Source organism: Gorilla gorilla, chromosome 15, assembly GCF_029281585.2.
Source record: "Gorilla gorilla gorilla isolate KB3781 chromosome 15, NHGRI_mGorGor1-v2.1_pri, whole genome shotgun sequence".
NCBI lineage: Eukaryota > Metazoa > Chordata > Mammalia > Primates > Hominidae > Gorilla > Gorilla gorilla.
In genome coordinates, this window is record NC_073239.2 from 17460017 (window position 1) to 17604195 (window position 144179).

Genomic DNA, 144179 nt, shown 5'->3' on the forward strand with positions numbered 1-144179 from the left:
CAGAAATTTGGCTTAGGGCCAGATTTCATGTTTTTTAACCACAATAACAAAATGACATAACAAAAAGTTTGCATTGCAGAAAGCACAATTTTAAAAAGTAAGGAAAATTATTTACAGTGCATACCACATAAGCGAATATTTGCAATTTTTTTTTGTAATAATAGAGATGGGTCTCCCTATGTTGCCCAGGTCAGTCTCGAACTCCTGGGCTCAAGTGATCCACCTGCCTCAGCCTCCCAAAGAGCTGGGATACAGGCGGGAGCCACAGCTCCCAGCCAAATATTTGCATTTTAAAAATGCACGTATAACTTTAAAACATATAATTTAACTCAGCAATTCCACTTCTACAAAGTTAACCTAATTAAGTAAATGAGTATGAGAACTTGTATGTATAAGGATTTTCACTATTTGGTTAAGTGTCCATTGATGGTACTTTATTAAATTATGATGCTAACAGCCAGGCGCAGTGGCTCACACCTGTAATCCTAGAACTTTGGGAGGCCAAGGCGGGTGGATCATGAGGTCAGGAGTTCGAGACCAGCCTGACCAATATGGTGAAACCCCGTCTCTACTAAAAATAAAAAAATTAGCCGGGCGTGGTGGCACACACCTGTAGTCCCAGCTACTCGGGAGGCCGAGGCAGGAGAGTTGCTTGAACCTGGGAGGTGGAGGTTGCAGTGAGCCGAGATCATGCCACTGCACTCCAGCCTGGGTGACAGTGATACTCATCTCAAAAAAAAAAAAAAAAAAATTATGGTGCTAACGGCCAGGCACGGTGGTTCATACCTGTAATCTCAGCACTTTGGGAGGCCGAGGCGGGTGGATCACCTGAGGTCAGGAGTTCGAGACCAGCCTGACTAACATGGAGAAACCCTGTCTCTACTAGAAATACAAAATTAGCCAGGCGTGGTGGCGCATGCCTGTAATCCCAGCTACTCGGGAGGCTGAAGCAGGAGAATCGCTTGAACCTGGGAGGGGGAGGTTGCGATGAGACAAGATTGCGCCATCGCACTCCAGCCTGGGCAACAAGAGCGAAACGCTGTCCCAAAAAAAAAAAAAAAATTATGATGCTAACGTTCAAGGAAATTCTGGGCAGCTGTTAAAAAGGATGAAATAGATTTACATGAATTTACATGGAAAGATGTTAACTGGTATATTAAGAGAAAAAGTTTTGCTACAGGATACTGCACATGTAATATTTAAGTATATATAATGAATATATACATGGTGTCAAAAAGACTGAAAGTTAAAAGTAAATTATACAGTAGTTCTCTTGAAACTTTTTTTTTCTTTTTGAGACGGAGTTTTGCTCTTGTTGCCCAGGCTGGAGTGCAATGGCACGATCTTGGCTCACCACAAACTCCGCCTCCTGGGTTCAAGCAATTCTCCTGTCTCAGTCTCCTGAGTAGCTGGGATTACAGGCATGCGCCATCACGCCCTGCTAATTTTGTATTTTTAGTAGAGACGGGGTTTCTTCATGTTGGTCAGGCTGGTCTCAAACTCCCAACCTCAGGTGATCTGTCCGCCTCGGCCTCCCAAAGTGCAGGGATTACAGGCGTGAACTACCATGCCTGGCCAATTCTCTGGAATTTTTGACATTAAGTTTCTATATTATTTGGGATTTTTATTTTATTTTTATTTTTTTGAGAGGGAGTTTCGCTCTTATTGCCCAGGCTGGAGTGCAATAGCACGACCTTGGCTCACTGCAACCTCTGCCTCCCGGGTTCAAGCAATTCTCCGGCCTCAGCCTTCTGAGTAGCTGGGATTACAGGTGCCTACCACCACACCTGGCTAATTTTTTGTACTTTTAGTAGAGATGTGGTTTCACCATGTTGGCCAGGCTGGTCTTGAACTCCTGACTTCAGGTGATCCACCCACCTCGCCCTCCAAAGTGCTGGGATTACAGGCGTGAGCCACTGTGCCTGGCCTATTTGGGATTTTAAAATAATCATTCCCCCAATACAGATTTTTTTATCTGGAGTGGGAAAACATGATAAAACAACCAGTGATTTTTAGACTTTTTTGGAGTCCTGGGATTCCACAGGGTGCCTGATATGGTTTGGCTGTGTCCCCACCCAAATCTCAACTTGAATTATATCTCCCAGAATTCCCACATGTTGTGGGAGGGACCAAGGGGGAGGTAATTGAATCATGGAGGCCAGCCTATCCCATGCTATTCTTGTGATAGTGAATAAGTCTCACGAGATCTGATGGGTTTATGAGGGGTTTCCACTTTTGCTTCTTCCTCATTCTCTCTTCCTGCTGCCATGTGAGAAGTGCCTTTTGCCCTCTGCCATGATTGTGAGACATTCCCCAGCCACGTGGAACTGTAAGTCAAATTAAACCTCTTTCTTTTGTAAATTGCCCAGTCTTGGGTTTGTCTTTACTAGCAGCGTGAAAACGGACTAATGCAGTAAATTGGTACCAGTAGAGTGGGGTGTTGCTGAAAAGATACCCGAAAATGTGGAAGCGACTTTGGAACTGGGTAACAAGCAGAGATTGGAACAGTTTGAAGGGCTCAGAAGAAGACAGGAAAATGTGGGAAAGTTTGGAACTTCCTAGACTTGTTGAATGGCTTTGCCCAAAATGCTGATAGCGATATGGACAATAAAATCCAGGCCGAGGTGGTTCAGATGGAGATGAGGAACTCCTTGGGAACTGGAGCAAAGGTGACTTTTGTGTTTTAGCAAAGAAACTGGTGGCATTTTGCCCCTGCGTTAGAGATTTGTGGAACTTTGAACTTGTGAGAGAGGATTTAGGGTATCTGGCTGAAGAAACTTCTTTTTTTCGACAGAGTCTTGCTCTGTCGCCCAGGCTGGAGTGCAGTGGCACGATCTTGGCTCACTGCAGCCTCCGCCTCCCAGGTTCAAGCAATTCTCCTGACTCAGCCTCCTGAGTAGCTGGGATTACAGGCACACGCCACCATGCCAAGTTAATTTTTGTATTTTTTTTAGTAGAGACAGGGGTTTCACCATGTGAGCTAGGCTGGTCTTGAACTCCTGACCTCAAGTGATCCACTCGCCTTGGCCTCCCAAAGTGCTGGGATTACAGGCGTGAGCCACTGCACCTGGCCTGGCTGAAGAAATTTCTTTTTTCCTTTTTCTTTTTTTTTTTGTGAGACGGAGTCTCAGTCTATTGCCCAGGCTGGAGTGCAGTGGCGCGATCTCGGCTCACTGCAAGCTCTGCCTCCTGGGTTCATGCCATTCTCCTGCCTCAGCCTCCCGAGTAGCTGGGACTACAGGCACCCACCACCATGTCCAGCTAATTTTTTTGTTTTTTTTTAGTAGAGACGGGGTTTCACTGTGTTTGCCAGGAAGGTCTCAATCTCCTGACCTCATGATCTGCCTGCCTCAGCCTCCCAAAATGCTGGGATTACAGGTGTGAGCCACCACGCCCAGCCAGCTGAAGAAATTTCTAAGCAGCAAAGCATTCAAGAGGTGACTTGGGTACTGCTAAAGTAATTCAGTTTTAAAAGGGGAACAGAGCATTAAACTTCAGAAAATTTGCAGCCTGACTATGATAGAAAAGAAAAACCCGTTTTCTGGGGAGAAGTTAAAGCCAGCTGCAGAAATTTGCATAAGTAGCAAGGAGCCTGATGATAATCCTCAAGACTATAGGGAAAATGTCACCAGGCCATGTCTGAGACCTTTATAGCAGCCCCTCCCATCACAGGCCCGGAGGCCCAGGGGGAAAAGGTGGTTTTGTGGGCGAGGCCCAGGGTCCCCATGCTATGTGCAGCCTAGGGGCTTGGTCCTTTTGTGCAAGCTGCTCCAGCCATGGCTGAAAGGGGCCAATGTACAGGTCAGGCTGTGGCTTTAGAGGTGGAAGCCCCAAGCCTTGGCACCTTCCATGTGGTGTTGAGCCTGTGGGTGCACAGAAGTCAAGAATTGAGGTTTGGGAACCTCCACCTAGATTTCAGAAGATGTATGGAAACATCTAGATACCCAGGCAAGTTTGCTGCAGGTGTGGGGCCCTCAGGGAGAACCTCTGGTAGGGTAGTATGGAAGGGAAATGTGGGGTTGGAGCCCCACGGAGTCCCTACTGGGGTATCATCTAGTGGAGCTGTGAGAAGAGGGTGACCATCCTCCAGACCCCAGAATGGTAGATTCACCTACCATTGCACCATGCACCTGGAAAAGCCACAGACACTCAACACCAGCCTGTGAAAGCAGCCAGGAGGGAGGCTGTACTGAACCCTGCAAAGCCACAGGGGTGGAGCTGTCCAAGACCATGGGAACCCACCTCTTGCATCAGCATGACCTGGATGCAAGACATGGAGTGAAAGGGGATCATTTTAAGATTTGACTGCCCCACTGGATTTTGGACTTGCATGGGGCCCACAGCCCCTTTGTTTTGGACAATTTCTCCCATTTGGAATGGCTGTATTTACCCAATGCCTGTACCCCATTGTATCTAAGAAGTAACTAATTTGCTTTTGATTTTACAGGCTCATGGGGGAAGGGACTTGCCTTGTCTCAGATGGGACTTTGGAGTGTGGACTTTTGGGTTAAGGCTGAAATGAGTTGAGACTTTGGGGGACTGTTGGGAAGGCATGACTGGTTTGAAATGTGATGACATGAGATTTAGAGGGGCCAGGGGAATGGAATGATATGGTTTGGCTGTGTCCTCACCCAAGTCTCACCCTGAACTGTATTTCCCATTATTACCACGTGTTGTGGGAGGGACCCAGGGGGAGGTAATTGAACCATGGAGGCTGGTCTTTCCTGTGCTGTTCGCATGACAGTGAGTAAGTCTCATGAGATCTGATGGGTTTATCAGGGGTTTCTGCTTTTGCTTCTTCCTCATTTTTTTTTTGAGACAGATTTTTGCTCGTCACCCAGGCTGGAGTATAATGGCCTGATCTTGGCTCACCGCAACCTCCGCCTCCCAGGTTCAAGCAATCCTCCTGCCTCAGCTTCCCGAGTAGATGGGATTACAGGCATGCATCACTATGCCTGGATAATTTTTTTGTACTTTTTGTAGAGGCTTCACTATGTTGGTCAGGCTGGTCTTGAACTCCTGACCTCAGGTGATCCACCGGCCTTGGCCTCCCAAATCCCAGGCTCACACCTGGGATTACGGGCATGAGCTACGGTGCCCAGCCCTTCCTCATTCGCTCTTGCTGCTGCCATATAGGAAGTGCCTTTTGCCCTCCATCATGATTATAAGACCTTCCCCAGTCACGTGGAACTGTAAGTCCAATTAAACCTCTTTCTTTTGTAAATTGCCCAGTGTCAGGTATTTCTTTGTCAGCAGTGTGAAAACGGACTAATACAGTGCCCTAGGCTGGGAGCTGGGTAGGGGTAGGGGGATAGCCCTGAAGTTACAGGAAGTCAACAGATGCAGCTGGTAAAGACCTTTTGGTTTAAAATATCTGCTTCTCTGGTTTAAAATGTTTATTTCTGGCCAGGCACAGTGGCTCACACTTATAATACCAGCACTGTAGGAGGCTGAGGTGGGCGGATCACCCAAGGTCAGGAGTTCAAGACCAGACTGAACAACATGGCGAAAGCTTCTCTCTACTAAAAATACAAAACTTAGCCCGGCATGGTGATGGGCACCTGTAATCCCAGCTACTCGGGAGGCAGAGGTTGCAGTGAGCTGAAATCACACCATTGCACTCCAGCCTGGATAACAGAGCAAGACTCTATATGAAAAATAAATAAATACAATGAAATGTTTATTTCTATTTGTCTCTACCCTCCTGAAAAATGGCTTTATGCCAAGGTAAGTCATTATAAAAATGGTTTCTTGGTTAACTATTAGAGATCCTCCAGCTTGCTAGTAGAGGTGTAACTGCATTAATTTTTTTTTTTTTTTTTTTTGGGAGATGGGAGTCTTGCTCTGTTGCCCAGGCTAGAGTGCAGTGGCGTGATCTTGCCTCACCGCCACCTCTGCCTCCCGGGTTCAAGCGATTCTGCCTCAGTCTTCCGAGTAGCTGGGATTACAGGCGTCTGCCACCATGCCTGGCTAATTTTTTTGTATTTTTAGTAGAGATGGGGTTTCACCATGTTGTGAAATGTCCAAGCTAGTCTCGAACTCATGACCTCAGGTGATCCATCTGCCCCGGCCTCCCAAAGCACTGGGATTACAGGCATGAGCCACCATCCTTGGCCAAAATTTTTTACACCTCTTGTCTATTGCACATGCAAAATTGCCTTTTTTTTGTTTTGTTTTCTGAGATGGAGTCTTGCTCTGTCACCCAGGCTGGAGTGCAGCAGCGCAATCTCGGCTCACTGCAACCTCTACCTCCCAGGTTCAAGCAATTCTCCTGCCTCAGCCTCTTTAATAGCTGGGATTACAGGCACGCACCACCACGCCCAGCTAATTTTTGTATTTTTTGTAGAGACAGGGTTTCACCATGTTGGCCAGGCTGGTCTTGAACTCTTGACCTCGTGATCCACCCGCCTCAGCCTCCCAAAGTGCTGGGATTACAGGTGTGAGTCACTGCACCCAGCCACCTTCTTCTTAATGTTATCTAGTTCTCAGTAATTTTATTCTCTATGAGTAGAATGCCTAAGTGTATGCCCAGCCACGTTATGAGAGAAATATGGAACAATTGACACTTTACTTCTATTAAAGCAATCCCCAACCCACTCCCCAAACCCCCACCCCAAGCATCATATCAGCAAAAAATGTGAGGCTGTAACACAGCTAGCTGTGGTACAGGTTGGTAATCTAAACCCTTTATAGTAGACTGCTGGCTGCCTACCCAATATCCACTCTCCCCTTTCAAAATAGAACTCTACTTTTGTTAGGAGTAGCAATGTGTCCAGGTACATCTTCCAGCATTCTTTACAATTAGGGCTGGTCATATGTCATAATTCTGGCCAATGAGATATCAAGTTGAAGGTTTCTTAAAATGCTCTGCTCCCAGATATAAACGACAAGAAGGGGTGGTGCCATTTCTCTCCCTGGAGTGTAGATGTGAGGCAAGAGATAAAGAAACCATACTTCATAAACAAAAAGATGAAAACTGCATACTCAAATGATGAAAGAGAAATCTGGATGGAGCCCAGAATATTTAAGACATTGTAAAGCTGCTGCACCATCCTGAACTTCTCACACCAGAATTATATGAGAAACAAAAACAATTTTAGAAACCTCAGTTTAGCCAAGTTTTCAAATGCAGTATTAAATGATAGACTCTTATGGCTTGCCTACTTTTGGGAAAAGGAAACTTTTGATCAAAGGAAAAAAGTTTGAAAAGAAACGTTGCATACATGAAGATATCTGTGTAGTATTTTTTTATATTAGGTTAGCACTGAAAACAAAACTAGATATCCAACAATGAGGAAATTTTTAAGTACTTAGGACTGCAGTTTTATAGTGAGCTTTATGTGCCAGGCACAGTAGCTCATGCTTGTAATCCCAACACTTTGGGAGGCAAAGGTGGGCGGATCATTTGAGGTCAGGAGTTTGAAACCAGCCTGACCAACATGGTGAAACCCGGTCTCTACTAAAAACAAAAAAATTAGGTGGGTGCGGTGGTGCATGTCTGTAGTCCCAGCTACTCAGGAGGCTGAGGTGGGAGAATCACTTGAACCCGGGAGGTGGAGGTTGCGTGAGCCGAGATTGCATCACTGCACTCCAGCCTGGGCAACCAAGCGAGACTTGTCTCAAAAACAAACAAAAATAATAATAAAGTGAGCTTTATGAAGACATTACAGAAAAGATTCAAATATAAAATGACCTCTGCTCTAATTATAACTACTGGCAAAACTGTTGGTTGTCTGATCCATGGTAATTCCCAATCCCCATTTTCCTTTCCCACCTTCCATTAGTGAGACTGGAAAGGCTTACAACTTCATTTTCCCACTTTCCTGGGAACGAGGGGTGATCATGTTGTACATTTATGGCTAGCAGATGAACACAAGTCTGATCTAAATTTCTAGAAAAGATTTTACATTTATGAGAAAAGGATCAGATGTGGAAGGCCCTGCTTCCCCTTCTTTTTGTCTTGAATACAGACACATTGGCTTGAACTGCAATGGCCATCTTGTTTCCATGACGGAAAGGCTAAAGGAATCTGAGCCCCTGATATCACTGAGTCGCTAAACCAATGCCAGTGGCCAGCTCCTTTAGACTTCTTGTTATCTGAGAAAAACCCCTATTTGAAGAACCATTGCCACTTGGATCTTTTGTGTTACTTAAAGCAGAAAACATTCCTACCTGATACAGAAATAGGTAAGTTATAAGTGACATAAACAAATTAAAACAGTTGACCTGTTATTTTTGAAAGTGATTTGTTAGATAAAGTTCTATTTGTGCAATAAAGCATTTAAAAATAAAAGTACTGAGGCCAGGCACGGTGGCTCATGCCTGTAATCCCAGCACTCTGGGAGGCTGAGGCGGGCGGATCACCTGAGGTCAGGAGTTCGAGAGCAGCCTGGCCAGCATAGTGAAACCCTGTTTCTACTAAAAATACAAAAATTAGCCAGGCTTGGTGGCGGACACCTGTAGATCCAGCTACTTGGGAGCCTGGGGCAGGAGAATCACTTCAACCTGGGAGGCAGAGGTTGCAGTGAGCTGAGATCCTGCCACTGCACTCCAGCCTGGATGACAGAGCGAGACTCCGTCTCAAAGAAAAAAAAAAAAAAAAAAGTGCTGAGCTTAAAGGGAAAAATGTTTAATTTTATTGCTGACTATGAACACATTTGCCATTTAATCCAGATTATTTTAATTCTGATGCTAAGGCCATCCATTGTCTTTTGTTAGGAGTCAAACAAAATTTTAGTAACCAAAACATATTTTCAATAAAATTTTATATGTATATAAGTAAATAACAAAACAACAAAAAACAAAGAAAAAGCACCAAGAACCTATGTAAAATTTCATCATACAATTTCTATGCAAGCTGCTTGATTACAGAAAACTGTTCAAACTGTTCATCAAAAACGGAGTGGGATTTTCCATTGATATTTCAGATATTCAAATCAACCCATATTCTGAGTATCAATCTGAATTGCACAGGTTAAGATGTGAACCCTTCACATAGTGTTGAAGATGTGTTGAAATCTGTACTTGAATTGGCATTGCTTTCCTCAGAGTTAGGCTGCCTTCATGAGAAATATCTTCTATCCCTGAGAGATCAGCTACATCAAGATGGCTCATCAGCTAAATCACGTTGGTCAAAATACCTAGTAAAAAAAAAACAAAAACAATTTATGTATAAAGATATTAACTGTAGCACTATTTTTAATAGCCAAAGACCATAAGCAACCCAAATGTCCATCAATAAGAGACTGGTTAAATAAGCTATAGTATGTCTATATAGTGGAAAATTACGAAGCCATAAAAAGAGAAATGAGGGAAATATTTATACTGCTAAAGTATGAGGAACGTATTTATACTGCTAAAGTATGATTTCCAGGATTTATTAAGTGAAAAAAAACGAAGTACAGAACAGATTGTTCTGTATGCTACCTTATGTGAGAGTATGTGTAGGACTGCCAATATACGTGTTTGTTTATATTTTTCTTTTCCTTTTTGAGACAAGGTCTCACTCTGTCACCCAGGCTGGAGTGCAGTGGCATGATCATGGCTCATTGCCCAGACTGGTCTTGAACTCCTGGGCTCAAACAATTCTCCAGCCTCAGTCTCTCAAAGTGCTGGGATTACAGGCATGAGCCACCACATGTGGCCTACTTATACTTTTAAAAAGAAACAATGAATGAAAAGATAAAACAAAAATTAGTAATACAATGGTTAACTAGAGGAGAAAGGAAAACAGAGGATAATGAGGATAAAGATGGATGCTAAAATACTCCAAATGTACCTTGAATTATAATTTTAACTTTGGCAAGGTAACTATTTTATGTAATTATAAGATTAAATAAAAAGGAAAATCACGAATCAAATTTTGTCATGGCTCACTGCATTCTTGAACCCCTGGACTCAAGCAATCCTCCCACCTTGACCTCCCAAAGCACTGGGCTTACAGGTGTGAGTCACTGTGCCCAGCTTTCCTTTTTTTTTTTTTTCTTTTTTTTTGAGATGGAGTTTCGTTCTTGTTGCCCAGGCTGGAGTGCAATGGCACGATCTCAGCTCACTGCAACCTCCACCTCCCAGGTTCAAGCGATTCTCCTGCCTCACCATCCCGAGTAGCTGGGATTACAGGCATGCACCACCGTGCCCGGCTAATTTTCGTATTTTTAGTAGAGGCGAGGTTTCACCATGTTGGCCAGGCTAGTCTCGGACTCCTGACTTCAGGTGATCCACCCCGCCTTGGCCTCCCAAAGTGGTGGGATTACAGGTATGAGCCATCATGCCCGGTCCTTTTTTTCCTAAACTTTCAAATCTTTATGTCTTCTATTGTAAAGCTGTTAGCTTCAGAACCTTTTGTAGTCTAGAACTTTTTCCATTTTTATCTAACTTTTTGAGGGCAAAAAATACACTTGAATGTTTTTGCTTTCATAATTGCATAATACTGTAAAATCTCAACTGAGGCAGTCAGAAACTATACTTGTCTGAGGTTTCATTAATTACTGGTTTGCTGAGCCACTAATTACTTAACCTTTCTGAATCTGTGTCATTATCTGTAAAAGGAAAAAAATCAAGTCCAACAGAGCTGAAAGGAAAAAATTTATTAAAACAAAAACAAAAACACAACTCTGATCTATTGTAAAGAGTAGAGATACTATACATTAAGTAGGGTAATGCTATATCATCTCATTTAACTGCTACTACCAACAGATGAGGTAGGTATTAGCTTAATTTGTGATCAGCATAGTTAAAAGCTTAGCTCCGGAGTCAAAGTTGCCTGGGTTTGGATCATTACTCTAACACTTACTAGCTTTGTGATGGTAGTAATATTATTTAACCTCTCTCTGCCATGGTTTCCTCATCTGTAAACTGTTAACAGTACCCACCTTAGAAGGATTAAATGGGTTCCTCACTAAGAAAAATGCTTGGCACAAATTGCCCAGTAAATGTTAATTATCATCAGCAGCATAATTATTGTAGATCAAGAAACTAGATACTGAATATGTGAAAATATGGAAACAAGATTACTTGCCTTCCCAATATTTAAGTATATTATAAAGCTTTAAAAAGGTACTGGCATTGAAATAAAAACACTGATCTATGGAACAAAAATATGTCCAGGAGGAGACCTAAAATAAATATGTGTGTTTTACTGCCTGGCCAATAATGGTGAAACTCCATCTCCACAAAAATACAAAAATTAGCCGGGCATGATGGCAGATGCCTGTAATCCCAGCTACTTGGGAGGCTGAGGGGGGAGAATTGCTTGAACCCAGGAGGTGAAGGTTGTAGTGAGCCGAGATGGTGCCATTGCACTCCAGCCTGGGCAACAGAGCGAGACTCTGTCTCAGAACAAAACAACAAAAAAGTTTTCAAATAAATTCCAAGAATTTCTATGTAAGAAATGAAATATAACAGATACTAAATAAAAATATGCCACAACTGAAAATGAACGCAGGACACAGGCAATTAAACAAAAATGCAGGCTGAATGCAGTGGCTTTACACCTGTAATCCCTGCACTTTGGGAGGCTTAGGTGGGAGGATCGCTTGAACCCAGGAGTTTTGAGACCAGCCTGGGCAACATAGTGAGACCCTGTCTCTACGAACAATTTTTTTTAATTAGCCAGGTGTGGTGGTGCTTGGTTGTGGTCCTAGCTACTCAGGAGGCTGAGGTGGGAGGATTGCTGGAGCCCAGGAAGTTAAAGCTCTAGTGAGCTGTGATTGCGCCACTGCACCCTAACTATAGCAACAGAGTGAGACTCAAAAAAAAACCAACCAAACAAAAACCAAATGTAATAAATACAATCTAACCTCACTGACCTCACTGATAAACAAATAATAAAGAAGCCAAGGATTAACTATACCTGCTAACCAAGCAGATTAATAAATTCAAAGCAGGAACCCTCTCATCATCTTTGCTATCCTAAAAAAGAAAAAAGAAAAATTTAAATATTGTCTGTTCCTATTACTTTTGAAATAAATTTCCTATTAAGATGTAAAACATGAAACATGAAAACTTTATTATATGACAGTAATCATCATGTGGAAATAGGAGCCCTCAAAGAAAAAGCAGAAAACTGTAGAATTAATGATTCCTTGAGAAACATCTAAGACTATCTTTTAAATAAAGATTCTGAATAGGGAAAAAAAAATAAAGAGGGATCTAAGGGGGATAACTTGGGGGAAATTTTTCCCTGGTTCCTACTAAAGGAACAATAAGAATCCTGTGTCTTAACTGTACAGTGATGAATATATATATATATATTCATATATGGATTATATATGTGTCTTAACTGTAGTGAATATGTATTCATATATAATATATATTAATATAATACATATATGAATAAATATATCACTGTAGTCAAGACACAGGATTCTTATTGTTCCTCTCTATATAATGCATACAATATATGTGAGGATATATATAGAATATATATGAATATATATATATTCATCACTGTACAGTCAAGACACAGGATTCTTATTGTTCTTATATATATATTCATTACTGAATATATATATATTAAGATATATATAAAGATATATATACATATATATATACACACACACACACCAGGCGCAGTAGCTCATGCCTGTAATCCCAGCACTTTGGGAGGCTGAGGCAGGTGGATCACCTGAAGTCAGCAGTTCGAGACCAGTCTGGCCAACATGGTGAAACCCTGTCTCTACTAAAAATACAAAAATTAGCCAGGCATGGTGGCGGGCGCCTGTAATCTCAGCTACTCTGGAGGCTGAGACAGGAGAATTGCTTGAACCTGGGAAGCGGCGGTTGCAGTGAGCCGAGACCGCACCATTGCACTCCAGCCTGGGTGACAGAGCGAGACTCCATCTCACAAAAAAAAAAAAAAAAAAAAAAAAAGGCTGAAGCTACAGCAGCCATCTTGGATCATAAGATGAGCATGAGGATGAAAGCCGCATATGACAAAACTCAAAGGTCTGGGTGGGTTACTGCCATCTTAGTAAAAATCTAATTTTTTTACCTACTTCTTTTTTGAGACAGAGTCTCACTCTGTTGCCCAGGCAAGAGTGCAGTGGTGCAATCTCAGCTCACTGCAACCTCTGCCTCCTAGGTTCAAACGATTCTCCTGCCTCAGCCTCCTGAGTAGCTGGGATGACAAGCACCCACCACCACACCCAGCTAAATTTTGTATTTTTAGTAGAGATGGGGTTTCACCATGTTGGCCAGGTTGGTCTCAAACTCCTGACCTCAGGTGAGCCACCCGCCTCAGCCTCCCAAAGTGCTGGGATTATAGGTGTGAGCCACCACGACCAGCCCAGACTTCTTTATCTCAGAAAACATTTCCATATTATTTAAGCTACTATTATTTTGGGCTTTACAAATCTAATTGCCACCAATAAAATATTCCATGTGTTTTCCTATTTCACTGAACTCCTTCTTTACCACCATATAAATTGGTGGGTGCTTTTAATTTTAAACAGTAAGTTGCAACTTACCACTAAGAGCCTCACTTCAGAGCACCTTCTTGCAAGCTGCCGAATCAGTGAATGAGCCTCAGGTAACAAAGGCTTTTCAAGACAAGCCAATAAAGCATAAAGCCATCTTCCCTAAAAAAAAATTCAAAAAAGTAATATTTAGACAAATACTGAACCAGAAGTTTATTTTTTAAATGTCCAATGTTATGCCTGATTATCTGCTATGAATAAATTCATAGAACATTTAACTATATTATGTTTGGGTATAGACAAGAAAGCCTCATTTGGAGAGCCAGGTGTTATCTCTTGTGTCCTATAATTACAGACACAGGACATTGGATACCTCAAAATATTCCCTGATCTCCAAAGAGTTTGTTTCAGATATTCTTATGATAGGAAGTTCTCATTTGTAAGCAGAACACTACATTAAGATGAATATAAATACTGGAAAAAATTAAGATACATTTTTTTCTTTGTTCTGTATGGACAGATATAGAAGTCATTTTATAATTGTATAATTTTGTCCTCTGGGGACATACAAAGAAACTATACTACAGATGAAATAATCTTTTGACACTTCTATAAATACTATGACAGGCTCAATGTATCCCCACTCCCTTTTAAAATGGGGTTTTCAGCTACAAAATGAATACATATTTGATGCAGTAAAACTGTGAAGAATACCACAAGCACAAGAAAAAACAAACCTGTAGTCCCAACATTCCAGATCAAACTTTGATTCACTTTAAAAATGTTCTTCTTTTTCCTATTCGTATGTACAACTTTCTTTTTTTTGAGACAGAGCTTCACTCTTGTTGCCCAGGCTGGAGTGCAATGGCGCGATCTGGGCTCACTGCAACCTCCGCCTCCCGGGTTCAAGCAATTCTCTTGTCTCAGCATCCTGAGTACCTGGAATTACAGGCATGTACCACCCCACCCGGCTAATTTTGTATTTTTAATAGAGACCGGGTTTCACCGTGTTGTTCAGGCTGGTCTCGAACTCCTGACCTCAAGTGATCTGCCTGCCTTAGCCTCCCAAAGTGGTGAGATTACAGGCGTGAGCCACCATGCCCGGGTGTACAACTTTTTTTCAATACAATTTCATCAGTTGTAATATCATCTTGTAGCCATATTTTTTATTTATAATACATAATAAAATGTTTACCATGTTGTTTTTGTCCTTTTTCTTTTTTTTTTTTTTGAGATGGAGTCTCGTTCTGTCATCCAGGCTGGAGTGCAGTGGTGCCATCTTGGCTCACTGCAACCTCTGCCTCCCAGGTTCAAGCAATCCTCCTGCCTCAGCCTCCTGAGTAGCTGGGACAACAGGCGCCCGCCACCATGCTCAGCTAATTTTTGTATTTTTAGTAGAGATGGGGGTTTCACCATGTTGGCCAGGCTGGTGTCGAACTCCTGACCTCAAGTGATCCGCCCACCTCGGCCTCCCTGAGTGCTGGGATTACAGGAGTGAGCCACCCCACTCAGCCATCCCTTGTAGTTAAATGGGATTAACAAGGGAATGTTAAGTGTCTTGTTGAGAGTATTTAATAACATTCCCTTGTTTAATCTCATTTAACAACATGGGGAAAGTTTATTAAGTATTGCAAGTAAAATGGTGACAAAGGGTATGTATATTCATTAAGGTTTTTCAGATATGATCACCAGATTGTATCCTGGAAAGGTTATACCAAATTTGTATTTCCACCAGTAGTATATACAACTTTGTTTATTCTGAGCAACATATCACTTCGGGGAAACCTAAAAAATATTAGGACAAAATTTAAATAGCAATTTATACAACACACTAAATGGGTTCCTCAGGCAAACTCAAATCAATAGTTAAGACTTTTTCTTACAGAAAAAGATTCAAATCCAGGTTTCTTTTACAAATTGTGGAATTCTTTTTCTATAAAAAAAAATTATATGTTTCAACTTGACTCAAATTTTAAGGGATACATTTACTATGTAAAGCTAGCATTTAAATTAAATATTCTCCACACTTGTCCCAGCTACGCAGGAGGCTGAGGCAGGAGGATTGCGTGAACTTGGGAGGCAGAGGTTGCAGTGAGCCAAGATGGCACCACTGCACTGCAGCCTGGGTGACAGAGTGAGACTCCATCTCAAAAAAAAAAAAAAAAAAAAAACTTGTCTGCAGCGAGATAAGGAGTTTGTACCTTGCACCAGGATATACATCAACTTTCATTGACTTTTTTTCTCCAAGACTTTCTCAATGAAGGAAGTAGTATGTTGATTTACATTCTAGTGTTTCTATTTGACTACAAACAAGTATAGTTCAGATTATACATATATATACACATCCACACACACACACACACATATATAAATATAAATATAAATACTGGCTGGGTGCAGTGGCTCACGCCTGTAATTCCAACACTTTGAGAGGTGGAGGTGGGCAGATCACCTGAGGTCATGAGTTCAAGACCAGTCTGGCCAACATGGAGAAAGCCTGTCTCTACAAAAATACAAAAATTAGCTGGGTGTGGTGGCAGGCGCCTGTAATCCCAGCTACTTGGGAGGCTGAGGCAGGAGAATCACTTGAAACCAGGAGGTGGAGGCTGCAGTGAGCCAAGATCGCGCTACTGCACTCCAGCCTGGGCAACAGAGGGAGATTCCATCTCAAAACAAACAAATAAATAAAAAATAAATAAATACTGTAGCATCACATCAAGTACAGTCATGCGTCACTTAATGAAGGGAGGTATATTCTGAGAAATGCATTGTTAGGTGATTTTTGTCCCTGGATGAACATCATAGAGTATACTTACACAAACCTAGGTGGTATAGTCTACTATACACCTAGACTATATTGCATAGCCAATTGCTCCTTGGCTACAAACCTATATAGCACATTACTATACTGAATACTGTAGGCAACTGTAACATAATGGTAAACATCTATGCATTCAAAAAAACCATATATTTATTTTTTAAGATAGGGTCTCACTCTGTCACTCAGGCTAGAGTGCAGTGGCACAATCATGGCTCACTGCAGCCTCAACCTCCCCAGCCTTAGGTGATCCTCCTGCCTCAGCCCTCCCTAGTAGTTGGGATTACAGGCATGAGCCACTGTGCCTGGCCACATCTAAACATATTTAAATACTGGAAAGGAGCTGGGCTCAGTGGCTCATGCTTGTAATCCAAACAGTTTGGGAGGCCAAGGTGGGAGGAACACTTGAGCCTAGGAGTCTGAGATCAGCCTGGGGAACATAGTGAGACCTTGTCTCTATTTAAAAAACACAAAAGGCCGCACACATGGCGGCTCATGCCTGTAATTCCCAGCATTTTGGGAGGGTGAGGAGGCAGGATCATTTGGACTCAGTTCAAGACCAGCCTGGACAACACAGTGAGACCTTGTCTCTAATAAAAAAAACAAAAAACAAAAAACAAAAAAAACTGGGCGTGGCTGCATGCGCCTGTAGTCCCAGCTACTCAGGAGATTGAGGCAGGAGGACTGCTTGAGCTGGGGAGATCAAGGTTGCAGTGAGCTATGATTGTAATACTGCACTCCAGCCTGGGTAACAGAGCGAGACCTTGTCTCAAAAAAAAAAAAAAAAAAGAAAAGAAAAAAAGAAAATGTGCAGTAAAAATACAGTATTATAATCCTATAGGAGCACCATTGTATATGTGGCCCACAGTTGACCCAAAACGTCTAATTTTTGCCTACATTATGAAAAGAAAAACATGCAATACTACCAATTCCGGAGTAAAGTCTCTTTCTCCAAACCAATTACTCAGATATTCCAAGACACTAGTTACTGTTGCCTAAAAAAAAAAAGAGGGGGTGGAGAAGAGTTGTATTAATAATAAAACATGAATTCAACATGAGTTTCATTAAGTTTATTTAGAAAGCAACTCTGATGTTAAAAATGGCCTCATTCTTTAAACTTTCAAAGAAAGCTAATTTGTTTGACTCTAATTAGTTTGATTAGGCGGCTTATCCAATTAGGCTTTTTTTTTTTTTTTTTTTGAGATGGAGTCTCGCTCTGTTGCCCAGGCTGGAGTGCACTGGTGCGATCTTGGCTCACTGCAACCTCCGCCTCCCGGGTTCAAGCAATTCTCCTGCCTCAGCCCCCTGAGTAGCTGGGATTACATGCATGCACCACCACATCCGGCTAATTTTTGTATTTTTAGTAGAGGCAGGGTTTCTGCATGTTGGTCAGGCTGGTCGAACTCTCGACCTCAGGTGATCTGCCCTCCTCGGCCTCCCAAAGTGCTGCGATCACAGGTGTGAGCCACTGCGCCTAGCCCCAGTGAGGCTTTCAAAACAAATATTTTCACACTTTCAAATATCAACTAACACCTTGGTTTAAATCCTAGGATTTAGTTTGCAACTATTAATAATTTAGTTTGTAACTACTTGAAAGACTTCACAAGGTTAAAAAAAAATGTATTTGTGGCCAGGCTCAGTGGCTCTTGCCAGTAATCTCAGCACTTTGGGAGGCCGAGGCAGGTGGATCACTTGAGGGCAGTTTGAGACCAGCCAGGCCAACATGGTGAAACCCCATCTCTACTAAAAATACAAAAATTAGCCGGGCATGGTGGTGAGTGAATGTAGTCCCAGCTATTTGGGAGGCTGAGGCTGGGGAATCCCTTGAACCTGGGAGGCAGAGGTTGCAGTGAGCCAAGATTTTGCCACTGCACTCCAGCCTGGGCAACAGAGTGAGACCCTGTCTCAAAAAAAAAAAAAAAAAAAAAAAAACAATGGCACACCTGAGGTCAGGAGTTTGAGACCAGTCTGGCCAACATAGCAAAACCCCGTCTCTACTAAAAATACGAAAATTAGCCAGGCATGGTGGCGAGGTCTGTAATCCTAGCTACTCGGGAGGCTGAGACAGGAGAGCTGCTTGAACCCAGGAGGCAGAGGTTGCAGTGAGCTGAGATCCTGCCACTTCACTACAGCCTGGGCAAAAGAGCGAAACTCTGTCTCAAAAAAAAAAAAAAAGATGTATTTGTAAAAATAACATCAGTTGGCCAGGCGCGGTGGGCTCATGCCTATAATCCCAGCACTTTGGGAGGCCGAGGCGGGTGGATCACAAGGTCGGGAGACCAAGACCATCCTGGCCAACATGGTAAACCCCATCCCTGCTAAAATACAAAAAATTAGCTGGGTGTGATGGTGTGCGCCTGTAGTCCTAGCTACTAGGGAGGCTGAGGCAGGGGAATTGCTTGAACCTGGGAGGTGGAGGTTGCAGTGAGCCAAGATTGTGCCACTGCACTCCAGCCTGGCGACAGAGCGAGACTCCCTCTCAAAAAACAAAACAAAACAAAAAACCATCAGTTTATTTCCAAATTCAAATTAAATCAAAGTACAAATCTGAATAAAAATTTAGGTGGAGAAAAATCTGTTTTTAAACTATACAGATGGATTTATCAAACTCTTGAAAATATTCTCTGGTTTATTCAAATACAGTTGATGGTTACAACAAAAATGACACTGATGGAATTTAGTATGACTGCTACAATATCTTAATGCAAATGATTAAGTAACACTGTCAGCTTGTGTATTATTTCCAATAGAATATCACCCACAAAAAAAATTGTTGGCTGGGCCCAGTGGTTCACACCTGTATTCCCAGCATTTTGGGAGGCTGAGGTGGGAGGATCGCTTGAGCTCAGGAGTTCCAGACCAGCCTGGACAACACAGTGAGACCTTGTCTCTACCAAAAATAAACAAACAAAATTAGCCAGGCATGGTAGCACATGCCTGTGGTCCCAGCTACCAGGAGGCTGAGGTGGGAGGATTGCCTGAGCCCCAAAGTACAAGACTGCAGTGAGCCAAGATCACATCACTGTACTCCAGCATGGGCAACAGAATGAGACCCTGCCAAAAAAAAAAAAAAAAAAGGCTTCCAAAGGTACCCAACGCTATGTGAAGATAAAATTAAATTTTTATTTGCTTTTTAAATGAATAAGAGTCCTTACTCCTAAAAAAACCGAAGAACCAAACTCCATAATTCTTCCCTTCTGATCCAAGAAATCATATATTTCAATCTTTCTTTTTTTTTTTTTTGAGACAGAGTCTCGCCCTGTCGCCCAGGCTGGAGTGCAATGGCACGATCTCGGCTCACTGCAACCTCTGCCTCCCAGGTTCAAGCGATTCTCCTGCCTCAGCCTCCCAAGTAGCTGGGATTACAAGTGCACGCCTCCACATCCAGCTAATTTTTGTATTTTTAGTAGAGATGGGGTTTTACCATGTTGGCCAGGCTGGTCTCGAACTCCTGACCTTGTGATCCACCTGCCTTGGCCTCCCAAAGTGCTGGGATTACAGGCATAAGCCCCCGCGCCCGGCCCATATTTCAATCTTAATAGAATGTATAGGACATCTAGAACTAGAAATAGCAATCTAACCTTAGTACAGATTACATAACCCCTTAGTACATAACCCCTGAACTTGCAATGGGGTTATGTGCTGATAAACACATTGTAAAGTTGAAAATTCCTAAAATGGCTGGGCATGGTGGCTCATGCCTGCAATTCCAGCACTTTGGGAGGCCAAGGTGGGTGGATCACTTGAGGCCAGGAGTTCGAGACCAACGTGGCCAACATGACAAAATCCTCTCTCTACTGAAAATACAAAAATTAGCCAGGCATGGTGGGAAAAAAGAAATCCTAAACTGAACCATTGTAAGTCAGGGACCTTGTATTTAATTCAAACCCCAGAATCTAAGACTTATAACTGAAAGCTACAGAAATGAATACTCTAGCACCATGATTAAGACAGAGCATGAGCTCTGGAGTTAGATCTACCTGGCACTGAATCTCAGTACTGCCATTTACTTGCTGAAAAACCACCTGCAAGTTACTTAACCTCAAATGCTGTTTCCTCATCTATAAAAAGTAGTTATCAATAATAACTCTCCATAGAGGGTTGTAGTAAGGATTAAATAAGAACCATTAAAGAGCTTAGGACAAAGTCTTGCATACTGTAAGAATTCAGTATATGTATTAACAATTCAAATACTTTCACACACAATGCTAACAAAAAAATGCATATATCTCTATTATTAATTTTACCTGATTCATTCTGCTAACAATACTAAGCAAGGGAGGAAAACCAATCTGAAAGAAAAAATGAGACTGAATTTTACTAAATGGTATTATAAGGAAAAGCTTCATTTTTTTTTTTTTTTTCAAACTGGTGAATTTCTTGCCACACTGTTGTTTAGAAACAAAGAACAAATAAAAGAAAATTCTTTCATTGTCCATAACAACGAGACATTCCGGAAACTACTATGTTTGTAATGCGGAAAGAAATAATGCCTTAAATTTTGAATATGTAATTTTTTTTTTAGATGGGGTCTCACTCTGTCACCCAGGCTGGAGTGTAGTGGCGCGATCTTGGCTCACTGCAACCTCTGCTTCCTGGGCTCAGGTGATGCTCCCACCTGAGCCTCACGAGTAGCTAGGACCACAGGTGCATGTCAACACGCCCAGCTAATTTTTTTGTATTTTTGGTAGAGATGAGGTTTTGCCATGTTGCCCAGGTTGGTCTGGAACTCCTGAGCTCAAGTGATCTACCTGCCAGAGCCTCCCAAAGTGCTGTGATTACAGGCATGAGCCACCTCACCTGGTCTGAATTTGTAAATTTTTAAATAAAGTATGATTTTAGTAAGTAAAATGTTAAAGACTAAAAATGTTTTAAATGATAGTACTTGAAAAAACTAACTTATTAAGTATATCCAATAAAACTGTAACATTGATAAGATGACATTAATATGTTGTATACACCATTTCAAAATCTTCAGCTAAAGCTAATATTTTCAAGAATTAAGGACACTTGAATTAGAATGACATTTTTCAAACCTAATTTGATTCAATTTTTAAAAGTCTACTTTGGAGTCTGAGGCTGTGATTCCTAATTATGAAAATACCACTGATTTGTGAGAAACTTAAGAGGATATACATTAAATGCTTACTTCCTTAAGGGTTTTTTTTAACATGGTGTATTTTACTTGTATGTATTATCTGAAAATAAGCTAAATAAGTAAGTTTTAATTCTTTATAAATTAAAAACCATTTTTGGCCAGCCATGATGGCTCATGCCTATAATCCCAGCAGGAGGATTGCCTGAGCCCAGGAGCAACATGGTGAAAACTTCTCTCTACAAAAAAATTTTTTTTAAAAATTAAAAAACTTATCGCTACAAAAAATTTAAAAATTAGCTGGGTGTGGTGGTGGGTGCCTGCTGCCCCTGGTATGTTGAAGGCTGACGTGGGAGGAGTGCTTGAGCCCAGGAGGTTGAAGCTGTAATGAGCTATGAGTGCACTACTGCACTCCAGCCTGGATGACAGAAGAAGACCCTGTCTCAAAAAAAAAAAAAAAAAAAAAAAAAAAATATATATATATATATATATAACTATTTTTGAAATGTAGCATATATTAAGGATATCATCCAAAAGATCAATTGGTTATATAGAAAGAGTACCAAATTAACTTCCCTAAGATTTGAGTCTATTTATACTCCTGCACCACGTCTAAGAGTACTTGTTTCCCCAGCTCTTGTCAATATGGTGTATCAAACTTTCTTGGCCAATATGTTACCTGAAAAATAGCACCTTGGCATAGTTATGTTATACTTCTATTACAAGTGATTTTTGGCATCTTGTCATATAAGAATAATTTCATTTCCTTTCTGTGAGGTATCTATATCCTTTGGCTATTTTTTATTGGGCAGGGGAGGGGTGATTCTTGGTCTTTTTATTGATTCTTGGGGCTCTTTACATTTTTAGGAAAAATTAGTTTTAAATGTGAAAAACACAATGTGGCACCATATAGCAAATAATAAATACCTGTTGAACTGAAAAGAACTACATGCTATAGGGAGTAAGCGCTAATGCAGAGGCATGCACTGGATTCTCAAGGAACACCTGCAAACTTGGGGGCAGGTAAATTCTGAAGGACAAGGAGTTGGCTACATAACTTATGATTACAGCCACATGAATTTTAAAGATATCCTCAACATTTCATCTTTAGAATATGTGATTTACTTTATTTTTTACAGGCCCATGAAGTGATAGATGTGATTATGCATTTTAAAGCACCTAATTGTGTCGATTTCCATTTTTTCCCTGGCTACTCATAACACTGTTTGCCTGCTGCCTCATCATTTAAAGAAACTATGAATCTTATCCAACTCATAAAATGATTACCAAGCCAAACATAAGGGATATGAAGCCAAACTAAAAAAAGTCACAGTAAATTGTTTCAGAAACTAAGCTGTTTTGTTAGGTTGAAGAGCTAACAAACTCAGTCTGGGTTGGCAAACATTTTCTATCAAGAGTCAGACAGCAAATATTTTAGGCTTTGCAGGCCACATAAAGTCTCAGCCACATATTATTTGTTTCTTTTTTACTCTTTCAAACCCTAAAAACAATCCTTAGCTCATGGATATAAAAAAGGCCATGAACTGGACTTGGCCCAGGGTAGAGTTTGCTGACCCCTTATATTAAGTGGTGCACCAAAATTAAGATGCTTTTTGTTCTGTTTATCCACACAGCCCTTACTTGTACATAATCTATTCCAGGACTTTCATTTGTGGCTGGTCCAACAGCCCCGTCAGCACATAACTTTTCACCCAGACAAAATTTCTTCCAGCCTTCTTCATCTTCAGATTTTGGCTAAAAGAAAAAAAAAAAAAACTGATTTATTCCTGTGTATTAATTTTTACACTGAACAGTAAAAAAAAAGAAGTTAAGGCCTTCCATATTCCCATTACCTCAACCCAAAGATACGGTGCCAGTTATGGGGAGAATCTCTGTCCCCAAATTTGTATGTTAAAACCTTAAACTCCAGTACCTCAGAATGTGACTGTATTTGGAGACAGGGCCTTTAAAGAAGTGATTAATTTAAATTGAGGCCATTAGGGTGAGCCGTAATCCAATCTTACTAGTGTCCTTATAAGAGGAAATTTGGATTCACAAAGAGACACCAGGGACTCCCACACACAGAGGAAAGACCACGTGAGAAAACAGGGAGAAGGTGGCCCTATGCAAGCCAAGGAGAAAAGCCTCAGAAAAGACCAACCTTAGGCCGGGTGCAGTGGTTCACGCCTGTAATCCCAGCACTCTGGGAGGCCGAGGCAGGCGATCACATGAAGTCAGGAGTTCAAGACCAGCCTGGCCAACATGGCAAAACCCCGCCTCCATATACAAAAAAAAAAAAAATTAGCCGGATGTGGTGGTGCACACCTGTAATCCCAGCTACCCAGAGGCTGAGGCAGGAGAATCGCTCGAGCCTGGGAGGCAGAGGCTGCAGTGAGCAGAGATCGCGTCATTGCACTCTAGCCTGGGCAACAAGAGCGAAACTCTGCCTCAAAAAACAAACAAACAAACAAACAAAAAAAAGAGACCAACCTTGCTGCCACCTTGTTCTTTGACTTTCAGCCTTCAAGACTGTGAGAAAATAAATACATTTCTGTTGTTTAATCCACCTAGTCTGTTATGGCAGCCCTGACAAACATAGTGCGTAAGTGGCTACACAATATGTGGGACATGTTGTTTTTCCTTATTATTACATTTTTTGAGACAGGGTCTTGCTCTGTCGCCCAAGTTGGAGTGCAGAGGTGTGATTACAGTTCATTGCAGCCTGAATCTCCTGGGCTCAAATAATTCTGCCACCTCAGCCTCTTGAGTAGCTGGGACTACAGGCACATGCCACCATGCCTGATAATTTTTAAATTTTTTTTTTAGAGATAGTTGTCTCACTATGTTGCCCAGGCTGGTCTCAGACTCCTGGCCTCAAGCAATTCTTCTGCTTTGGCTTCCCAAAGTGCTGGGATTACAAGTGTGAGCCGCTGTGCCCAGCCAAGATGTGTTTAGTTTGGACAAGACTTTAGTGGACACTGACAGACAATGGTGTGTCCAAAAGAAGATGTTAAAGACAGAAATAAGTATGGGGGAAAAAATGCACCAAGAACACTTAATAGAATGAAGGATATTTATCCCATGTAAAGAGACGTGATTACATATTTCACATATTTGAAGGATTGTCCAATCAAAGAAGAAACAGATCTACTCATGCTGCCAGACAGAAAAAGCAGGACTATTTGGGAGAAGCATTCAGCTCAATATAACCTCCTTAACAAAATAACCTTTGTTTGTACATATCACCTTGTATATTACTTTGTATAGGTGCATTTTCCCCCTAGGGATAAGTAGCTTTCATTAAATCCTTAGGATGAATCACCTGAGGTCAGGAGTTCTAGACTAGCCTGGCAATATGGTGAAACCCTGTCTCTACTAAAAATACAAAAATTAGCTGGGTGTGGTGGCAGGCACCTGTAATCCCAGCTACTTGGGAGGCTGAGGCAGGAGAATTGCTTGAATCCGAGAGACAGAGGTTGCAGTGAGCCAAGATTGTGCCACTGCACTCCAGACTGGGCAACAAGAGCAAAACTCCATCTCAAAAAAATAAATAAAATAAAATAAAATAAAACCTCAAGATGAACATGAGACCACTACAAAGTTAAACCCTATTGTCTTGGAATAAGGTTATCTACCTTTTCCTAACACTCTATTAGGTCAGAAGCTGTTTCTGTTTCAGTTAGTACTGAATATCCTGATTATTAAATATAGCACATGCTTAAATTATTTGATCAATTAATAAACAAATGTTTATGTTTTCACACAGTTGCCATCACAGTGTACTTTATTTTTTAAATAATTTAAATAGAGACAGGGTTTTGCCATGTTGCCCAGGCTGGTCTTGAACTCCTGAGCTCAGGTGATCTGCCCACCTCAGCCTCCCAAAGTGCTGGGATTATAGGCATGAGCCACTGTGCCTGGCTCAGAGTGTACTTTAAAATATTTTCATTTTATTACTTATATGATGTTTGCATTTGCCACGACAAACACTTAAAATTGCTACATAATATTCCACTGTTCTGACGGACCATAGTTTATTGAATCAATTATGTTAGGTCATTTCCATTTTTGACAAAATTTTATCAAGTCATAATGTTACTGATGTGGCTTCTTTTTTAGTTAGTGGGCATGCACCCAAAAGGCCTTCCACTAAGTAAGAAAAAAATATATTTACCTACCTAGCCCTGTCCCTCCTACATACATACATCCTTGGTACTAGGAAGGCACCATTGCATAGTCAAAGGCACACAGGCTTTAGAGACAGACCAACTTGGGTTTGAACCCTAAGCATACCTTTTGTGTGTTTATATGCGCATGCTTCTTTGATAGAAGGACTAGCTATACCTTTTACAAGTTAAATGACCATTGGCAAGTGATAAGTTACTTCCCTTCACGCTTTTCCTGGAGCAGAGCTTCCAAATGGTATGCAGAAGCATACAGAGATGCCATATACTGAATCTCTCAGCTTTCGGCTGGTTTCAGGAAGAATATGCAAGCAGTCATTTATTCTAATGTGTCACCACGTAAAAGATATCAGGAAGCACTGCCTAAAGGAAGCTTCTAAAATCTAAAATCTATGAACTACCTGAAACTAAAATGTTGTGCATAGGTGCATTTTTTTTCCCTCTGAAGATAAATAGCTTTCATTAGATTCTACGAAAGAATATGAAGTCCCCTAAAAGGTTAAAAACTACTGTCCTGAGACAATGTATCATCTTTCCAACTCCTTTTTTCATTTGGTAGTCCTGATATATCTACTAAAGGGCTTAAAATTATATCTAAACTGATAAAATATAGGACATATGCATGACAATATACATGACAGGTTTCACTTATATGTCACTGGAATTGTGACACAGACTCATCACATTAAGCAGAAGCAGAATCCATTCACAAGTTCTGTAAACATGTGAGTTTACTGCATTGCACCATCACCTCATCAGGAAAATCCATTAAGCCTTTATTCAATTTTTTTTGTAAATATTGAAAATGTATTTATTTCCTAGAAAGTAAATGTCTAGAAGAATCCTTAAAAACTTGTGGAAGTTTCACAGTCACCTATCCAAAGTCCCCCAAGATATTGTGAATTAAAATTGACATGAAAGGCTGGGTACAGTAGCTCATGCCTGTAATCCAGCACTCGGGGAGGCTAGGGCAGGAGGATCACTTGAGCCCAGGAGTAAGAGACCAGCCTGGGTAACACAGGGAGACCTTGTCTCTACAAAAAATTTTAACAATTAGCTGGGCATGGTGGTATATGCCTTAAGTTCGAGCTACTTGGAAGGCGGTGGTGGGAGGATCACTTGAGCCCAGGAGGTCAAGGCTGCAGTGAGCCATGACTGCACTCTAGCCTGGGAGACAGAGCAAGACCCTGTCTCAAAAAAAAAAAAAAAAAAAAAAAAAAATTTGTCATGAAAATCTATACTTTCCAGGCTACTAATGTAATGAATTTTTACTATTAATGGTATATTGAAGAGAATGAAAGTAACACTGACTAGGCCAGTGAATCTTTAACGACTGGAAGTAAATATAGACTCTTTCAATCAGGTATACATTGTACATCTTAAAACTGAGAAACTTACATACCATTGTCACATTACTATCCAACTGTTGTGATTTCCAGTGACTTCTATGTTTGTTCACATTCTAAAGGAAGAAAACTTAGACATTAGACGGTACTCTTCAAAAAATGGATAACTGAAATCAGTTTCTGCACAAAATTGTAACCATCTAAAACTTGAAAAATGGGAAAGGTGGGAGGGGGTGAGATGTAAAAGACCATGTATTGGGTACAGAGTACACTGCTTGGGTGACAAGTGCACCAAAATCTCAGAAATCACCACTAAAGAACTTATCCATGTAACCAAAAACCACCTGTTCCCCAAAACTATTAAAATAAATAAATAAATAAAAATAAACAAAACTTAGAAAATATTTCAAACTGTATTATGTCTAATGATTATAAAAATAATTTGGTAATTAATTCATGAATATTCTGTATACTTTAGGATCATAAATTTTATTTTTCCAGCTACAGTCTAAGAGCAGAAATAAATCCAACAGGGGCTTAATTAGATTAAATATGACACTTACCTGTCGAACAGTTGAAAACTGTGCCACTTGTTGCTGTTGCCATTGAAGTGTTGGGGAATAACCTTCAGGGGCGGGTTGGCATCCTGAAAGCTAGAGATCAAGTTCACAAATATTAGGATCAACATTAGTGTCAAAACTAGAATCTCATGCCTCTGCAAAGCAAAAGTAAAACCAAGATAAAGTGTAAAATAAAATAAAGATTATACAAGAAAATAAAATATTTTTGCAGATGTAAAAAAGTAGGCATTTCACTTTATTATTTATATCTCAGTTAAAAATATTAGGGAAAGAGCCTTAGTCACCTTAATCAGAGAAATCTGGAAAGGTTTATAGTTGGAGTTTCTATGAAATCTAAATGACATGAGCCTGGAGAATATGATCTAGCCCTACCTGCCTTTCTAGAATAGCAAAACAGAAACAAAAAGAGAGCTATACCACAAATAAAGAATTCTGGTATGAAATACAGTTAGATAGAAGGAATGAGTTCTAGCGTTCAATAGCACAGTAGAGTGACTACAGTTAACAATAATTTATTGTATATTTCAAAACAGCTAGAAGATTTGAATGTTCCCAAAAGAAAGAAATGATAAATGAGGTGATGGCTATCCTAATTACTGATTATTATACATTGTATGCATGTATCAAAATATCACATATACTCCATAAATATGTACAATTATTATTGTGCCTGCGTGATAAAGCATGAAATTATGATTATTATGTATCAATAAAATTAAAAATAAGAACTTTGGTATGGGCAAAATGTACTTAAAGACGCTTAACTTTAAATTGTCTACTTCTGTTTTCTTTTTTCTTTTTTTTTTTTTGAGACGGAGTTTCGCTCCTGTTGCTCAGGCTGGAGTGCAATGGCCATCTCAGCTCACCGCAATCTCCGTCTCCCGGGTTCAAGCAATTCTCCTGCCTCAGCCTCCCGAGTAGCTGGGATTACAGGCATGTGCCACCACACCCGGCTAATTTTGTATTTTTAGTAGAGATGGGGTTTCTCCATGTTGGTCGGGCTGGTCTTGAACTCCCCACCTCAGGTGATCCGCCTGACTTGGCCTCCCAAAGTGCTGGGATTACAGGCGTGAGCCACTGAGCCCAGCCATACTTCTGTTTTCCAAAAGAGCACATACAGCCTGAGCAACATATCAAGACCCCGTCGCTACAAAAAATACAATTAGCTGGGCACGGTGGCACATGCTTGTCGTCTCAGCTACTGGGGAGACTGAGGTGGGAGGATGGCTTGAGCCCAAGAACTCGAGGCTGCAGTGAGCTATGATCGTGGCACTGTACTCTGGCCTGTGCAACAAAGCGAGACCCTGTCTCAATCAATCAATCAATCCCTCAAATTAGGTATATTAAGACATTCTGTTCCATTAAATGTCCATCAACTAAAAAACCCTGAAGAGGAATTATAGGAAAAATTACAGTGTCTGAATTAAAATTTCCTGATTACAAGTATCAGTTAGAGAAACTACTCTGAGCATGAAAAGGAAATTACTATCAACTATTTAAAATGCCACTCTCCCAGGCGCCTGTAGTCCCAGCTACTCGGGAGGCTGAGGCAGGAGAATGGTGTGAACTCGGGAGGCGGAGGTTGCGGTGAGCCGAGATCGCGCCACTGCACTCCAGCCTGGGCGACAGAGCGAGACTCTGAGACTCCATCTCAAAAAAAAAAAAAAGAAAGAAAAATAAATAAAATAAAATGCCGCCCTCCTTTGAGCTTAGGTTAAATAGCACCTCCTTAGAGAGACCTTTGCTGGCCAGGTGTGGTGGCTCACACCTGTAATCCCAGCACTTTAGGAGGCAGAGGCAGGCAGATCACTTCAGGTCAGGAGTTTGAGACCAGCCTGGCCAACATGGTAAAACCACGTCTCTACTAAAAATACAAAAATTAGTCAGGTGTGGTGGCACACGCCTGTAATCCTAGCTACTCAGGGGGCTGAGGCAAGAGAAGCTCTTGAACCTGGGAGGCAGAGGTTGTGGTGAGCTGAGATTGTGCCACTGCACTCCAGCCTGGGCGAAAAATTGAGATGCAAAAAAAAAAAAGGGGGAAAAAGAGAGCCCTTCTATGATTCCTCTATCTACAGTAGTTCTGTCATTTATTGATTATTATACATGCTTATTTTCTTCATAGCAATAATCACAATATGTAATTATTTGTTTGCTTGTTTACTCTCTGTCTTCCTCAGGAGAGTATGTAAACTCTACAAGGGTAGGAACCTTTTTTGTCTTATCCTCTGTTGAATTCCCAATGCCCGGCACAACCTAGTTGCTTAATTAAAGATGTGCTGGATAAATAAATAAATGAAAATGTCCAGAGTGCGCAAGTAGCTATAAAAGTGTAAGGCCGGGTATGGTGGCTCACACCTGTAATCCCAGCAGTTTGGGAGGCAGAGGTGGGCGGATCACGAAGTCAGGAGTTCGAGACCAGACTGGACAACATGGTGAAACCCCGTCTCTACTAAAAATACAAAAATTAGCCGGGTGTGGTGGTGGGAGCCTGTAATCCCAGCTACTCGGGAGGCTGAGGCACGGTAATCGCTTGAAACCGGAAGGCAGAGGTTGCAGTGAGCTGAGATCGCACCACTGCACTGCAGCCTGGGCAACAAGAGTGAAACTGTCTCAAAAAAAAAAAAAAAAGTGTAAGACATCTGGGTTTCTATTCTTAAAAAAAGTGAAACTTGGTCAAATTCAGAACATGCAAAGCACACTAAGATTAAACACCAATCCAATAACTGGAAAAAGTTCCTTAAAAAATAAAGGGGCCAGGTGAGGTGGCTCACGCCTGTGATCCCAACGCTTTGGGTGGCAGAGGAGGGAAGATCACTTGAGGCCAGGAGTTCCAGACCAGCTGGCAACAGTGGTCTATATAAACCTCTCTATAAACAAACAAACAAGCAAAAAATAAAAGATAGCATAAGTAACCCATTTAAAGACTCCTTTGAAAGGACTGGATAATGTCCCTGAAGTAAGATGGGCAAGACTCCACAAAGGCTAGAGTTACAGAAAGCCTCTTTAGAGGCAGTAAATGCCAATTGTCTTTCTGAAGGAAAAAGTACAAGCGAATGTCTAACTTTGCACGGAGTAGTCAAATCTTACGTCATAATTGATGCTGTCAGATACTATACGAAGAGCGTTAGTCTTTTAATTGGGGGGTTGGGGGTAATCTCCAGACGGTTAATAAAACTCACAGAAATATTCACACTTTGCTTCCTTTTCAACTTCTTTGGGTCAATTTGAGCTACCACAACATCTGGACATTGAGCTGCTTCGATCCTACAAATAAGTAATAAACGCGATAAATTAAATTTCTATTGTGCTTTGCTCAGGTGTAGTAAAACGAGCGATCCACTTCCACAGTTCATTGTGAAATCAGAAAAAAAATTCAGACTTCCAATTGAGGTACTAAACAATATATTTCTGAAATTATCTGGATTGAAAACAAATCTAAGAGCACACATCTTGATACGTGCAATCACGTTCAACAGAAACTCGCCCACGTTAGGATGTAATCCAGAATCCTGAATAGACCCGAACTCGCAACAGACTGGAACGGGAATAGAGCACCGAGGGCTGTACCCAGGGGCAGGGCAGAAGACCAGCCCACCCGCCCAGGGCCGAATCACTCACTGGACCCGCCTCAGGTATTCCTGAGGCGTCCTCGGGGGTACCGAGGGATCGAAACCTTCCGTCAAGTCGCAAGGCTCTACCGGCAATAGCCGAGGCATCAACTCTTCCACCGCGGACTCCGCTGGTACCCACGCCATGGTTTTCAAACCAGCCAGTTCCGCTCGGCGCATGCGCCCATTCTAGGTCACAGCGCAGGCGCACTAATAGACACCTTAGGCGCGGAGCTGAGCAAGTGGCAGTTTAGGGAGCGTTAACTGCGCATGAACAAATTGCTGCTTGCCTCAAGGTTAAGGCTCCGGTGGTGTAATAAAGGATCTGAGAATTTAATTCCTAGCTGAATTGGTTCGAACGCGTTTCTGGGTCTTTTACCCTCTGTTTTGTCTTCCAACGCTGGGTAAAGGCCGAGGGTTAGCAACTTTTATGCATCTCTAGTAGTGAGGGATCCTTAAAAATGTTTTTTGAATTAATGAACAATATTACTGTAATTATCATTCATGGAGCTCTAAATTCTTAAACTCTTCATAAACACATTTTCTCATTTGATTCTTAGAACAGTCTTGTGAAGTGGGTGGTAATATACCGCTCTTTTAGGGCAGGGACTGACCTTCCAAAGAGGAAGAACCAATTCCAACCTAGATTTATGCGATGCCAAATGAATGAAAAATTAATTTTCTACAGAAATTTCTAGTGCTTGAACACTTCTAAGATCACTGTATGTTTATTTGGAATGAATATTACTCCTAGAATAGCCAGCACTTTTTAATTTTTGTTTTAAAGAAAAATCTCTTCGTTTAAATAAAAATAGTGAAAAAAATGAAACTAATGCTAACACCCAGAAATTAACAAAAATGTTAGGTCAATCTTGTTAGGTAGATAGTATTATTATCTCCATTTCATAGGGGAGGAAACAAGGCAAGAATGTGCAAGAAACAAGTATAATATCTGATTATTTCTAAACAAATACAATTGAGTGAATACAATTGACTTATTTTCTAACACTGATGTTTATTTTAGAAGGTTAAAAATTTTTTTTTATTTATGGCACTGCCTTCAGTTTGCAAGGAATTGATTTCAAACCAGGATGTAAGTCTAAATTGAAGATGAAGTGAGGATAGTCCTTAGCTTATTTAAGTACTTAATGCTTAGGAACTGTAACTAAACAACTGGGACACTTGGAAAGATATCGCCTGGCTGCAAACTACAGTTATTTGGTTAACAAATTTTCACTGGTTTTGGGAAAAACAGACTTAGAATAGGGAGAAATACTCCTGTCGTCCAACATTTTGGTGATAATCAAGGACAAATTTGAAAAAGTAAGTAGTGACGTGAGGACTAAACTGAATTTTTTTTTTTTTTTTTTTTTTTGAGACGGAGTCTCACTCTGTCGCCCAGGCTGGAGTGCAGTGGCGCAATCTCTGCTCACTGCAAGCTCCGCCTCCCGGGTTCACGCCATTCTCCTGCCTCAGGCTCCCGAGTAGCCGCCGGGACTACAGGCACTCGCCACCACGCCCGGCTAATTTATTGTATTTTTAGTAGAGACGGGGTTTCACCGTGTTAGCCAGGATGATGTCGATCTCCTGACCTCGTGATCCACCCGCCTCGGCCTCCCAAAGTGCTGGGAGTACAGGCATGAGCCACCGCGCCTGGCCTGATTTTTTTATTTTGCCCAAATTCCTATCTAAGGGGTCTGGGGAGTCATGCCCTACAAATCATAAATTCTCATCAGATGGGTTTTATTTAACCCTATATATCACGATTTACTTTTCAACCTCACTTCGGCATGACATTACGAGACAAAGAAGAAAATAAAAATATTTTACCCCAAAACATGTTTCTTTGCCGTATTTTGAAATGGCCCTGCAAAGCTGTTCTTTGTGGACGAAATTTTGCATCCGTAAAGAATCTTGGCCAGGCGCAGTGGCTCATGCCTGTAATCCCACCACTTTGGGAGGCCGAGCTGGGCACATCACCTGAGGTCAGGAGTTCGAGACCAGCCTGGCCAACATGGTGAAACCCCGTCTTTGGTAAAAATACAAAATTCTAGCTGGGCATGGTGGTGGGCGCCTGTAATCCCAGCTACTTGGGAGCCTGAGGCAGGAGAATCGCTTGAATCCAGGAGGCGGAGGTGGCAGGGAGCCCAGATTGTGCCATTGCACTCCAGCCTGGGCAACAAGAGCAAAACTCCATCTCAAAAAAATAAAAAAATAAAATAAAATAAAATAAAATAAAAATAAAAAAAATATTACCCAGTCTTGACCTCCCGGGCTCAAGTGATCCACTCACCTTGGCCTACCAAAGTGCTGGGATTACAGGTGTGAGCCACTGGGCCAGGCCACAAATACATTTTTTTAATTTTTATTTTTTACTGTAAATTATTAGCATTTTCTTTCAATTTTTTTCTGGAGAAAAGGTTACCTTGCCAATCAACTTCCAATGGAACAATGGCTAACATTGGAGTTTGTGCATAAGTATGTGTCAGAACTATGCATGGATTAAGGAAGAAAGGAGACAATAGGAGAATGGAACAAAGGTTGTCCTGGGAAATAATAATAAATTATTTTCCAAAAGAAGAGGTAATAATATAGCTTCGTGCTACTTCAAATCTAATTTTATTTAAAAGAATTAGTAATGATTTTTCGAGCAAAGTTTTCAGAAATTGCACTAAGTATTTTTTAATGCTTCAATGAAATATGGAACACATGAGATAAGTTATATTTGGTTGATGAAGTTATTCTGAAAAAACGCTTACTATTTGGAAAGGTGAACTTCTGAAACTACAATAACATTTCATCTATTCCCAGGAAGAAATATTCCTAAGGTACTGAACTACTTCTGGTGCCCTGTTTTTAGAGATTTATCGCCTGTTTTTAGTTCATGATGGAAAAATTCTTGTTTCAGTATTTCTCACACGATTGGTTAGCTGTAGGAGTTACATGACGATTGTGAGAACAGAACATTCTGTTGTGTGTTTATTGATGATGTGGCTGTTTATTGATGATGGAGGCATCTGTTAAGTCAACCTTACACAGCCAACTGCAGTTTATCTCTGTCTCTATGTTTTCTTTTCTTTTATTATTTTCCTTTTTTTTTTTTTGAGACGGAGTCTCGCTCTGTCACCCAGGCTGGAGTGCAGTGGTACTGCTCACTGCCACCTCTGCCTCCCGGGTGCAAGCGATTCTCCTGCCTCAGCCTCCTGAGGAGCTGGGATTATAGGCACCCACCACCACGCCCGGCTAATTTTTTTATTTTTAGTAGAGACGGGTTTTGCCATGTTGGCCAGGCCAGTCTTAAACTCCTGACCTCAGATGATCCAGCTGCTTCAGCCTCCCATGTCTCTGTGTTTTCTGTCCCTTTAAGTGGCTCAGTTATTCTCAAATGTTAGTGTGTATAAGAGTCATCCAGCTGGACGTGGTGGCTCACACCTGTAATCCCAGCACTTTGGGAGGCCAAGGCAGGCGGATCACTTGAAATCAGGAGTTTGAGATCAGCATGGCCATCATGGTGAGACCCCTGTCTCTACTAAAAATACAAAAAATTAGCTGGGCATGGTGGCGTGCACCTGTAATCCCAGCTACTTGGGAGGCTGAGGTGGGAGAATTGCTTGAACCCAGGAGGTAGAGGTTGCAGTGAGCCGAGATAGCGCCACTGTACTCCAGCCTGGGCGATGGAGCGAGACTCAGTCTCCAAAAAAACAAAAAACAAAAAAAACTGGAAGAAATTATTTAAAATATGGAATCCTGTATTTTACAGCTATTTCTTCCAGAGCTTCTGTTTCTGTTGATGGGGTGTGGGGCTAAGAAACTGACATTTTAGAAGGCATTCTAGGTGGGATTTTTTTTTTTTTTTTTGAGACAGAATCTTGCTCTGTCGCCCTGTTGCCCAGGCTGCAGTGCAGTTGCGATCGATCTTTGCTCACGGCAACCTCCGCCTCTCCTGTGTTTGAGCGAGTCTTGTGCCTCAGCCTTCTGAGGCCACCACACCCGGCTAATTTTTGTATTTTTAGGAGACACAGGGTTTCGCCACATTCCAGCCCTCTGGCGCTGTTTTTCTCTTTCTCAGGGCTAAATCTTTTACATGGATTATCTCGTCTAATCTTCACAATACATGGCCATTTAAGTGGTAGTTACTATTGTTATCTTCATTTGCAGGTGAAGAAACTGTGCAACATGCCCAGATCATACAACAAGGAAGTAATGGAATTGAGATTCTATCCTGGGCGCCAAGCCATTGCTCTAAATCTCTATGCTGCACAAGATACAGCTGAGTAAAGATTAGTAACAACAAAAAAAAAACAACAAAAAAAGACAAGTCCCAGGGAAGGTTCCTGTGAGTCTTTATGACCCACTGGCCATAAATTAGAGAGAGGCAATGAAGATTAAATGCGGAGAGATCCAGTTTGCTTCCTAGTCTTAGTACATTGCCATCTAGGCATGAGTAGTCTCCTTATCTCCGTTGTCTGAGAATGCTATCCTCTGGCTCTGAGGTCCAGAGCCACTAAGAGAGAATGCTGACTTGATGTCAGAAAATCAAGACAAGGTCTAGTTTAATTATGGAACATGAAACAAAAACTTTACTCCTCTTTTAAAGTAAAAATGCAAATCTGTTCCCTTTTAGAGTGGGATCTCCCTCCTTTGTTATATGGCTTTTAAATTACTCTTATGTTCTTTACAAATCAAATAAATAAAAGATAAAAAGAAAAATAAATCTGCCAGTAGATATTCATGTTTTCTTTGGGCCACTGTAAATGGTTTAAGGGCAAATCAACAAATTTCATTTGTTTAGTTTTTTTTTTTTTGAGACTCTCGCTCTGTTGCCGAGGCTGGAGTGCAGTGACGCGATCTCGGCTCACTGCAAGCTCCGCCTCCGGGGTCACGCCGTTCTCCTTCCTCAGCCTCCGGAGTAGCTGGGATTACAGGCGCATGTCACCATGCCCGGCTAATTTTTGTATTTTTAGTAGAGATGGGGTTTCACTGTGTTAGCCAGGATGGTCTCGATCTCCTGACCTCATGATCCGCCTGCCTCGGCCTCCCAAAGTGCTGGGATTACAGGTGTAAGCCACTGGGCGAGGCCCCTCATTTGTTTAGTTTTATAAAATTAACTCTTAAATTCTGGGATTGGTCAGAGTGACAGAATGAAGAGATATTGGAGTATATCACTGTTGGGGCACTCTGTGGAATAGAGAAGATTGCTATTTGGGCCGAGCGTGGTGGGTCATGGCTGTAATCCCAGCACTTTGGGAGATCGAGGTAGGAGGATCACTTGAGCCCAGGAATTTGAGACCAGCCTGGTTAAACCCCATCTATACAAAAAATACAAAAATTAGCTGGGCATCCTGGCACGCACCTGTAAGTGCCAGCTGCCCAGGAGGCTTAGGTGGAAAGATCACCTGAGCCCAGGAGGTCGAGGCTGCAATAAGCTGTGATCCTGCCACTGTACTCCAGGCTAGGTGACACAGTGAGACCCTGTCTCAAAAATATATATAAAATATAAAATAAACAATTGCTATTTGAACAAGAGTTAGAAAATCTAGTCTTGTCAGCATTTAAAGAGGAAAAGACAGGCATGAAATGAAAACTCAGTGTTGTAGGTTTTTTTTGTTATTTAGTTTTTATTTCATAATCATAAACTTAACTCTGCAATCCAGCTAGGCATGGACGGAAACAAGGAAAACATGGAACCCAAAGGAAACTGCAGTGAGAGCACAAAGATTATAGGATACTGCGAAAAAATGGGGTGAAGGGGTGCTCTATTGAGCTACAGACAGAATGGTCTGGTGGTTAAGATAAAAACACAAGTCAAACTTATTAGAGTTATCCACAGTCAACAATGGTGGTCTTGGTCTTGCCACTGGACCCAAAGCACTCCATGGCCTCCACAATATTCATGCCTTCTTTCACCTTGCCAAAGACCACATGCCTGCCATCCAACCACTCAGTCTTGGCAGTGCAGATGAAAAACTGGGAACTGTTTGTGATGGGTCCAGCATTTGCCATGGACAAGATGCCAGGACCTGTATGCTTTAGGATGAAGTTCTCATTATTAAATTTCTCCCTGTAGATGGACTTGCCACCAGTGCCATTATGGCGTGTGAAGTCACCACCCTGACACATAAACCCTGGAATAATTCTGTGAAAGAAGGGAACACTTATAATCCAATCCTTTCTCTCCAGTGGTCAGAGCATGAGTTTTCTGCTGTCTTTGGAAACTTTTCTGCAAACTGCTTGGAGACACGGTCCAAGGGCTTGCCGTCAACCACGATGTTGAAGAACACGGTGGGGTTCACCATGGTTGATAGTACAGGGCTCCCGGCAGTGGTGTCTGCAAAGCCAGTGTTGTAGGTTTTAAATGAGCATCAGCACCCTGGCCTAGGGTGTTGTTAAGTGTGCCACTTCTCTTGTCCTCACATTCATTTGTCATGTATGGGGATTAGACTAAATGATCACAAAGGCTTATTTGAGTTTACTATTCTGTAATTTCCATGTGACTTATTAATTAGCCTTATTATATTTAATACAATTGTAGTCATTATGAGTGCAGAATAGAGGATCAGACAGATGTTATTCCATGAATATAACTTTAACACACCATTGGTGCTGAAAATTAAAAATTATAAGAATCCGAATATTGCTTTTTCAAGTGACTACTCCAAAAATAGTTGGCCAGTGCCTTAACCTGTCACTATCTGAACAAATGGAAGAGAATCCATGTTAGAAAAAAACTACAAGTGCTTCATCAATACTAGAAAACAGAGTAAACCTAAAAAGGAAAAGTAGAGATGAAAGCTCCATCTGGTGGTTAACATCTACAATTCCAAGAAATTGACATTATACTCCACTGACTGTAGTACTGGAACCTCAGTTTAGAAATACCTGTGGGTTCTGAAGTAGGAAGATTACTGGCTGTTATGTATTAACTAATATTTAATGGTGGAAGGCAAAGTCTTTCATAGGGTGTTTAGAATACTTGACTCCAGATAATCCCTGGGAAAAAAGTTGCAAGGTCAAATATCTTTAAGAAATGTTCTTGGCTATACATGTCTTTATTCGACCACAGAATCTTTCCCTCTCTTTTTAGTCTCTGGCATTTTAAGAAATGCCAGTTTGAGGAAATAGTGAACTTAGGAGTATTTGCTTTTAAAAGACTTTCTTTTGAAGGGAGCTTATATGAGATTTTATATTTTTTACAGTCTCTTAGATGTTCTGACCTTCCTTTCACAGGAGTTAAAAAAAATTCCATTCCCTTTCTACTCTTCCTCAGGTTGAAACCTCGTAACCAGCATACTGGAAAAAATTATAGGTGTGGTAGTTCATACCTATAATCCCAACACTTTGAAAGGCCGAGGTGGGAGGATCCCTTGAGTCCAGGAGTTCAATTCCAACCTAGGCAGCATAGCAAGACCCCATCCCTATTTAAAAAAGCAAAAAAAGGCCACGCCTGCAATCCCAGCACTTTGGGAGGCCGAGGAGGGTGGATCACGAGGTCAGGAGATGGAGACCATCCTGGCTAACTCGGTGAAACCCCGCCTGTACTAAAAATACAAAAAAATTAGCCGGGCATGGTGGCGGGCGCCTGTAGTCCCAGCTACTCGGGAGGCTGAGGCAGGAGAATGGCGTGAACCCGGGAGGCGGAGCTTGCAGCGAGCCGAGATCGCGCCACTGCACTCCAGCCTGGGGGACAGAGCAAGACTCCGTCTAAAAAAAAAAAAAAGAAAAAAAGGGCCAGGTGCGGTGGCTCACGCTTGTAATCCCAGCACTTTGGGAGGCTGAGGTGGTCGGATCACTTGAGGCCAGGAATTCAAGACTAGCCTGGCCAACATGGTGACATCCCTGGAATTATAGGCGTGAGCCACTGCGCCAGCCTGACTTTCATATTTTTTAAAGCATAGCTTGGAATAATTCATCAGTAAGAATGAAATAATTCTATGGATGATGAAGTAGCAGAACGTTTCAACAAACAAACAAACAAAAATTAGTAAATCCCACTATGTGTCCTAGATGTATAAGAGTCCAATGGATCTATATGGGAATTGTAAATAGAATGAGTTTTATTCTATTTTTTAATTTTATGTATTTTATTTTTGAGACAGAATCTCACTCTATCGCCCAGGCAGTGGCACAGTCATGCAATGGCACCATCATGGCTCACTGCTGCCTTAACCTCCCTGGGTTGAGGTTACTCTCCCACCTCAGCCTCCTGAGTAGCTGGGATTAAAGGCACACAATACCACGCTCTGCTAATTTTTCTATTTTTTTTGGTAGAGATGGGGTTTCACCATATTTTCCAGGGTGGTCTTGAACTCCTGGGCTCAAGGGATCCTCCCCCTTCAGCTTCCCAAACTGCTAGGATTACAGGTGTGAGTCACCACATCTATTTTCTGAGAAAATAAATTTTCTCTTTGTTGTTTGGAAGACTTCTATGAAGGAATAAAAAATCATGAAATATCAATCCTTAAGAATAGAGCTCAAAAACAAAAAAACAACCCTGAAAGGCTAAAGTTGGGTCCAGTAGATCCTGATCCTGATAGTATATCCAAGCATTAAAGCCACTCATCATTTTTTTTTTTTTTTGAAACGGAGTCTCGCTCGGTTGCCCAGGCTGGAGTGCAGTGGCGTGATCTCGGCTCACTGCAACCTTTGCCTCCTGGATTCAAGTGATTCTCCTGCCTCAGCCTCCTGAGTAGCTGAGATTACAGGCGCCTGCCACTGTGCCTGGCTAATTTTTGTATTTTTAGTAGAAATGGGGTGTCACCATCTTGGCCAGGCTGGTCTTGAACTCCTAACCTTATGATCCACCTGCCTCAGCCTCCCAAAGTGCTGGGATTACAGGTGTGAACCACTGCGCCTGGACTTAAAGTCATTCATCTTAAAGCACATAAAGACAGATGCAACTGAGTTTGTTATGCATCCTAACATCTATTTCATTGTAATAGGAAATTAAAACCTTTGATCAACTGAAAACAAAGGAATGATGAATTTTTTTTTGTTTTTTTTGAGATGGAATCTCGGTCTGTCGCCCAGGCTGGAGTGCAGTGGGGCGATCTCTGCTCACTGCAAGCTCCACCTCCCGGGTTCACGCCATTCTCCTGCCTCAGCCTCACGAGTAGCTGGCTCTACAGGCGCCCGCAACTATGTCTGGCTAATTTTTTATATTTTTAGTAGAGACAGGGTTTCACCGTGTTACCCAGGATGGTCTTGATCTCCTGAGCTCGTGATCTGCCCACCTCGGCCTCCCAAAGTGCTGGGATTACCGGCGTGAGCCACTGTGCCTGGCCAGGAATGATGAGTTTTTGAAAAGACTTCATTGAGCTGGATGGTAAAGATGCCTTTCTGGGAACCACGAAATGAATGAATCTACCAAAGGTACTATACTTTGATTTATTCCTCGCTGAATTCCAGGATTTCTGTGGATCTTCTCATCAGTGTTGCTATGGTCTGAATATTTGTGTCCTCCCAAACTCATAGGTTGAAATCCTAACTGCTAAGGTGATGGTATAGGGAGGTAGGGCCTTTGGGAGGTGAATAGGTCATAAGGGCTGGCCTCTCATGAATGGGATTAGTACCCTTGTAAAAGAGACCCCAGAGAGCTAGCCAGCCCCTTCCGCCATGTGAGAACACAGTTAGAAGGCACCATCTATGAATCAGAAAGCAGGTCCTCACCGGACACCAAATCGGCTGGCATCTTGATCCTGGACTTCTCAGCCTCCAGGACAGTCAGAAATAAATTTCTGTTGTTTATGAGCTACCCAGTTGAGGGCATTTGTTTTAGCAGCCTAAATGGACTAAGATCCTTTTACCCTACTCATTCTTAGATCTTGTCGCTTTTGGTGGGTGTAGTTATTCCACCTTTATAACATCACCTCTGCTGTGTGCTGTCAAGAATCTTCATTAAGGTAGCACCTTCAACCTACTTTATTTGGAAGCCTACACTAATTTTTGGCTTTTGATTCCCATTGCCCTCTTCAGGATTGTATTACAATTTGACAAGCAAACATCCTCTTCCACCTTCCAAAACAACTTTAGTACGCACATTATAGAAAGGGAAATATGTTTGGTGCTGCTTTTTTTTTTTTTTTTTGAGACAGTCTCACTCTGTCTCCCAGGCTGGAGTGCAATGGCGTGGTCTCGGCTCACTGCAACCTCCGCCTCCCGGGTTCAAGCAATTCTTCTGCCTCATCCTCCCGAGTAGCTGGGACTACAGGAGCGTGCCACCACATCCAGCTAATTTTTGTATTTTTAGTAGAGACGGGGTTTCACTATGTTGGCCGGGCTGGTCTCGAACTCCTTACCTTGTGATCCGCCTGCCTCCGCCTCCCAAAGTGTTGGGATTACAGGCGTGAGCCACCGAGCCCAGCCTGGTGCTGCTGTCTTATTTCTCATGAATATGAGCTTTCAAGGACAGGGACTTGATCTTTTTTTCCATTCCATAAAATGCTGATATGGCTAAACTTTGCAGGCTTTTAGGCGTTGTCATATATGCAATTAATTACGTAGGCACTTAATTTCATTCCCCTCACTGAAGGAAGGGGTTGTCTGAGACCACCAAGCCCTAATGTCTTACCAATCTGTTGCTTTCTCATTTTGTTCAACTTTTTTCTTGGAAAGAAAAACATTGAACATATCAAGATGAATCAGCCAAATATTGTACTGTGTGTGTGTGTGTTTTGGGGGTGGGGGGAGACAGAGTTGAGGTGGCAGAGGCAATGTAGGAGGAAAAGACAGGCTGCCTAAAATACATAAATAGTACGTGAATTCTTTCGGGCCGGGGATCTGGGCCTACTTTGCCTGCATCATATTACCAGCATCTCAATTGTGTCTGGCACATAGTAAATTTCAGTAAACATTTGTTGCACCAAGTGAAAGAATGAACTTTTCGCTTTTTTCAGAGATGTGATTTGTGATTCTCGGAATCAGCCAGGGTCCTAAGATGTCCTGGAGGCCGTCTCCATTTCTCTCGGTGAGCTAAGGTGTCCGAGTGGCACCAGTTCTCCACTCTTTCTGCGACCTGCAGGGAGTGGGATACGCTGTGGCTTTAGGGAGCTGGGAAAGGCGCTCTCTCCCGGTCCCGCTCTGCCCGGTCCCACGCCCCTCGGCCGCCCGGCTGCCTGGGTCTTCCGGGTTCTTCCGCCCCTCTGGCTCGGTCCCCGCTACCTCTCCTCACTCCTCCCCTCTCGGTACCTTCGCCCGCCGCGCGCCTTCCTCAAATCCTCCGGTTATTAAGCAAGCTCAGGGGTCCGGTGGCCTGCCCTGGTAACTCTGCGCCCGCCGCTTCCTGCCCCCCTTCCTGCCCTCACGCCCCGTCCCCTCCTCTTGACGTGGCAGAGGCGGCGCCAGCCATGTTGGCCGCGCGGAGGTCTTCGCTGAGGCCCGGGGCGGGGTGGCGCCACCCCTGATTGCGGTGCCACGGACTGCTACTGCTGGGCGGAGAGGGCAGATTTTGCAAAGCGGAGGCTGCGACGGGTCCTGCAGGGGGACAGTGAGGTAAGGGCCGCCTCGTCTCCGCTCCTGGGGGACCGCAGGTGCGCAGCGGGGAGCGGGGGCGGGCTGGCGGCGGCGGGCTGGGGGCTGGGATCCTGGGGTGGTCCCGGCTCTGCCCTCTCGGTGCCCCGGGGCCAGCGAGGTGTGCTGGAGGCTGAGGCCCGGTCCGGCGCGGGGAGCGTTGAGTGCTGAGCTTGCCACCCTCTCACCCACTTCGCTCTGCCGGGGCCGGGGGGCCCGGCCTCCTCCAGCTCCCCTGGATTAGGTGGAAAGATGTGGAAAACGGTGGTTCGAGCATCTCGCCCAGCACCCACCCCCACCTCCTAGGCCACCCACCTCCACCCAAGTCCATCATCGCCTCTGGGCCCTTGGACTTACTGTTTCATTCCTTGCCAGATATGGTGTGTCCTAGACTTTGAACCCAATTGACTACGTCACCCGTAATTCAGCCTTGGAAGTTAAAGGGGTTAAAGGGGAAAAGAGCTTGGTAAAGATAATGCCTTGGGTTTTGATTACAAAGAGTTCAGTTTTCCAGCAGGACCAGCCCTATCTCACTGGGCTTTCTTTCTACGGTAGGTAGTGTTTCCCGATTTGGTGGTAAAGGTACTGCCTGAGGAAAGTCAATCACTGAAGTGGGGATGTGGAATTCTCGTTTTCACCTGAACTCCCTCAACCTCTACCGTCCAAAGCCATGGATAACCAGCCAAATTAACTTGGTTTAAAAAGGTTTTAGATTTAAATATAAATGCATGTTGAGTTTTCCTTCTCTTTCTCCTCTGGTAGTGAATGAACATCATTTCAGAAGTCCAGCTATTTTTTTTTTTCTGAGACGGAGTCTTGCTCTGTCGCCCAGGCTGGAGTGCAGTGGCGCGATCTCGGCTCACTGCAACCTCCGCCTCCCTGGTTCAAGCGATTCTCCTGCTTCAGCCTCCCGAGTAGCTGGGATTACAGGGGCGAGCTACTATGCCCGGCTAATTTTTGTATCTTTAGTAGAGACGGGGTTTCACCATGTTGGCCAGGCTGGTCTCGAACTCCTGACTTCAGGTGATCCGCCCGCCTCGGCCTCCCAAAGTGCTGGGATCACAGGCATGAGCCAATGCGCCCGGCCAGAGTCCAGCTATTTTTAATTAACTTACAGAATTTTAGAGTTAGATGGGACCTTGTGATTTTTCTAGTCCAAGTCTCTTATTTTGCTGATGAGAAAAACAGAGGATTCAGAGAGGTTAATTGTCCAAGATCATAAGAAGACAATTCATTGAGGATTTTGGAAGTGAAAAGTAGGAGACAAATTTAATTGGCAACTAACAAATACATCTAATTGGAAGGAACTCAAATTTACTTGGCAAGTACATTTTCAATTAGATATGAATAAAAGGGCTTAAATTAGAATATTGAAAAACTGTCATAGGGAAAGTCTTTTTTTTTTTTGAGACGGAGTCTCGCTCTGTCACCCAGGCTGGAGTGCAGTGGAACGATTTCGGCTCACTGCAACCTCCGCCTCCCAGGTACAAGCTAAGCTATTCTCCTGTCTCAGCCGCCTCAGTAGCTGGGACTACAGGCGACCGCCACCACGCCTGGCTAATTTTTGTATTTTCAGTAGAGACGGGGTTTAACCATATTGGCCAGGCTGGTCTCGATCTCCTGACCTCATGATCCACCCGCCTCGGCCTCCAAAAGTGCTGGGATTACAGGCGTGAGCCACCACGCCCGGCCAGGGAAGTCTTACTTTTAAAAGACTTGGGCACATTTGATGTACTAGGATAAAGTGACATAGTGGTTTGCTTCTTAGCTTTTAGCTCTATTATGATAAATTATTTAACCAAAGTATATTGCACTGAAATCGGACATTTCTTTGGAATAGTCTTTTGTGTTTTGTATCACTTTTTTAAAAAAATAAAGACTAGTGGCTGGGTGCGGCGGCTTATGCCTGTAATCCCAGCACTTTGGGAGGCCGAGGCAGGCCAATCACCTGAGGTCAGGAGTTCGAGACCAGCCTGGCCGACATGGTGAAACCCCATCTCTACTAAAAATACAAAAATTAGCTGGGTGTAGTAGCTCGCGCCTGTAATCCCAGCTACTGGGGAGGCTGAGGTGGGAGAATCGCCTGAACCCGGGAGGTGGAGGTTGCAGTGAGCCGAGATTGCACCACTGCACTCCAACCTGGGTGATAGAGTGAGACTCCATCTCAAAAAAAAAAAAAGAGACTAATATGCTAAGTCTGCATTCTAATATAGTGTGTGGAATAATATTTCTTTGGTTTAATACTTTTATGCAAACATGTTAGTATTAGGGGAGAGAGTGCTTATCAAATAATATCATTTTATGAAAAGCTAGCTTGTGGCTGGGCATGGTGGCTCACACCTGTAATCCCAGCGCTTTGGGAGGCTGAGGTAGGTGGATCACCTGAGGTTGGGAGTTCGAGACCAGCCTGACCAACATGGAGAAACCCCATCTCTACTCAAAATACAAAAATTAGCCAGGTGTGGTGGCTCATGCCTGTAATCCCAGCTACTCAGGAGGCTGAGGCGGGAGAATTGCTTGAATCCGGGAGGCAGAGTTTGCGGTGAGCCAAGATCACGCCATTGCACTCCAGCCTGGGCAACAAGAGCGAAACTCCGTCTCAGAAAAAAAAAAAAAAAAGTTAAGTTGGCTTGTAAAAGGACTTTATTTCAGATATGCCATTGTCGGACATGGGACTAAGCCTGGCAAATTTTGTAATTGAATTCGTGATTTTAAGATTGCATGACTCCTACTATGGAAAGGTGAGGGAAGTCAGGGAAGTGTTGTGCATAGCCATGTAATTGGACCAATTGAGAAACAGGTGGGATTTTCTTCAAACTACTGCTGGAATGTGGGAATGTAAGAAGTATAATAGATGTGATTTAGCAAGCAAATTGATCTTAGAGCAGGGAGATTGAGAGGAAAAAATGTGAAGATGAGAAGAGAGTTGTGCCCAGATATCACTCAGGTGATATTTAGTATGTCTTAATAAGAAGTAAGAATGTAGAGATACAATCCAGCCTTTTAACCAGTTGTAAAAAGTTAAACCTGGCTATTGTCTGTGTGTGAATGTCTTCCTGATAAGACTCCTGGAACCTTTCTTAGTGAGGTTTCCTAATGGTCCTAAGGCAGTGGTTTTCAGAACCCCTAACTTAAACATTATTGAGTATCCAAAGAGAAAAAAAAAAAAGGCTAAATAGAAGACAGGTGGGTTTTCATATCTGTTTCTGCAGTTTATTGTGATATATTGTTTTGGTTGAATTGTATGAAGGATTAATTAATAAATTAAAAGGTTAATTGCAGTGTGGAATCTGAAAGCTTAGGGGTGAACTTTTTGTACTTTGTTACCTTAAAACTCATTGGCCTATTCTACACTTTGAATGGATCATCTACCCATGTGTGATATTTTCATATCACAAATTGACCGTTTGGAAGATATTGCTTCACTGAGTAATGTATATCTTCTAAATGTTAATACATTTTGTTATATACTATCAAACAAATTACGTTAATACCAACACTGATCTCATCAGAAAAATCTTTACATATTAGGAACTTGTCAAGCTTATGGTAGCAGGCACAAGTTTTAAAACAATTTAATGGCGGGGAGCGGTGCCTCAAGCATGTAATCCCAGCACTTTGGGAGGCTGAGGCCGGCGGATCACGAGGTCAGACAATTGAGATCATCCTGGCCAACATGGTGAAACCCTGTCTCTACTAAAAATACAAAAAATTAGCTGGGTATGGTGGCACGCGCCTGTAGTCCCAGCTACTTGGGAGGCTGAGGCAGGGGAATCGCTTGAACCCGGGAGGCAGAGGTTGCAGTGAGCTGAGATTGCCCCACTGTACTCCAGCCTGGTGACAGAGTGAGACTCCGTGTCAAAAAAAAAAAACACACAAAAAAAACCCGAAAACAATTTAATGTTTGCTTGAAAGCTCAAATTTTTATCATTGGCAAAAAATACTATAAGTTGTTTTCTATGAAGTGATAGGTTTACTTCATACATTTTTGAGAAAATGTGTAATACCTAAGTACTAGTTATGTACTATCCTTGGGAGAATTGAGAAAACAGTCATTCAAAACATTTTTTGTTTTGTGTTTCAGCTATTTTAATGCCTTTTGCAGATGTGTTTTAGATGCATTTTATTTTTTTTTGTTATGGCACATTAGAATTTTTATTTTTTCTTAATAACACTGGATTTCTTATGACTTATTTTTTGTCAAATGTAGTCATCCCTGTTCTGATTTCATTTTATTTTATTAAAAATTGTTTTGTTTTGAGAAGGAGTCTCACTCTGTCGCCCAGGCTAGAGTGCAGTGGCATGATCTTGGCTCACTGCAACCTCCATCTCCCGGGTTCAAGTGATTCTCCTGCCTTAGCCTCCTGAGTAGCTGGGATTACAGGCACTCACCACCAGCTCAGCTAATTTTTGTATTTTTAGTAGAGATGGGGTTTCACCATGTTGGCCAGGCTGATCTTGAACTCCTACCTCAAGTGATCTGCTGGCCTCAGCCTCCCAAAGTGCTAGGATTACAGGCATGAGCCACTGTGCCTGGCCTTAAAATTTTTTTTTATTTTTAATTTTTGTGGGTACATGGTAGGTGTGTACATGCTTCTTAAATTATAGGAGCAATTAAGTAGTAAACACAATTTTATTTGCCTTATGTTCTGTATAATAAATGTGGAAGAGGTTTGCATAGTCTTAGAATTTATATTCACATCAGTAACATGGAAGCTGTTGCTAAAAACTGGATTTCTAATCCCCCCCTCACCCCCACGTCCTGGTTGTTTTTTCTTTATTGCCACCTATGTTACGGTGGAGTTTGACATCTTCTAGCTCTCCTCTGAATATCCCACACCTTTGTTTTATCGTTATCTTTCAACACTTTTCCTTGAAAGCTCATACCACCCTTCTCAAAGCTGCCTTCTATATTTACCTTCAAAATAGTTTTTTTTTTTTTTTTTGAGATGGAGTCTTGTTCTGTCACCCAGGCTGGAGTGCAGTGGTGCAATCTCAGCTCACCACAACCTCTGCCTCCCCAGTTCAAACGATTCTCCTGCCTCAGCCTCCTGAGTAGCTGGGATTACAGGTGCATGCCACCCTGCCCAGCTAATTTTTTTTTGTGTTTTTAGTAGAGACGGGGTTTTGCCATGTTGACCAGGCTGGTCTTGAACTCCTGATCTCAGGTGATCCACCTGCGTCAGCCTCCCAAAGTGCTGGGATTACAGGCTTGAGCCACCGCACCCGGCCCAAAATAGTCTTTTCTAAACAAGTTTAGTCTTGGGATTTCTCTTTACCCTTTATGCACCTTTGAAAAACCACAATCTTTTTTGATTAGCGTAAGATTTTCTAGCTGTCTCCAAGATTCTGGCACAATTGGAGGAAATACAGTGTTTTCTTAAATTTTTATTTTCTTATTTAAAGAAGAGAAAGTTCTTAACTGCTTGGAATGCTTAGATTTGTTAAGCTTCACTTTCTGCCATTTGTTTTATGAAAATTTATTTGAAAGATTTTCTAAAATTTAAATTGTTATATCTAACTTTTTCCCCCCAAATAATATCTCTTCTTTCTTCACTTAAATTTTAGAATCAGTTTCTTGTCCCACTATTGCTCTTAGCAACTTTAAACATCCATGTTGGGTTTTCCAGGCACTCTAGGTTCACAGTTCACTTCTTTCAACTTGATGTCCTTCCTGTCTGCTGCATAACACTTGATTGTCTTTGTCCTCCCACACCTTTAAATTCTTCAGCTTCCTTCCGTGACTAACTACTGTTGCAGTTTGAGAGCGTGAGATAGAGCTGTTGCCTACGTAGGAAAGCCGGCATCCTACCTAGGCATTTAGACAGTAAAAATGGAGCTGTCTTTTGATACTGGTCCCTCCCCAGAGTGCATCCTCTTCCCTTGGTTAGTAAACTTAAATTATTATACTGAAATTTTATATCTCAAATTGGAGTTTAAAATGCTCTCATAATTTGGAATGTTCAAAATATTCTGAAGTAAGTTTCTGCAAAAGAGTCTAAATGATATATAAATTGGGGGAACAGCACTTATCAAGCATTTTATTTATTGTGCCACAAATAGCCTGTACTTGCACAATAAGAAAATTACCTGTCCAAAGCAGAAGTGTCCAGTTTTAGGAAAATCTTTTTGTTACATACCATTAAACATTCTCTTCTATAAAGTTTAGTGGAAACTTGTTATTTTTCAGATAGAAACCATGTGAGTTTTAGAACTTTATAATTTTGAAATCTGTTTATATGAATTCTTATAACTTTCAAAACTGATATGGAAAACATAGGATCTAGGTTTCCCCCCTATTTTTGCATTTCTTTCCTATATATCCTTAAAGAAATAAGACACTATTTTTTGCCATAATCTTTTAGAGTGAATAAAAAAGTGATAAATACCTCTTATTGGGCCTTGTGAACATTGGGTAGAGCCATTAATTATTTTGTTATGAGTTGCTTGCTAATTTTTTTCTAAGATAAATATTTTCATTTGGTCCTGATTTTTTTTTTTTTTTGAGATGGAGTTTTGCTCTTGTTGCCCAGGCTGGAGTGCAATGGAATGATCTCGGCTCACCACAAACTTTGCCTCCAGGGTTCAAGAGATTCTCCTGCCTCAGCCTCCTGAGTAGCTGGGATTACAGGCATACGCCGCCATGCCTGGCTAATTTTGTATTTTTAGTAGAGACGGGGTTTCTTCGTGTTGGTCAGGCTGGTCTCGAACTCCCGACCTCAGGTGATCCGCCTGTCTTGGCCTCCCAAAGTGCTGGGATTACCGGCGTGAGCCACGGGGCCCAGCCGGTCCTGATTTCTAAGGTGTTAATATTGCTGAATGAGGGGAAAACATTCTTATTTTGAACGTTCTTAAGAGGATCCTGGATTTTAAAATATTTTTAAATTTTGATACAGAAATAAGAATCAAACTCCACAATGACAACCTATTTGGAATTCATTCAACAAAATGAAGAACGAGATGGAGTCCGATTTAGTTGGAATGTTTGGCCATCAAGTCGACTGGAAGCTACAAGAATGGTTGTTCCTGTGGCAGCCCTGTTTACACCACTGAAAGAGAGACCTGACTTACCACCTATTCAATATGAACCTGTTCTGTGTAGTAGGACCACTTGCCGTGCCGTTTTGAATCCTTTATGGTAAGTAAAATATATAGAAAAACTAATGTGGCAATGTGATTTTAAAATGTAGGGTTTTTTCTGCATATTTTTATAAAAATCCCTTTGTTTTTGTTCATACTAATTTTTTCAAATTAGGACAGTCAAAAAAATCCAGAGAGCTGTAAAATTTTAGGATCATTCTAGTTGTACTGAGTTGGTAATATAGAGAGACCAAATGTAAAAGTGGCACTATAAAAACTGTTAGATCCCATCAGTGTCTTCTGAATAGTGGTGCTGGATGTGTATCAACCCATCTTGCGTCATTAGATAAGTCATAATTGGCCGGGCGTGGTGGCTCATGCCTGTAATCCCAGCACTTTGGGAGGCCGAGGTGGTGGATCACCTGAAGTCAGGAGTTCGAGACCAGCCTGACGAACATGGTGGAACCCCGTCTCTACTAAAAATACAAAACTTAGCTGGGTGTGGTGGCATGTGCCTGTAGTCCCAGCTACTCGGGAGGCTGAGACAGGAGAATTGCTTGAACTTGAGATGTGGAGGTTGCAGTGAGCTGAGATCGGGCCTCTGTACTCCAACTCTGGGTGACAGAGCGAGACTCCGCCTCAAAAAAAAAAAAAAAAGTCGTGATTGAGTGACATGATGTTCCAAAAATGTTGTGATTTCTGTTGCTGAAGCCACAATCTCAGGAATCATCTCTTACTTCTCTTTCCATTCCCTCTCCCCCCAGCCAATCCACTAGCAAATCTGGGTGATCTACCTCTAGAACATTATAGATTCTGTCTCTTACAGCCTCTTATTCCATCTCTGGTAGTATACCCTGCTTCAAGATACCACCATCTTTTTCCTGGGCAATTTCAATATCCTCCTACCTGCTCTCCCTGTTTCTATTCTTGTCTTTCAGCAGTCTGTTCTCTACCCAGAAGCTGGAGTTTTATGAATGAAAATCAGATGATTAACATCTTCCAGTAGTAGCTTCTTATTCTTGGAATGAGAAATACAAACCCCTTATCAAGATCTATAAAGCCTTGTATGATCTAGCCTCTGTATATATTTCTGCCTTCATCTTGTGTTATCCATTTTCCTTATTCTCATCTACATAATACCTTAACCCTGTTACCCTCTTTCTGATTCTTGAACATACCAAACTTACTCCTACCTTGACAATGGTATAGTAGCTGTGCATTCTGCCCAGATTCTTCTGTCTCCAGATTTTCATATGATTGCTTCCTTTTCATTCTGATCATACTTTAGTTGTCTATTTAAGAAGGCTGTTTTTTAAAGCAGCCCTCTTAAACACATTCTCACATTCTGCTTTGTTTTCTTTAATCTCTGTTATTACAATGTAAAAGTATTTTTGGCTGGGTGCAGTAGCTCACGCCTGTAATCCCAGTGCTTTGGGAGACCAAGGTGGGAGGATTGCCTGGGCAGCAAAGCAAGACTCCCATTTCTACAGGAGGGGGAAAAAAAAAGTATATATATATATATGTGTATATATGCATATATATATGTATATGTATATGCTGGGTGTGGTGGTATGTGTCTGTAGTCCTAGCTACTTGGGAGGCTGAAGATGGGAGAAACACTTGAGCCAGGAGTTCAATGCTGCAGGGAGCTATGATTCTACCATTGTACTGCAGCCTGGGCAATAGAACGAGACCCTGTCTCAAAAAAAACACCAAAAGTATTTTCTTGTTTGTGCATCTGCTTGTCTTTTGTCTGTCTGTTTTTTTCTAGAATGTAAACTCCATGAGAGCAGTTCTCTTTTTCTTATATCACCAGCGCCTAAAATAGTGGTTGGTACTTCTTAGGCATTCAGTAAATATATTTTTGACCTGAATAAATGTTTTCTAGGTCTGAGTGTAGATGTTACTGAAGTCACTTGAAGAAAAAAATAGGATTATTTTAATTTTATTGATATTTGCTGTATATATGTGTGCATATATATATTTTTGAGATGGTTTCACTCTGTCACTTAGATTGGAGGACAGTGTTGTGATTCTGGCTCACTGTATCTTTGACCACCTGGGCTTAGATGATCCTCTCACCTAAGCCCCCTGAGTAACTGGGAGTGCAGACATGTGCCGCCACACCTGGATGATTGTTTGTATTTTTTGTAAAGACTAGGTTTCACCATATTGCCCAAGCTGGTCTTGAACTCCTGGACTCAAGCCATCTGCCGCCTCAAGCCTCCCAAAGTGCTGAGATTACAGGCGTGAGCTACTGCACCCAGCCAATATTTACTATATGTTAAAAGTTATATTCACCATTTAGGGAAACTTGTATATGTTAAAAGTATGAATTAGATATTGGCAGTATCTAAAACTACATGGCTTTTAAAAGTTACTTTGACTATCAATTTGAATATGTTCATGTTTTAGGAAGAAATTAATTTTATTGAAATTAGGATTTTTGTAAAATTGAACTGAAATATGAACTGATATGTCTTTTCTTTTTTTTTGAAACAGTCAAGTGGATTATCGAGCAAAACTTTGGGCTTGCAACTTTTGTTACCAAAGGAATCAGGTAAGAAAACATCCATTGCATGCCGGGCTCAGTGGCTCATGCCTGTAATCCCAGCACTTTGGGAGGCCAAGGCGGGCGGATCACGAGGTCAGGAGATTGAGACCATCCTGGCTAACACAGTGAAACCCCGTCTCTACTAAAAATACAAAAAAAAAAAATTAGCTGGGCATGGTGGCGGGCGCCTGTAGTCCCAGCTACTCGTGAGGCTGAGGCAGGAGAATGGCATGAACCCGGGAGATGGAGCTTGCAGTGAGCCGAGATTGCACCACTCTACTCCAGCCTGGGCAACAGAGCAAGACTCCGTCTCAAAAACAAACAAACAAACAGATAAACAAACGAACGAAAAAAAACCCATAAAACATCCATTGCAGATGTTAATGCCAAAATACTAGTCGTGTAGAAAAATGCATATTTAAAAAAAGATACAAATAATTATTTCTCATTTAATGAAAATGCCTTTTTAAAAATAATTAAATGATCCGGAAATACTTTGTTTAAAATTTTATTAATCTTTCTAGCCTATAATTTGTTAAAAATTTTTGTTTTTTTTCTATTTGTAGTTTCCACCTAGTTATGCTGGTATATCTGAACTGAATCAACCTGCTGAACTTTTACCTCAGTTTTCTAGCATTGAATATGTAGTTCTGGTAAGAACCTAAGGACAAATATTTAAGAAAGTTTTAAAATTTATACTGAAATAATTGTTAAATTGTGATGATTTAGAAGGAATCATGCTTAATTCTCACATTGATTTGATGGAACATTTCAAAGGTAAGAACTGTTGAGGTCAGTTTGAGCAGGGTAATTCCTATGTTGTACTTATTTGATGGGTGGCCAAGATACTGGGTAGGGTGGTGTGATTTGCTATACTGAGTAGATCAGTAAACAATAAAGTATAAATCTTGCTTTGTAGTTGGAAGGTCAGTTAACAAATATTTAGTCAATATGATGCTGGAGTTGGCTAATGTATCCTCCAGGTCTAATTAATGAAAATGATCTTGCATTGGTCTTTAGGAAAATCATTTTTATTCTCTTTCTGAATACTTAACATAGTTGTTTACATGTTTTAGTGTGGAAGTAATATCTTTTATGAATGTTTTAGAGAAAACAATTATGGTTCACTTGGACCATTCAGTAATTTGTCCAGCCTGGCTAGTTTCTAGTTATCTGAAAATCCAAGTCAGGTTTACTAATTATTTTAAAAGAGTCAAATGAAATCTTATGCATGTAGTTAAATAAAATGGAAAGTGAAAGTCCCCTCTGTGTAACTATACCTCGTGTTCTTAAACTTAATTTTTCACCTGATGATATGTCTTAGATCTCTCTCCATGACAGTAGAAATAACCTGTTTCATTTCTGAAATGGCTTTACTAGGATTCTTTTGTATCTGTTATTTAATTAGTTCCCTGTTGACTGTCTTGTATGCTGTGCTTTAAACTACATATTTTTTCTTTTCGGTGAATTTTTTAAAAGCGTGGTCCTCAGATGCCTTTGATATTCCTCTATGTGGTTGATACTTGCATGGAAGATGAAGATTTACAAGCCCTGAAAGAATCCATGCAGATGTCATTAAGTCTTTTACCACCTACAGCTTTGGTTGGACTTATTACTTTTGGGAGAATGGTTCAGGTTCATGAACTTGGATGTGAAGGCATTTCAAAAAGCTATGTCTTCAGAGGAACAAAAGATTTGTCTGCCAAACAACTGCAGGTAAACAACAAGAATGGTAGTTTTCACCTATCTGAAAGTTACTCTATATATGTTTATAAATGCCTTCTGTATGTTTCTAGGACAAATTTTTATTATGAATAACTAATATAATTGTATTATAACAAAGGCTTTAAATTCAGTGCTGGCTTCAGTTTTCTTTTCATGTGCCTTAAATTGTTATACAGATTAAACACCCTTCACTTTTAACTATATCTTTAAAATTTAAAGTCAAACCAACGGTATTTTACTAGAGATTTGAAGGGCTTATGAAGAGTCATGCTGAAGGCTAAGAGAGAGCAACTGCAGAATATTAGGTTGTTTCTTTTTTTTTTCTGAAGAGTTCAGCTTTTTTATTGAACATGTTATAAAAGAGGTTTAGTCATAAAGACCAAAGTCCATGTCATCATCATACTCCTCAGGTTCTTCTTTCTTTTTTTCCACTTTCTTTTCCTCAGCTGGGGCAGCAGTGGTGGTGGGGGCAGGACCTTCTGCAGGTGCAGCACCAACTGTGGGAGCGGGTCCACCAGCCACTACATTGCAGATGAAGCTCCTGATGTTGACATTGGCCAGTCCTTTGCAAACAAATCAGGCCAGAAAGGTTCAACATTTATATCAGCTGCTTTAACAAGGGCATTGATCTAATCCACTGTGATGGTCACCTCATTGTAGTGCAGAATGGGGTCCAAGTAGATGCAGAAGAACTTGAGATGGAGGCCATGATGTGGGCGAGTGCAGGGCTGGTGCTGCCTGACATGGTGCTAGTCACCTGATGAAGTGAGGGTCTCACCCCAGTGTGGTCTTGGCTTCCTCATAAGAACCGAGCACCTTGGTGGCAGCTGAGGAGAGAGCTTTTGTTTCTTAACATTTCACTTAAGAACTAAATACTTTTAGTATGTTTGGTGAGGGAAGTTATTTTGAGACTGGACAATTTTTAGTGTAGGAACTATGGTTACATATGTTTTTTAGTGGTTTTTATCACTGGGACAAATTGAAGCTTTCTCTTCCAAGGCAAAGGAGTTACGTGTAGCATACTAGGATCATCTGCTCAGATGAACATCTTTTTTTCTGCCCAGAGATTTTGATAGTCCATAAGAGAGTAAAAAGTGAATGTCTGTTTGTATTGGGAGATAGTTGGTACATATACCTTATATATATAATATAAGATTGTTCATGTAGGTACTTTGAAAAAACTTTCTAAGTAATTCTGGTGCAACTCCTAGTTGAGAACAGTTACCCTAGAATATGATAGATAAGCCTGGCATAAAGTTGACAGACGTAAAATCAGACTTTAGAGGCTTCCAGGTAGACCAAAATGAAGAAGAAAGGAAGAGATTTTTGAGGGTGAGTCTAATTTGAAACTTGGCAGACTGAGGTAGTGGTGCTGCAGTTAACTAAGAGAACATACTAGGGGAATTTGCAGGTTTAAATGGGGAGGATAATGAGTAATGAATGCGTTAGTCAATGAATAGTGAATAAGATTTGAGAAGGTAGAGAAAGTTGAAATTTGTTCTTTTTCTTCTGAGACAAGAGTCTCGCTCTGTCACCCAGGCTGGATTGCATTGGCACAATCTTGGCTCACTGCAACCTCCACCTCCCAGGTTCAAGCTATTCTCCTGCCTCAGCCTCTCGAGTAGCTGGGACTACTACCTGCCATCATGCCCAGCTAATTTTGGTATTTTTGTAGAGACGTGGTTTCACTATGTTGGCCAGGCTGGTCTTGAACTCCTGACCTCAGGATATCCGCCTTCCTCGGCCTCCCAGAGTGCTGGGACTACAGGAGTGAGCCACCGTGCTCGGCCTGAAGTTTGTTCTTTTAAGAGGTTTGTTGAAGGTAATGAAGGAGGAGATAGCATGGGAATTTGAGAGAGAACTGAGTTAAAGAGATGTACTTTAGGAGGAAGGAGAAAGGAAAGAGACTAAAGAGGGTGAGTTAAAGCAAGAGTGAGATGAGGAAGGTGAGGTTTAGGAAGACAGTAGGGATTCCTTCAGGAGCACAGGAAGTGGAGCACCTTAGAGAGGAGAATCATGTTTCCATGAGACAGGAGAGAAAGTGAACCAGTTGAAATCTCTGTGCTTTAGTTTTTTTCAATTGTAAAATAGAGATAGTAATAGTATATACCTTATAGTGTAATCATGAGAATTAAATGAATTGCACATTTAAGCATTTGCTACTATTAATGTTATTATTAAATTATGAATTTATTTAGAATAGTTTACTGTTCTGATTGTAGAGTACCTTTTACTTATATAATGCATATGAAGCACATAAAACATCTTCCTTTTTTTCTTTTTCTTTTTTTTTTTTTTTTTGACACGGAGTCTTGCTCTGTCACCCAGGCTGGAGTGCAGTGGCATGATCTTGCAATCTCTGCCTCCTTAGTTCAAGTGATTCTCCTGCCTCAGCCTCCCGAGTAGCTGGGACTACAGGCACATGCCACCACACCCGGCTAATTTTTTTTTTTCTGTATTTTTAGTAGAGACCGGGTTTCACAATGTTGGCCAGGATGGTCTTGATCTCCTGACCTCGTCATCTGCCTGCTTTGGCCTCCCAAAGTGCTGGGATTACAGGCGTGAGCCACCGCGCCTGGCCAATTTTTGTATTTTTTAGTAGAGACAAGGTTTCACCATGTTAGCCAGGCTGCTTGAATTCCTGAGCTCAGGTGATCCCCCTGCCTCAGCCTCCCGAAGTGCTGGGATTACAGGTGTAAGCCACTGAGGCCGGCCTAGTTTTTTTTTGTTTGTCTGAGACAGAGTCTTGCTCTGTCACCCGGGCTGGAGTGCAGTGGCACGATCTCAGCTCACTGCAACCTCTGCCTCTTGGGTTCAAGTGTTTCTCCTGCCTCAGCCTCCCAAGTAGCTGGGATTACAGGAGCACATCACCATGCCTTACTAATTTTTGTATTTTTAGTAGAGTTGGTGCTTCACCATGTTAGCCAAGGTTGGTCTTGAACTTCTGACCTCATGATTTGCCCACCTTGACCTCCCAAAGTGCTGGGATTACAGGCATGATCCACCGCACCTGGCCCTACTTTTTGTATTTTTAGTAGAGATGGGGTTTCACCATGTTGGCCAGGCTGGTCTTGAACTCCTGACCTCAGGTGATCCACCTGCCTCGGCCTCCCAAAATACTGGGATTACAGCTGTGATTCACTGTGCCTGGCCACATCTTCCTTTTTTCAATAGGCAAGTGAATGCCTGCAGACTGAATTTTTTTTCTCCATTGAAACATGTTTATTTTCTTTCCCTATTTAGATTAAATTTCCCTATTCTTTCCCTATTATTAGTTGAAAAGAGCCTGGCCTTTGCTCCCCAGATAGTCCTGGATTCAAATCTTAAACTCTTCTGGTTGTATGATCCTGGGTTTATGTCTTTGCTGATTATCTCATCCTTCATAGAAAGGAATAAACAGTACCTATTTTGCCAGGTTATTAGTACTAAATATGGAATTCTCAATATGGTATAAACCCTTATAGAGCTTTATAGAAAAACCTGGATTTAAAATCTTGCTTTGTTACTTACTGGTTGTGTAACCTCAGACAAATTACTTAGTCTTTCTGATTGTCAATTTTCATTTATAAAGTAGAATTTAAGAAGAAATCTATTTCATTATTGTTTTGTGAGGAAATAGTATATATAAAGGTTTTAGCATAGAATATGGAACATATTAAGTTCTTAGTAAAGAGTTGCTGTTTCTGCTAACAGTATAGGAAATATTGCAGGATTAGTTCACTAATTTTATCTTTGTACATCTTTAGACTTCAATTTTCTGTTACACAGTTTTATAACTCCAGTACTTCATGACTAAGCATTTCTAGATTCAAGAAAAATTTAGTATAACATTATTTTCATTTGTCTAGAGAGAAGTTGTGCACATATCTGAAATTCAAAACAAAGGTGGCAGTTGGTAGTTTGGTTATGAATTACATTAGAAAATCAAGATGTATATATGTACAAAGTATGTTGAGCCTTATAACTCCCCAAGTCCTAACACTTACTACTGTTGCAATTTTACATTTATTTATCTGTTGATTTGATTAATTTATGTTTCTGGATTTTAATTTCCATGAGGGAAGGGATTAGTTAGTTTTTACCATTGTATTCCTGCCACATAGCAGGTGCTTATGATATAGTTTGCTGAAATGGATGAATGAATATAAATTAAGAAGTATGGACATTTAAGTTACACAACAATTTATTTTGACTGTTAATTAGAAATAAAGTATTTTTGAGCTAATATGCCTCCTCTTTGGTTATATAACACCTTGTGCTTTGCTCTCTCATGATGATTATTTTGTGTTATTGTTTTCTTGATAATCTCTCCCACTGGATTCTTTGTTTTCTGTGGAAGGAGACCTTGTATTTTTTATTTTTGTGTTTCTAATGTCTAGCACAGCATTTTATACATGATAAATAGTTGATAAATCCTTGTAAAAGTAATTAAATGAATATTGCACAAGTAATCTCTTTACAGGAAATGCTGGGGCTCTCTAAAGTACCAGTTACTCAAGCAACACGTGGTCCTCAGGTACAGCAGCCACCTCCTTCCAACAGGTAATAATTAAATATGATGAAGAGAATTTGACCGTTTCTGTAGCTATTTTAAACATTCCATACCCTTGAACATAGGCATTCAGTGATACTATATTGTTAAATATTTTTAGCAATATAAGTAAATTGTATTAACATACTTTTTAAAGAATTGAGTCAAAATCATGTCATTAAAATGGTTTGTTTTTTGTCTTAACAATGTAAGGAGTTACTTTAGTTTTGTTATTTTCCTTATTTTTTATTTTGAACTTTGGAAAAAACTTGTTTTTGTGTGGCTTTAGGGTAGCCAAGGTTTTTATTTTTTCTTCTTAGCTTTAGAGGTAGCTTTTCCCGCTAAGGTTTCTGGAGTGCAGTGGCATGATCTTGGCTCACTACAACTTCCGCCTCCCAGGTTCAAGCAATTCTCCTGCCTCAGCCTCCCAAGTAGCTGGGATTACAGGCATGCACCACCATGCCTGGCTAACTTTTGTATTTTTTGTAGAGACGGGGTTTCACCATCTCAATCTCCTGACTTTATGATCCTCCCTCCTTGGCCTCCCAAAGTGCTGGGATTACAGGTGTGAGCCACCGCGCCCTGCTAGCTTTTTCCCCTAAACTTTCTAATCAGAGGTAGTATTACTAAAATTTAGTTGATGTATTTTCTCATAATTATTTCAGTAACCTAAAACTTACTAGACTAGTGAGAGATGAAATCCTGAAGTACTTGGTTTGAGTGTTTCGTTTATTGTAGTTGTATTCAAAATGTGGTTTCTGGGGCTGTTATCATCATCACGTGTCACCTAGGAATGCGTTGGAAATGCAAATTCTTTGGCTCCACTCCAGACCTACCGAAACAAACTCTAGAACTGGGACCTAGCAATATGTGTTAAAAAAAGCCCTCCAGCTGGTTCTCATATACACGAAAGTTTGAGAACCATTGGTCTGCTGTGTGTTCAGAGTATTGTTTTCTATTTTTAGGAAAGTGAAATTTGTTTCTCGAACTCTCACCCATAAACATTTACAAATGGCTTTTTATTTAATTCTGTTTCTTAGATTCTTACAACCAGTACAGAAAATAGACATGAATCTCACAGATCTTCTGGGAGAACTCCAGCGAGACCCTTGGCCTGTACCACAGGGAAAGAGACCTTTGCGTTCCTCTGGAGTGGCACTTTCCATAGCTGTAGGACTGCTGGAGGTAGGGAAGATGGTTTTGTTTTGGAATGTAAAGTGTGTGTGTGTGTGTGTGTGTGTAATTGTAAGGATAAGAAGAACCAAAGTGATTTTTTTCCTCCCTATTCTCTCACTCAGCATCAACAAAGACTACTTCTGTGGTTTTCCCCCACATACCAACCAAGCAGTTCTGCCTTCGATACCACCTGGGTGTCCTGTAATTCAGTTCAATTCTGATACTATCTAACTGGAGATAACATCACATCTCACAGATTGAGGGCTCAGTCCCACAAGACTGCCCCCCCCACTTAAGTGCCAGTCACGTAGTAGGTTGTCACCTATACTTCTCTGATAGACTGGCTGTAAATTGGAAACTCTTGGGTTTGATTAATTTGCTAGAATGGCTCACAGAACTCTAGGAAACACTTTGTTTCTCGGTTTATGATAAAGATATTACGAAGAATATAGATGAACAGTCAGATGGACTAGATGCATAGAGTGAGGTGTGGGAGAAGGGGTTCCAAATTTCTGTGGCTTCTCTGGGGCACCACCCTCCAGGAACCTCCACGTATTCATTTGTCTGGAAGCTCTCCAAACTGTTCTTTTGGCTTTTCATGAAGGCTCACTGCATAGGCATGATTGATTACATCACTGGCCATTATCCCCTCTCTCCTTCTGGAGGTTGGAGTGTGGAACTCAAAGTCTCAACCTTCTAATCAGGCTTTAGTCTTTTCAGTGACCAGCCCCCATCTTGAAGCTATCTAGGAGTCGTTTTATTAATATACAAAAGGCACTCTTGGCTGGGCGCCTCATGCCTGTAATCCCAGCACTTTGGGAGGCTGAGGTGGGCAGATCACCTGAGGTCTGGAGTTCGAGACTAGCATGGCCAATATGGCAAAACCCCATCTCTGCCAAAAATACAAAAATTAGCCAGGTGTGGTGGCGGGCGCCTGTAATCCCAGCTACTTGGGAGGCTGAAGCAGGGAGAATTGCTTGAACCCAAGAGGCGGAGGTTGCAGGGAGCTGAGATTGCATAGCTGCACTCCAGCCTGGGTGACAGAGTGAGACTCCGTCTCAAAAAACAAAAACAAAAAACAAAAGGTACTCTTATCATTCTACAGATTCCAAGGCTTTTAGGAGCTGTGTGTCAGGAAAGGAGAGGAAAAAAATATATTCACAGTATTATAGGAAATGGTATGTATAAGATAATATTGAGTGAAAAAAAATCAGGTTATAGGACAGTGGGTGTATGATTTTATCTACGTGAAGTGTTTTCCTCCAGCGTGTTGTCTTGCGTATTGTTTTGTATATATCCTGTACAGACACGATTCTGGAAAGAAGTTCACCCAGATGTTAACAGTGATACAATAAGTGGAGTTTTAGTAGAATTTGAAGATTTTATACTATACATATCTTAGCTTTAGAATTACAAAATAGTGGCTGGGTGCGGTGGTTCATGCCTGTAATCCCAGCACTTTGGGAGGCCGAGGTGGGTGGATCACGAGGTCAGGAGATCGAGACCATCCTAGCTAACATGGTGAAACCCCATCTCTACTAAAAATACAAAAAAAAAAAAAACTAGCCGGGTGTGGTGGCACATGCCTGTGATCCCAGCTACTCCGGAGGCTGAGGCAGGAGAATCGCTTGAACCCGGAAGGTGGAGGTTGCAGTGAGCCGAGATCATGCCACTGCACTCCAGCCTGGGCAACAGAGAGAGACTCCATCTCAAAAACAAAACAAAACAAAATAGTTTTTAAAAATGTTTTTAAAAAAATTTGAAATGCTATCAAATTTACAGAAAAGATGCAAGAAGTGTATAAATACTTTTTTTCTCCAAACTATTTGAGATTGTGAACCCCAAATATCTGAGATAGTCTCAATTAATTTAGAAAGTTAATTTTGGGCTTGGCGTGTTGGCTTACGCCTGTAATCCCAGCACCGTGGGAGGCCGAGGTGGGTGGATCTCTTGAGGTCAGGAGTTCGAGACCAGCCTGAGCAACATGGTGAAACCCTGTCTCTACTAAAAATACAAAAAAATTAGCCAGGTGTGGTGGCAGGCGCCTGTAGTCCCAGCTACTTGGGAGGCTGAAGCAGGAGAATCACCTGAACCTGGGAGGCAGAGGTTGCAGTGAGCCGGGATTGCACCACTGCACTCCAGTCTGGGTGACAGAGTGAGACTCCATCTCAAAAAAAAAAAAAAAAAAAAGAAAGTTTATTTTGCCAAGGCTGAGGACACGTGCCTCTGGAGGTCCTGATGACATGCGTCCAAGGTGGTCAGAGCACAGTTGGTTTTATAAATTTTCGGGAGACATGAGACATCAATGAACATATGTAAGATGTATATTGGTTCCATCCAGATAGGTGGGACAACTCAAGTAGGGAGGGGCTTCCAGGTCACAGGTAGGTGAGAAACACAGGTAGGTGCATTCTTTTGAGTTTCTGATTAGCCTTTCCGAAGGAGCAATCAAATATGCATTTATCTTACTGAGCAGAGGGATGACTTTGAATAGAATGGGAGGCAGGTTTGCCCGAAGCAGTTTCCAGCTTGACTTATCCCTTTAGTTTAATGATTTTGGGGTCCCAAGACTTACTTTCCTTTCACAAGATTAAGTTGCAGATATGATAGTCCCAACCCCTTGAAACTTTATATTTCCTATGAACCAGGATAATCTCCTATATAACCACAATATAAAACTATTATAATTAAAATGTTAACACTGATACATTACTACCAGCTAATTCTCAGACCCCATTCAAGTTTTACCAGTTGTCCCAGTAATTTCCTTTACTGAAAGGATTTAGTTCAGTCCTGCATTTATGGCTATATCTATTTACTCTCCTTCAGCCTGGAACAGTTCCTCAATCTTTCCTGATCTTTGGAAGTTTCAGACCAGTTATTTGGTAAAATGTTCTTCAATTTGAGTTTGTCTTGAAGTATTCTTATAATTTGATTCAGGTCTTGCATCTTTGGGAGGAATGTCACAGAAGTAATGCTGTGTTCTTATTGTTACATTTTACAGGTGGCACATGGTTTTCATTTGTTCTGTTACTGATGATATTCACTTTGGTCATTCATTAAGGTTGTATCTGCCAGGGCGCTCCACTTTAAAATTACTCTTTTTTTACCCCTTTGTAATTAATAAACATTGCAAAATGTTAGGAACCCCCATGTTGATTTGTTTCATTACTGCTGATGTTAACTTTCCTTACTTGGTTAATGTTGTTTTTGTCACTGTAAAGTTACAGGTTTTCCTATTGTAATTATAAATATCTTATTAGGAGATACCTTGAAAATATGTGAATAACCAGTGTACTCAGCAAACTTTTACCCAGTAGTTTAGCATCCATTGATGATTCTTTTCTGATCAATTATTATTATGATGCATGCCAAATAGTGGCTTTCTAATTCCATCATTTCTACATTTATTAATTGGCTTTCTACTTGAGGAAGAGCTTTCTCTCCTCTCCCATTTACGTATTTATATATATATAAATTTATATACACATATATATATATGTAAATACATACAGAATACACACTGGGTGGATTCTTACATTCTTATTTTATACAACGAGATACATTCCTTTACTATCATAATTTACTTTGATGCTTAAGTTTTCCCCAATTTGGCTAGTGGGAGCCTCTTCAAGCTGCTTCTGGGTCCTTATTAAATGCTGCATGTTTGCTTAAATACTTCCTTTCTGGTATAGTAAGTTGTTCAGGGCTCATCTTATCCTTTTCCTGCTCTGGACCTGAAATGAACCACTTAGGAGCTCTGTTTCCTTTTAGCCTTGGTTCTACCAAGAAGATAATGCTTCATGTGCACCCTTACCCTGTGTGTCATTAATTCTAGGTCCCAGTGGATGGAGCTAAGAAAAAGATGTATGTGCATATATATGTATCTATATATGTATATAAAATCATAAGTATATGTGTGTGCATATGTCTACATACTCTAATATGCATCTATATCTGTATTAAAATAAAAAAAATTATATTAAAAACCAGTGATTCTTTCAGGTATGTTCAATTCAGTACCACAGGGTTTATTCTATCCTTCCCACTTTTCCATATTTGTAACTCATTCTCTATGAGAAACCTGCTCCCGTTATCAAATATATTTACTTATTTGCTCAGTCCTAGAATATATAGAATAGTTTCAGAGTTTCTAGCTCATACCTCTGTTAGAAAGAAGCTTAGGAGTTAGAGCTCAATATTTGTTTAATGTTCGGAGAATATATAGTACAAAATATAATTTTCAAAAGTTAAGTGGGTTATTCCCCTCCACTGCCCTTAGTGTGATTATGTTATTCTTTGCTGTAAGTTTTATTTGTATCTTCTAGTAAATTTCTTAAGAAGACTTAAGAGTACAGAATTTCTTGGGCTGTTGAATGTTTAAACTTTTTTCCTATGGTTCTGATAGTTGAAGAATAGCTTGGTTGGATATAAAAAGCTTTGGTTCTAATTTTTTTTTCCTGGAGTTTTTGGAAAATGCTTTTTCATTATTTTCTTACCTTGATGTGTGTGTGTGTGTGTTTTTTTTTTTAAACAGAGCCTCTGTTGCTCAGGCTGGAGTGCAGTACGTGATCATAGCTTACTGCAGCACTGCAACCTCAAACTCCTGGTCTCAAGCAGTCCTCCAGCCTCAGACTCCTCCCAAGTAGCTGGGACTACAGGCCCATGCCACTATGCCCAGCTAATTTTTAAATTTGTAGAGACAGAGTCTTGCCATGTTGCCCAGACAGGTCTCAAACTCCTGGTCTCAAGTGATCCTACCACCTTGGCTGGTGTTTTTTGAGAAGGCTGATACCAGCCTTATTTTCTTGCCCTTGTAAATTATTTGATCATTTTGCTTGAAGGTCTTGAGGAATTTTTTTTTATCTTGTAGGGTTTTTGTTGCAGGTTAATTTTCTCTAGTATGTGGTAGGCCCTCTTTATATGTATTTTTTCCTATAAAGTTGTCTTATAGCTTTAAATAGTAGTTTTGTTCCATTGTTTTATTTTATTTAAGAACTCCCGGCCAGGCGCGGTGGCTCATGCCTGTAATCCCAGCACTTTGGGAGGCCGAGGCAGGCGGATTACCTGAAGTCAGGAGTTCGAGACCAGCCTGGCCAACATGGTGAAATCTCGTCTCTACTAAAAATACAAAAATTAGCCGGGGGCGGTGGCACACACCTGTAATCCCAGCTACTTGGGAGGCTGAGGCAGGAGAATTGCTTGAACCCATGGACAGAGGTTGCAGTGAGCCGAGATCATGTCACTGCACTCCAGCCTGGCTGACAGAGCAAGACTCTGTCTCAAAAGAAAAAAACAACTGCCATTATATATAAATTGACTCTTCTTTGCTTGCTTTTTATTTCAGCCATCTTTTTATTTCTTTATTTCATTTTCATTCTCTTGGTTTTTTTCTTTTCTTTAGTGCCTCTTACCAAGTTTTCATTTGAATCTGTAGTCGTTCTTCTAGGCCTGCTGTTTGTTTCCCTCTTCTCTCTTCTGTGTACTTCTTCCCAAACTGCCCTTGATCTTTTTGGAGAATTGCAGTGAGAGCATGAGAGATACAGTTCACGGGGATTTAGTGGGTTTTTTTCCCCTCCAGTTGTAGGAAATTTGAAGTTTGGATGTTCTTTGTGTCATAGTTTTATGAAAGTATCTGTATATAGTTTTATTTGCTCTTTTCTTTATTTTTTCAGCTTTACATGACTGCTATTATCTCAAATACCCAGAATGAAGAGAGTATTTTTGTTATTAGTTAAGAAAGTTATAGAAGTAATAATCATACCTTGTGAAAACATTCAAACAATATGCAATGGTATATACAAATAAGTAGAAGACAAATTTCCTTGTTCTCTAGATTTGTTAACCATATGATTTTATTTTATTTATTTATTTTTTAGATGGATTTTTGCTCTTGTTGCCCAGGCTGGAGTGCAGTGGTGCAATCTTAGCTCACTGCAACCTCCACCTCCTGGGTTTAAGCGATTCTCCTGCCTCAGCCTCCCAAGTAGCTGGGATTATAGGCACCCGCCACCCCGCCTGGCTAATTTTTTGTATTTTTAGTAGAGACAGGGCTTCACCATGCTTAGCCAGGCTGGTCTCGAACTCCTGACCTCAGGTGATCCGCCCACCTCAGCCTCCCAAAGTGCTGGGATTACAGGTGTGAGCCACTGTGCCAGGCTAATCATATGACTTTAAAAATTATCATGAGGTTTATATCGTTTACATTCTGTTCTGAAGCCGTAGTGTAGGTTGAAAAATGTACTCTATTTTGTCCAATAACCACTTATAGAAATTAGAGATAAAATAGCCTTTCTAATATGACAATACAAATATTAATTGTGGAATAAAGTAGAGCAATTTTACACAGAGAAGGATACTTTCATATATAAAAGTCATAGGATATCTTTTACATTTTTTTCTAGATCCTGTCACTTCCTTTGGATCATACCCAGTTGCTCTTTTGTTTCTTATAAGTATTCTGAGTTCTTCTGTATTCAAACATTAAAAAAAAATGGCCCTCTCATTTCATTGGTATTTTGGGTGGCTATAGAATTCTAGTTTCAAAATAGTCTTCACTTGGAAATTCAAGTCATTCCTCTCTAGTTTTCTGACATAGACATACAGTTTATTGATGATAATTGGATGCAGTCTCGTTCTTTTTTTAGGAAACTTATTTTTTCACTAGACATTTTTAGAATATTCTCTTTAATTTTGGAGTTCTGAAATTTTGTTAGGCTGTATTTAGGTTTGATTTTTTCTTTCTTTAATTATGTTTGGTTTTGGTAGACCCTTTAATTCTGAAAAATATTGTCATTCTTCAGCTTAATTTATTTCTCTTTCTATTCTATATTTGTTACATTGATGCTGGACCTCTATATCTCTTTATATATTAATTTTTTTCCTCATATCTTTCTTTGCTCCTATTTATATGAGATTTCCTCAGCTTTGTTTTCCATATTTCTAGCTCAGTCTTCAGACATGCTTTTTGGCCCATCCATTGAGGTTTTAAAAATTTTCTTAATGCTTTTATTTCCAGAAACTTTTGAGAGTTGTCATGTTTGTTGTGATATCCATTGTAACATGTGCTTGGTTCTGTATCTCTCAGCCTCTAATTTTCATGCAAAGACCCTTCTCCAGGCAGATGGCCTACTTTCTACAGAGAGCAGTTCTTAGGAATTGCTGATGGCAGAATCTGTCATCAGCTGCTGTATCTGGAGGTATAGATTCACACTGTTTCTTATTTGGTTCATTGCTGCTTTTTGTATTTTTTGACTCCAAATATGGAGCTTTTTGGGCATCCTCCTTTGGGAAGATCTGGGGCTTACTTTTGATATCTGTGATATGTTTCGTTGATTCTTTTGATAATCCAATACAATTTATTGTTTGAATTCCTCAAAATTTCTGATCTACTGCTTGCATTATTTCCTATCTTTAAATTTTATGTACTTTTTGTTTTTTTTTTGAGATAGGAGTCTAGTTCTGTTGCCTAGGCTGGAGTGCAGTGGCATGATCATGGTTGACTGCAGCATCGAACTCCTAGGCTCAACCAATCCTCCCACCTCAGCCTCCTGAGAAGCTGGGACTATAGCATGTCCCATCATGCCCAACTGATTTTGTTATTTGTTTATTTTTTTGAGACAAGGTCTCCCTTTGTTGCCCAGGCTGATCTTGAACTCCTGGGCTAAAGTGATTCTCCCCCCTTGGACCCCCAAAATGTTGAGATTAGAGGCGTGAGCCACAGTGTCTGGACTATTTATTTATTTTTAATTTTACTTTATTTTATTTTAGACAGTGTGTCACTCTGTCATCCTGGCTGGAGTACAGTGGTGTGATCTTGGCTCACTGCAACCTCCACCTCCTGGGTTCAAGCAATTCTCTTGCCTCAGCCTCCTAAGAAGCTGGGATTACAGGTGTGCGCTACCACACCTGGCTAATTTTTGTATTTTTTTAAGTAGAGACAGGGTTTTGCCATGTTGGCCAGGCTAGTCTCGAACTCCTGGCCTCAAGTGATCCACCTAAAACAACTTTTCTCTTATTTCATTGACATCTTGTGAGGAAGGGGAAGTAGATTGGGGTATTCAATCCATTAACTTGGACTAGAAGTGTAAGTCATGCATACTTTTTTTCTCTCTCTCTCTCTCTTTCTCTCTCTTTCTCTTTCTTTCTTTTTTTGACAGAATCTTACCGTGTTGCCCAGGCTGGAGTGCAGTGGCCCAATCTCGGCTCACTGCAACCTCCACCTCCCGGGTTCAAGCAGTTCTCTGCCTCTGCCTCCCAAGTAGCTGGAATTACAGGCGCCCGCCACCATGCCCGGCTAATTTTTTGTATTTTTAGTAGAGATGGGTTTTCACCATATTGGCCAGGCTGGTCTTGAACTCCTGACCTTGTGATCCACCCGCTTCGGCCTCTGAAAGTGCTGGGATTACAGGTGTGAGTCACCGTGCCGGGCCTCTTTCTTTCTTTTTTTTTTTTTTTTTGAGATGGAGTCTTGCTCCATTGCCCAGGCTAGAGTGCAGTGGTACAATCTTGGCTCACTGCAACTTCCACCTCCTGGGTCCAAGCAATTCTCCTGCCCCAGCTTCCTGAGTAGCTGGGACTACAAGCATGTGCCACCATGCCCAGCTAATTTTTATATTTTTAGTAGAGACAGGGTTTCAACCATGTTGGCCAGACTGGTTTCAAACTCTTGCCCTCAGGTGATCCACCCACCTCAGCCTCCCAAAGTGCTGGGATTACAGGCGTGAGCCACTGCGTCCAGCCTCTTTTTTTTTTTTTTTTTGAGACGGAGTCTCGCCTTGTTGCCCAGGCTGGAGTGCAATGGCGTGATCTTGGCTCACTGCGACCTCCACCTCCCGGGTTCAAGCCATTCTCCTGCCTCAGCCTCCCGAGTAGGTGGGACTATAGGCGTCTGCCACCATGCCTGGCTAATTTTTTGTATTTTTAGTAGAGATGGGATTTCACCATGTTGACGAGGCTGGTCTTGAACTCCTGACCTCAGGTGACCCACCCGCCTCAGCCTCCCAAAGTGCTGGGATTACAAGTGTGAGCCACCATGCCAGGCCTTTTTTTGTTGTTGTTCTATGATACTTGTGTTCTAAACATCAAAAACAAAAGTAAAACACCAACAAAAAAATAGAAGAGCCAGGTGCAGTGGCGTGTGCTTCTCATTCCAGCTACTTAGAAAGCTCAAGTGGGAGGATCACTTGAGCCCAGGAGTTAAAGTCCAGCGTTGGCAACATGGTGAGACCTTGTCTCTAAAAAAAAAAAAAAAATAGTAAAAAAAAAAAATTAAAAACCCAAAACAAAACAAAAGAAGATGTTCACTCTTCCACTTTTCTCTCCACTCTTCCTGGTCTAAGATGAGTTAAGCAGGAGAAATATCCATGTTTATAGGGATTAGGCTCATAGATTAGTTTAGAATTAGGAATGTACTACTATATACCATAGGATTTTAAAAGAAAGTTGTTCAGATACCTTTGTTTTTAAATTTCATTGTAAACATTTGATTATTTTATTTCTTAGAAAATATATGCTTTTCTCTTATTTAGAAGGAATATGTAAAAAATTATCAGAAATGTATATTCATATGTTTTCTTTTAAACTCTTGACTTTTTTTTCAATAGTGTACTTTTCCCAACACTGGTGCTCGTATCATGATGTTCATTGGTGGTCCTGCTACTCAGGGGCCTGGAATGGTGGTTGGAGATGAGTTGAAGACACCTATAAGATCGTGGCATGACATTGACAAAGACAATGCCAAATATGTTAAAAAGGGAACTAAGGTAATTTTGACTTTTAAATATTTTTGCCTTATTAGAAAACAGGTATTCATTTGCTGGCAGAAGAAGAATACAAATAGTTTTTGATAGAAATTGGTATTATACAGTTTGATACTATAACTGGTATTCAGAATTGGAGAAATATTCATTTTTTCTTGATAATTTGTTGTAATTTTTCTGGTTTGAAATATTTAAACACTTCATAGTACGTGTCAGTAGGTATCTCCTTAAAAATTATTACGAGAGAGACATTCTATGCCTTTTTAAATATTCATGTTAAAGAATGTCTTTCTGTTTAGGAAAAGTTGTTTTTACATTTTTCAGTTTTTCATTTCCAAGAGGCAGTCCTTAATTTTTCCTTTAGATATGAATATTGTTCATAGCTTAAATAGTCCATCATTTTCTTGTAAGCTGTTTTATGTTCATCTAACTTCCCATTTTTTGGGTTTGTGTAAGTGCATTTCACTAATGTTGATTTTTGACTCTCTTATATTCGTTCTATTTGTTAATATCTCTTAATTTTTAAATTCTCTAGAGTTCAGTTTTAGTTTGGTTTGTGCTGTATCATGTATTTTTTGATAGTCTTCATCAGTATTATATATTTAAAAGTAATTTATGACATAATTTTTGCCACTGTTAGTGGGTGCTTTTCTTTCTTGCCAACTAATTTCCTTTTTGAGCTTGGAATTTTTCTTGGTTACAGCTTCAAAAAAGGTTTTAGATTCACTTATCTTACTGCTTTTTGTATTTTCTCTATTTTTGGATGTTTTTGTTACTTGGGTATGGATTTAGCTAGGAAAGAGAGCTCTCTGTTGTTTTTCTTTCTTTTTTTTTTTGAAGCAAAGTCTCGCTCTGTTGCCCAGACTGGAGTACAATGGCACGATCTCCACTCACTGCAAGCTCCACCTCTTGGGTTCATGCCATTCTCCTGCCTCAGCCTCCCTAGTAGCGGGGAATACAGGCGCCTACCACCACGCCCGGCTAATTTTTTGTATTTTTAGTAGAGACGGGGTTTCACCGTGTTTGCCAGGATGGTCTTGATCTCCTGACCTCGTGATCTGCCTGCCTCGGCCTCCCAAAATGCTGGGATTACAGGCGTGAGCCACCACGCCCAGCCTGTTGTTTTTCTGCTATGTTTATATAGGAAGAACAAGATATGCAATATGCCTTTCTTTAAGTTTGGCTTCATTTAGGGGTTTATCTAGAAAGACTGGCTTTTAAGGAAAAAAACTGTGAAAATGTCAGACTCACAGAAGTTGTTGTATAATTTTATTAACATTACAGAAAGTTAAATAACAAATCATAATTTAAATTATGAGTTATTCTTTTAGTCCTTCTTAGATCATTTTGATCTGTTAATGGAAAAAAGATTTATAGGACAATTTTGTATATTATTTTAATTAAAAAAATCTTTTGTAGCATTTTGAAGCATTGGCTAATCGAGCTGCTACAACTGGCCATGTTATTGATATCTATGCGTGTGCATTAGATCAGACAGGTCTCCTGGAGATGAAATGCTGTCCCAACCTTACTGGGTATGTATTTAAATTTTTACAGTTTTTGTAATTATAAGCAAATGATGACATTTACTGATATAAACCAATAATGACCATTTAGGGAAAAGTGTCATCTTCCCACTACTTCAAGGCAACACATCTGTTAGTAGTTTTTGATACTCCTTTCAGTAAAGCACACTTTTAAATTTGTTTAAAAATATGGAGTTATAAAGGTCCAACCCTGTTTCTAAAGCTCACTTTGATGTCTTGAAGTCATTATTTTGATTTATTACTTCAACAGCATTTTTGAGATAAAATTCACATACCATAAACTTACCATTTAAAATGTACAGTTTGATGCTTTTAGTATATTTACAGGATGCACAGCCATCACCATAATTTGTTTAGAACATTTGCATTACCCTAGAAACTATGTTCCCATTAGCAGTTACTTCCCATTATTCCCTCCTTTTTCTTCTCACCACCCTCTCATCCTTAGACAGCTGATAATTGCCTGTTCTGGATATTTTATAAAATGGAATCAGAGGCTGGGTGTGGTGGCTCATGCTTTTAATCCCAGCACTCTGGGAGGCTAAGGCAGGTAGATCATGAGGTCAGGAGTTCAAGACAAGCCTGGCCAAGATGGTGAAACCCTGTCTCTACTAAAAATACAAAAATTAGGCGGGCGTGGTGGCAGGCACCTGTAATCCCAGCTACTCAGTAGGCTGAGGCAGGAGAATTGCTTGAACCCGGGTGGCAGAGGTTGCAGTGAGCCGAGATCATGCCACTGCACTCCAGCCTGGGCGATAGAGTTAGACTCCGTCTCAAAAAAAAAGAGGAATCAGAGCCGGGCACCGTGGCTCCCAACTGTAATCCTAGCACTTTGAGAAGCCGAGGTGGGAGGATTATCTGAAGTCAGGAGTTCAAGACCAGCCTGGCCAACATGGTGAAACCCTGTCTCTACTAAAAAACATAAAAATTAGCTGGGCGTGGTGGCACGTGCCTGTAATCCCAGCTACTCGGGAGGCTGAGGCAGGAGAATCACTTGAACCTGGAGGTGGAGGTTTCAGTGAGCCAAGAAGATTGTGCCACTGCACTCCAGCCTGGGCCACAGAGTGAGACTCTGTTTCAAAAAGAAGGGAATCAAATGGTCTTTTGTGATTGGTTTCTTTTACTCAGCATAATTTTTTCAAGATTCATCCAGACTGTAGAATGTACTAATATTTTATTTTATTTTATTTTTATTGCTGAGTAAAAAGGGAACAAGGGGTTAAAGTGCATTTAATAGTATTCCGTTTGATGGATACACCACATTTTGTTTAGGAATCCATCAGTTAATGAACATTTCATTTCCACTTTTTGGCTACTGTGAATAATGGTCCTTTGAACATCGTGTTCAAGTTTTGGTGTGGAGATTATATTTTTGTTTCTCTTAGGTATATATCTAGGAGCAGAATTGTTGCATCACGTAGTAATCTGTCCTTAACATTTTCAGGAACTGTCAAACGATTTTCCCAAGTAACTGTACCAATTTAAATTCCCATTACCAAAGTATGAGGATTCCAATTTCTCCACATCTTTGTCAGCACTTGTTATTGTCTGTATTTTAATTAATTTTTTTTAGATGGGGTCTTTCTCTGTTACCGAGGCTGGAGTGCGGGGTGCAGTCATAGCTCACTGTAGCCACAATGTCCAGGGCTCAAGCAATCCTCTCACCTCAGCCTCCTGAGTAGCTGGGACTACAGGCACATGCTACCACACCTAGCTAATTATTAATACTTTTTTTTTGTGGAGACGAGGTCTCACTTTGTTGCCCAGGCTGGTCTCGAACTCCTGGGCTCGATCCTCCTGCCTCTGCCTCTCAAAGTGCTGGGATTACAGGTGTGAGCCACCGTGCCCAGCTTATTGTCTGTGTTTTTGATGATATCTGTCCTAGTGGGTGTGAAGTAATATCTCATTGTGGTTTTCATTTGCATTTCCCTGAAGACTAATGATGTTGAGCATCTTTTTATGTGCTTACTAGCCATGTGTATATCTTTGGAGAAATGTCTATTCAGAGTCTTTACCCATTTTTAATTTGGGCTATTGATTTTCTTTTTATTGAGTTAAAATAGTTTGTTATTTGGATATAAATCCCTTTATCAGATATATGACTTACAGATATTTTCTCTTATGGGTTTTTTCCCTCACTTTTTTTTTTTTGAGGCAGAGTCTCACTTTGTCGCCCAGGCAAGAGTGCAGTGGTGCGATCTAGGCTCACTGGAACTTCTGCCTCCTGGGTTCAAGTGTTTCTCCTATCTTAGCTTCCCCAGTAGCTGGAATTACAGGTGTGCACCACCACACCCGACTATTTTGTATTTTTAGTAGAGACAGGGTTTCATTATGTTGGCCAGGCTGGTCTCGAATTCCTGACCTCAAGAGATCCACCCACCTCGGCCTCCTAAAGTGCTGGGATTATAGGTGTGAGCCACCCCGCCCGGCCTCCTTCACTTTCTTGATGGTATTGTTTGCAGCACAAAAGTTTTAAATTTTGATGAAACCTGTTTCATGCTTTTTCTTTCTTTTTTATTTTGAGACGGAGTCTCGCTCTGTCACCCAGGCTGGAGTGCAGTGGCGTGATCTCGGTTCACTGCAACTTCTGCCTCCCAGGTTCAAGCTATTCTCCTGCCTCAGCCCAAGTAGCTGGGACTACAAGCGCCTGCCACCACGCCCAAGTAATTTGTTTTTGTATTTTTAGTAGATACTGGGTTTCACCATGTTGGCCAGGCTGGTCTTGAACTCCTGTCCTTGTGATCTGCCCTCCTCGGCCTCCGAAAGTGCTAGGATTACAGGCCTGAGCCACCGTGCCCAGCCTTGATTTTTAAAAATTTTTTAATTTTTAAATTTTGAGACAGAGTCTCACTGTGTTGCCCAGGCTCGAGTGCAGTGGTGCAATCTCAGCTCACTGCAACCTCTGCCTCCCAGGTTCAGCAGATTCTTGTGCCTCAGCCTTCCAGGTATCTGGATTACAGGCATGTAGCACCATGCCTGGCTAATTTTCGTATTTATTTCAAGTTATCTGCCCGCCTTGGCCTACCAAAGAGAGCTGGGATTACAGGCATAAGCCACTGTGCCCGGCCAACAATTGATTTTTATATGTTGATTTTACCCCCTGCAACCTTGTGGAACTTGTTTATTAGTTTTAATAGTTTTTCTGTGGACTTCTTAGGATTTTCCCTATATAACATCATGCCATCTGCAAATTGGTATTGTTTTACTTCTTCCTTCCCACCTGCATGCTTTTTCTTTTCCTTGCCTAATTGCCCTGGCTGGAATGTCCAGTACAGGATTAAAAATGTGAGAGTGAATATCCTTGTGTTGTTCTTGATCTTTGGGGTAAGTCGTTTAGTCTTTTTTTTTTCTTTTTTTGAGATGGAGTTTCCCTCTTGTTGCCCAAGCTGGAGTGCAGTGGCACGATCTCGGCTCACTGCAACCTCCGCCTCCTGGGTTCAAGTGATTCTGCTGCCTCAGCCTCCTGAGTAGCTGGGACTACAGGCATGCGCCACTACACTCAGCTAATTTTTGTATTTTTAGTAGAGACGGGGTTTCACCACGTTGGTCAGGCTAGTCTCGGACTCCTGACCTCAGGTGATCCACCTGCCATGGCCTCCCAAAGTGCTGGGATTATAGGCATGAGCTACCGTGTCCAGCCCTGTTTAGTCTTCTACCATTAGAATATATTAGCTGTGGATTTCATCAGATTGAATAAGTTCCCTTCCAAAAACTCTCATGAAAATGTGTTTTTGGGATTTTGTTAAATGCTGTTTCATAGCTATTGATATGATCATGTGACTTTTGTCCTTACTAATATGGTATATTGCACTGATTTTTGGATTTTAAACCTACCTTGCATTTCTGGGATGAATCTCACTTGGTCATGGCGTATAATCCTTTTTATTATTGCTAAATTCAATTTGCTGTCATTTTGTTGAGGATTTTTGCATCTGTCTTCATAGGAGATACTGGCCTGTAGTTTTCTTTTGTTTGGTGTTGGCATCAGGGTAACTGTCTTCACAGAATGACCTGGGATGTGTTCTTTCCTCTCCATGAGCAGTTATTATTTTTGAAATAATTTAATTAGGCTTAAAAATCGATTAGATATGTCAACACTTTCTCAGGTTTATTTATTTAATTCATTCATCTAATAAATATGAATGAGCACCTGCTATGTAGCCAACTGCTCAAGGCACTGCAAGTAAAGCAGTGAACTAAATGTAAAAATCTTTGCCCGCATGGAGCTTATCTTCTAGTGCAGGGCTCTTCCGTATAATTTTGCAATGGATATATTCTTTGTGCTGTCCCATTGAAATGTGGCAAGTATGACTGAGGAACTAAAATTTAATTTTAATTGCTTTACATTTAAATTTAACTAGCCACATGTTAGTACAGTTCTAATGAGAGGAGACAGGATAAGTATGGTAGATAGGATGTCAGATGGTGATAGCATAGGGAAGAAAAAAGGTCAGGAAAGAAGAATTGGAGTTTGCAGTTCTAAATAGGATGAATAGGCAGAGCCTTATTGAAGGTGATATTTTAGCAAAGATGTAAGCAAGTGAGAGTGAGCCATGTGCATATATGAAGTAAGAGTGTTCCAAGTGAGGAATAGCAAGTACAAAGTTGAGAATGTACCTGGGGCCAGGCGCTATGGCTCACACCTGTGTAATCCTAGCACTTTGGGAGGCTGAGGTGGGTGGATTGCTTGAGCTCAGGAGTTTGAGACCAGTCTGGGCAACATGGTGAAACCCTGTCTCTACCAAAAATACAAAAATTGGCTGGGCATGGTTGTGTGTGCCTGTGGTCCCAGCTACTTGGGAGGCTGAGGTGGGAGGATTGCTGGAGCTTGGGAAGTCGAGGCTGTGGTGAGCCATGATTGCATCACTGCACTCCAGCCTGGGTGACAGAGTGAGACCTGGGCTCAAAAAATAATAATGAAAAAGAGAATGTACCTGTGATGTTGAGAAATAGCAAGGAGAACAAAGTAGCTGGAATGGAGTGAGTGAGGAGGGTAGGTTACAAAGTCCTTTTACCTTTTTAAAGGGCTTTGGACTTTACCTTGAGTGAGATGGGAAGGCGTTGGAGAGTTTTCAACAGAGGAGTTTTATGATCTGACTTAATAGTTTAAAAGGATCGCTGAATTCATTTGTCATTTGTAGAGTATAGGGATGTAAGAATGCCAAGTGATGGTAGCACAGAGGGTGGGAAGTAGTTGGATTTTGGATATATTTGGAAGATAGATCTAAGGGTGTGGACAATTCCTTCATAGAGGTTTACTGTAAAAGGGAGCAGAGAAATGGGGTGGTATAAATTGTCATTAATCTAGGATGTATTATCAGGTATAATGATGACTTAGATCATCATAGATAACATGTTTGTAGAAAATCTGAAAGAATTTATAAACTATTGGTATTAATATGTGAAGTTGGCAAGACTTCTGGACCAAGGTCAGTGTACAAAGTTTAATTATAAATTTATGTACCAGTAACATTAAAAAATTTAAAAGGATACAATTTCTAATAAGCATCAGAGATAACAAAAACTTCTAATAATATCAAAAGTAAAATTATGGTTAATTAGTTATAACACATCAGTTTTATTCTTTTGCCTATTTTAATTTTTGATTGTATCTTTTATTGATGTTTAATACTTAAAATATTTTAAAAATGTGAGCAAGTGTATCTAAATATTTGTATGCATATGTGTATCATATAAACAATATTTTATACATCTTTCCCCTCTTTGTGTTTTTCACTTATATCCTAGAAATCAGTCTGTAGCACTGTATTACTCCATTGTGTGGATGTAATATTTTTTCAGCTAGTCTCTAATTACATGATTATTTGGATTGTTTTCAGCTTTCTGTTATTCTGAGTTTGTGTTTGAAATACAGTATTTCAAACACAAGGGAAAAAGGAAAAAAACTTTTGTTGTTACAAATAGTGCTTCAGCGAATAACCTTGTGAATATATTTTGTTTTTCTGTTTTTGTTTTGTTAGAGTAGCTTTGGAATAGATTACTATTAGTGGGGTGGCTGGATTAAGGAGGAAATCCATATAGAATTTTGTTAGATATTATCAAGTTGCTCTGTACTGGGGTTGTACCATTTTGCAGTCCCAGCAGAAGTGTATGAGAGTGCCTGTTTTTCCATAGCCTCACCAACATAATATGTTGCTGTCAAACTGATTTTTGCCAATCTATTAGAGAAGGAATGGTATCAAAATAGTTTTTAACTTTCAAGTTAATATTAAAATTTTTTTAATTAAAAAAGTAGGTATATGCTTATTAAAAAAATTAAAAATAAGTGCAAAAAGTGAAAATACTCTCAATTTTCTTCCATTCTCATTTGCTCGGTATAACATGTATATTTCATGTGACACAGACAGTACATGCATATACATACACACACTTACTCGTTTTTAAGAGTGAGAATGGGCCGGGTGGGTGGCTCATGCCTGTAATCCCAGCACCTTGGCAGCCTGAGGTGAGCATATTGTTTGAGCCCAGAAGTTCAAGACCAACCTGGGCAACATGGCAAAACCCTATCTCTACAAAAAAACAAAAAAATTAGCTGGGCGTGTTGGTGCAACCTGTAGTCCAGCTACTTGGGAGGCTGAGGTAGGAGGATGACTTGAGCCCAGGAGGTTGTGGTTGCAGTGAGCCGTGATTGTTCCACTGCACTCCAGCCTAGGCGACAGAGTGAGACCCTGTCTGAAAAAAAAAAAAAAAAAAAAAAGAGACTGCATGCTGGAAACTGTCAGGTACCTTTCCCAATATGGAGAACATTTGTTACTATATACTCTTCTGTACCTTTTGAATTTTGTAATATGGTGGATATATTGCCTATTTAAAGAAGAATTTTTTTTAAATTACCAAGGACAAATGCAACTGTTAGGGGCACTCTGTTACCTTCGGAATTGAGATTATTTGTGGGGTGAGGATATTCTCATATATATTTGAATATTAAAAATTAGTAATACAGCACATTTTGGGAAATATCTTTAAAATTTATTGGTAGTTTTGAGAGGTAATTTTCTTCTATGATTTTAACACACGGACTCAGTAACTGTGTCAAGTATGTTGTTTTTTTGTTCTTTCCATGCAGAGGATACATGGTAATGGGTGATTCTTTCAATACTTCCTTATTCAAACAAACTTTTCAAAGAGTCTTTACCAAAGACATGCATGGACAGTTTAAAATGGGCTTTGGTGGTACGCTAGAAATAAAGGTAAGAACCAAAACTTGACATGTGCGGTATGTTATCAAAAGACAACTTATAGGCTTGAGTGTAATTCTAAAATGCCATTAATCAAATGTAATATTTACTTTCAAAATTGTGGTTATTTTATATTGAAACCTGAGTTAGAGATTTTCTTCACCAGAAGAGTGTCATCATTCAATGTGTGAGACTTTACTTGAGCATTTCTGAACAATTGTTAGAAAAGTAGAACAATATTGGTAAAATATTCTTTAACTTTTCAATTTTTTTCTTTATATAGGGCTTAGCTCTTTAAAGTATGTTTTATCTTCTTTTTTTTGAGACAGAGTCTTCCTCTGTCGCCCAGGCTAGAGTGCAGTGGCATGATGTTGTCTCACTGCAGCCTCCGCCTCCTAGGTTCAAGTGATTCTCCAGCCTCAGCCTCCTGAGTAGCTGGGACTACAGGTGTGTGCCACTGTGTCTGTCTAATTTGTGTTTTTAGTAGAGACGCAGTGTCACCATGTTGGCCAGGCTGGTCTTGAACTCCTGACCTCAGGTGATCTGCCTGTCTCAGCTTTCCAAAGTGCTGAGATTACAGACATGAGCCACCACGTCTGGCCTGTTTTATCGTTTGTAGAGCCAAATCTATTTATGTTAGTGCTAGGTTAATGATAGGAATTGTTATCTAACTTAAGAGGAAACTGTTTTTTTAAAAAAAAAAAAAAAAAGGAAACTTTTTTACCTTTCGGATAATCAGTAATTGTTTTATGATTAGTTGTTATTGCATAATTCTATCATTTATTTCAAATTTGGATTTAAAATACCCAAAGGCTAAGTGCTTCTAATCCTAATTGATTCTTATTAAATTAACTCTAAGCACATTACTTTTGAATTTTCATTAAATATTTATTAATCTTGTTTTATTGAATGCTTGCTATATGCCCAACATTGCTTGGGAAATTACAGAGATGTCTAGGGATATCTAAGGTACACGTCTTGCTATAGAGAAACTTAGCATTCTCTTGATAGAGAGGCAGGAAAAGAAAACGCTGCATATAATAGAATGACATAATGGTAAATTATAAAAACACTATAAAGGTTTAGAGAAGAAAAATGAACATATATAGGACACAATTTATTCTAGACTTCTAGAGGAGTGTGACTTATAGTTTTTTTTTTTTTTTTTTTTTGTTTTTTTTTTTTTTGAGATGGGGTTTCGCTCTTATTGCCCGGCTGGAGTGCAATGTCATGATCTCAGCTCACTATAACCTCTGCCTCCTGGGTTCAAGCAATTCTCCTGCCTCACCCTCCTGAGTAGTTGGGATTACAGGCATGTGCCACCATGCCCAGCTAATTTTGTATTTTTAGTAGAGATGGGGTTTCTCCATGTTGGTCTGGTCTTGAACTCCCGACCTCAGGTGATCCACCTGCCTCAGCCTCTCAAAGTGTTGGGATTACAGGCGTGAGCTACCGTGCCCGGCCACAGTTGTTTTTTTAAAGATGTTAGAGGATATTGCATTTTATTCAGGAACCCAGTGTGAGGAGAGGCATAGAGGTGAGAATCAGCATTGTATGTTTGAGAAAACTGCCCAGTGAGAGTAGATGCTTTGTATTTGAATGAGGGGAAATAGCTTAAATTTGTGGGAGCTGGCTGTAGTGTGGAGACACATGTGTAGGCAGAAGTCATTAGGTATTTTGGGTAAGATTCATCTGACAGTGGTATTCTGCATATGTCAGGAAAAAGAATCTCAAGTAAGAAAACAAAAGTAAGCTTTCCAATTTTTTTTTTTTAGACAGAAGGTATTGTGATAGCTTACATTTTGGTGGCAGGAGAGACTGGGGGGAGACCAATCTTGGTGACAGATTTTCTATGGGAGGAAAAATAGAATAGGGTGTCTAAGGTTTTAGATTAGGATATGTGAATTTTGGATGGGTAGGTAGAAGTGTGAAGTCAGGATGAGGTTCCCAAATGGAGACCTCCTATGTGCTAATGGAAATAGAAGGTTAAAATTAGGTTGGTGCCAGATTTTAAATTTGACAGTGAGCATAGAAGTGCTTATTGATTGATTATTTTTCATGTTAGTATATTTTCATTGGCTTTGAGTTTTAAATATAGATGAATATCTTATATTCTTATACACCTGTAGTTGAACATTTGAACGTATCTTTGAGGAAACCGAACATGCTGTATTCTTATTTTGCAGACCTCAAGGGAAATAAAGATTTCAGGAGCTATTGGACCCTGTGTGTCACTCAATTCTAAAGGACCCTGTGTGTCTGAAAATGTAAGTTGTGTTTATTCTTAAAAGAAAATACAGGACCAGGAACTGTGGCTTGCACCTGTAATCCCAGGTACTTGGGAAGCTGAGGCAGGAGGATTGCTTAAGCCCAGGACTTAGAGACCAGCTCAGGCAACATAGAGAGACCCTGTTCCCCTCCTGTTATTCCCCCAAAAAAGAAAAAAAGAAGACACAGCGAACGCACAGGACAGCACCAACAAAAACTTGGGGTGGCAGCCTATAGCATTCCTTTCAAAATTCTTATATTGATTGTTTTATGTAGTTCACCTCCCATTGGTATACCTCTATTCATGGTTGCTCTTTCTGCATACCCTTTTCGCATCCATCCCTAATTAAAACTTTTGTACTGTCACCAGTCTTCTATTTTTTATGCCTAAATTATGTCTTGCCCCAGTGTGCCTAAAAAAAAAAAACTAATGATTTGGAAATTTGGAGACTTCTGAAAGTCAAAATTAGCTCTAAATTGATTTTTGGTACCAGAATTTTCAAAAAAGTAACCAAATTAGCCAGATTTGGAATTTCAGTTCTTTATGTTCTTTTTATCCAATTTAATGGAAGTATAATGTACTCTAAAATGGTAGAATCATGTAGCTGTGGAGAGGATGATGGGACAAATAATACAAAGTGGGTAATCAACTTTAAAAATGACAAAGCTAAAAAATTAATATGTATAAGCAGTTTGCGTGGTAAAGGTCTGTCTATATCTATGACGTTTTCTTGGGAATCAGAGTGCTTAACAATTCTCATCCAGAGAACATGTGTTCGTAAATGCATATATTATATGTTAAATCAGTTTCTCTTTATACAGATCAAGTAGTTGGATAGAAGGATAATGTTAGTTGCAATTACTTCATTAAATAGCATATACTTTTATTTTTTATTTTATTTTTTTTGAGACGGAGTCTCGTTTTGCCGCCCAGGTTGGAGTGCAGTGGCGCCTTCTCTGCTCACTGCAAGCTCCGCCTCCTAGGTTCACGCCATTCTCCTGCCTCAGCCTTCCGAATAGCTGGGACTACAGACGTCCGCCGGCATGCCTGGCTGATTTTTTGTGTTTTTAGTAGAGATGGGGTTTCACCGTGTTAGCCAGGATGGTCTCCATCTCCTGACCTTGTGATCTGCCCGCCTCAGCCTCCCAAAGTACTGGGATTACAGGTGGGAGCCACTGCACCTGGCCAAATAGCATGTGCTTTTAAAGAGAACAGTATGAAGAACTTATATTAATACTTTTGTAATTTACTTAGCAAGAATTTAAATTTTACTTTTATTATGTAAAAATTATTTTATTTTTTATTATGTAAAAATGCTTTATTTTATAATATACTTATGGTCTTAAAATATTTTAAGCTCTTAACATTGTTGAATTAGTTTGAAACATGACTTTGTTTTTTCCTGTGGTCTTTTTCCTTTTTCACTTTAATATAAAATTAATAAATTGTGTCTCTAGCTTTCAAACATGCTATATTTTATTTTTACAGGAGATAGGAACAGGTGGCACATGTCAGTGGAAGATATGTGGACTTAGTCCCACTACAACCTTAGCCATATATTTTGAGGTTGTCAATCAGGTATGACTTTCTACATCTGAATATCAAAACGTACATTTGAATAAGTACTTACTTTAGGCCATGAATAGTTCATATTTTTTTCCTATAGTAGATATAACCCAAAATTTATTTTCTGTATTGGAATTTATATTTGTCGTTTTTTATTTTTCAAGGCTAAACTCCTTGGTGAGAGGACATATTGTAATAGAAATGCAGGGAAACCTACAAACACCAAACCTTGAGTAGCCCAACTTTTAGTCTGTTTTCTTTCTTTCTTTTTTTTGAATATAAAATTGAAGGATAAATGCAGTTATTTAAAATTCTCTTCTAGCTACACATTTTTGCAATTAGATGTCTAGCTTTTCCTAGTTGTCAGAAAGTATATATGATATATGAGTCTTCCTACAAGAAGGTCTAATATGTCAAAATCCATAGAAAAAGTTTGGAAAGTAATCGTATTTGGAAAGATTTTTTTTTCTGCCACAGGAGATAATTAATCACATTGAAGAATAATACAAATTACTGACTTATTTATTAATAGTTTTTAGGCATAAAATGAACCACAAAATATTAACAGTCAGCTTTCCTAAGGCAGGTGCAATAGTTTTTTTTAAACATTAAAATTTATAAGAAATATATTGACTCTTATTGACAAAAACAAAACAACACACAAAAACAAAGCAAGAATGTCTGTTGTCAGAATGCATGAATAAAGTTTTCCTATTGATTACTTGTATTTCTTTCTGATGATAATTATTATATATTGCTATTAGTTTCTTCTCATTATTAATCTTTCATTGGTTGGTTGTTCATCATATGATTATGTTCCTAAAAGTTCTGCTTTCATCTTCTATACCTAGGGGAGGAGGACTTAGCTCAATTTCTGTTTATCCAGTTATAAGTTGAACATCTCAGATCTGAAATCTGAAATGTTTCAAAATCTGGAACTTTCTGAATGCTGGCATGACACTCAAAGAAAATGCTCATTGGAGAGCATTTTGGATTTTGGATTTTTGGATTTGGGGATGTTCAATTGGTATAAGGCAAATATTCCTGAGTTTAAAAAAATACAAAATCCAAAACATTTCGGGTCCCAAGCATTTTGGATAAGGGATATTCAATCTGTGCAATTTGGCTTAAATGGCTTCACTTAGGAATTGTCTTTTAATTTCTTTGTGCTCTCCCTTTTCTTTGTTCTTTCATGTCCCTCTGGCTTATATATTACTTGAAAATTGATTTCCTAGCAGGACTGACTTCTCTCATTCTCGATTATTTTCCTCCTCTCCAAATTAATTTCTCCTCTTCTGTGTAACAAATTATAACTGTTTTGAATGCATTGGAAATAAGTATCCTTCTAATCAATTTTAGAATGAATTATTTTTAGTGCTAGGACATGTAGCCTGTGATTATATGACAACAACATAGTAAATTTTGCTTAGGTTTTACTCCATTATATTTATACAGCATAATGCTCCAATTCCTCAAGGAGGGCGTGGTGCAATCCAGTTTGTGACTCAGTATCAGCATTCAAGTGGGCAGAGACGCATCCGAGTGACCACCATTGCTAGGAAGTAAGTTTTATTTTGTTAGAGATTTGATTTTCATATCACAGGTATCTGGGTTGTGTTTCCAAACTGGATTCCTATTTTGGGTGACATCCATGACTAGCAAGTGAATATTTGTGACTAATAGTATTTTATTTATTTCTTTCTAACCCAGCTTATTTGCTACAATATGCATTACTAAGAACCATAAGAGCAATTTTAAAAAGTACTTCTAAGACACACCCTTCAAAATATTATTTTATTTACCTCATTCCTGTGAGAGGAGAAAAATCAGATATTTACCTATAATAGTCAATAATAATATATATAATCCATTATGTATATAAATGATATAGCACAGTAATCACATTACTTTTCAATTAGTGATAAAAATTCTTAGCTATTTTGTTTTCAAGTTTTATTAGTCATTTAATTCATTTATTATGTCATTACTCAGCTTCTGCTTTGTGGAGTAGGTTCTGTTGTAGGAGAGTATGAATGCGGAAGCGGTGAACATACTTAGCCTCCTGCTATATGACAGTGTGGTATAGAGTCATCCTCACATTGTCTGTGGTAAAGGGCCAGTTGTGTTTTTTTTCCTAATCCTTCGGGTACAGATGCTTTTATTAAATACAATAAAAATGAATTACTAGAAAAATGAAATTTTAAAAAGTGATTTAAAACAAACTCCCTGTTTTATATTATTAGATTAGTAAGATAGAAGATTATTTTGTGAAGTTGCTCAGTTTCTAAATATTTATTCTCAGTTCCTCTTTTGACTTCATGTCACTGGTTCACATACCACACTTTGACTAGCACTTGTTGAGACCACAAAAGGTAAAGTCTTTATCTAACAGATTCAATTACAGGGTAGTATTTTGTGTCACATAGTCATGTTCTAATTTATTGATATAGGCAGGGTCCCCAAAAGGGAATAATAAGGCCCAACAGATACCTTTTCTTATTCCTGTCTTTGTGATAGATTTTCCAAATAAGGCATGTATTTGTTCATGGGCTCTTTGCCCAGCATTTGCAGAGACAACAAATTTAACTGAATTTAGTACCCTTATTTTTATTAAGAATTACGAATAAATTATTTCTCTGCTACTTTGGTATCTCTGTGTATTTGTGAAGTATAAAACAAAAGGAAAATAATTGTGGAATGAGTTTAGTTAGGAAGAGATTTTTTAGATGAGGTGAATCTAGAAATGAACAGGCTTTGGTCTTTATTTCTGTTTGTCTTGAACTTGGTTGTCTGGATAGGAAAAGTGTTGATCAGTAAACTTACCCAGTTTAGTCATGGTCTCAACAGTGGACAAGGAAGGCATTTGTAGCTCTCATTTTCATTAACTGTACTTAAACTCTAGCTTCATTCCTGAAAATCTTAAGACTTTTGGTGAGTGATGGACATGAACACAACATTTGAACTGAGTATTAGCTGTATTGGATGATCTATTACTTAGCACAGGGTTGTACATAGATTTAGTGTTCTGTTCTGTTACCTTGCTTTGACTTAACATCCTGGAACAATGTCAAGGGGATACATTATTCATTTGAAGAAAAAATGTCAGCTGAACCTTCCCTTAGATTTATTCAGATTTCAGATAAGGAACTTGGAAGTACTGATTCTTGGCAAACTTCTCAGTTTATTTATGGCTCTCAACATGTGTGTGTACACACACACACACGTGTGCTTACACATTAAATTTGACATTCTGAACATTTGCTTAAGGAAACAACGACATACCAAATGAGGGACTTTTTACAACTTACAAAGTCACTGGTTTATACTATTCAAAAATGTCTTGGAAGACAAAGAAAGTCTGAGCAACTGATCCAGATTAAAGGATACTAGAGAAACATTACCACTAATGCCAATGTGTGATCATGGACAAAATGCGAATGTCAGGGAAAAATTTTGCTTTAGAAGCCATCATTAGACAATTGGGGAAATATGAATATGGTCTCTTTCTATATGATAATGGCATTATATCAGTGTTAGATTTCATGAGTTTAATAATTGGAGCTATATAAGAAAATTTTTTGTTCTTAGGAGATACACACTGAAGTATTTCGGGCAGAAGGTCATAATATCTCCAACTTAATCTAGAAAAGTTCAGCAAAAAATGTGTATATAAATGGAGAGAGAGAATGATAATGCAGATGTGTTAAAATGCTAACAATTGATGAATCTAGGTGATGGTTATATAGGAGTTTATTCCACTCTTCTTACTGTCTTTATGTTTGAAATATTTTTAAAATGAAAATTTTAAAAGGTTAGATTACTCTTTCAAGAGACAGGGTGCTGTCTTATGAGAAATATCATGGGCTTATATATTTTCAGTTTGAACAGAATTTATGAGGCTATTTGTAGAGACATATGTGTGTTATGGTGCCATTTATAGCATTGTGGCATTGTGTCTTACCAAAAGCATCCATCTTTTCAAGTTAACTTATCCCAACCATTTCCAATGATCAGAGCACCTTGTTTTGTTTTGTTTTTTGTTTTTTGTTTTTTTAAACTAGGACTATGACTTTAGGGGCCTAGACAAGTGTTTTTGTTAAGTGAATAAGCCATATGAAAATAAAGGCTCCTGAGAAGACAAAGTTACTGTATTTTTCATGTAGAAAATGACTTTGATCTAGGAATTTTGGTTTAAACTAGTTGTAAGAATCACAGTGAAGGGATACGGGAAATGTAGAAGACAGATTTTTACAATGTCAAGAAGCCCTTTAAACTTGACTTTAAGAGCCCACCTTTTAATTTATGTCTAAACAAATAATAATTAGTAAATTTGCATGTGTTCACTTGGAATGTATTTCCTCTCCTGCACCATTATATTTTCAGAATTAAAAAAGTCACCTTTGTAGTTCAGTTTAAAGCAAATAAATATCGTTATTCAAGTTTAGAAAGTATTGATTCAAACAGTGTTGTTTTAAATTCTTTGATTTTTAAAATTAAAACTAAAATAATTAATAAAACACTAAACCAAACTATTAGTATAATCATGAAGTCTTTAAATTGCATTAAAACATAACTTTCAAAATTACCAATGTCTTCTTTTACACATTCTCATTCTTTTTTGCTTCTTACTGTTTACTACACTGAGATAATTCACACGTTTCAACCATCTGGGAAACATTTAATAATTATTTTGCTTATTGAAAGAAAATTAAAAATACAGAAGGAAGGGAGAAGAATTTTAAACATGCTGCTGCCTGAATTCCCTTAGGATCACTCATCACTCTCACATGTAAAAGTGGTTCAGCACTTACTTTCAAGAAGTCTATAAGTATGTCTGGCCAGTCACTATATCTGAAATATTAAACAAACAAACAAACAAACAGATAAAATGTATTGCTGGGTCTACCCAGGATCAGTTTGATCTGAGTCTACCCAGGATCTGTTGGATTTATACAGCATTTGGATTTAATAAATTGCTGCTATTTTATGTGTAGTATCAAATTAATCCCTTAGACTGAAGTTTTTACTTATTAACTTTTAATTGGTTTTAGTCAGTGTATTAACATGGAAATAAAAGAATACAAACTAATTTTAATTATTTGATTTTTATCACTAATGATTGAAAGACCAATGAGAAACTTCCGACACTTTATTCATTTTCCAGTGGAATAAACAAGAATTACTTAGGTTGAGAGAAAACCTTTATTTTTGTATTTCTATATTTCTGCTTTAACAAAATTAAAGAAATGAAATTTTAAAGTTGGATATAGGGACTTGCATATCTATGTGTGTGGGCACACATATATCCTATTGTTTTTACTTGTAAAAATCTTTTATTGGCCAAGTGTGGTGGCTCATGCCTATAATCCGAGTGTTTTGGGAAGGCTGAGGCAGGAAGATCACTTGAGTCCAGGAGTTGGAGACTAGCCTGGGCAACATAGTGAGACCCTCATCTCTGAAACAATTGTTTTAAATTAGCTGGGCATGGTGGTCCGTGCCTGTAGTCCTGCTGCTCAGAAGGCGGAGGTGGGAGGATTGCTGGAGCCCAGGAGTTTGAGGTGAATCATGATTGTGCCACTTGAACCATGATTGTGCCACTTGAACCATGATCATGCCACTTCATTCCAGCTTGGGTGATAGAGTGAGATCTTGTCTCTTAAAAAAAAATCTCTGTTTTTTAAAAACTTCCTTATTTTATGACTTTAAAGTTTTTTTTTTTTTTTTTTTTTTGAGACAGAGTCTCACTCTGTCGCCCATGCTGAAGTGCAGTGGTGCCATCTTGGCTTACTGCAGCCTCTGCTTCCCAGGTTAAGGCAGTTCTCATCTCCAGAGTAGCTGGGATTATAGGCATGTGCCACCATGCCTGGCTAATTTTTATAGTTTTAGTAGAGACAGAGTTTCACCATGTTGCTGAGGCTGATCTTGAACTCCTAAGCTCAAGCAATCTGCCTGCCTCAGCCTCCCAAAGCGTTGGGATTACAGGTGTGAGCCACCGCAACCAGCCTAGAGATAGGGTCTTGCTGTTTCCCAGGCTGTACTAAAACTTCTGGGCTTAAGTGATTCTCCCACCTTAGCCTCCTGAATAACTGGGACTATAGATGTGTGCCACCATGCTGACTGGACTAGTAAAAATATTAATATTTTAAGGAATGTGGTTGGAGAGCTGCCTTTACACTTACTTCGGAAGATTTCTTTAGGTTTGGTTATATTTTTCTGAAAAACAGTGAATGCTATACTAAAACTGCTATTAGTGATTTAAAAAAAATGCTAATTTGAGCCTGGTGTGGTGGCTCACGCCTGTAATCCCAGCACTTTGGTAGGTTCAGGTGGGTGGATTGCCTGAGCTCAGGAGTTCAAGACTAGCCTGGGCTACATGGTGAAACCCCATCTCTACTAAAATACAAAAAAGTTAGCCGGAGCCTGTAGTCCCAGCTACTCAGGAGGCTGAGGCACAGGAATTGCTTGAACCCAGGAGACAGAGGTTGCAGTGAGCTGAGATCCTTCCACTGCACTCCAGCCTGGGTGACAGAGCAAGACTCTGTCTCCAAAAAAAAAAAAGCTAATTTGTCTAAGTAATATTGGAATTTTGAAATATTGAAGTAGGCTGGGCGCGGTGGCTCACGCCTGTTATTCCAGCACTTTGGGAGGCCAAGGCAGGTGGATGACTTGAGGTCAGGAGTTCAAGACTAGCCTAGTGAACATGGTGAAACCCCCTCTCTACTAATGTTGTGGGAATCAGGAGACTGGAGAGACTAGTAAGTAGAACAGGAGGATTTTATTGAGTGCACTCAAACCCAGTGGATTAACATCCAAAGCCTGGGTCCTGAACAAAGACAGGGCTTGGCTTATCTACACACTTTTGAAAGGGGGTTGACTAGTTTGAAACAAGCTTACAGTGGCGTGAAGCGTAGTGGCACGAAAGCTCATGTACAGAGGCAGAACAAAGGCAGTTAATTAAACTTTGACAGGTTCATAACTCAGGCTTATGTGTGACTCCTGCTATGTGGCCCAGATGGCTGTTATCTAGGTTTGCTCAAGAGAGCCTTGCACAGGCTTATCTCATAACCTTCGCTGTGGTGCCTAGATGGTTGCAGTCCAGTCCTGCTCAGGCATGTCTCATGACCTTCGCTGTGCTGCTCAGATAAAACAGACTACTTGAAGTTGCTAGTTATAGAAAACAGGAATCTGTAAACTCATAGGTTTACTCATATCATAAGAGAAAGGAAAATTTGTTTCTCTTTTCCTTGTGTTTGAGGGAGTGCTGGGAGGGTCTCCAGAGCACATTCCTTTGAGCCCTGGCTTCTTGGATAATGTTATCGATACTTTGCCTGGGTCTGGGCTTTGCCTGTTACTGCCTTTGGGATGAGTTAGCCTAATACCTAAAGCTTGTTTCCTTCTCTTTTTTAATTTTATTTTTCTTTGTTTAATTTCATTTTTCTTTGTTTAATTTCCTGCCTCACTAAAAATACAAAAAATTAGCTGGGCCTGGTGGCAGGTGCCTGTAATCCCAGCTACTTGGGAGGTTGAGGCAGGAGAATTGCTTGAACCCAATAGGCAGAGGTTGCAGTGAGCCGAGATCGCGCCATTGCACTACAGCCTAGGTGAAAGAGCGAGACTCTGTCTCAAAAAAAAAAAAAAAAAAAAAAAAAATCGAAGTAGTTTCTGTATCTTTTATCTTTTAAATTTAAATTTGTGTGGTAGCCAACTATGATATTGTGGGTATAATAATTCAGCAGCATTTCTATGCTTTCTTATTGTCTTTAGCTGGGCAGATGCTCAAACTCAAATCCAAAACATTGCTGCATCTTTTGATCAGGAGGCAGCTGCCATTCTTATGGCCCGGCTAGCAATATATAGAGCAGAAACAGAAGAAGGTCCAGATGTGCTTAGGTGGCTGGACAGACAGCTCATTCGACTGGTAAGAAATAAACACTGTGCTTTTCTAAATTTGTATGCTTTCATTTATAGTAAATGTTTGTTGCAGATAATCTCTTTCAAAGTACTTAACAGTGTATCTGAAATACTGTATGAGAAACTCCTATTCAAATTACTGAGACAGTAGCACAGTAATGAATAGTAGAACTCATTAATCTCTTCCAGTAAACTAGATTGCCTTTTTTCCTTAAAATGTAAGAGTGACAATTATGTAACCTATTATTTTTCTATTCTTATTGGCTGGAATGAGGTTAGTTCCCAATTTAATTCTATATTATTGTAACAATTTTTATTGCTTTTTTACATATTTCTTCATTGCTGTGGCTTTAGTTTTTTACTTTCATTTTAATGGAACTATTATATGTGCATCTCTTAAAAGAAATTGGGCCAGGAATGGTGGCTAATGGCAGTAATCCCAGCACTTTGAACCAGGAGTTCAAGATCAGCCTGGGCAACATGGCGAAACCCCTGTCTCTACAAAAAAAATCGGCCAGGCATGGTGCTGTGTGCCTGTAGTCCCACCTACTCCAGAGGCTGAGGTGGGAGGATCACTGCAGCCCAGGAGGTTTGAGGCTGCAGTGAGCTGTGATTGTGCTGCTGCATTCCAGCCTGGGCAACAGAGTGAGACCCTGTGTCAAAAAAGAAATGAACTGGGGTAGAAAAATTATGCATATTAACATGCAAAATATAGACAAGTCTGTTTTATCTGGTTCTAGATTACCAAGTCGTGTGCTAATAAAGTTAGTAGTAGTGTTGATTTACTTAGATTTTTAACATGCCAGAACACCATTACTGTATTTGCATTATGACATAGAGCACTTGATTAAGCTTAGTTCCTTTTTTTTTTTTTTTGAGACAGGGTCTCACTCTGTCACCCAGGCTGGAGTTCAATGAGATGATCATGGCTCATCATAGCCTTGACTTCCCCTGCTCAAGTGATTCTCCCACTTCAGCCTCCTGAGTAGCTGGGACTACAGGCACACACCACCACACCTGGCAAATTTAAAATTTTTTTGTAGAGATGGAGTCTGCTTATGTTGCCCAAGGTGGTCTGGAACTCCTGGGTTTAAGTGATTCTCCCACCTCATTCTCCCAAAGTGTTGGGATTACAGGCATGAGCCACCATCACCATACCTGGCTAATTTAAAAAAATTTTTGTTGAGACTGTGTCTCACTATTTTGCTCAAGGTAGTCTCAAACTGCTATGCTCAAGCACCCCTCCCACCTTGGTCTCCCAGAGTGTTGGGATTTTACAAGCATGAGCCACCACACCTGGCTAAGCTCAGTTCTTAATGCTCCATTTTTACTTAGCAACCTCTGGCTTACTCTTTGAAGGTACTTCTTTATGCACTCTTTAGCTTAAACACCCTGTTGAGAACTCTATTTGCTAAGCTGTCGAATTTGTGTCCAGTGGCTTTTGTGTGGTTGGTGTAGGCTTTCATGTAATTTTAAAAATTCTTGAGTGAACTAGACTTGTTTTAAAAAGCTAGCCATTTTTGTATCATCATTCAGAACTTTTTTGATTTCACCTCCAAGAGTTTTTTTTATACTAGTACCTCTTTGAAAAAAGCAGCATTATGACGATATTACCTTTTCTTTTAAAAAAAAAAAAACAAGAAAGATTAATCCTCTCATAGGGTCCACTATTGATGGGACACTATTAGCACAAATGCCAACACAGTTCCTTCAAGGTGGATCTTTTGTTTCCAGATAGATATAACATTAAATATATTTTGACCCTTGCTTATTTAGGATAGCAGAAAAGCTTCTCTTTGTAGCAGAAATTTTCCTTGAATTTCACTGTTATTTAGAAATCTGACATGACATCATTGAAACCTGTTAACTTGTCAATCTGTAGAGAATCTGTTATTTTTCAGCTTATTATACACAGATGTCTCCAGCATCATGTGACATGTCATCAGTGCTTTGACTTATTGTACTGTTTTTAAATGGGACCTTTTCAATTTCTCAGACTACATCTTTTTTTTTGTTTTGAGACAGAGTTTGGCTCTTGTTGCCCAGGCTGGAGTGCAGTGGTGCAACCTTGGCTCACTGCCACCTCTGCCTCCTGGGTTCACGTGATTCTCCTGCCTCAGCCTCTGGAGCTGCTGGGATTACAGGTGCACACCACCATGCTGGCTAATTTTTTGTATTTTTAGTAGAGATGGGTTTCACCATGTTGGCCAGGCTGGTCTTGAACTCCTGACCTCAGGTGGTCCACCTGCCTTGGCCTCCCAAAGTGCTGGGATTACAGGCGTGAGCTACCGCACCTGGCCTCAGACAGCATCTTGTCCTAGCATTTTCACTTACTGTGATTTTACATATTGGCAATATTCTTTTCTCAACAACTGTGTGACTTTTCCTTTTCTAGGTAATAAGTTGTACTCTGAAATAGCTTGCTTCCTTAGTTTTTTCACTAATTGTGACTTTGTCTCAACAAATGCTTCATTGTTTAGAGATTCTAAAAGCTGCTTGATGTAATCAGCACCTTTTGCTTGTCAAATGGCTGTGATTTGTAGTAAAGGGCTTTTTCCATTTTGCCAGAGGTATTGCTGAATTGGTAGGTTGTCATATATGACACAAAATTGAACAGTACAACTTGGATTACCGTCCCATGTAAAACCTACTGATTTTCCTTGTAAAGGTGGATTTTTTTTGTATGTCCCTTGTTGCATGAATACACTGAAAGGACTCAGATGATTGTAATTCTTCAGAATTATCAGGATTCTCTGGAGACTCATGTCTAGAATTGTTCTCTTTTATATCTTTTATCTCACATCTTAATTTTGAGATTGTTTTTTAATTTTTGTTTTCTTTCAACTTTTAAGTTCAGGCATACACGTGCAGGATGTGCAGGTTTTTTGTATAGGTAAATGTGTGCCATGGTGGTTTACTGCACAGATATCCCATCACCCAGGTATTATAGGCCAGCATCTATTAGCTATTCTTCCCAATGCTCTCCCTCCCCTCACTCCCCACAGGTGCCCAGTGTGTGTTGTTGCCCCCCATGTGTCCATGTGTTCTCATCAGTCAGCTCCCACTTGTAAGTGAGAGCGTGTGGTGTTTGCTTTTCTAGTCCTGTCTTAGTTTGCTGAGGATAATGGCTTCCAACTCCATCTGTGTCCCTGCAAAGGACATGATCTGGTTCCATTTTTTTTTTTTTTTCGAGAAGGAGCCTCGCCTTGTTGCCCAGGCTGGAGTGCAGTGGCACAATCTCGGCTCACTGCAACCTCCTCCTTCAGGTTCAAGCAACCCTCCTGTCTCAGCCTCCCAAGTAGCTGGGATAACAGGTGTGTGCCACCACACCCAGGTGATTTTTTTTTGTATTTTTAGTAGAGATGGGATTTCACCATGTTGGTCAGGCTGGTCTCGAACTCCTGGCCTTAAGTGATCTGCCTGCCTAGGCCTCCCGAGTGCTGGGATTACAGGTATGAACCACCACGCCCGGCTAGTCTTGTTCCTTCTTATGGCTGCATAGTATTTCATGGTGTATATGTACCACATTTTCTTTATCCAGTCTATTATTGATGGGCATTTAGGTTGATTCCATGACTTTGTCTCACACCTCAATTTCAAAAATTGCCACATTATTTGACATGTTTGTAAAACATAAGCACTAATGTAAAACAGAAGGGCCTAGTAATTAATTAAACGAGACAACTGCAAAAAGTACAAAATTACATAAACCTCACAATGTACTTTACTTCTAATCTACACATTCTACATTCTGCAGCATTTACAACAGCAGCAGGGCAGTTGGGGCTAGAGACCAGATTAGTCTTGTGGCCCCATTTTATGATAATGACTGAAGGAAGCAAGGGCTTCCTGTCATGTTAAAGGTATCCAAAACAGATATGGTGCCAGCACCAATTTGGCTCTGTAATGCACACTGTCTCCAAAACAGTACCCAAAAAATGATGTTCCTTTTTAATTAAAGTTACTCTAGTAAGTCATCAAGGAAAATAAAACATATTACTATGCTAAATTGAGGGAAAGAAATTTATTAGTATAATTTCCTAGATTTTTGATTAGGAAAAAACTTAACACAAGTTTTAATACCTAAACAGTATTAACTTTTTCTCTATTTGTGTTGCTGTTGTAGTAATAGCTAAAAATTCAGCAGTGAAGTTATCAGTACAAGAAAATGAGGCTATCCTAGAATAGCTACTGAAATTAAAGTGCGTTATCACCTGAGTCATTTATCACATAAGATACTGGTATCCACACACGATTTACTGCCTCTATTCTCAGTCCCTTGTTCGGATCCATTGTGCATCCAACTTCAGGGATCTGTTCATCTCTTTCTTTCTTTCTTTTTTCCTTTCTTTCCTTCTTTTGAGATGGGATCTTGCCATATTACTTACCCAGGCTGGACTTGAACTCCTGGGCTCAAGTGATCCTCCCACCTCAGCCTCCCAAGGAGCAGGAACTACAGGCCTGTGCCACTGCTCCTGGCTTCCTTTTTGACTCCTGGCCTTTTCTGTTTCACAACTTAAAATTGATGGCTGATTCATCTTTGACCTTTGGTTTACCCATCAACCACTAATTGCATTCTCCCTTCAGCTGCATTGCTAGCCATCCTGGGTAAACACTTCATCTAATCAGACTTGACTCAGGAAATCTTCTGTCTTAAGACTATTGGGACTTTCCCTGCAAGCCAGGTTTTCTCTTGCTGCACCAATGGGATGAAACACTTTAGCTTTACTGTTTTTACAGATACCGCTTTTGTCATTACCATTTTCTTATAGAGGTTAGGCATTGACCCCTAGGGTCCTTTTATGTGGCTGCCTTTATGCATAAATAATTACTGAATTAAAGAAGGAATTAGCCTTTTTGTAAGGGATGTTATTTTCCTCAAGAAAATCATTACTGTTGCTTTATCTGCCCAGTTTTATTACTTCTGAATAACTCAAATAGTGGGTCTTGGATATACCTTCTTTATGCTTCAGTCTGTTTTCCACTGGTATTAGTGTTTTGGTTGGGTTGTAAATAAGGACTGCTCCTCGTGACTCAAGTAGTTGATACTAGAACATTTTACAGGTGTTCAAAAAATTGTTTTTGGCTGGGCACGGTGGCTCACGCCTGTAATCCCAGCACTTTGGGAGGCCGAGACGGGCGGATCATGAGGTCAGGAGATCGAGACCATCCTGGCTAACACGGTGAAACCCCGTCTCTAATAAAAATACAAAAAATTAGCTGGGCGTGGCGGCGGGTGCCTGAGGCAGGAGAATGGCGTGAACCCGGGAGGCGGAGCTTGCAGTGAGCTGAGATCGCACCACTGCACTCCAGCCTGGGTGACAGAGCGAGACTCTGTCTCAAAAAAAAAAAAAAAAAAAAATTGTTTTTTTCTTTTTCGAGACAGAATCTCGCTCTGTCTCCCAGGCCGGCTTGCAGTGGCACGATCATGGCTTACAGAGTAGCCTCAACCTCCTAGGCTCAAGCAATCCTCCTACCACAGCCTCTCGAGTAGCTGGGACTATAGCCACGTGCAACCATGCCTGGCTAATTTTCAAAATTTTTTGTAGAGACAGGATCTCACTATGTTGCCCAAGCTGGTCTCAAACTCCTGGGCTCAAGTGATCCTTCTGTGTTGGCCTCTCAAAGTGCTTGGATTATAGGCATGAGTCAGCACACTTGGCTCAAAAATTTTTTTTTTTTGGAGACAGAGTCTTGCTCTGCCACCCAGGCTGGAGTCCAGTGGCACGATCTCAGCTCACGGCAACCTCTGCTTTCCGGATTCAAGCAATTCTTTTGCCTCAGCCTCCCAAGTAGCTGGGATTACAGGCACGCACCACCATGCCTGGCTTATTTTTGTATTTTTAGTAGAGATGTGGTTTCACCATGTTGGCCAGGCTGGTCTCGAACTCCTGACCTTGTGATCCACCCGCCTTGGCCTCCCAAAGTGCTGGGATTACAGGTGTGAGCCACTGCGCCCGGTCACAATTTTTTTTTTTTTTTTTTTTTTTTAATAGCGATGGTTGTCTTGCTATATTGTTCAGGCTGGTCTCAAACTCCTAGGCACAATCTTCCCACCTTGGCCTCCCAAAGTGCTGGAATTACAGGCGTCAGTCACTGTGCCAGCCTTTTTGGTGTTTTAAGGCACATGTTGAGCTTTTTTGTTGTTATCTAAGAGCTCTTTATTTGTTGTGAGAGACACTTAGTTAAAAAAATCCAAATATTTTAAGGTGAGTTATTAATTACATTGGGGCAATGTGGTGTTTGTTTCTGAAATTTAGATGTTTTTTCTTTTGGTTTTGTCTCTTGGTAAGTCTATAAGTAATATTATAATTTTATTCTTTATCAAGTATCTGCTTCCTGATGATTGGTAACTTCTTGTAAATAGAATATTTATAGGCAACAGTGTTAGCCGTTATTCCAGGAAATAAATTACTAACACATTTTATTTTATTTAGTGTCAGAAATTTGGAGAATATCATAAAGATGACCCAAGCTCCTTCAGATTTTCAGAAACTTTCTCCCTTTATCCACAGGTAAGTAGGTAAAAGGTCCATATTCTTTTCTTTTCTTTTTTTTCCTTTTTTAGAGACAGGCTCTCACTATGTCATCCATGCTGAAGTGTAGTGGCTCCATCATAGCTCACTGTAACCTGGAACTCCGGGGCTTAGCCTCCTGAGTAGCGAGGACTACAGGTGTGTACCACCATGCCGAGCTAATTTTTTTTTTTTTTGGTAGGGATGGTTTCCTGCTATGTTGCCCAGGCTGGTCTTGAACTGTTAGCCTCAAGCAGTTCTTCTGCCTTGGCCTCCCAAAGTGCTAAGATTGCCACATCCAGACAGACGCATATTCTTTCCTTGTGTGGCCAGTAGCATTGAGCCTCATTTTTCCTTTTTTATTGCTCTTTTTATGGTATCTATTTTATTGGGTTATTCTTTTTGTTAGGTAAGTTTTGGGATAGCTAAGAAATTAATATTGTGCTACGAGTAGTTGGTGAAAAGTATATAATATTTTTATATTGGCCTTGCAAATAGTCATTTATTTGTGGTGAATAGAGACTTACTCTGGAACCCTGCAGTGGGTAGAATTAGGTGTAAGGCTGGTTAGTTTTCCATTTGACATAAGGGGACCTAATTATAGTGGTACCAGAAGGACTTCATCTGAGGTTATTTTACCAGTTAGCTAGTCTTGCAGTATAGTATCATCACCTGAGAACAATTTTATGGGGCCAGACCAGATAAATAGAAAATAAACTCATTTGATTTACCTTACAGAATATTTTCCACCTGGAGCAGTGGAATCTATCCCTCCATCTTCCTGTTGATTTGGTAGATATTTTTAAGTCTGTGTGTTTAGAGTGCTATGTGCAGGGAACTTTAGGAGGATACAGGTGACTGACATGGATCCCTCTTACAAGGAGCTTTTAGTCTAAAGGGTGAGATGTGAAATATACATAAACAACACAGAACAGAAAGTGAGAAATATACAGAATTTAAAGGAAACTTAAAGGAGTCCTTCCAAATGGATGATTTTATATATCTTTTGAAGGAGGAGGTGGCCTTTTAGCTTAACTTGGAAGGATGATTAATATTGAGATGTGGAAATTCATATTTTTGCCCATGAGAACTTTGTTTAAAGCATCAGCTTTCTTTTTCAGAGCTGCTCTGTTTTTTTTTTTGTTTTGTTTTTTTGTTTTGAGGATCCTTTATTGTTGATTGATCTATAACCCAGAAACTCCATGCTTACAGAGGAGAGACTTCCCTAAAACCTCTGGTGAGATCCTGGAGAACCAGGAAAAGGCAAGGTCTGCTTGTCTTAAGGCATGTAAAATTCTTTGTTTTGTCATTTTTGTAGCAGAAACTAATAGGAAAGTGATGGAGGACATTAGCCTAAGTATTTGACTAAATTCTGCACACTTTCTCTTCTCTCCCTGCCTCAAGCCTTCTTGTTGGGCTTTTAGATCTTCAGAGAGATCTGGACATTTCCATCTTTCTCCCTTTCTTGGAAATAGGAAGCAGAGGACCCTGGAATACTTTTTGTCTTGGGTTTTCAAAGTCTGATAATGTTCTAAAAGGTAGCATAGACCAAATTTAAGGGAAGTCTTCATCCCCAAAATATTACCTAACATTTACCAATTGGTCATTTCTGTGAGTAAACAAGAATGACTGAAGTAGTAAGGGATGCAAGAGCCTCTCAATGAATTATGGATCCTGAAAACAGAATAGGAATCAGAATTTCAGTGAATGACATGTTGGGAGAAAGCTGTTGAGTGAGTCCCAGGCAGGAGCAACATATAGGCACTTAAGACCTGAGGGTTGGAGGAATTTAAGAGAAGTGACTAAAGACAAGTGGGAATACTTTCTGGCTGATCCTAATCAGTTTTATCAAAGACCCAGTGTAACTGTCCATTATTCAGGCCTAACTCTCCCTCTTTTTGATTTGTTTCATGTGAGGAGCAGGTGGAAGGGAAGAAAGTGAAAGGAGAAAGAAGCAGTGAAACAAAATCTGGAGAATGTTTCTTAGGTATAGGGAAGACATTAAATATTAAGAAATTATATGGGTATATATGTGGTTGTTTTTTTTTAAACCAGTGTAGACCCTTCCCAGTACAATTTTTAAGTCATGGTATTCGTTCTCATGTTGCTAATAGACATACCCGGGACTGGGTAATTTATAAAGGAAAGAGGTTTGTTTATTTATTTATTTATTTTTGAGACAGAGTCTCACTCTTGTCACCCAGGCTGGAGTGCAGTGACACAATCTCAGCTCACTGCAGCCTCTGCCTCCCTGGTTCAAGCAATTCTTGTGCCTCAGCCTCCCGAGTAGCTGAGATTACAGACACATGCGACCATACCCGGCTAATCATTTTTTGTATTTTTAGTAGAGACGGGGTTTCACCATGTTGGCCAGGCTGGTCTTGAACTCCCAACCTCAGGTGATCCACCTGCTTCGGCCTCCCAGAGTGCTAGGATTACAAGCGTGAGCCCCCATGCCCAGCCAAGAGGCTTAATTGACTCACAGTTCCACATGGCTGGGGAGGACTCACAATCATGGTGGAAAGCGAAGGGGAAGCAAGACACATCTTACGTGGCAGCAGGCAAGAGAGCATGTGCAGGGGAACTCCCATTTATAAAACCATCAGATCTGAGACTTACTACCACGAGAACAGTATGGGGGAAACTGCCCCCTGACATGATTCAGTTCCCTCCATCTGGCCCTGCCTTAACAAGTAAACTTGAATTGACAATTCAAGGTGAGATTTGGGTGGGGACATAGCCAAATCATATCAGCCATATAAAAAGTAGAAAATCTGTAATTTATTTTTATATCTTCTTAGAATCTTTGGTGTTGGTAATGAGTAGTAATAAAAAAGCCCAAAGATATGGTCAGAGGGGTGAGGATTAAAAACAAAGAATGGTCATAGTTTACTACCTGGCATCAGCCTCTGAATAACTTAGATTTGAGCAAGGGGTTTTTGTCTTTTTGTTTTTTTCCTTTTAAATACAAAGTCTTGTTATGTTGCCTAGACTGGTCTCCAACTCCTGGGCCCCAAGCCATCCCAGAGTGTTGGGATTACAGGTGTGAGCCACCATGCCCAGCCATCCTTTTCTTACTTTAACTTAAAAAATTTTTTTTCTTTCTTAAATTTTTTTTCTTGTGGAATTTTATTTTTAGGCAGCTGATAAATTTTGTGAATAGGATTCCTTTCTGAGGGATATAAATTAGAACATTCTTATAATAACGTGTTTTGTTATGTTGTTAATAGTTTGTAATCAAATGTTTTTGCTAATAGTAAACACCTGTTGTAATATTAAAATCAGTAACAACTATCTCACATGTTTATCTTACAGTTTATGTTTCATTTAAGAAGATCTTCTTTCCTGCAAGTTTTTAACAATAGTCCTGATGAGAGTTCATATTATCGTCACCATTTTATGCGTCAAGATCTGACCCAGTCTCTAATTATGATTCAGCCTATCCTGTATGCGTATTCTTTTAGTGGACCACCAGAGGTAAGAGGGACAGAAAAAAATAAATTGGTCTTGTTACTGCAATGTGCATAAAAAAAGTGAAAATAACTAAAAAAATGCATATAGTTACTAAATATAAGAATTTAACTAAAAGAATGAACATCTCAACCTATTTATGTATTCACTTAAAATATTTATGAATGTTTACTATATGCTAGATACCATGTAGGCTGTATTAGAAGATTGTTAAATTTTTTTTTTAAAGGAGATGGAAGAGACTTTCAGATCATTTTGTCCAGCCATTTGGTTAATCAAATCCTCCAAAGCATATGATTATTCTTTACGTCTTTAACAATGTCCAGAAGTGATTATGATTCTGTAGACTGTAGCTTATTCCAGAGTTTAGTGTCTGTGACAGTTATGACATTCTGTCTAAACAAAGGCTCTTGTTTTAATCTCATTTTCCTTTGTTTTTTTTGAGAACGTAAAAAATAGTTGATTATAAAGACATACGCTTAGAAGATTGATAAAGTTATCCATTTAACCTTCTTAGCAGACTGTCCCACTTATTTTAACCTGTTATCAAATGAACCATTTTTCCGTTCTGTAGTTAAAATGGTCTGTTTTACTGCTTAAAAGTGTGTAGTTACTGTATTTGAAAATAGTAAGGTCAATATAAAGAGAATATTTACAATATCTACTGATTAATGATCCCTCATGATGCTATTATTCATGGTTTTCTAAAATAATGGGTAAAATATTTTATTTTGTTATAATGATTTTTTTGTAATTGGTCAAATAGTTTCTATTTTTCTGGGAAAATATATATTTTTAATATGTTGGTTTGGCTATATGTATTTTGCCTTGTATTCTTTGAATCAAGAATGTTTTAGAAGTAACTTTTTTTTCTTCTGAGTAATAACGTACATGTAGACATCTGAAAAATGTAGAATGGTATTTAGAAGAAAACTGGAATCCCACTGTCCCTAGTGCCTGCTCCTATTAAATTTCAACCTTTTCATTTAATCCATGAATCCTATCAGCTTCATGTTCTTAGGGTTTTGCTTTTGGAGTTATCTTCTTTGTGTTCTATATAATTACTTTCTGTCCATCTGGATCCTTCTTATTAATTAACATAGAAACCATAACAACACTCACGTTTATAACAAACGGACAAAACACCCCCACCATGACCCACGCTTTCTCTAACTGCCACCCCATTTCTCTGCTCCTGGTGAGAGTTGAACTCAAAAAAGTTATTTGTTGTTTATACTTTCTCACCTCACATTGTCTTCTCAACCTGTATAAGTAAGACTTTTGTCCCTAACATTATATTGAAATGGCTCTTATAAAGACCACCAATGTCCTACATCTCACCAGAGCCCTCAACAGTATTTACCTAGTCCTCACTAGTACTCAGCCCTTGAAAACCTTTTGCCCTAGGCTTCTGTGACACCTACTATACCTTCCTGGTTTTCCTCTTACTCACTCACCGTTCTTTCTCAGTCTTTTGCTAGCTTTTCCCTTTCAGACCTCTAAGTGTTGACATGCTTAAGGGATCAGTCTTCTGGCTTTCCCTGTCTTCCCTCTCAGTGATATAGTCTAATCCCATTGCTTTAATCTTTGTGCTTTAATCTTTGTGCATGTGACACCTAAATTTATGTCATCAGTTCAGACCACTCCCTTTCATTTCATATGCAGAACTATTTTCCCATGTGCTCCAAATTTGCTCTATCCCAGGCCTTTCCCCATTTAGGCTTAGGAGTTATCCTTGAATTCTTCTTGACTTTACTCTATTTTTAAATTATTTGTTACCTCAGCTTAAACGGATTCCTTAAAAAATTAAAATACACTATAAGAATTCATAATAGCAAGAGATTTTAGGTAATAAAGTATAAATTTCAAATTTAGGCCATGTGTGATGGCCTAAATTTCAAATTTAGGCCATGTGTGATGGCCTAAATTTCAAATTTAGTGCTGAGCCTGTAGTCTCAGCCTTTGGGAGGCTAAGGCAGGAGGATCACTTCAGCCCAGGAATTTGAGACCAGCCTAGGAAGCATAGTGAGACCCCATCTCTACAAACAAAAAAATGAAAAAATTAGCTGGACATGGTGTTACACACCTGTAGTCCCAGCTACTCGGGGGTCTGAGTTGGGAGGATTGCTGAAGCCTGGGAGTTTGAGGCTGCAGTGAGCTGAGATCATGCCACTGCACACCAGCCTAGGTGACAGAGCAAGACCCTTCTCCAAAAAAAATAAATAAATAAATAAAAGAAACTTGGAAAATAACCTGGAAACATCTATTTTATATTATTGAGTAGTTTATTTTTCCTTTTTCCTCATTTCTCATTGTTTTCTTTATGTTAGCCGGTTCTTCTTGATAGCAGTAGCATTCTTGCAGATCGTATTCTTCTCATGGACACATTCTTCCAGATTTTGATTTATCATGGTGAGGTAAGATTTCAATAGCATTTAAAGCTATGCATGTAAAGTCTTTTTACTTAGAAAGGTTTTCTTACTTCTAACTGTATGGCTAGTGTTTCATCTATGATAAACTTTGATTTCCATTTTTATAAAATAATAAAATATGATGCTGCCTACTATAAGGTTTTAGGCTTCAATTGCAGTTGACCCACATGTGATTATTTTATTCATTTGTCACACAGTTGGATTTTGCACAAAGCATAGTGTTATGAAAGTAAGAACACTGACTGTGCATAGACAAATGGCACTTTTGGGTTTTACCTGAAAACATTAAGGGGGGAAAAGTCAGCCTTTGTCAGTGGGCAGGCTTTCCTTTTACGTTATGCAATCATTATAAGTTATTATTAAGTGTTCTACATGATCTTGAAAACTCATTTAAAGCATACATGAATTAAAATTTGTAACTTCACTTAATTGGAATGGTAAATGATTACAGAGAGCAGAAGATTTTAGTAGCTATTAAGCTTTAATCCAGGTATTTAGCAGACCTTGATTCATTCCTGCAGTTACTCATTCAGCCAATTGTTAAGTGCTTCCTCTGGATGCTTTGGAAGATATAGATGTGTTCTTTTTTCACAGATCTGCTCTCAAACTTACAGTCTAGTGTTTTACTAAGTTCTGCAGATTTATTTTTTCAGTTGCTTTAATTGTAAATGATTTTAGATTTGCACTGTGACTGGGTGTGGTGGCTCACGCCTCTAATTCCAGCACTTTGGGAGGCCAAGGCAGGAGGATTACTTGAGCCCAGGAGTTCAGGACTAACCTGGGCATCATAGTGAGACCCTGTCTCTACAAAAAAATTTTTAAAAAAAGATTTGTACTGTAATAGTAAAGACATTACTCAAAATATTCTTTGAAGTAGTACTACCCAGGACTTTTTTTTTTTTTTTTTTTTTGAGACTCAGTCTTGCTCTTTCACCCAGGCTGGAGTGCAGTGGTGCTATCTTGGCTCACTGCAGCCTCTGCCTCCCGGGTTCCAGCGATTCTCCTGTCTCAGCCTTCTGGGTAGTTGGGATTACAGGCACATGCCACCACGCCCAGTTAATTTTTGCATTTTAGTAGAGACAGGTTTTCACCATGTTGGCCAGGCTGGTCTCGAACTCCTGACCTCGGGTGATCCGCCCGCGTCGGCCTCCCGAAGTGCTGGGATTATAGGCGTGAGCCATCGTGCCCAACCTACCCAGGAGTTTTAAAAGATTTAATTATTATTATTGTAAATTATTTTTAATTGATACCAGTTTCTAATGCCCTTTACTTGTTAAGAATAATACCTGTTTTAACTTCTTGCCTTTGTTTAAAAAAAAAAAAAAACCTGTAATACTGACAGGGCTTTTTTTTTTCTTTTTCTTTGTTTTATGGTGATTTTTACTTTTTCAAGTAGCTTGTTAAAGGAGAAATCAGAAATGCACATGATTGTTTTATACAGAGGTATAAAGCTATAAAAGAAAGTGTTGACTGATTCAGCTAACTTAAAAAATAAACCAGGCATAAGTTTTTAGATGATTTAATTACATGGTGTTTAGAGCTACTTACCTATGGATTGATTCAATTGCTTTCACGTATCATAAGCTTAGGTAGATAGCTTTTAGCTAACATTCATTTGATAAGCATAGTGTTTTAAAAATTTTCTGACTTATGTAAGTATTCTTTCATTTTACTTTTAAAGGAGAAGAAATATTCTAATTTTACATTTATTAAGAATATTTTCTCTACTGAAATTGTAACTTTTAAAAAATTGAGGTAAATGGAATAATTGTCTATAATTTTTTTAGTTTCTAAAGATTATTTTCTTTGGAAAAATCTCAAGATTTTTGGATGGGCAAGAAATTTAAAGTAATTTCTTTAATTGTTTTAAAATTAGACCATAGCACAGTGGCGGAAATCAGGATACCAGGACATGCCTGAATATGAAAATTTCCGCCACCTTCTGCAAGCCCCAGTGGATGATGCACAGGAAATTCTTCACTCCAGATTTCCAATGCCAAGATACATTGACACTGAACATGGAGGCAGCCAGGTAAGTAGTGTTAATTTGTGTGTTTGTTTGTTGTTAGGTTTGCAGTGAGGTGTACCTGCTTGCCTTCTGATTTTAATAGATTGCTTCATAAAGCAGACAGAAAGGTAAGGAGATAGGTGGGGAAGGTATCAGTGCTTACTTTTTGCATTAGCTTTTGAGAGCAAAACAGTAAGATTATTGACTAGTTGCCGAAACCTGTCACTTTCCATCATCTTCTGTCTCTAGCCTAGCTTCCTGAACAGGGCCAGGATGGCATTGTGGTGGTATACTAGCTTTGGTTGAACAAGAAAATGTGAACAGCTTGGAAAGTAATATACTTTTCTTAAAGCCATTTATTTACTGTTAAAGTCTATGAATATGACATTTGTGGTAACTTACATTTTTTCATTGTCTTCATTCTATCATTCCAATTTTCTAGAAAATAAAATTTTATGTAATAGGAAAACACTGTAGTATTATGAAAAGGTTTTGTGGCTTTTAGGATTTTGAGGATACATACATGTTAGATACATATACATACATACACAGTTGCTTTGAGACCTTCAGAAGGCTAAGTTAGGTTCCTTAACATACTCTCATAAAATACTTCTTACTTCTCTTTTGTAATTCTTATAAGAGTTATAATAAATTAATTATAAGTTGTTATTAATTTGTTTTACATGCTCTTTGAAGGCAGGGACTATGCTTTGTATTCCCTAGTGCCTAGTACGGTATTATAAAATAGGTAGCAAATATCAGTAACTGTTACTCAGAAATGATAATTACTATTAGTTTTACTGTATTTATATAAGAGTTATTTCATATTGAGAATTTGCAAAGTACTTCTGCATGCCTTATCTCATTTGATCCTCATAAGAATTCTAGTGTTATTTTCATTTAACAGATAATAAAACTGAGATCTAGGTTACTTATGGCCAAGGGAACACAGTAAATACAGGAATGGGATTTGAGTCCTGGTATTCCAGGGCCAGTGCTCTTCACTGTTAGGTTAAACTGATTCCTTAGAGAGTAGAAAAAGATTTTGTATGATACTAAATTTCAAAAGATGTTACTGTCTATGTGCTTCCATTATGAATTAAAAATCTTACTGGTTCTTTCATTGATGTCTCTCACTGTGTGTATTACCATTTTCCTCTTTTATTCTGGTTATTATTTTCATGATGATAAGCCATAGTGGGTAGAAGGATGAAATGTTGGATCACTTGTCTCATAGAATCACCTGTGGTTTAAGAAAGCTTAAGGGTCATTATTTTACGCAAAAGAACATACAGATTTTCATGGCTTTTGTTTTTATCATTATTTGGGATTTTGAACTTCTGATCAAGTGTTTAGTAATTTCACACTAACCTTGTCATAATTGTTGCACACATAATTTTTATATGCTGAGTTTTGGACTCAACAATGTATTTGTTATTTTGGATGTATGATTTGGAGAGAAGAGGTGCATTTATTATTTATTTGTAACACTTAGTGACCTATACATTTCAAAGTTTAATCTTTTAAAAATTAAGTTAATAAAATTAATTTTACCAATACATACTAAATAAAATTGATTTTGCATGATATAATTATTCAGCTGATATTGACTGAAACCATTTTTGATGGATAATGTTATTTCTTCTTTGCTTTTAAGGCCCGTTTCCTCCTTTCAAAAGTCAACCCTTCACAGACTCATAATAATATGTATGCCTGGGGGCAGGTAAGTTTAAATAGCAGGTCTTGGAAATTATTTCTTTGTGTATTTATTGTTTGTTATTTTAGTGAAAGCTACATTTTTTTCCTGTGTATTTAGTAATGATTTCTGTTGGAAAAGTAATATAAAAATGAGAGTAGAAAACAGAATTAATATTTGGTGACACCATAGGAAAAAAGTGATCCTATCAAATAGACTCCAAGTTTAGCACTATACCCTTGAGACAAAAAGCAATGAAGTGTATAAGATAGGAAGTGGTGACTCAAGTTTAATGCTAGGTTGTGAACCACAAAAGGCCACAATAAGCCAAGAGAGGCCAGGGATCATAGTCGAGAAGGAAGGGCAGGAACCCTGCAAATCATTATTGATATAGTTTAATTTGGTAAAAGTCCTGCTGGGTGTGGTGGTTCATGCCTGTAATCCCAGCTGCTCAAGAGGCTGAGGCAGGAGGATCACTTGAGGCCAGGAGTTTGAGACCAGCCTGGGCAACATAGCAAGACTCCATCTCTTAAAAAAAAAAAGTGTTAACCTCTTGGTATAACATATCAACATTTATTGAGTGTCCAGTATGTTTAGGACTTTGTATTGGCTCTTTAGCGTGCAGTTATTACCCATGTCTTTGGAGAGCTTGTAGTCTAATATTAGAGATAAGATACATACCTAAGTAAATTACAAGGCAGAATGGGATATTTGTCCTTAGAAAGCTATGAAGTATTACAAAGGTTAGAAGAGGAAGATGGAAAGAGGTCACATAGTGGTAGCAGGAAGAGGGTGTGTAATCAGAAAAGAGCTCAGAAAGAAGAAACATTTCATTGAAAGAATGGTTATTTCAGTAATTGGAAATTGCATGAGGAAGGGAAATCTAGGTAGAGAATAGTATGGGCTAAGATAAAAGACTACATGCAGAGCTGACTAGAAGAACATAAAACGGAAATGTGTTGTACAACTAAATTGTGGAGGATCTTGAATGTCAGGTTGAGGAGTGAGAAGTTGAGTATTTATTTGGTAAGTAATGGAGAGTCATTGAAGGTGGACAGGGGGCAGATTTGAGTCTTAGTATAGTTGAATCTTAAGATTAAATGGAAGCAGTCTGTAGGTTGAAAGTATATTTATGAAAATAATCCAAGTGAGAGGGAGTAAAGGCAAGATGGTGAAAGGAATAGATTTGGGAGATATTTCAAAAGTAGACTCAATAGGACTTGATTAGAAGTTGCAGGAAAGTAATTATTCCAGGGCATGGCAACTATGCACAAAATCTGAATTCTGATTGAATCCTGGATTAAAGGGAGAGAATAGCTATAAAGAACATAATTGGGATAATTTGTGAGATTTGAATATAGATCATATATCAGATAAGTAGTACAGAATTATTAAATTTCTTGAGAGTGATAATGGTGTGGTTATGTAGGAGATTCTTCTTGATCTTAGGAGATACATCCTGAAGTATTTAGGAATAAAATGTCATGATGGCTTCAACTTCCAGAAGTTATTCAACAAAAAGAAGAAAAAAGGAAAAATAATGTAGAAACAAAGCATACGTGGCAAAATGTTAACAGTCAGTGAATGTAGGTATGCTATATGGGTGTTTATTGTACTTCTCTCTCAACTTTAATGTAGTCTTGAATTTTTAAAAAACAGGTGAGGGGAGACAGGGTATTTTGGGGTTTTGAGCCTGAGTGACTAGGAAAACATATGTCAATAAATGGGAGAGTGGAGAGAAATTGTTTGGTTTAGACACTGAGTTTGAGGTACTATCTAGAAGGCCTTATTGAGCCACAATAAGATGACCATATTGATTATGGCCATGTTGAGTGGGCTGTTGGCAATTTGGGTTTGATGGTCAGGGCAAGAATGAGAAAGGTGATGAAGTCATCACAGTAAATGCTTGTCTGAAGAGAGAGTAAAGAGGTAAAGGAGAGATGAGACAAAAACTTCAGGGGAGTACAAGTGGTTGGAGTGTTTAGTGAATTATCAGAGAGGCAGAATGAAAAGAATAGTATGTCATAAAAGGTGACTTTATAGAAGGAAGAAGAAGGAGGTAACAAACTGACATGCCACAGACAGTTGAAGGGGGATACAGAGTGAGAAAAGGTGCTTGGATTTGATGGCTAGGAGGTTATTTGTGGCATTGTGTAAGCGGCTTTAGTATGGTGGTTGAGTAAGAAGATAAATTTATAAGGAATTAGTGGGTGGCAAAGAAGCGGAGGTTGAAAGTATAAATGATTCTTTTGCAAATTTAACCTGAGCATAAGCAGTAGGATAGGCAGATGATTGTTATTACGGTAAGGGCACAGAACTTATTTGGAGACCAAGCATAGGAAAGACACAAAAGAACAGATATTTAAGATCCTCAGGAGACAATATGATCATAAGCAGTATATGGAGGTTAAGCATTGGTAAGGAGGCAGGGCACTTATTTCTGCAAAAGCAAAAGGTAAGAAGGGTGAAGACAGAAAGGTTTTTAGGTGGAGTGAAAACTCACATTGGATAATTGCCTGTTTCTTTTCAATAATATGAGATTATTTAGGAGTGAAAAAGGCTGGAGTTAGGGGCCAAAAAAACTAGAAAAGATTAAAAACAGTTCTAAAGAATACAAAAATCAACTGAAGATTAATAAAACGCTTTTGCAGCAGTGGTGAGGGCCTATTTTATTTACTAAAAATATCTAGAGCATGCTTCCATAATGTTCTTTTTTTTTTTTTTTTTTTGAGACGGAGTCTTGCTCTGTTGCCAGGCTGGAGTGTAGTGACGCGATCTCGACTCGCTGCAACCTCTGCCTCCTGGGTTCAAGCGATTCTCCTGCCTCAGTCTCCTGAGTAGCTGAGACTACAGGCACACACCACCATACTCAGCTAATTTTTTTTTGTATTTTTAGTAGAGATGGTGTTTCACCATGTTGGCCAGGATGGTCTCGATCTTCTGATCTCGTGATCTGCCCACCTCTGCCTCCCAAAGTGCTGGGATTACAGGTGTGAGCCACTGTGCCTGGGAGTATCCATGAATAGATTTTAATTGTTTCATGAGGGCGGAACCCTTATGACCCAGTAACCTCTTAAAGGCCCCACCTTTATACTGCCACATTGGGGATTTTCAAAATGAGTTTTGGAAGGGACAGATATTCAAACCATAGCACCGTCCTACAATTGCATGATTGAATTTGTGTAATATCCCTGTCCTGTCGTCCCTTTTCCCGCCTCCATTTTTTATGGCATTGCTCCTGTTAGATTATTAATTACTTGAGGCAATAACTGTCATTTTCATTTTTGATTTTCCATAGGACCTTAAACATAGCATATATTGAATACAATAGATCTGGACAGGAGAGAGCAGAGATTAGAATATTGGAAATCTGTGGAAGTGGCTAGGAGTTAAGAGTTTTTGTAATGTAGGTAAATAAATTGAATCCCAGGTCCAAAAGTTCTAAAAGATGGGGAGGTTATAAAAAGTAATCTTGGAAGGGTGGAAGGCTGGTAATGGAAAATGCAGACTCTGCAAGTTACTTGACTTCTCTTTGTTTTCACTTCCTTGTCTATAGAGTTTAATAAAACGTGCTTGAAATGGACAGTAATACTCAGTAAATGTTAGCTATTAGTTTTCACTATTATCAATGGAAAAAAAGTCACTTCTTATATTTAACATGGGAAAGGAAACCTATTTTAAACTCTGAAGTGTAATTGTTACTGCCTGGAAGTAGGGGCATTACAGGCATAAATAAGAGTGCTCAGGTCTTTCTTAAGATTTTTATGAGTAATGATGTCAATATTTTAATAATCATAATATCTAATACACTGAATCTACTATGTTTTAGTCACTATGCTTTTAGTGTACTCTCATTTAATTAACTTTTATAAGGTGGATACTAGTAATCCTATATTTCATGAGAGGAAATTGAGGCTCATATAGATTAAGTATTTTATGCAAGATCATGTAGCTAAACTGTGGCAGGGTCTAGATTTTAACCAATGTCTGTCTAACTCCAGACTCTGAATTTTTAATCAAGTTAATTTGATGATTGCATTTAAAGGAAATAACAGTAACCAAGAATTTTACTAAAAATTAATGGACTCTAATAGCTTACAGGATTTTTTGGGGGTCAGAAATCAAGGACCCTATGATAAGTATTATCCATGAACGGCCATAAGAGGGCACCACTGCAACACTTCTGTGACAGTGCTGGAGGCCTCTGTTGCTGTAGTGCATCATATACTAAATAATGTAAAGCTTGTACCTTTCTGCCTAATCCTGGATATATTTTAAATAGAAAAAGGGTCCATTTGAAAAGTTGAGATCAGCTAACTGCTAATTTTTTTATAAAATCGAATGAGCATTGGTATTTATCATTTCAAGCAGGAGCTCTGTGGTATATAAATTAGGAAATCCTTATATTTCGTCTTGACTAGGAGAAATGGCTCTGAGATTGGGTGACTTGAGATGGAAAACATTGTAAAATGAAAATAAAATCAGGCATAGTTACAGGAAGAAAAAAGTAAGAGCCATGAGGTTGTTACTGGTTTAGGTTACAGTTTTGAGACTTGTGCTTTTCTGTGTTAGCTATGCATATAGAATAAAGAAAAGTATTTCATTGTTATAGATTTTTGAACAGGAGGAACAATAGAAATAGCTAAAACATGTTGTATGTCTACTGTGTGTACTAGGTACTGTTCTGTTTGCTTTATAGAATTTAACTCATTTAATCATTACAACAACTTGTGTAAGATAGGTCCTGTTATTATCCTTGTTTTACACATGGGGAAGCTAAGACATAGTTTAAGTAACTTATTCAGTCATATGGGTAGGAAGTGGCAGAGCCAGAATTTGAGCCTAGGCATTCTGGCTCCAGACTCTTTGCCCTTAATCCCAGTAAGGGATTGCCTCCCTTCATTATCAAATCTTTCAAGTTCTTTTGAATAAACATATGATAAAATTGATTTCCCTTTATTCAGGAGAGGTTATGGCATGTTTGTGGCTATGCCAGACAAGAATCACAGGAGCTATAAGTTCTCATCTCACATTTGCCAATAATTTGCTGAAATTACTTAATTTCCCTGTTTTAGACTTTGAATATTTATAATTAATAAGAACTTGAGTATAAGAAGAAAAATGTAAAATTCAGATTAAAAATCTTCTAGAAATACCTTCTCTTGCTGAAGTAAAATTTCATTGTTAATGGATTGGGTTACCAAGATCATTCTGTCAATACAGTTTTTATTAAAATGGATAATAGGAATTTTCCCTAACTCTTGTTAATTACTTGGAACCTACAGAAATCAATTAAAACGACCTGAAAACTTGAGAAGCATAGTTTATTTAAAAAATGATATTATGAGTTTGCTTCCTTCCAGCTGGGATTTCTCTTAAAATGCCAGGGAGAAAGGGTCTGGAGGTCAGGCTTTCTTTTAAAAGCCCCAAGCCTCTAATTACATTGTTAGTCTTTGTGGTGACTAGCCACCATCCTGATTCATCTCATCTCATAGCATAAACTCCTATGTGATCCCATCAGCCTATGAATAAAGACACTCCTATTATCAGGGAATTCTAAGGATGTAGAGTCTCCCTCCCAGGAACCAGGGACGGAGGCCAGTTAGATTCTTTTTATTTAATAGGACCATAGGCATTGTTCTATTTCAAATGATTTCCTTGTGTATTTTAAACATTTATGTATAAATTCCATGATATCACCCTATGTTTTAATCATAACAAATATCTTTTTTTCCTCTAGGAGTCTGGAGCACCTATTCTTACAGATGATGTTAGTTTACAAGTGTTTATGGATCACTTGAAGAAACTTGCTGTGTCCAGTGCTGCTTGAAGTGCTAAACATGTTAAAGACACTTAAGAAGATGAAATAATATTCAAATTTCATTTTTTCCTTTTTCCATTTATCTGTGGAAACCAACAGATATTGCTCTATATATTTTGTATTAGTATGGTTTGAGATAACATATGGAAAATGTTCACATTTGTAGATTAAGCTGGAATTATAATGAGAGCAATAAGAACAAATTTATTTTGCTTACCACAGTGTTATAACTGGTTCTAGAAATTTGAAGTCTTTATAACTTAATTATGTTTAATAAAAAATAGAGTCTGCCTCGTACTACAGATGTAACTCATTTGTATATTGCAGACAGACCCAAAGTGGCACTGAATTTCCTTGCTCACCTTTTAAAAACTTGTTCCTTAATTTTAGCCAGAAAGCAAAAAAACAATAGTAATGATAAATGTGAACATTTTTGCTTATTCATTGAATACTTTTCTGTGATTTTCAGCACTTATATATACACTTTTTCTGTACTTACTAGGTTAAGGCAGATTTATTTTTATGATTTGTTTAGGAATTATTTGATTTTATAATGGTAATTTTCATGATGATAATGTTTTTGGTTATTTGGAAAGATAGTTTAGAGATGAAAGGTTTTTTTGGGTAACAATCCCGCAGCTGACAATAAATGTGAAATTTCCACAAAATATCCAACTTATGTGACTAAATGCAGTAGTTTTTTTAAAAGGGGAGATAGAAAATAAATGGTTTTTTGGAGTGCATTTTAGTAAGCCTTTGCAGTAAAATGACGGTTGTAACTACTAAACCAAATTTAGTTTTCACAGCATGGTTTTGTTGTTTTCCCCTTGTTTTTCTGAGGTAAATTTTACATTATATCCTTCAGTATTTTAACACTATTTTGGCAGTTTACACATTACTTTTTGTTTTTCCTTCCTTTTTGTGAAATGTATTAAGTTGTGGTTCTTATTGAAACAGTATTATATAATGTTTGCTTAATTATATCATGTGATGCTCAGTTCTATTTTGATTTATTCGTTAGTATTCACTTTTACCTTTAAAGTTTACTTGTAGCAAATATGTTTACATTGATAAAGCCAGATATGTTTTGACAATGAAATTTACATATCAAGTACTGCAAATAAAAGGTGGTGCTATGATATATGCTTAGGAGGACAGTTTTAATGATTGTACTTGCATGAACACAATCATATGATGGTAAAACAGAAACTTAAGAAAAAATTGTTTATGTGTTATATTCAATTAGCTTAAATAAGTTGCTTTGTTATATTTTATTTGAATTGAACTACGCTAGGCCTAAATGCCAATAAAATACACTTTTCACTGTTTTTCTGGCTATTTTGAAATCTAGTAAAACCTGAGAAGCCTAATGTAAAATTAGAGTATTTAAAATCATTAGATTTAAAAGCTACTCATTTAAAAAATAACAACTTTAAGATATAATTCACACATCATACACTTCACCCACTTAAAGTGCACAATTCAATAGTTTTGAGTATTTTCGTGAAGTTATGTATGTAACCACATCACCACAATCAATTTTAGAGTATTTTTTATCACTCCCAATAGTTACTCATTTTTGTTGTAAGGCTAGTGTGTTTTTAAAAAGGGAGATAGAAGTTCGTGTAGTTTTTTTTTGTTGTTGTTGTTCGAGACAGAGTCTTGTTCTGTTGCCCAGGCTGGAGTGCAGTGGCACAGTCTCAGCTCACTGCAACCTCCACCTTCTGGGTTCAAGCGATTCTCCTACCTCAGCCTCCCGAGTAGCTGGGATTATAGGCGCCTGCCACCACACCTGGCTAAGTTTTGTATTTTTAGTAGAGATAGGGTTTCACCGTATTGGCCAGGCTGGTCTTGAACTCCTGACCTCAAGTGATCCACCTGCCTTAGCCTCCCAAAGTGCTAGGATTACAGGTGTGAGCCACTGCGCCCGGCCAAGTTCACATATTTTGAATTGAGGAAAGACATTGTAATGATGACACCTGTTTAATTTGCTTGGCCTCTTAAGTTATGTTCTTTAAGTGCTTGGCCTCTTAAGTTATGTTCTTAAGTGTTGTGCCATTGTTTCTTGTCTTCGTACTTAGCCCTAAACTGTCCTCTACTTCTGAATCAGTTACAGCTGAATTTAGGGATAAGGATGAACAAATATACCCTTTTAGTTCACCATTTAAAAGCAATCACCTGGGATCATTTTTGCGTATAATGTATCTATTTCTAAATTATTATCTACTTACATAGACTGTTGAATGTTTAGCCCTGTCTTAGTTCTTTTGCGCTGCTAGAACAAAATACCCTAGACTGGGTAATTTATAAACAATGGAAATTTATTTCTCACAGTTCTGGAGGCTGGGAAGTCCACAATCAAGGTGCACCATAGAGTTGGTGTGTGGTGATGGCTCTTTGCTTTGTAGGTGGCACCTTCTATGCGTCCTCACATGGAGAAAGGGAGGGAGGTGAACAAGCTGCCACAGACACCTTTTGTAAAAGCAGTAACCCCATTCATGAGGGTGTACCCCTCATGCTCTAATCACTTCCTGAAGGCCCCACTGATCTGGGAGGGAGGCAGAGAAGTGCTAGGAAGGGAAGGGCGTGGTCCTTGGCTAGGGCTTCACCCTCAGGCCTGTGCCTACAGACCTAGGTGAAGACTGGCATTTCTGTTTTCCTGCCCAAATGTTGCATTTCCCAAGACCACTGTGGCCCACCATGCCCCCATCCTGTGCTTATAAGAAACCCAAGACCGTAGCGGGCACACACATGCAGCTGGATATCAAGAGGAATGCATTGGCGGAAGAACACAAAAGCAGCAGGACGTCGAGAGGATCATGCCGGCAAAGAGCACACCGGGAGACTCCAGTAGACACCGGCAGGCCAACCAGTGGAACGACACAGAGTTTGGCTGGGGCGGCCGGAGGACGGCCCGGGCTGCTGAGCTGCCTCACTCCAGGGGAAAACCACCTCCCCACTCCATCTCCCTTCTGGCTCCCCATCCATCTGCTGAGAACTTCCACCCAATAAAACCTTGGACCCATTCCCCAAGCCCACGTGGGATCCGATTCTTCCCGTACACCAAGGCAAGAAACCCTGGGATACAGAAAGCCCTCTGTCCTTGATATAAGGCAGGGGATCTAATTGAGCTGACACAAACTGCCTACAGATGCCTAAAGTGAAAGAGCGTACTGTAACACACGCTGGGCTTCAGCTGTGAACATTCACCCCTGAACACTGCTGTGGGGTCGGAGCCCCACAGTCTGCCTGTCTGCATGCTCCTCCTTGAGGTTGGAGCATTGGGGAACTGAGGAAGCCAGCCACACCCCCATCGTACACCCTGCCAGGGGGATAAGGGGACTTTTCCCGTTTCACCACCTCTTAAATGTCTACTGGAGATTAGGTTTCAACATAGGAACTTTGAGGGAATCAAACATTTAGACCACAGCACCCTTTTAAAGAACGTAGGTGATATGGTTTGGATTTGTGTCCCTGCCCAAATCTCATGTCAAATTGGAGGAGAGGCCTGGTGGGAGGTGACTGGATTGTCGCGGCGGATTTCCCCCTTGCTGTTCTCATAATATTGAGTTCTCGTGAGATCTGATTGTTTAAAAGTGTGTGGCACTTCCCCCTTTGCTCTCTCGCTCTCCTGCTCTGCCATGGTAAGACGTGCTTGCTTCCCCTTCACCTTCTGCCGTGACTGTAAGTTTCCTGAAGCCTCCAAGTCAAGCTTCCTGTTAAACCTGTGGAACCGTGAGTCGATTAAACCTCTTTTCTCCATAAATTATCCAGTCTCAGGTAGTTCTTTATAGCAGTGTGAAAACAGACTAATACAGCAGGACAGATAAAGAATATTTGCTAAATTATTAGCAGCACTGAGAGGCTTTGGTATATTACCCGGAACTATTTTGGAATTCATTTTTGAACCTACTACCTCTATTGGCATAATCTCTAAAAATGATCTTAGACATAATCTGTGTACACAGATATTTTGGTGTAACAGGATAAATTTATTCTTTTATTGGCAGATTCCAAAACTGAGCTGACATTTCTCTATTTAGTTCCCCAGTTGATAGACTTCCCTCTCATATCCCCAGACTCAGAGACTGCAGCTAATGAGTGTACTTAGTTGTCCAGTTCAGGCCAGAAACCAAAGAATCATTTTCAACTCTTACTCTCCTCAACATCTTTGGTAACCACGTTGTACAAATTCAACCTCTCTAGTATTTCCATAATCTGTTTCCAGTTCTCTATCCTAGTGCTATTCTGCCTTCATTATATCTCACATGGTTTGGTGAAATACCCTTCTAACTAGCCTACTTTCTCCAGTCTCCTTTTCTCTATCCCTCTTTTCAATTCACTTTACACACTGCAACAAGAGTGCTATTTCTGAATACAGGTCTGATTCAGTAATTTCCTTTTGCCCACCCAATAAAGTCCAGACACTTTGGCCTGGTAACATTGAATACTATATATCAGATCATACCCCAGTTCTCTCCCAGAAAAATGGTATAAAAGACAGTTGAAAAGGTGTATTGGGGAGGGGTTCTAGTTGTACCCAAGCATTAAATTTAGGTGTGGTATTTGGTATCTATATAGTGTCAAAAGCAAATGCATTCTTTACTGGCCGCTACAAATTAAATTCCATGGCTTATTGCACTTGCTTTTATTTTAAATGAACATGGTATTTTTTCAGTTATTTTTAAACTGCTGACAAATTAGGATTATTTCCTTTCTTTATCTTTTATTAAATTAAAAAAAAATAGAGACGAGGTCTCCCTTTGTTGGCCAGGTTGGTTTTGAACTCTTGGCCTCAAGAAATCCTCCTGCCTCGGCCTTCCAAAGTGCTAGGATTACAGGGCATGAGACATCTCGCCCAGCTGTATTATTTCCTTTCTAACATCCATTTTACATTTTTATTTTCATTTCCCATGTATCCAGTATACATGCATATGTATTTTTTGTGCTCTTCAAATGCTTGACTTGCATTCATCTTGATGATTTTATCAAGTTATTTTACAGATGTTTCTATTTTTCTTGTTTGCTTTTTAATAGTTTATGAAATTAAGTCTCCTTTCTTTTGTTTATTCTTCCTCCTTTGTTTATCTATTGAAACAACTGCTGTTCTAGGCTTAATGTATTATTTATTCAGTGAATAGAATAATATTAAGGTATGCAACACTGAAGTTACATTACTAAATATTTTTGATTTTTTTTCTTCGCTACCTATGGATTATACTGACCAGCATCTTCTGTTGCTTTTCTTTGAGACTCGGTTTTTTTTTTCTATGTGTCTTTTCTTACATTTTGTTATTGCCTACCTTTTTCTACATTTTCTGTGTACGAATTTTTAAGGAGCAATTTTAAAGCTCAGTATTTTACTCTACATTGTTCAAGCCTGATTTATACTGTTTGCAAATATTTTGGTCTCCGATTAATCTTATCTAAAACTTCACAGCGGGAAAAACTTAAATTGCACCACTGATGGAATGATATGTTTTTTTGGTTAGTCTTTAGTTTTAAACAACAGTTCAAAAAAAATGTAGTGCCATAGATATTCAAGACACAAACTGCAACTCTAAGAGAGGGGAAATTATTCAAAAATTGTTACTAACTTACCTTCTAAATGTAAGGGTATCCATGTATGTTCAGGACACATTGTATAACTGGGGGTTCTCTGAATTAAGTTCCATGTAGAACACAATGTTTATTGAAAGATAACTTATAAAAATGTACTAATCAGACGGTTACACACACATTATTAAAACTCAGGGAGTAACTACAGCAATTGTATAGATCGTAGACCAATAAAAGTTTTTTCAGATTGGAGTATTTTATTACTGCATTTGTTTATAATTGCTGGCATGGGGTGATAATACAATTCAAACCTACTGCTCTATCCTTGTTAAATCGTTAGGAAACCAATCAGTCAGGTTTGATTTACTCATAAGTTGAGAAATTTCAATGAAAATCATAATACGTTTAGAACTGAACAGTAAAAATATGCCAAAATTTGTATTGAAAAGGGATTATTACACAGAAATAAGTTGTTTTAAATGCAACTGGAGAAAGAATTGAAAAGAAGTAAATGTTGCATTCAACCCAAGAAAACAGCAAAGGAGAACAAATAAATCTAAAGAAAGAAAGGGAAAGGAGATAATGATAAAGTCAGAATTTTTCTTTTTCTGTTTTTTTGTTTTTTTTTGTTTGTTTTTTTTAGAGACAGGATCTCGCTGTAGTGCTCAGGCTCGTCTCAATCTCCTGGCCTCAAGTGATCCTTCTGTCTTAGCCTTCTGAATAGCCAGGATTACATGTGCAAGCCACCGTGCCTGGCTTAAAATCAGAATTTTAATGAGATGAACAAAACGAATCAATGGAGACGTTCATAAAAGCAAAAAAGTGATAGTTTGAAAGTATTAATCCATTCCTAAAGCTAAGAAGAAAATTGAATATCAATTCTTCTGATAAGTGTAAAATACATGTGTTTTTTTTTACGTTAGTCTTAAAAATTATTCAAAGTTTTTTGCCCAGGCCAATTAAGAAGCATAATTGCTTAGTTATTTAATGATCAAGATCCATCTACTTTTCCTCTAATGAATTTCAAGTAAGACTTGATGTAACAATCATCATACATTCACCACTCATGAATACAGGTTGGGAAACTGGACTTTGGTAGTTAAAAGGGTCAATTGAAATCGTTAGGTCCTATCTCTTTACCCAATTCATTCAAGGACCCCTCCACAATATCACTGTTGGTCACCTGACCTCTGTAAAATACCTTCAGTGTATTTTATCAAACAACACAGCTGTAAGTTGCTGAATGCTGTGAGTGACTTTTACCTTTAGAGAAAAGAACGTTGCTGAGTTAGGAAGGATTTGTATATGACATAGCAAAGTAAACTTTGACCAGAATTTTATGGGGAAATACTTAACTCCATTTTACACAATAACACAATCTGAGGGGCTATTAGCTTTCATCTAAAAGGCCATCTGGCAGTCTTTGATACTGTCATTAAAAGAAAGTGGGTAGACAGTTATGTAGCAGGTGTTTGCCGATTAGAAGAATGCTCCCAAGCAGGACATCGTGGACACACTCTCCACAGAACTGTATATTTTCCAACTGCAATAACTGTGTATTTAAGTGGAGAAAAGTACATTGTAGAGCTTGGTGTTATGAGTCTGTTTCCTGTGGAAAGTGTGGCCTGCTGTGCTGGGGAAGCTGCTATTTTCTCTTCTGGTCAAGATCTTGCTCAACCGCCTTAACAGGGTACAGGGTGAAGCATCCACAGAATGATCCTGTGTGTATATTTAACCTGTTCTGGGGACGGCACTGTTTGTTTTGGCAAAATAGGAAAATTGACAAAATCAACAATTTTTCTAGAGATTAGAACTTTTTCTAAGAATAACAAATCTGAAGATTACTTATGAGTAGCAGTAAAGATGTCACTTTGAAGTGATAAGTATACTGAATAAAGAAACTCCAATAAGGAAGGATCACATTTCACTTTATTTAGTGGCTTAGAGCCTTTTCTTCAAGGCAATTTAAAAGTAAATCTGCAGAGGTTTAAAAATTAATCTTTATCAAATCCTTGTGAGATGCTAATAGGTTAAGTATTCTGCATGTTTGAAAACATTTGTAAAGAAGAGATGAAAGAATCATAGAGCAGTGCTTCTCAAACTTGAACATGAATCCTCAAGGAATAACGATAAAATGCAGATTTCCATCGAGTGGGTCTGAGGTGTTGCATTCTAACAAGCTCTCAGGTGATATCAGTGCTGCTGCTGTGGCAGACCACAATGTAAATGGCAATGTCAGCTAAGAGCAGCGTTGTCATGTTTTGGGATTCCCATAGGAAGAAGTCCAGCAGTCACTTGGAAATGTGCATTTTGGACTCAGGAGACTCAGTTTTGGGAGCCATAGCATGGAATAATAGCTGAAGTTATGAGAATAGATGAAATTGCTCTTCTTTAATTATTTACTAAATACTAATAAGGTAGTTAGGGAGCACAGAGTCAGACACAATCCTTCTTTGTCGAGCACAGATTATGCCATTCTGTATGGTCTCCTGCAATGTTTAATTCTAAAATTCTATTTTTAATGAGAACATTAAGCCTATTGATTTATCAAGTATATCTTTTTCAGCAAGGAGTATTTCTATTAAAAAGGCCATCAGGTTGCTGAAATATTAATGGTAGTACAAGATCATGTAACTGAAGAGAATGTTATCATTGAATTCAGGGTTTTGATGAAAACCCAGAGTTAGGTTCTTAATTTAATAGAGATGTTGAGAAAATAAGATTCTAAGTAATAAATTGTGAAATGGCTTGATTAATAATTGTCTTTTGGCCAGGCATGGTGGCTCAGTTTACTCCCAAAGTGTAATCCTAGCACTTTGGGAGGCCGAGGAGGGTGGATCGTTTGAGGTCAGGAGTTCGAGACCAGCCTGGCCAACGTGGTGAAACCCTGTCTCTACCAAAAATACAAAAATTAGCTGGGCGTGGTGGCGCATGCCTGTAATCCCAGCTCCTCAGGAGGCTGAGGCAGGAGAATTGCTTGAACCTGGGAGGCAGAGGTTGCGGTGAGCTGAGATCGCACCACTGCACTCTAGCCTGGGCAACAGAGGGAGACTCCATCTCAAAAAAAAAAAAAAAGGTCTTTAATTATTTTAAGGAAGATATCTCCCACTTTTTAGGACCATAAAATACATTGCCAAGGCATGTTATGCAATGTTCTTAATTAGGTATGTTTGTTAATTGGTTAGCTAACTATTACAGTATAGATAGACATCGCTCTGCCTGGAGTTAGAGAAGTAAATGTGACAGTCTCTGAGCAGACTTTGGACCAACAGACTTCTATTTTTGTGTCTGTTATGTGGTGACTCTTCTTATCTTCTTGCATATTTACATTGGGCCTTTTGAATTATATTTACTTATTGAGTGCCATACACACTTCTGACATGGCTTGTTGTAAATGACTCTAATGATTATTTTCCATTTGGAGTCTAAAGTCCAGCATGGTTTCAGGGAGCTAATGTTTTATTATTGCAGGTTCTTTGGCAAGAACATTCAGTGCACCTGCTGTGCGTACTCAGCCTATATATACGTGACAGCTACATCTGCTTCCCCATCTGCCCCTTTTGGTTTTAAGTTGGTATCATTAGCTATTTGTAACACTTAAGAATCTCCCTGTATCTGTTGAAGGAAACTAACTGGGTTAAAAATCCTCACCTTTCTGCAGGACCTTCCACAAAATAATAGCTCTGTGGAGTGATTCGGAGATTTCTTATTATTAGATAGATTACTGAAGCTGTGATTGTCAAATAGAAACATGTTTAAACATGTCCAGAGCTTACTTTTATTTATTAAGAAGGATGTGATCACAAAATGTGTTTAATAATAATGTAGCTATGCTATATGTTAAATTTGGATCTGTTCCCATAGCAGATAAGATCTGTTAATTAATAAAGTCTAAAGTTATCTGTACAGAGTAGAAAACCCTAATTCTTAACATTAGTATACTAGTCATGTCAATCAGCATGTCCACATCCTCCTGCTTGCATCTCTCCGCTGGACTAAGGAGCCAGCCTCCGTCTCTTCCTTAAGCAAAGGGGTGGGATCAAGTTTCCTAAGGGCACCTAATCCATAGACTGGTTGCTGAACCTATGAAATGACTTGATAAGAAAAAGTTTCCTTAGTAAGAATAATGATAATTAAGTAGACTAATTATACTCTCTTCCTCGAAAAGTTGAAAGACTCAGATAGCAGCAGCCATTCTGTAATGAAAGAAAAATTGGCTAAGAACAAACAAGGGGTGGAAGAGGTGTACTGACGGTGGAACATTAGGATGCAGGTTCATTAACTCTGCTGGGTGATAGTTTCTAGACTGCCCTGCATCTTGAAACATGGCCATTTTTGGAATCCTTCCACCCTTACTCCCAAATGTGTTCATTTGGTATAATAAGTTTCCATTATTTGAGATGACTGAAACTTACTCATGAAACAAAGATCACAGTGACCACGAGGATTTGCTTTTTGATCTGTGTTGCAAAGAATAGGGATTAAATATTGAGAAAACAAATAATAAGTGAGATGGGTGCTGCATTGGGACAGATTCCAGAAGATGCACTATGTTACCTTATCTGTCCACTCAGGATGGATAAAGTTTGCCCAATTTAGGTGTCTTTCTAACAATATCCAGCCAGATTACTAATGTATAGGTTTCTGAGGCCATAAGGCCTTAATATCAATAAGTAATGGAGTTACCTGTAACTCACTCCCTACTCTTTTAAATAGTGCATAGAAGGAGCAGGGATCATAGGCTAAAATTATGAAAACTATTGTATTTTTGTCTCCAACTGTACCTTTAAACTTGCTCAACGTGTTAGTCTCCAGCCTCCCCAACTAATGGTAAAGACTCTAGCAGACTGATTTCAGGTCACTTTTATCTGATAGACTTAAAGGTCACTATAAGCCGTAGACATAACCCTGTTTAACAATGGCCAGGTCCTGTGCTAGGTGGAAACATGCGCCACCTCATCTACTTTTCTCTGTGGTAATCTATCTTTTTTTTTTTTAATATATTTTTAAAATTTTATTATTATTATACTTTAAGTTTTAGGATTCATGTGCACAATCTGCAGGTTTGTTACATATGTATACATGTGTCATATTGGTGTGCTGCACCCATTAACTCGTCATCTAGCATTAGGTATATCTCCCAATGCTATCCCTCCCCCCTCCCCCCACCCCACAACAGTCCCCAGAGTGTGATGATCCCCTTCCTGTGTCCATGTGTTCTCACTGTTCAATTCCCACCTATGAGTGAGAATATGCGGTGTTTGGTTTTTTGTCCTTGCGATAGTTTGCTGAGAATGATGGTTTCCAGTTTCATCCATGTCCCTACAAAGGACATGAACTCTTCATTTTTTATGGCTGCATAGTATTCCATGGTGTATATGTGCCACATTTTCTTAATCCAGTCTATCGTTGTTGGACATTTGGGTTGGTTCCAAGTCTTTGCTATTGTGAATAGTGCCGCAATAAACATACGTGTGCATGCGTCTTTATAGCAGCATGATTTATAGTCCTTTGGGTATATACCCAGTAATGGGATGGCTGGGTCAAATGGTATTTCTAGTTCTAGATCCCTGAGGAATCGCCACACTGACTTCCACAATGGTTGAACTAGTTTACAGTCCCACCAACAGTGTAAAAGTGTTCCTATTTCTCCACATCCTCTCCAGCACCTGTTGTTTCCTGACTTTTTAATGATTGCCATTCTAACTGGTGTGAGATAGTATCTCATTGTGGTTTTGATTTGCATTTCTCTGATGGCCAGTGATGGTGAGCATGTTTTCATGTGTTTTTTGGCTGCATAAATGTCTTCTTTTGAGAAGCGTCTGTTTATATCCTTCTCCCACTTTTTAATGGGGTTGTTTTTTTCTTGTAAATTTGTTTGAGTTCATTGTAGATTCTGGATATTAGCCCTTTGTCAGATGAGTAGGTTGCAAAAATTTTCTCCCATTTTGTAGGTTGCCTGTTCCCTCTGATGGTAGTTTCTTTTGCTGTGCAGAAGCTCTTTAGTTTAATTAGATCCCATTTGTCAATTTTGTCTTTTGTTGCCATTGCTTTTGGTGTTTTAGACATGAAGTCCTTGCCCATGCCTATGTACTGAATGGTAATGCCTAGGTTTTCTTCTAGGGTTTTTATGGTTTTAGGTCTAACATGTAAGTCTTTAATCCATCTTGAATTAATTTTTGTATAAGTTGTAAGGAAGGGATCCAGTTTCAGCTTTCTACATATGGCTGGTCAGTTTTCCCAGCACCATTTATTAAATAGGGAATCCTTTCCCCATTGCTTGTTTTTGTCAGGTTTGTCAAAGATCAGATGGCTATAGATATGCGGCATTGTTTCTGAGGGCTCTGTTCTGTTCCATTGATCTATATCTCTGTTTTGGTACCAGTACCATGCTGTTTTGGTTACTGTAGCCTTGTAGTATAGTTTGAAGTCAGGTAGCGTGATGCCTCCGGCTTTGTTCTTTTGGCTTAGGATTGACTTGGCGATGTGGGCTCTTTTTTGGTTCCATATGAACTTTAAAGTAGTTTTTCCCAATTCTGTGAAGAAAGTCATTGGTAGCTTGATGGGGACGGCATTGAATCTATAAATTACTTTGGGCAGTATGGCCATTTTCACGATATTGATTCTTCCTACCCATGAGCATGGAATGTTCTTCCATTTGTTTGTATCCTCTTTCATTACATTGAGCAGTGGTTTGTAGTTCTCCTCGAAGAGGTCCTTCACATCCCTTGTAAGTTTGATTCCTAGGTATTTTATTCTCTTTGAAGCAATTGTGAATGGGAGTTCACTCATGATTTGGCTCTCTGTTTGTCTGTTATTGGTGTATAAGAATGCTTGTGATTTTTGCACATTGATTTTGTATCCTGAGAGTTTGCTGAAGTTGCTTATCGGCTTAAGGAGATTTTGGGCTGAGACAATGGGGTTTTCTAGATATACAATCATGTCATCTGCAAACAGGGACAATTTGACTTCCTCTTTTCCTAATTCAATACCCTTTATTGCCTTCTCCTGCCTAATTGCCCTGGCCAGAACTTCCAACACTATGTTGAATAGGAGTGGTGAGAGAGGGCATCCCTGTCTTGTGCCAGTTTTCAAAGGGAATGCTTCCAGTTTTTGCCCATTTGGTATGATATTGGCTGTGGGTTTGTCATAGATAGCTCTTATTATTTTGAGATATGTCCCATCAATACCTAATTTATTGAGAGTTTTTAGCATGAAGGGCTGTTGAATTTTGTCAAAGGCCTTTTCTGCATGTATTGAGATAATCATGTGGTTTTTGTCTTTGGTTCTGTTTATATGCTGGATTACATTTATTGATATGCATATATTGAACCAGCCTTGCATCCCAGGAATGAAGCCCACTTGATCATGGTGGATAAGCTTTTTGATGTGCTGCTGGATTTGGTTTGCCAGTATTTTATTGAGGATTTTCGCATCAATGTTCATCAAGGATATTGGTCTAAAATTCTCTTTTTTGGTTGTGTCTCTGCCAGGCTTTGGTATCAGGATGATGCTGGCCTCATAAAATGAGTTAGGGTGGATTCCCTCTTTTTCTATTGATTGGAATAGTTTCAGAAGGAATGGTACCACCTCTTCCTTGTACCTCTGGTAGAGTTCGGCTGTGACTCCATCTGCTCCTGGACTTTTTTTCGTTGGTATGCTATTGATTATTGCCACAATTTCAGAGCTTCTTATTGGTCTATTCAGAGATTCAAATTCTTCCTGGTTTAGTCTTGGGAGGGTGTATGTTTCAAGGAATTTATCCATTTCTTCTAGATTTTCTAGTTTATTTGCATAGAGGTGTTTGTAGTATTCTCTGATGGTAGTTTGTATTTCTGTGGGATAGGTGGTGATATCCCCTTTATCATTTTTTATTGCGTGTATTTGATTCTTCTCTCTTTTGTTCTTTATTAGTCTTGATAGCGGTCTATCGATTTTGTTGATCTTTTCAAAAAACCAGCTCCTGGACTCATTAATTTTTTGAAGGGCTTTTTGTGTCTCTATTTCCTTCAGTTCTGCTCTGATTTTAGTTATTTCTTGTCTTCTGCTAGCTTTTGAATGTGTTTGCTCTTGCTTTTCTAGTTCTTTTAATTGTGACGTTAGGGTGTCAATTTTGGATCTTTCCTGCTTTCTCTTGTGGGCATTTAGTGCTATAAATTTCCCTCTACACACTGCTTTGAATGTGTCCCAGAGATTCTGGTATGTTGTGTCTTTGTTCTCATTGGTTTCAAAGAACATGTTTATTTCTGCCTTCATTTCGTTATGTACCCAGTAGTCATTCAGGAGCAGGTTGTTCAGTTTCCACGTAGTTGAGTGGTTTTGAGTGAGTTTCTTAATCCTGAGTTCTAGTTTGATTGCACTGTGGTCTGAGAGACAGTTTGTTATAATTTCTTTTGTTTTACATTTGCTGAGGAGAGCTTTACTTCCAAGTATGTGGTCAATTTTGGAATAGGTGTGGTGTGGTGCTGAAAAAAATGTACATTCTGTTGATTTGGGATGGAGAGTTCTGTAGATGTCTATTAGGTCTGCTTGGTGCAGAGCTGAGTTCAATTCCTGGGTATCCTTGTTAACTTTCTGTCTTGTTGATCTGTCTAATGTTGACAGTGGGGTGTTAAAGTCTCCCATTATTATTGTGTGGGAGTCTAAGTCTTTTTGTAGGTCACTAAGGACTTGCTTTATGAATCTGGGTGCTCCTGTATTGGGTGCATATATATTTAGGATAGTTAGCTCTTCTTGTTGAATTGATCCCTTTACCATTATGTAATGGCCTTCTTTTTCTCTTTTGATCTTTGTTGGTTTGAAGTCTCTTTTATCAGAGACTAGGATTGCAACCCCTGCCTTTTTTCGTTTTCCATTTGCTTGGTAGATCTTCCTCCATCTCTTTATTTTGAGCCTATGTGTGTCTCTGCATGTGAGATGGGTTCCCTGAATACAGCACACTGATGGGTCTTGACTCTTTATCCAATTTGCCAGTCTGTGTCTTTTAATTGGAGCACTTAGCCCATTTACATTTAAAGTTAATATTTTTATGTGTATTTGGTCCTATCATTATGATATTAGCTGGTTATTTTGCTTGTTAGTTGATGCAGTTTCTTCCTAGCCTTGATGGTCTTTACATTTTGGCATGTTTTTGCAGTGGCTGGTACCAATTGTTCCTTTCCATGTTTAGTGCTTCCTTCAGGAGCTCTTTTAGGGCAGGCCTTGTGGTGACAAAATCTCTCAGCATTTGCTTGTCTTTAAAATATTTTATTTCTCCTTCACTTATGAAGCTTAGTTTGGCTGGATATGAAATTCTGGGTAGAAAATCCTTTTCTTTAAGAATGTTGAATATTGGCCTCCACTCTCTTCTGGCTTGTAGAGTTTCTGCCGAAAGATCCGCTGTTACTCTGATGGGCTTCCCTTTGTGGGTAACCCGACCTTTCTCTCTGGCTGCCCTTAACATTTTTTCCTTCATTTTAACTTTGGTGAATCTGACAATTATGTGTCTTGGAGTTGCTCTTCTCGAGGAGTATCTTTGTGGCGTTCTCTGTATCTCCTGAATCTGAATGTTGGCCTGCCTTTCTACATTGGGGAAGTTCTCCTGGATAATATCCTGTAGAGTGTTTTCCAACTTGGTTGCATTCTCCCCGTCACTTTCAGGTACATCAATCAGACGTAGATTTGGTCTTTTCACATAGTCCTGTATTTCTTGGAGGCTTTGTTCGTTTCTTTTTATTCTTTTTTCTCTAAACTTTTCTTCTCGCTTCTTTTCATTCATTTCATCTTCCATCACTGATACCCTTTCTTCCAGTTGATCGCATCGGCTCCCGAGGCTTCTGCATTCTTCACGTAGTTCTTGAGCCTTGGCTTTCAGCTCCTTCACCTCCTTTAAGGGCTGCTCTGCATTGGTTATTCTAGTTATCTATTCGTCTAATTTTTTTTCACAGTTTTTAACTTCTTTGCCATTGGTTTGAATTTCCTCCTGTAGCGTGGAGTAGTTTGATCATCTGAAGCGTTCTTCTCTCAGCTCGTCAAAGTCATTCTCTGTCCAGCTTTGTTCGGTTGCTGGTGAGGAGCTGCATTCTTTTGAAGGAGGAGAGGCATTCTGCTTTTTAGAGTTTCCAGTTTTTCTGCTCTGTTTTTTCCCCATCTTTGTGGTTTTATCTGCTTTTGGTCTTTGATGATGGTGACGTACAGAAGGGTTTTTGGTATGTATGTCCCTTCTGTTTGTTAGTTTTCCTTCTAACAGACAGGACCCTCAGCTGTAGGTCTGTTGGAGTTTGCTAGAGGTCCACTCCAGACCCTGTTTGCCTGCGTACCAGCAGTGGTGGCTGTAGAACAGTGGATCTTGGTGAACCGCAAAGGCTGCTGCCTGATCGTTCCTCTGGAAGTTTTGTCTCAGAGGAGTACCCGGCCATGTGAGGTGTCAGTCTGCCCCTACCGGGGGGTGCCTCCCAGTTAGGCTGCTTGGGGGTCAAGGACCCACTTGAGGAGGCAGTCTGCCCGTTCTCAGATCTCCAGCCATGTGCTGGGAGAAAACCACTACTCTCTTCAAAGCTGTCAGACAGGGACATTTAAGTCTGCAGAGGTTACTGCTGTCTTTTTGTTTGTCTGTGCCCTGCCCCCAGAGGTGGAGCCTACAGAGGTAGGCAGGCCTCCTTGAGCTGTGGTGGGCTCCACCCAGTTGGAGCTTCCCAGCTGCTTTGTTTACCTAATCAAGCCTGGGCAATGGCAGGTGCCCCTCCCCCAGCCTCACTGCCGCCTTGCAGTTTGATCTCAGACTGCTGTGCTAGCAATCAGCGAGACTCCGTGGGCCTAGGATCCTCCGAGCCAGGTGCGGGGTATAATCTCCTTGTGTGTCGTTTTTTAAGCCCGTTGGAAAAGCGCAGTATTAGGGTGGGAGTGACCCGATTTTCCAGTTGCCGTCTGTCACCCCTTTCTTTGACTAGGAAAGGGAACTCCCTGACCCCTTGCGCTTCCCGAGTGAGGCGATGCCTCGCCTTGCTTCGGCTGGCACAAGGTGCGCTGCACCCACTGTCCTGCGCCCACTGTCTGGCACCCCCTAGTGAGATGAACCTGGTACCTCAGATGGAAATGCGGAAATCACCCGTCTTCTGTCTTCTGCCTCGCTCACGCTGGGAGCTGTAGACCAGAGCTGTTCCTATTCGGCCATCTTGGCTCCACCCCTCTATAACCGGTAATCCATCTTATAGCTCACTTGGAATTTGCCATCTGTTATCTTGGCATCTTAGTCCAAGCCACTTGTTATACATTTATCCACAAGAAAAGTATAAATGATACACACATGGAGAATTCCATTGTCATTCTCTGGTTCTTCTCTCAGGGATACTTGCTAATCAGTATGTCTTGGGAATGGTTCTGTTCTCTGATGTATTCTTCTCCCAGCACATGAAGAGTTTCTCCTAGGCCCCACCCACTCAATGCTTGCCCCACAGTGTTGGCTCTGGGATATACACTTCTTACCTAGACGTTTATTCTTACTCACAGGATTTACTAAACCTTAGGAGCTGAGCCAGGAATGGTGGTGCATGCCTGTTGTCTCAGCTACTTGGGAGGCTGAGGTGGGAGATCGATTTAACCCATGTGTTTAAAACCGAAGGGAGCTATGATCATGCCACTGCACTCCAGCCTAGAAAGCAGAGTGAGAGCCCGTGAAGAAAGAGAGAGAGAGTGAGAGACAGAGAGAGACAGAGAGAGAGAGAGACCTTAAGAGCTGAATCCTTATCAACGGATTCTAATGAAAGGCCATGCTTTTCTCCAAAATGCTGGATGAGGCCATCTGTCTACTATTCTTGTTAATAAAAATAATGAGGTGCTGCTACAGCTTTCTGCAGTGTTGTGTGTTCGTGTTCTTTCTGCCTGCTGTGTCCACTCTGCAGTGTGGGGATTTTTTTGTGGGCTGTAGCCACAGGAAGGGTGTTCTAGTGAAGAAATGCCCTACTTGCCTGGAGTCTGAGCCAAACATGGACACTCCTTTGCACAACTTTATAACATCTTGCATAACATCAGTAAGTATTTTTTGGCAGTTGTGGCTAAAAAAATAGCTCAGGGATATTATCATTCAATAATGTTATATGCAATAGTATGTAGGTTACATACCTGCTGATAGACTAGGGATAAATATGACTTATGGAGCAGTACCTTGTACTAAAAATAGCACTTGCTCATAACTGTAGAAAGTTAGAACTAACCTACCACTCAGATATCTGCAGGGAGAGAAGCATACAGGATTTAATCAATTATCTTCCCAAAACACTCCCTGGAAAGAAAATTGTAATTTCATTTCAAATAATCAATGAAATATTTTTCCATGTGTTAGATGACTTATACATTAGCGTGTATTCTCCCTTATTTCTGAATCTTGTGATTTTAAAAAATTAATATTACAATTTTATTTCTAGCCAAGTGTTCTTTACTATTAAATTTTAGAAGGGTTGTGAAAATTTGTATTGGGAGTCACAAATTATTCTGCGCTCTTTTGTTCTATTGGGAGATATTACATTTCTCTCTATTATTTTCACTTTCTACTTATTTGTAGGATTGCTGAAATAGCTTTTGAACTGAGTGAACATTTAAAATTCACTCTGTTTTTTAATATTATTAAAGCTTCTTTGAGCAAATAAGAGAATGACAAAAGAAAGAAATTCGAGAGGGATAAACTAAAAAGAAAGAGGAAAGCTTTTCATGTCTGAAAGTGCTAAGGATAACTAAACTTCAATCAAGAGACAAATGTAGTTTGAAGGCACTGACACTTCATCACCGCAGGGAGGCAGTAGCTCCTTCTATAAAAGGAAACTCAAGGCTTTTAGTATCTTTCTCCCCTTTAAATTCTGAACTTTTCTATTAATAATTCTTTATGTGATTTTTTTTCTATCAACACCCAACCTTTAGTCCTTGATTTTAAAAGGTAATCCTTGCTCATCTCTGAAATAATTGGACCCCAAAAGTAAAACATAGTTTGCCGAAAGGGTACAAAATTGAAAAATGACTTTAGCTGCACACCATGCATGAAAGACTTTCAAAGTCTGCGTTCCCATAAAAAATTATAAATAAATGAAATTATTTATATGCTCTGTAAGTCAACTGTTTTAAAAGCAGCAATTATGGATTCTATAGCACAACAAGAAAGGTTGGGTGGGATTTTGAGGTCACCTCATCCTAGCATCTTCACGTGTGACCACATTTTTAACCTATTTCTTGCAGAATATTTAATATTTTGGCCACATTTTCATTTTGGTCACAACCTAAGTATAGATTTAAAAGTGCAGTAATACTTTTGATCCAGCAAAAGCACTAGACCCATACTCAGGAATTTATGTCAGAAAGTGATATCTAGTGGAACATTCTAAAATGTTAAAAATTCTCTCCTACTCAGTTTCCACGCTTGAGCGAATTACTTATCTGAGTGGGGGGCTTCTTCTGTGGGGATAAACAGCTTGGTAAACGTTAGAAATAGTGGTGTCTCAGATATTTCTAAGTATCTATGTCTGAGTATTTGCTATTTCCAGTAGAGGTAATCCAGCAGAGTTTAGATTTAGACATTTTATTTTTTAAGTATAATCAAATATATTTTCATCTAGTGAAGAAGGAAAAACAGATGTGGTCCGTATCTTTTAGGGGAAAAGACTCCACTGATGTTGACTTTAAGCACAAATGCAAACAGCAGAGGAATGGCAGGGTGAAATGTATAGGAGCACAGACTCTGGAACACTGTACAGATTCAAAGCCCAGCTTTGCCATTTCCCAGTTGAGTCACACTGGGCACATTTCTTAACTTCTCTGGGCCTCTTTCTTCAGCTGCAAGATGGGGAAAATCATAGCACCTACTTCATAGAGTTGTATGAAGATTAAACAATTGAGTACCTATAATATATTTAGAATACTGCTTGGCGCTTAATATATGCCCTGTAAGTGCTGGCTGCCATTCAAATGAGAGGCATTACTCTCCAACTCTTCATTGTCTATCAGGTACTCCACATTATTATTATTATTTTTGCAGAGACAAGGTCTCACTTTGTTGCCCAGGCTGGTCTTGACTCCTGGGCTCAAGTGATCCTCCTGCTTTGGCCTCCTAAAGCACTGGGATTACAGGTGTGAGCCACCATGCCTGACCCTGGTACCCTACATCCACATTATTATCTACATTTTACATACCAGGAAACTAAGGCTCAAAGACCTGTGACAGGTTGCACAACTGGTAAGTAGTGATACCCACAGATTGCACTGTACAGATTGTATACAAATATATCACCACATGCATTAATAACATCTTTATTACTAATATGTCTTTACTAATAATGTCTAATAATGTTTTTATTACTACCTGGCAACATGAATTGAGTGCTCATCCTGCACCAAGCATTGTTCTATGTGCGAAGGATAACCCATAAGATAGGTGCCGTTATTATTGCCATTGTGTCAATGAGGAAACTAAGGCACAGATTGTTTAAAAAACTTGCTCAAGGTCACACAGCGCTTACTGGCAGACTTGAGATGTAAACCCAAGTGGTTTTCTCTAGAATCTGTGCCCCTCTTCTGCCCCTTTCCTGAGAGTGATCAAACGCTTGTGGAGCTTTCATATGGTCCTAAGATCAAGGAAGAGGCATTTGGTCATCACTGGCTTTTGGCTGGAAGGCAATTCCATTTGGCTTTTGGCCATCAGCCTTTTCCTCACTATCTGTTACTCCTGTATCTTGTGGGCTGTTTCTCTTGGGGGTGCTCCAGGAGAGGCCAGCCATGACCCCCTGCTGGCTAGATTCCACATCTGCTCACCGTGGCCCTGCTGGTCTTCCAAAACTCATCTGGTCTACCCTCTGGCCGCTGGCTCTGTGCTGTACGCTGCCACTCAATTGGGTTAAACTCAATGTTTTGTCTTGTAATTTTCAGACATCTTCTGGACCCTTCACTAAGGGTTTTGAAACCTCTTGAAGCTCTTCCCAGCTCCCCAGCCATACTCTGGTACATGTGAGTGAGGGTGAGCAGGTGTTCTCTTGGGCCATCTCCCTGGTACTATCTACTTATATAGCTGTCTGTTGGTGGAATAGAACTCCAGTCAGGAAGAAAAATACAAGCTCCTTTTCACTGGAGATTTTCACACTTACCTGGAATCTCTACTATTTATCTCCTCCACCAGGCATTTTGATATTAGCTTGAGGCACGAGGCCTCAGACACGTCCCAAATCTCCCTCTTTTACTATTAACCGTCTCCTACTTTCCTCTCTCTCTCTTCCAAAGCTCCTGATTTCTTTTTTTTCTTTTGTCTTTTTTTGTTTTGAGACAGAGTCTTGCTCTGTCACCCAGGCTGGAGTGCAGTGGCACGATCTCAGCTCACTGCAACCCCCGCCTCCCGGGTTCAAGTGATTCTCGTACCTCAGCCTCTCGGGTAGCTGGGATTACAGGCATGCACCACCACACCAGGCTAATATTTTTTTTTGTATTTTTGGTAGAGATGGGGTTTCGTCATGCTGGCCAGGCTGGTCTCAGACTCCTGGCCTCAAGTGATCCACCCGCCTCGGCCTCCCAAAGTGCTGGGATTACAGGCGTGAGCCACCGCGCTTGGCCCTGATTCACTTATTTTTAATGGACCTATAGTCTACTTCCAGCACCTCATTCCCAACTGCATCATCACCATCACTGAACGTGTATAGCACTTTCCCAGGCTCTGGTCCTATATCAGGCTCGTGTTGCAAAGAGAATGTTGGTAGCTGCAAGAAAATCTAGCAAGCAATTCACTTGCAAGAGTCTAGAAAGTGATCTTAGTTGAGTAATTTCTGTCTCTCCCAATTAAATACACTGGGAAAATTCAGTAAATGATACTGGTGAGATAAACATAGGCCAGATCTTGAAGATCCATGTAAGTCAGATGTGTTAGGCTGTTCCTGTGTTGCTATAAATAAATACCTGGGGCTGGGTAATTTATAAAGAAAAGAGGTTTGATTGGCTTACAGTTCTTCAGGCTGTGCAGGAAATATGGCACTGACATCTGCTTGGCTTCTGCTCAGGGCCTCAGAGAGCTTGTACTCACGGTGGAAGGCAAAGAGGGAGCAAGTGCCTCACATGGTGAAAACCCGAGCAAGAGGGGAGGAGGAAGTGCCACACACTTTTAAATAACCAGATCTCATGAGAACTCATGACTGTCACAAAGATAGCACCAAGCCATGAGGGATCCCCTCTTGTGACCGAATCACCTCCCTTTAGGCCCCACCTCCAACATTGGGGATTACAATTCAACATGAGATTTAGACGGGACAACATCCAAACCATATCAATAAGGTTAAGAAGTTTAGATTTTCTCTTGAAGGCAATGAGGATCACATGGCAGAATAAAGCAGGGAAATGTACAGAATGGAGAAGCCTGAAGAGTGTCAGGCTGAATGCAATCAACAAGGAGGTGTCTGGGAAATACCTGCCATTTAGACAAGAGAGATGATGTTCTGAGGAGGCCTGTGGAAGTGATAGGATTTAGACAAGAGGGATGATGTTCCGAGGAGGCCAGTGGAAATGATAGGATCTGGAGGAGAAAGCTGCTCTGCTTGGAGTCACCTCTCTTTGGCTAGAAAGCTCATTCTTAAAGGTACCTTCCCAGTGAAAGCTTCTCTGAATTCCCATGACTTGCTCTCATGGCTATCTGTACACAGTCAATATTACACTTTTTTTTTGTTTGTTTTGTTTTGTTTTTTTACAGTATTGGTCTTTCCTACTAGGATGTGCTGCCCATACTGAGGGCAGTTATTTTTGTCCAAAGTTTTTGCATTCCCAGAACTTATTACATTGCTTGGCACATAAAAGACTGCCAAATATTTGTTGAATAAATGAATTAAAAAATGGATGGGGTAGTGGGTTATCTTGTGAAATATTATGGCCAAGCCATTGCATTAAAAATCTCAAGTGGACACAAATGGAAGACTCCAGGATCCTGCAGTGCAGACAACGGGCATTGCCCCAGAGCTGCCACGTCAAGGATGTCAAGTCATGGAGTTCGAACACTAGGCATGGGCACTTTGGCTTTTTGAGTGAAAAAAGTTGTTTCTGGGTTTTAATGTGTTTAGGGATATAAAGAATCAGGGACCCCTCTATTCTATGGTCCTCTGACCTGATGGACTGAAGTTCCAGTGTGCCACCATGAAATGCAAGGGAAGTGACAGGGAGCCACATCCACCCACCTGCATCTCAGACAGACATCCTCCACACGGCCTATTTGCTGTTTGCATAGTAGACTAAAATAAAAGCAACTTTGAACTACTTGAAGTCTCTAGGCTTGCTTATCCTCAAAACCAAAGCAGTTTGCTGTGGTCTAGCCTAGCTATTCAACTACATATGCACAGCCTTTGTTATTGTTAGAGTTTTATAATTTTTGCTAGGCTAACTGGTGTGAAACAGTATTTCATTATTTGATCCAGATTTTTTAAAGTTTTAATCTTTTATTTAAAAAAGTTCTCATATCTGGATTCTTGATGTGAATCCAGTACTCTTCTATGAGTACTTTCTGTCTGCTTCCTAATTAGATTCAACAGAAGTTTGTCTCTTTTATCAGTTCTTTCAAAGAACCATCTTTGGGGGTAATACATCAGTTTTAATATTTTTCTATTTTCTTATTTATTACTTTCTTCTTTTCCTATTCATTAATTCCTTCCTCATGCTTACCGTTGACTGGTTTTATTGCTTTTATTTGTTTGTTTTTAGAAACAGATCTTGCAGAGTTTCCCAGGCTGGAGTGCCATGGCTATTCACAGGCACAGTCATGGAGCCCTACAGCTTCAAACTCCTTCAAACTCCTGGGCTCACATCATCCTCCTGAGTAGCTAGGACTATAGGCGTGCACCATTGCACGTGGCCTTACTGTTTTCTTATAAGTTCTCAGTTCATTATTTTGACACTTAAAATTGCTTAATATTTAAAGTGCTTACAATTTTTTTCCCCTGAGTGCCTCATTGGTAATATCATATCCTTTTATATGTACTGCAGTGTTCTCATTTTGATTATTTCTAAATTGATTGTAACAGTAGTTTTGATTTTTTTCTTTTACTTAGAAGGTTTTTAGAAGGTGGTGCTTGACTTGTGGGATACATAATCTGATATATATTCATTAAATAGTATTATGTATTTTTTAAAACATTGTCTCTTGTTTAGTTTTTTCTTATTGGATTTGTCAAGGTGGAGACTGTGTCAAAATCTCCTATTATGACTGAGTTACTGAAGACGTATCCTTGAATTTTTAAGAAATCTGTATGTGTTTCAATACAATTCTAGTCAGCATGTAAGGATTGGACTGTTACTGTGATACGAAGAAACCTTAATATAAAATGATAGTATTTGCCCTATGTAAAGCTTTTGGCCTTAAATTCATTTTAATTTGAAATTAGTATTTTCTTTTCTGTTTCTCTTTTGTTTGCCTTTGTCTTTCATATATTTTTCCTTTTCTTTTACTTTTATGCCATTTATGGCATTTTATATTATAACAGCCTCTTAAAAACAGCAGTTTGAACTCAATCCGCAGCCCTTTGACTTTAATGCATTAGGTCTTACTTATCATCTTGTTTCAAGTTTTGTTTTGATAGTTCTTTGCATTTCTATTGTTTTGAAGTATGGATCTTATTTGTCCTTCTTTGGAGATAAACACACATTTAAATTTTGTTACAGTACTTAGTTTTCAAAAGCACTTTTTAACTTACATTTCTCCAGTTGTTAAAGGGTAAAGTCATGTTTTCCATTACCTTCCACCTTCTTGCTGCTCATTGTTCCTCATTCACCCATTTTTGTTAATGTATTCTGGATTATTGTAAATGTTTTTTTAATTGTAAAAATCTAGATTTAAAAATTCCAGATTATTATAAAAATATAAAAAATTGTATCTATTAAGAATGTTTTGACATTGCTTTAGTTTAGTTTTTCTTTTTTTTCTTTATTTTTACTTTTTTTGAGACTGAATTTCCCTCTTGTCGCCCAGGCTGGAGTGCAATGGAGCAATCTCAGCTCACTGCAACCTCCGCCTCCCCAGTTCAAGTGATTCTCCTGCCTCAGCCTCCTGAGTAGCTGAGAGTACAGGTGCACAACACCACTCCCAACTCATTTTTGTATTTTTTTTTTGGTAGAGACAGTGTTTCACCATGTTGTCCAGGCTGGTCATGAACTCCTGGCCTCAAGTGATCTGTCCGCTTCAGCCTCCCAAAGTGCTGGGATTACAAGCGTGAGCCACCACGCCCATCCTAGTTTTTCTTCTTAAAAAAACCTGTTCCTACAATGTAATGTATCTTTGTTTCAGTCATTTTGGAGGTCTGGGAGTAATGTCATTCCTTCTTCATTTTCATCTCCTTTTAGGGCTTTTTCTTCAGTCAATTGAAATTTGTCTTCACACATCTCTTAAAAAAGATTTACACATGAATGGGTGTATTTTTTAAGATATCTGAGTTTGTCTTGTTGCTTTCACAAGGGTGAGACAACTTGGCTGCTGCTATGGTCTGAATGTTTATGTCCCCCTAAACTTCATACGTTGAACTTGTCACCCACAAAGTGATCGTATTACGAGGTGGGGCCTTTGGGTGGTAATTAGGTCATGGGGGTGGAGCCCTCGTGAATGAGATTAGTGGCCCAAGAGAGACCCCTTTGCCTCTTTTGCTATGTGTGGTTAGAGTGAGAAAAAGGTTGTCTGTGAGGAAGCAGGCCCCCACCAGACACCGAATCTGCTAGTGCTTTGATCTTGGACTTTCCAGTCTCCTGAACTGTGAGCAATAAATGCTGTTTATAATCTATCCAGTCTATGGTATTTTATAATAGCAGCCTGAATGGACTAAGACAACTGCATATAAAATTCTTGGATCAAAATACGAGTTTCCCCTAAAGTCTTTTAAAATATTTTACTGCCATTCTTTGGCATGGAATATTGCAGTACATTATATTTTAATCTGGAACAGGAAATAATAGGGGACAGTGTGATACAGTGTCTCAGAGAGCTGACTTTAGGACCTCACAGACAGGGAGGGGTTCAAGGCCTCTGTCTACCACTGACCTGCTTCTCACTTACCAGTCATAAGGCCTTGGGAAATTTTGACGTTGGTTTTCCCACTAGTATAAAGAACCTAAAAATGGTATTCTTCATAGGGTTATTGTAAGGATTCAGTGAATTAATTCTATAAAGTTATAAATTCTATACAATTATAAAGCTTAGTACCTTTTATACCTTTCTGTTTCATTTTGGACTTTTTTTCTGGGCACATCAGTTGCCTAAATTTCCATCTCTTAATTCTCTTTCCTTCATGGTCATCATCTTATCTCTCATTGTTTTTCTCTTTAGTTTTTTTCCTTTATATTCTATATGAATTATCCTTATTTTTCTTTTATTAAACCTGTTTTTTTCCTCAACCTAGATTTTAATTCTGCTAATATGTTTATAAAACTTTAAAAATAATAAAAATACATGCACATGAAGAAAAGGGTATAAATCCTAAATATACACCTTGAGAAATCATGAGAATAAACTGTTTATCACCTCGGGTTAAGAAACAGAACACTGTAGGCTGGGAGTGGTGGCTCACACACATAATCCCAGTGCTTTGGGAAGCTGAGTCAGGAGCATTTTCAGGACTTCATTTGAGACAGCTTGGGAAATGCAGCGAGACCTCCATCTCTACAAAAGACAAAAAAAATTAGCCAGGCATGGTAGTGTGTGCCTGTAGTCCCAGTTACTGGGAGGCAGAGGCAGGAGGATTTCTTGAACCCAGGAGTTCAAGGCTGCAGTGAGCTGTGATCGTGTCACTGCACTCCAGCTTGGATAACAGTGCAAGACCACATCACTAAAAAAAAAAAGAAACCAGAACATTACAGCATCCTATAGGCTCCCCACATGCCTCATACCAAGCATGCTCTTCTTAACTGCAATACTCTTCTGACTTTGATGGTAATCACTGTGTGACCTTTTCTTTTTCTTTTTTTTTTTTTTCCTGTGGCTGGTTTACTTCACTTAGCATTTCATCAAGGTTCATCCATGTTGTAGCATGTATGAGAATTTCCTTTCTCTGTAAGTCTCAATAATATTTCATTGCATATCACATTTTGTTTATCTATTCATCTGTCGACAGACAGATGGGTTGCTTCTACCTTTGACTATGGTGAATAATGTTGCCATGAACATGAGTGTACAAATATCTCTTTGAGATTCTGCTTGCAATTCTTTTGGGTGTATACTGAGAAGTGGAATTGCTGAATCATATGGCAATTGTATTTTTAATATTTTGAAGAACTGTCATACTGCTTTCTATAGCTGTTGCACCAATTTACATTCCTATCAATATTGCACACAGATTCTGTTCCAATTTCTCCATATCATTGCCAATGTTTGTTGCTTTCTGTGCTTTTGATAGCAGCCATCCTATTGGGTGTGAGATAGTACCTCCTTTTGGTTTCGATTTGCATTTCTTAATAATTAGTAATGTTGAGCATCTTTTCATATGCTTGTTGTCCATTTATATATATTCTTTGAAGAAATGTCTATTCAAGTCTTTTGCTTATTTTAAAAATCAATTTTTTTGTCATTGTTAAATTGTAGAAGTTCTTTATATTTTCCAGATACTAGACCCTTATCAGATATATGATTTGCAAATATTTGTTTCCTAATCTCTGGGTTGTCTTTTCACTTTCTCGATATTGTCCTTTGAAGCACAAACGTTTTTAATTGTGTTGAAGTACAATTTGTCTATTTGTGTGTGTGTGTCTGTGAATGAAGAGCTTCTCAGAGCCTTTCCTATGTTCACGTGGATCAAGATTCCAAAAGACAGATGGATCTTACTGCATTTCCGCAACTTAGCTGACCACAGAAACCTAGTTTTGTGCCTTCCCCATCATCGTATTCTCCTCACAGAATAATTTGCAAGTCACAGAACACACTCTGAAATGTTCTGCTTTAAGGGTTTTCAGTACTCCATGAAAAACCCTCCAGCAGAAGATGAGACATCACACATTCAGAACCCTAAAGCCAGAATAGATTCAGCCCAGTGCCTGACTTCAGGGATGAGGGCCCAATGACCTGCCCAAAGCTTGTGAGATTGGGGAGAAGATCAGACCCCTGGGACAACTACCCAAATGGGGAACTCAAGACAGGAAACATTTGTCTTATCAGTTGTGCATGGGGCTGGGGCTGGGGCTGGGGCTGGGTGGCAGGATCTCAGTCAGTTGCTTCCAGAGTGAGGATTTTAGGCCCATCCTTCGCTTGTGTGAGCCTTTGGCTTGGAAAGGCAGGGCCCTTCTCCTCTCCTGTGGGATGCCAGGACTTGGGCTGCCTACAAGCTGGCCAAGAGCTTCCTTGATTCCCTGCTTCGCTGTCTGCTCTGGACTCTCGCCGGACTTCTTTCTCTGGAAGACTCGGGGACAGATGAGTGACTGAGTGAAAGAGCCAGAATCCAGGCCTTGGTGGAGCCTGGACTTGGTGGAGACTGGCCCAGCCTGTCAGTGGGGCTGAAGGGCTAAGCTCTGGGCAGCTTCTTATGGTCTCAGAGGAGATTCTAGAAACAGGCTCAGGAGGGCTTTCATAAGGCTGCCGTGGGCTCTGCTGGACACAAGCACATCCCAAGCTGGATCCAGCTGCTGAGATAGCAGCTGTATTCCATATCTAGGATTTGGTTTACCGAGATGACAGCAAGGTCCAGTGCCTGATGATTATGCAACTTTTTCTTTGACAGTCTGCACACACATCTCAGGCAATCTCTTAGTCACACGGGAGACCAGAGAAGCAATAAAATTCTTTCTCATTCACTCCTTCCTAACACATTATGACTCTGGAGAAGCTAAGTGGTTAGAATCCAGATTCTTTGTTTTTATAGCTGCATATAGAGTAGGTTACATTTCCCCCTCTATATGCAGCTCTATCTTGTAAGGAACCGTTAGATGGGCAGTCCCTAAAAACATGGTGTCGTGGAAAGAGCAATGGTTTTACAGTCTCATAAATGAATCTAGAGTCCTCCAGGTACTGGATGATTGATCTTGGACCACTTCTTTCACGTCTCTGAACTTGATATTATTCTTACACTTAAAATGGAAATAGCAATACATGTGAAAGATCTGGCACATATCAGTGGTTTCATAAATGCTAGTTTCCTTCTCAAATTGCATTGTACGGAAAAATCATCACAGGTGATGAAATTTTTCAATTGGAAAGGATCTTGGAGATGATCCAGTTAGATTCTGCAGTTTTTCAGAGGAGGAAGTTGGAGCACAGAGAAAGTGACTTGCTGAAGGACACGCTACAAAGTGAGATCGCTAAATTCTACGCAATCCAAGTCCCCTTGGGTAACTGAAGGCCCCGACTGGCTCCTCTCCGCTAGGCACCAACACTGCTCTTCTCAGGCTATTTACGTGCTTTATCTTGAGGCTTAAGTTTTGACCATTGGAAGCACTACTGGCCATGAGAATAGAAGACGAGAGGTTTACACAGTTACTCAAGGAAGCTGGCAACTTCAACAGCTCCTTATTCATTTCCATGGCTTCCAGCTGATTTTCCTGTGTTCGGCTCTGGGGAACAAGGAACCCTCTCTGCTTGGTGGACATCACCCTGCACACCACCCCCGCCACCCACCACTCGCGTCCTCTCCAGTTCCTGCCTCGCCTCTCTGCCCGCTGCAGATTTGGCTGCTTCTTTATCCTATGACCAGTTTTCATCGGCTCTGAGGATTATCAGGGACCAGAGCCCAAGCCCCGGGAGTGCTCAGGTGAGTTCCCCGTGATCAACCAACCTCTGTGTTCTCCTCCCTCCCCTCTGACCTTTTTGTTTTTAGCAGCTTGGCAACCCAAGTGTGCATCCCTAAATACTGTTGTTTAGTTTTTAAACTTTAGAGACATAAAATCAACCAATTTGAATTTTTGGTTTGACTTCTTCTTTCACAAGTCATTATATTTGTGACACTTCTCTGTGTTGAGACTAGCTATAGGTTGCTCATTTTTTGTACAGCATGTCGTTATTTGTGTATACTACCATATTACCCTCTCAACAGTTGGGCAATTGGGTTTTCTATGGTTTTTGGCTACTACAAACAATGCTGCTATAAGCATTGTTGAAATTTGTATCTCGATGCCTCTGAAAAGTTTCTTAGGGTAAATATACCTGCTAGAGGGCTTGCTGGATAATAGAGCATATATATAATAAGCTTTAGTAGATATTGTGCAACCATTTACCAAAACTGTGCTGCATGCTTTAATATTTTTAATTTCCTTAAAATCTTTCATCATTTTACCATCTCATTTCCTCGTTCTGCTTCTCTTTATTAAAAACTCTGTCTTTTTGTACCATGCCTAAGAAATTAATCAGAGTTTGGAAATTTTTTTCTGCATTATAAAAAGAGTTTATTTTCAGATGTTAGCTCTTTTTCTTGCTCTCTTAGATATTGTTCTCTTTCCTTATCTTATAATTTTTCCCCATAGACTTGTGTTGATATTTTTTTCTTGAACAAGGTGAGACGAAGCTAGACTCCATGTTTGTCATCAGACAGTGTATATAGACATTTTCTTATTCCCTCTTTACCCCTGTTTTTCACAAACATATGTTGATGTGGTATCTTTTTTTAAGAGATTTGAAGGGAGGTTAATGCACTGAACTTTCAATCAAATTCCCCAGTTCTTAGTGGGCATTTGTTTAATGTGACACCTATCTCAAATGCTTGATTCTACGATATGCGAACCATCATAATGAACAAAAAACCACAATCCCCAGCAATCATTGCTCCCATGGCAGAAGCCAGAAGCCACCAGCTGCCACTAGTCCCTCCTAGTGCCTCCTACCTCTGTACATACACTAATCACTCGACTGTGTTCTTGAATTTGTAATCTCTGCCTGGATGCAAAGATTTGGGGGAGTGGGCTGGGGGAGGAGAGTATTGTGTTTGACACATAGAGAAGGAGAACCCAAGAGAGAATAGAAGGCAGCTGCCTTATTCTCTGGTTGCTGTGTTTCTTTTGGACTCGGGGATTGGAGGTGGGGAATAGAAATATATTTTTTGTTTGTGCATTTCTTTTCCAAATGGCTTCTTTTTCATGAAGCAAACCAGAGTATGTGATCTGCCGAACAATCAGTAATTTTTTTCTCAGTGCAATTCCAAATGCCTTGGGCTTTGTGTTGATTCTACTAAGATTCTGGAATGGAGATTATTGATCATGTAGTTACATGAGTGGTGGGTTTTTTCTTATATTTCTCAAGGATACTTCTAGTGGAAACATAGGAGCAACTTTATGGGAGGATGTTAGCCAGGTTACACTTTGATTTGGAAGTCATATCGTATTTCATTTAATAAGCAAAGTAAATAAACACGAAGGCAGGGTATATATTCTTAAATCTATTGAACTATATTAGCTGGAAATGTTATGGTAAAGGTGCAGTAGTATCTGTTCAAAGAACCAAACCTAAATCTACCTCGTCATATATGGGGTAATGGCATCAGTATTAGGGTTACTACTGAGATTTTAAAAACTCATTTTTTTGTGATATTAAACTGTTTTTATACAAGCCAACATTAAAGAAGAAGGTGATGACATCTAGTGAATTGAAAATGCCAAGATAGATGATCCACACATTTAAAAATGCATGACCTTTCACACACCATGAGTGTGATATGTACTCTGAGGAGTAAAGACTAATAATTTTTCTTTAATTAGTTATATTCTTAAATGGACTAGAATAGTGGTTTTCAAACCTGGCTGTGCATCAGAATCCACTGGAGAGCATTTCCAAATGCGTGCTTATTTGCTGTCACACTCAGACTTACTGAGCTGGCATACCATGGGTATACCAGAGTATGGGAGTGCATTTAAAGAGGTGTCATTGGACTGGGGCACAGCCCTTTTCCTCTTGCTTTTCTAAGCTTCTGGGACACTACTGGTACAGGTGCATCTCTTCCAGAGGGATCATTGAGTCTGGTCTCAGGTCTGATCTGGTTCCAAGGGCTTCTTGCACCCAGACTGTTCTGAAGAGATAAGCAACTATCATTCAAGAAAAGTTGCTGGAATTTTGTAACCATTCTGGGAGTTAGGATGTATTTTACAGAAGGGGCAGCAGGATCAGCTTGGTAATGTCATGCATAGGGAGCTAAAACCTGAGTGTATGGGGTCACAGAAGCAGCTCAAAATCCCATTGAAAAACCAATGGTGAGGCTGGGGGTGGTGGCTCACACCTGTAATCCCAGCACTTTCGGAGGCCAAGGTGGGTGGATCACCTGAGGGCAGGAGTTTGAGACGAGCCTGGCCAACATGGTGAAACCCCATCTCTACTAAAAATACAAAAGTTAGCCAGGCATGGTGTGGCTCACGCCTGTAGTCTCAGCCACTCGGGAGGCTGAGGCAGAAGAACCGCTTGAACCTGGTAGGCAGAGGTTGCAGTGAGCCTAGATAGCACTATTGCACTCCAGCCTGGGTGACAGAATGAGACTCTGTCTTAAAAAAAAAAAAAAAAAAGAAAACCAATGATGAAGCTAGGGCTAATAGTTATACTCCAATGGATACAAATGTCTATGTGGGCAGTACAATGGAATGGAAAAAGTATGGCTATTGTAAACACAAATATGTGTATTTGAATCCAGTTCTTATACATTTTGGCTGTTTGACCTTGACCAAATTAATTTGATCAGAACTTCAGTTTTCTCATCGATAAAAAACATAGGAAAATAATATCTACCCCATTGGGTTGTTGTGGAGAAAATGCAACGTGAATGTGAAAATGTCTTAGTATAGTGCCTAGGACATAGAAATTTCTAAATAAATGTTATTTTTTCTTTTTTTTCATGCATTCTCCTTTTTTGCAATCACTCTATGAGTTTTTTGTTTGTTTGTTTGT

At 39.7% G+C, this 144179-nt stretch overlaps 2 protein-coding genes across 3 annotated transcripts; one reads left to right on the forward strand and one right to left on the reverse strand.

Annotated features, from left to right (window-relative positions):
* Positions 1 to 8656: 8656 nt before the first annotated feature.
* Positions 8657 to 31255, reverse strand: GEMIN2 (gem nuclear organelle associated protein 2). 2 transcript variants are annotated; one of them, XM_031001696.3, is made up of 10 exons: positions 31058 to 31255; positions 30619 to 30703; positions 27422 to 27511; positions 26915 to 26974; positions 22970 to 23083; positions 20481 to 20525; positions 17160 to 17228; positions 13467 to 13577; positions 11852 to 11910; positions 8657 to 9140 (listed from the first exon to the last, which is right to left on the reverse strand). In XM_031001696.3, exons 1-10 carry the CDS (start codon positions 31225 to 31227, stop codon positions 9101 to 9103), a joined length of 843 nt encoding a protein of 280 aa, XP_030857556.1. In that variant the 5' UTR covers positions 31228 to 31255; the 3' UTR covers positions 8657 to 9100. The 2 variants fall into 2 exon arrangements, with proteins under 2 accessions (XP_030857556.1, XP_030857557.1); XM_031001697.3 differs by lacking the exon at positions 20481 to 20525 and having other exon boundaries at positions 31058 to 31245.
* A 10721-nt stretch (positions 31256 to 41976) lies between these two features.
* On the forward strand, positions 41977 to 113142 carry SEC23A (SEC23 homolog A, COPII coat complex component). Its single transcript, XM_019010017.3, has 20 exons — positions 41977 to 42534; positions 49449 to 49690; positions 52135 to 52192; positions 52753 to 52839; positions 53666 to 53902; positions 58374 to 58453; positions 59483 to 59627; positions 69224 to 69382; positions 70799 to 70914; positions 78014 to 78137; positions 80312 to 80392; positions 81883 to 81972; positions 83416 to 83522; positions 89725 to 89878; positions 96309 to 96386; positions 99702 to 99863; positions 102188 to 102274; positions 104166 to 104321; positions 105955 to 106020; positions 111734 to 113142. The coding sequence occupies exons 2-20, from the start codon at positions 49470 to 49472 to the stop codon at positions 111821 to 111823; spliced, it is 2298 nt and encodes a 765-aa protein (XP_018865562.1). The 5' UTR covers positions 41977 to 42534; positions 49449 to 49469; the 3' UTR covers positions 111824 to 113142.
* Positions 113143 to 144179: the final 31037 nt, after the last annotated feature.

Excerpts from the sequence above, each read along its gene's own strand:
- GEMIN2 (XM_031001696.3), bottom strand. The coding sequence starts at position 31,227 with ATGCGCCGAGCGGAACTGGCTGGTTTGAAAACCATGGCGTGGGTACCA. Across the intron at positions 30,704-31,057 it reads GAATACCTGAGGCGGGTCCA|GATCGAAGCAGCTCAATGTC; the intron begins GTGAGTGATTCG and ends ACTTATTTGTAG. Across the intron at positions 17,229-20,480 it reads TTGTTAGCAGAATGAATCAG|GCAACAGTAACTAGTGTCTT; the intron begins GTAAAATTAATA and ends TTTTTTTTTTAG.
- SEC23A (XM_019010017.3), top strand. The coding sequence starts at position 49,470 with ATGACAACCTATTTGGAATTCATTCAACAAAATGAAGAACGAGATGGA. Across the intron at positions 102,275-104,165 it reads TTTTGATTTATCATGGTGAG|ACCATAGCACAGTGGCGGAA; the intron begins GTAAGATTTCAA and ends TTTTAAAATTAG. Across the intron at positions 106,021-111,733 it reads ATATGTATGCCTGGGGGCAG|GAGTCTGGAGCACCTATTCT; the intron begins GTAAGTTTAAAT and ends TTTTTCCTCTAG.